The sequence below is a fragment of the Pimephales promelas genome, chromosome 20 (assembly GCF_988280905.1).
Source record: "Pimephales promelas chromosome 20, fPimPro1.hap1.1, whole genome shotgun sequence".
Classification (NCBI taxonomy): domain Eukaryota; kingdom Metazoa; phylum Chordata; class Actinopteri; order Cypriniformes; family Leuciscidae; genus Pimephales; species Pimephales promelas.
In genome coordinates, this window is record NC_142788.1 from 16,612,091 (window position 1) to 16,728,513 (window position 116,423).

The 116,423-nt window shown below is 38.0% G+C and overlaps 6 protein-coding genes across 8 annotated transcripts; 1 reads left to right on the forward strand and 5 right to left on the reverse strand.

The window, feature by feature from the left end:
- The first annotated feature begins 26,780 nt into the window (after positions 1-26,780).
- On the forward strand, positions 26,781-46,962 carry avpr2ab (arginine vasopressin receptor 2a, duplicate b). Its single transcript, XM_039653050.2, has 6 exons — positions 26,781-27,106; positions 39,093-39,476; positions 40,325-40,570; positions 40,655-40,801; positions 41,052-41,685; positions 44,777-46,962. The coding sequence occupies exons 2-6, from the start codon at positions 39,096-39,098 to the stop codon at positions 44,977-44,979; spliced, it is 1,611 nt and encodes a 536-aa protein (XP_039508984.1). The 5' UTR covers positions 26,781-27,106; positions 39,093-39,095; the 3' UTR covers positions 44,980-46,962.
- Positions 46,963-53,559: 6,597 nt separating this feature from the next.
- Positions 53,560-59,982, reverse strand: sephs3 (selenophosphate synthetase 3). The gene is made up of 8 exons (XM_039652416.2): positions 59,538-59,982; positions 58,756-58,859; positions 58,564-58,671; positions 58,216-58,370; positions 57,974-58,064; positions 57,747-57,846; positions 55,097-55,309; positions 53,560-54,603 (listed from the first exon to the last, which is right to left on the reverse strand). Exons 1-8 carry the CDS (start codon positions 59,839-59,841, stop codon positions 54,329-54,331), a joined length of 1,350 nt encoding a protein of 449 aa, XP_039508350.1. The 5' UTR covers positions 59,842-59,982; the 3' UTR covers positions 53,560-54,328.
- Positions 59,983-62,211: 2,229 nt separating this feature from the next.
- On the reverse strand, positions 62,212-64,667 carry ssr4 (signal sequence receptor, delta). The gene is made up of 6 exons (XM_039653141.2): positions 64,509-64,667; positions 64,122-64,240; positions 63,968-64,042; positions 63,245-63,334; positions 62,846-62,911; positions 62,212-62,685 (listed from the first exon to the last, which is right to left on the reverse strand). Exons 1-6 carry the CDS (start codon positions 64,558-64,560, stop codon positions 62,581-62,583), a joined length of 507 nt encoding a protein of 168 aa, XP_039509075.1. The 5' UTR covers positions 64,561-64,667; the 3' UTR covers positions 62,212-62,580.
- Positions 64,668-65,627: 960 nt separating this feature from the next.
- On the reverse strand, positions 65,628-77,356 carry ikbkg (inhibitor of nuclear factor kappa B kinase regulatory subunit gamma). The gene is made up of 15 exons (XM_039652532.2): positions 77,077-77,356; positions 74,683-74,870; positions 74,334-74,608; positions 74,165-74,236; positions 73,850-74,029; positions 72,925-72,980; positions 72,702-72,749; positions 70,736-70,838; positions 70,499-70,614; positions 70,265-70,417; positions 70,069-70,159; positions 68,894-69,037; positions 68,651-68,787; positions 66,461-66,534; positions 65,628-66,295 (listed from the first exon to the last, which is right to left on the reverse strand). Exons 2-15 carry the CDS (start codon positions 74,864-74,866, stop codon positions 66,132-66,134), a joined length of 1,797 nt encoding a protein of 598 aa, XP_039508466.1. The 5' UTR covers positions 74,867-74,870; positions 77,077-77,356; the 3' UTR covers positions 65,628-66,131.
- A 607-nt stretch (positions 77,357-77,963) lies between these two features.
- cav4b (caveolin 4b) lies at positions 77,964-81,730 on the reverse strand. Its single transcript, XM_089124491.1, has 3 exons — positions 79,446-81,730; positions 79,134-79,321; positions 77,964-78,794 (listed from the first exon to the last, which is right to left on the reverse strand). The coding sequence occupies exons 1-3, from the start codon at positions 79,623-79,625 to the stop codon at positions 78,644-78,646; spliced, it is 519 nt and encodes a 172-aa protein (XP_088980617.1). The 5' UTR covers positions 79,626-81,730; the 3' UTR covers positions 77,964-78,643.
- Positions 81,731-82,755: 1,025 nt separating this feature from the next.
- On the reverse strand, positions 82,756-115,069 carry arhgap4b (Rho GTPase activating protein 4b). Of its 3 annotated transcripts, none has more exons than XM_039652041.2 (24): positions 114,796-115,069; positions 107,666-108,166; positions 106,756-106,927; positions 104,562-104,724; positions 104,348-104,410; positions 102,991-103,164; positions 102,729-102,857; positions 101,152-101,373; positions 97,250-97,351; positions 96,957-97,142; positions 96,331-96,415; positions 96,086-96,113; positions 95,590-95,686; positions 91,285-91,345; positions 91,066-91,143; positions 90,221-90,349; positions 90,010-90,115; positions 89,675-89,905; positions 87,880-87,935; positions 87,536-87,707; positions 86,287-86,382; positions 86,023-86,199; positions 83,636-83,702; positions 82,756-83,250 (listed from the first exon to the last, which is right to left on the reverse strand). In XM_039652041.2, exons 2-24 carry the CDS (start codon positions 107,730-107,732, stop codon positions 83,044-83,046), a joined length of 2,868 nt encoding a protein of 955 aa, XP_039507975.2. In that variant the 5' UTR covers positions 107,733-108,166; positions 114,796-115,069; the 3' UTR covers positions 82,756-83,043. The 3 variants fall into 3 exon arrangements, with proteins under 3 accessions (XP_039507975.2, XP_039507978.2, XP_039507974.2); XM_039652044.2 differs by lacking the exon at positions 95,590-95,686 and adding an exon at positions 91,558-91,585 and having other exon boundaries at positions 83,621-83,702; positions 114,796-115,067; XM_039652040.2 differs by having other exon boundaries at positions 83,621-83,702; positions 114,796-115,067.
- Positions 115,070-116,423: the final 1,354 nt, after the last annotated feature.

The window sequence follows — 116,423 nt, forward strand, 5'->3', positions numbered from 1 at the left end:
TCACAGGTGGGCTGTTACGAGCGCCTTGCCAGTAATATACTTACTGAAGTGAACTAGAATGAGAAAAACAGCTTCAGCATCTTAGGTCCAGCAATGCAGAGAAAAACAGCCTGTGAATCAGACTGAAAAGGGCCAAAAGTAATTTTGCTGCCTGTAACTGTGCTTTCAAAAACAAGACTCATTCCAACTGAAGAGGACTCTCCAAAACCAAGGGTGTAGTTTTGGTCTGAACATTGGAGTGTGAACAGTTTTAGTGGTTTAGTTAAAAATGGTCTTTTGTGGTATCTATATCATCCACACGTGCAAAGTTGGTAAATAACATAATTGCAATAAAGTAATAGTTAACAATTACTTGTTTAAATAGGATATATGATGCATTTACATTATTTAGGCATCTGGAATTTTACCAGTTTGACAGAATTTTCTATTTCAAAGTGCCATGGGAAGTCAAACTTTATTCAACATACTTATATTGAAATTGTTTATGTCCTACTCCTTGACAGTTCATGCAGCCTCTATTATTGTGTCTATGTCATGTCATGGAATATCTGAAGGCCAGTTTTTTCCTGATATCAGTTATCGTTAGAACAGAACAACTTTCACACATGGAGAAAACTTGATTGTTTGGCCAATTATTCAAGTAGCTCTTGATAGCACTAACTTGTACTTGCCCTTTTGTTTTTGTAATTGTTTACCTGTAACATGTTACAATTAGGCAAGCTGTAATTACAGGTAAGACCATTGATGGCTCCTTATTTGGCCAATGTTGATTTTTTTTTTTTTATTGATTGATTTGTTATGAAAAATAGCAGCCAGCACATTTAGAAAATAGCTAATTCTTTCCCCTCCTAATATTATCCATTAGCATTCCCCAGACGTTATATTCGAACATTATCCTCTAGCGTTCCCCTGACGTTACAGTATATTCTAACCTTTTCCTTTAACGTTCCCCTGACGTTATATTTTAACATTATCCTCCCGTAATTTGCATGGCCCAAACTCCTTTATGAATAATCAGACCACTATGTTTGTCTAATGTTGACCATTTGCCAGATCTTGAATTAAATGCATTATATTCATTCAATCCACACACCATATAAAATTTCAACCCGTTTGTCATCTCAACCTGGCAACATATAACCCAGTTGCGCAGTCACAGAAAGCTTAACCCGGAAGTGAGCACCACACCACACCCCAATCCCAACCACGCCGAATGGTCCCCGCACATATCTCCCGGATTTTGAAAAACAAATATTGACAGCTGTCTCCCACTCAAACGAACATATATAGTATGAACACACACTTGTAGCCTACAGAAACGTGTTGTCAGCGCTGCTCTGATGATTTTATCAGTAAAATAGTTCAATTTACTTAAAAACCTACATGACATTTATCAACAGTGAAGTAATAAAGGCGGTGTTCTAGGAAATACTGAAGCCTGATTGCATGAAATGGCTTACTACGGTATATAGCTTGATGCCCACCGTCAATCTTTCGACAGGCATACAAGACTCTGGGAATTACAACACAGCAGCGTGTGCAATGTCTTGTTCGCTCCTCTCAGGAAAATGGGGTAACTTAGGAGTAACCAGAGACATTTTGAGTTGGTCTCTCAACATTGCTTAGCTATGCCGGGGATCGCGTTCAATCCCGCTGTATTGTAACCTAACATAGAGAAGAGTACACAACCCAGACTCAATGGAGCTGAGCCTGTTGACCATTTCACATCCCCTAGTGCATCTAGGGGAAAAGATGGTAGAGACTTCATATTAGTAAAGAGTATGCATATTTGGCGTACTGTCCGAGGGGACGGCTCAGAGCTTGGAATTTGGACCGAACCCAGAGTACTACCCCTGTATCCATGGTTAGAAAAGTAATCAGGTGAGATTGTGGAGACAAGGTGGTGGAGGGATGAAGAAAACTGTTGAGGAACATGGGTGAGTTGGCTATGTACAGTGGGTTGAACAAGTATTTGACACACTGCCGATTTAGCAGGTTTTCCCACTTATAAAGAATGTAGAAGTCTGTCATTTTTATAATAGGTAGTACTCTTCAACTGTGAGTGACGGAATCTAAAACAAAAATCCAGAAAATTACATTGTATGATTACCTGTATTAACTGCACCTGTTTGAACCCGCTACCTGTATAAAAGTCACCTGTCCACACACTCAATCAAACAGACTCCAACCTCTCCACAATGGCCAAGACCAGAGAGCTGTGTAAGGTATAAAGGTATAAAATTGTAGACCTGCACAAGGCTGGGATGGGCTACAGGACAATAGGCAAGGAGCTTGGTGAGAAGGCAACAACAGTTGGCGCAATCATTAGAAAATGGAAAAAGTTCAAGATGACGGTCAATCTCACTCGGTCTGGGGCTCCATGCAAGATCTCACCTCGTGGGGCAACAATGATCATGAGAAAGGTGAGGGATCAGCCCAGAACTACACGGCAGGACCTGGTCAATGACCTGAAGAGAGCTGGGACCACAGTAACACACTACGCCGTCATGGATTAAAATCCTGCAGCGCACGCAAGATCCCCCTGATTACGCCAATGCATGTCCAGGCCCATCTGAAGTTTGCCAATGACCATCTGGATGATCCAGAGGAGGAATGCGAGAAGGTCATGTGGTCTGGTGAGACGAATTAGAGCTTTTGGGTCTAAACTCCACTCGCAGTGTTTGGAGGAAGAAGGATGAGTACAATCCCAAGAACACCACGTTTCCCTGAGAGGCGGGAACGAGACATTATATTAGCCGCCATGCTCGCTGTTTGGTCAGCTGTGCTAGCGTTCAGTCGTGATTCTGATGTAAATGTTGCACCCTTGCATTTTATACTGCCCGCGAACCTGTCAGTATGTGCATGCTTCGCGTCAATTGGCCAGCTGGTGTTAGCCCAGTTTTCAGCGAAAGTGGAGAAGGGAAGACGTCCATACATGTCACGCTCATCCAACATGAAGAAACACTGAAAATATTTACAGTACACAAAAATTTGGTTTCTAAAATTGGACATAAAACCATAAGACTATTGTCTTTCAACAGTTTAATTTTGAAGAAAAGTTGTTTAAAATCTTTTTCTCTTGTTTTTTTCTTTAAACTAATTTAGTGGTGGACTTGAGGATATGATATACTGTAAGGTTAGCCTTGTTAATACTGGTATTTTTGTTTTCTGCCTTAACCTTTCCTTTTGCTTGTTTTCTCTTTTTTACCGCCATTCCCTACCCTTGTATATAGGTTTAGCTACTTAATGTCATCAAAAATGAAAGACATTATGGCCTAAATGCTGCCAAAATGCAGGGCAGTTAAAAGCCCAGTGGAGCCAGTCATCATTGCTCACGTAACTGCTCTGATTTCTGCTTTTTCTTTTTACTCTTTCAAATAAGCATACACTCCATCTGTCCTTCCAGATTTTCTCCCTGCACATCCTCTCGGTCTGTCCATCACGCTGCTCAGAGTGAGTTCTGCTAGGCTGTAGTAATTAGTGTAGACACCCGCTGCCCTCCTCGAGACCTGCAGTCATCCCAGATCAGCTTCAGCGGCAGTGCGCAATAGATCCACCCGTGATGGAAACAACAGCAGGAGGTGCTCAGTTCCCCAGCAGGAACTTACAAGGGCCACTGCTTATTTCCATGGTAACATTAGGGGGTGAGAGTGAGCGTTCCAATCTTACCGCAAGGCCTGTTTCATACTGCATGCATAAGCAAGTGTGTAAAGCAGCAGCATGCTTTCAATTCACTAACTGACTGTGTTGCTGCTGCTGCTGCACTTTCTGGGTTATTGCATCGAGTATTTTAGCAACACTTTACAGTAAGGTCTAATTTATGAACATGAATAACAATACATTTGTTACAGTATTCATATTTGTAGCTGATCATTGTTCATGAAAGTATTGTGTTTTACTTTAAAAAAAACTACCTACCTATAGGCTACCTGAATTTCTGAAATGTACTGTATTTCTAAATATGCTATTGCTACACTTAATGGCAAAAAAATAATTACATGTGACAATTTTACAAATTACAAAATTAGAAAAACAGACACACAGATGTTCCTGTAATTTATAGGTAAATATTAAGAAGCCATGGAAATGTCTATAATGAATCAAATGGATAAGTGTCAAGTTTTAACATATTTTATCCAGTAATTGTAAGTAAATTTTTTTTAAAACTACCATTTTCACGAATGTAAATTCATTGTTCATAAAAAGTATACATGTGTCACGGTGCAGGTGCAGGCAGAAGGACAGGCAGAGTCCAAATATCGATAAACATAGAATTTAATATCAAAAGACAGGCAGGAAGACAGGAGACACTGCGTAACATAAACATTGACCGACAAGGACAGAATGAAACAGAGGAAACTAAATACACAGAGGAATCAGGGTTGATTGGGGTGAACACAGGTGAAAATGATCATGACAGGACGAGGAACAGGTGGCTGATTGGGGAAGTGAGTCCGGGAGAGGAACAAAAGGATCCGGGGAAGTGTGGTGCAGATGACGGGACCAAACAGGTGAGGACGACAGACTGTGACATTACTCCCCCCTCCCGGAAGGCGTGGCCTCACGCCATAACATCAATGGGGAGGGGGGGGGGCACCCTGGAGGCTGTGGAGGGCGTCGTCAGGAGGAGACAGCCCCCCAGGGCGGAGCAGGATGAGGGCGTGGCCAGGGCGGAGCAGGCTGAGGGCGTGGCCAGGGCAGAGCAGGCTGAGGGCGTCCCCAGGGCGGAGCAGGCTGAGGGCGTGGCCAGGGCTGAGCAGGCTGAGGGCGAGACCAGGGCGGAGCAGGCTGAGGGTGAGACCAGGGCGGAGCAGGCTGAGGGCTTCCCCAGGGCAAAGCAGGCTGAGGGCGTGGCCAGGGCGGAGCAGGCTGAGGGCGAGACCAGGGCGGAGCAGGCTGAGGGCTTCCCCAGGGCAAAGCAGGCTGAGGGCGAGGCCAGGGCGGAGCAGGCTGAGGGCGAGACCAGGGCGGAGCAGGCTGAGGGTGAGACCAGGGCGGAGCAGGCTGAGGGCGAGACCAGGGCGGAGCAGGCTGAGGGCGAGACCAGGGCGGAGCAGCTGGAGGGAGGACCCCTGGTGGAGCCGATGGTAGTGGGGCTGGCAACACCAGGGGGCCGACTGACAGAGGCGGAGCGGATGGGAGAGGAGACCAGGGTGTAGCTGAGGGACAGACGACAATGGGTGCTGAGGAGGGACCGAGGGAACATGGTGACACCGCATGCTCAGGTGACGGAAGTGACGACAGGGGCACAGAGGGACACGGTGAGGTCAGAGGGAGTGAGGGCTGACGGGTGACTGGAGGGAGTGAGGAGTCCGACAGAACTGGGGGGGTGACATGACGGGGCGGAGCCAGAGGAAGGAAGTCCCAAGGTGAAGGGAGGATGCCGAGGGAGCGAAGGGAGTCCGGAGGGTCGAGGGAGCCTGGCCGAGCTGGTGGACTGAGGGGCCATGGAGGAGCTGAGGGAGGTAGGAGCCACGGGGGAGCTGATGGGACAGAGGGCCGAGGAAGTGTCTCAGAGGAGGAGGTGTGAAGCGAAGACCGGGGATCCAAGGACCAGGCTGGGTCAGGGGAGCTGAAGGGCAGGAGAGCAGAGGGAGGACAGATGAGAGGAGGCGGGAGAGGGAGGCAGGGTGGGATCCTGGTCTCGGGCTCTGGCTGGACGGTCTCGGGCTCTGGCTGGACGGTCTCGGGCTCTGGCTCTGGCTGGACGGTCTCGGGCTCTGGCTCGGGCTGGACGGTCTCGGGCTCTGGCTCGGGCTGGACGGTCTCGGGCTCTGGCTCGGGCTGGACGGTCTCGGGCTCTGGCTCGGGCTGGACGGTCTCGGGCTCTGGCTCTGGCTGGACGGTCTCGGGCTCTGGCTCTGGCTGGACGGTCTCGGGCTCTGGCTCTGGCTGGACGGTCTCGGGCTCTGGCTCTGGCTGGACGGTCTCGGGCTCTGGCTCTGGCTGGACGGTCTCGGGCTCTGGCTCTGGCTGGACGGTCTCGGGCTCTGGCTCTGGCTGGACGGTCTCGGGCTCTGGCTCTGGCTGGACGGTCTCGGGCTCTGGCTCTGGCTGGACGGTCTCGGGCTCTGGCTCTGGCTGGACGGTCTCGGGCTCTGGCTCTGGCTGGACGGTCTCGGGCTCTGGCTCTGGCTGGACGGTCTCGGGCTCTGGCTCTGGCTGGACGGTCTCGGGCTCTGGCTCTGGCTGGACGGTCTCGGGCTCTGGCTCTGGCTGGACGGTCTCGGGCTCTGGCTCTGGCTGGACGGTCTCGGGCGCTGGCTGGACGGTCTCTGGCGCTGGCTGGACGGTCTCTGGCGCTGGCTGGACGGTCTCTGGCGCTGGCTGGACGGTCTCTGGCGCTGGCTGGACGGTCTCTGGCGCTGGCTGGACGGTCTCTGGCGCTGGCTGGACGGTCTCTGGCGCTGGCTGGACGGTCTCTGGGGCGGGCTGGACGGGGCTGGACGGAACCAGCGAAGAAGATAGCTCGGGCTCTGAGAGGCTAGGCGGAACTAGCGGAGAGGGGATGATGGCAGGTGTGGTGATGATGGTGGGTGTGTGTGGTTGAGTGGTGCTGTCATCTTCAGCCTCACCAACGGTGAAGGCTGACCCACTCAACCACAACACATAGTCCAGGTATTCGGCGAAGGTTCCTGGAAACGCTGCTGCTGGGGCTTGCTGGTACAGACGATCGTCCAAACCCAACCAAAAGACTGACTTTAGGACGTCATCTGACCAACTTACCCCAGCAGAGAGCTCCAGGAACCTGCTGACATACTCCTCAGATGAGCGTCCGTCCTGAAATAGGTTGAGGGTGGTGAGAGCTGGGGTGAGGAGAAGTCCCATGCTGTCAAGGTTTTGGGTCGGTCAATCTGTCACGGTGCAGGTGCAGGCAGAAGGACAGGCAGAGTCCAAATATCGATAAACATAGAATTTAATATCAAAAGACAGGCAGGAAGACAGGAGACACTGCGTAACATAAACATTGACCGACAAGGACAGAATGAAACAGAGGAAACTAAATACACAGAGGAATCAGGGTTGATTGGGGTGAACACAGGTGAAAATGATCATGACAGGACGAGGAACAGGTGGCTGATTGGGGAAGTGAGTCCGGGAGAGGAACAAAAGGATCCGGGGAAGTGTGGTGCAGATGACGGGACCAAACAGGTGAGGACGACAGACTGTGACAACATGCTTTTCAGCACTCAATTCTTGAAACTTCTGGAATGAAGGAATTGAATTATTTTAACATTAAAGTTCCAAACTGATATGTAAATATGTTGCTAACCTCTTGCACTCAAAAATTAAAGGGGTGGTTGATTGCGATTTCACTTTTAGTGTGTAATATTGCTGTTGGTGCATGAACAGTGTCTACAAAATTGCAGCGTTGAAAGTAATTAATTGATAAAAAGTAATTAACACATAATTAATTTGCTTTATTTCAGCATAATGCAATTATGTTATTACAATTTAATGTACTTACGTTGGGTCAACTTAATTCATTAAGGTTGATTCAAAGCTTAATTAAACAGTGTCAGTGAATTTAAAAAGGCTCCCTGATATGATTCAGGTATTCAAATTCATATATTCATTCATCCAATGCTATATAATTTATTTTAGTGTCACACATGATCAGTTTCCAGACTATAGTCAACTATTTGCTACCAACAGCACTTTTAAGCATCTTAAATAATAAGATTTACTTGCTTCATCTACCCAAGCATATGCTGTGCATGCTGCTGCATCAGTCTGCAGCCTAACCAAATGCTTTACTCTTCTCCACAATGCGACCCACTGTAATTTAAATGGTTCAATAATTGCAATCTAATTGAACATTAAACACAAGTACACACCATCAAGTCTTCCCCCTACTAATTTTCTTAAAAACACATAAAATAGCACTTAATTTTAGAATGTATTCTCTCTTAATTCAACCATATTCAAAGCATGTTGGGAACTAACAAGCACCGCCCAATTTCAGTTAATCAATGCAACACAAATCAATCATAATCAAACACAAATGGATTAAGTAAACTTAAATTGTACATATTTAAGCTGATTGAACACAATCAAATTAAGTTCGGGCAAAATGGCAATTGACTCACACTATACTGCCATTTGCTCTGTGTGTCCTCTCCGGCCCAGGGCTGGCAGGCCACAATCTGCACTCCAGTCATGAGAACAGAGTCAAACTACCCATTCAAGTTCATCACATCTTCTTACGGAAGAAAACGATGGCAACTTCAACATTTGACACTCATGGAACCAACAACTTAAATTTTCAACAACTTCAAGAATTGCGTCCACTGCACAGGCCATGCAAGTATCAATGTAATGGGGTGCTCTGAAAATTATAAGCTGATGGTTCTTTTCATAGTTAAATGGATCTTCTCCATAGTTTAATTTCCTGCTCCGGTCCCATTCTATCACTTTAACCATCTACCCATGTATGTGTAATTGTTTGTATGTTAGTTATTATGTGTTCGTGACTTAGTTGATAAAACTTAAATATGAATATGTAATGTAAAAATATGTATTTGGTACTGATTATCTGCTTGCAAGTTTATTTTAAGATCTTGTTACATGCTCTCAGCGCTGTACATGCTAAGAAATTATCATTCTGATCATGTTGAGCTATATAACATTGATTCGTTTTATGTACATCATCTGTCTAATAAAGAACATGCAAGAACGGCGTCTCTGTCAAGTCAAGGTTAGTCGTGGTTGTGGAGCTCTTGGCATCTCAAAAACTCCATGCTGCTATCGATCCTCGGTTTAGTTCTCCTTTTGTCCCAAAGTCTGCTTGCCATGCTCCATGATGTTTGAACGAAACAACAACAGCGTGAGCATGCTTCTAGACGTAACGCATTTGTCCACATTTGTCGCCATGGTTACTATGGCAGTGCAAGCGGAAACCAGGGATAACGCGGATATTACGTCATTGGCAGCAGGCGACAATGACCAGGGACGAGCCATTATTTAAAATCGGAATTTATTTGAAATTAAAAATCTTTGGAAACTTTAGGGATATTGCATGTAACTGCAGTAAATATATCACACTGTGCAAGAGATTTTTGTATGTTACAAAAATCTTACATACACAAAAAGGTTAAAGGCACCTTTGATGTAATAATATCTTAACCTTCAAATATTCACTTGGAGTCAAAAAGGTTGAGAACCACTGGATTCAGACGGCGTTACTGAATAGAAAACTTCAGTTTGGAACTTGGATCAAACCCAAACAGATGTGTTTTTTCAAATAATGTATGAGTTGATTGTATTACTTTCAATCGACACATTGCAAAACATTGCTTAGACGAATATCTTTTCACCATATTTTCAGAATGCTGTGTGTGGCAAAATAAGCTTGGGGCTGAAAATCTATTTGTTACGCGGTCCGTTTAAGGCACGTCATCAAGAATCATAAAAGTAATTGAATCTTTTAACTGCATTGTGGGACTAAAACCATGTAGGGCCTAGACTCTTTAAAAAAAAAAATATCCAAAAAGGTTTTTAGCGATGCCACAGATTGTTGAGACATTTTGATCCCCCAAAGAACCTTTAAGTGAGCACTTAAAGTTATCGGGGAATAACATGCCGCTGGATGGTGCGATTGGCCAATCAGAATCAAGTATTCCACAGAGTCGTGTAATAAATGGCAATAAAGAACCTTTTTTTATTCTTAGAGCGAAGTGTAGTACATTAAGTATCTTCCATTCATCAGGATTCCTCTCTTTATAATTCCTCTGTTACGTGGGCAGTGAGGAATCAATTAATATTAATGTATGAGCTGTCAATTTTTACAAGCTGTGAGAAACAGGCCTTACTGTGAGATCTGCTATGTAAGAACATTGCATAGGCCGTGCGCATTCGTTTTAGCATCTTATGTTGTCCGGTTCCTCAGTGCCAAACAGCTGCTGTTTTTCCAATCCCCCTACCCCTCCTTCCACGGCTTCCTGCCTTTCCCACTCTCTCTAAGAATGTCTGCCACCATCTGTCTGTTTTTCCACACCGTTCCTATAGTCCCCTTCATCTGCCTCACCAGGTGCACTGTTCTTATAATCCTACGGCTGGAAACAGATTTGGACAGGTTCAATCACTCATGCGCTCATTCACAGATGACCGCAAACCATCCTGACAGCACTTCTGTTTAGCACTTCTGTTTAATCGTTCTTTAAGATCACGCTTATTATTTCAAAGGAGGGAACCTCAAAATGTTCGTGTGAGTGTTTAGTGTAACGAAAGATGTTGGGGATCATTAGTTGGGTCAGATATCAGGGGCTGTAGTTTCATACTGGCAGCTGTGTCGAACCACATATCTGAAGAACAGCATAACAAAGAGAGAAACAATGAGAGACGGACAGGATACATCAAAAGTGGCCATTAAATTGGAGAGAGAAATTAGCTTTAGAAGAAAGCCAGTCCTGCATGATGCCCCTGGAATCTGGAAACATGTTTGGCAGACATCTGACTGTTATGTCACTGTGAATGCTGTGCTTAGTCGGTGCATGTACTGTATGTGGGCTATGCATGTGTTTAGAGTTACCAGGGTGTCTTAGATAAACAGTCTGCGTTGGCCTTTACGGCAGAGTTCCCAACCCCAGCAAGTCGATCTGCCATTATTTATTCTTATTGTGCTGCTGATATAACAGTTCAACAACAGCACTGGGTCTTTTCACTGTTTGTATAACTGCTTGTCTGTGCTGGTGTTTTCCAAACAGACTGTCTGTCTGTGGTTTAAGATTTTTTGTGACTTTTTCTATAGGCTGCAGGAAGTGACCAGGTGTGTTTGACTCGAAGCAGTGCTGTGCAGACCGACCGATGGATGATATGGATGACAGTACGTTGGGAGCGAGACGGCTTCCTATGTTTTCGAATCGCTCTCGCGGTACTTTGATGTCATAGACCGATCGGTCTACACGGCGCCGCTTCAAGTCAAACACACCTATAGACTTTATGAGTCATTCGATTCATTCACTCAACACATTCGTTCAAACGCATTGATGCATTGGGGAGCTAAACAAATGAGTTGCTGAATTCGGAACCACATACTAGAATGTACTAGAACTCTTACTAATTTTGCTATATAACAATACCAGTGTTGTGCAAGTTACTTCCAAACTGTAATACATTAGGTATTACTCGTTACTGTTATTTAAAAGTAATTCATTACCTTACAATATTACTGTCTCAGAATTGTAATGCGTTACATTACTCATGTATTACTTTTGAGTTACTTTCACCAAAATAACTAAGTAGTACTTTGGGGCTGTAACGATATGTAATATGAAACCGAAATCGCGATTCACCACACGACTCAGATCCACGAACCAACAGAATCGCGACACACCTCTTCCAACTCCCAGCGTTATTCTCCTTACCGTCCAGATCCAATGCTGCCTTATCTTAAAATTAGGCTATTAGTATTATTTGAAGTTAACATTATAAAATACGTAGACCTACACCACAAAACTTGTTGAGGATAAATTATTTAAAATTCCAGCATTATGGACGTGACATTTGCAGTCAAAACTTGAAATAAAAATTCTCATAAAATACATGTATTGAAACGTATATAGGCTATTTCCTTAAAGGACAGACATTAGACATTAGACAAATATCAGTCTGTTTTATTTTTAATATTAGGGAAAAGACACACATTCATGCGTGACAAAAAAAAATAGGAGGCAAAATATATTTTTTGTAATTCTGTTAATTACACTGCGCAAATCGGATGAGGAGGGGTTGGCACTACTGCGTTACAGCAAAAAGTAATATGTTACTGTAATGTATTACTTTTGTAATGCGTTACTCCCAACACTGAACAATACGATAAATTCAGTGGCTGCCTTTCTGAGCTACTGATTTGTTCAAAACACTGATTCATTCAGAAGCGAAACAAGTGTTTTCCTTTATGAGCGATCGTTTTTTCTTTGTGATCCCATGTTTCAAACTTTAGTTTATGTGTAATGTTGTTGTTAGAGTATAAATAACATCTGTAAAATTATAAAGCTCAAAGTTCAATGCCAAGCGAGATATTTTATTATTAACTGATGTAGCCTTTTTGACTACGTCCGCCCACAGGAATGCTCCCTCAACTCGCGCTTTTCTTATAACTTACTGTGTTTACTCAGCTCTTACTGTGATTTCCTGAAGTAAAACTGACGCTTCATCTTTTGTGTGATGTACAATAAACTTTATTAAACTCATCAATGTATGTTTAATCATCATTTCGGATCTGGTTTAAAACAGCAGACTTGTAAACTATTAACAAATAATGGATACATACACGCAGATGACAAATACGTTATAATACCTGTAATTAAACTACTAAACCTGTTCCATCTCTATACAGCACTCTGACTCTGTAGGTATTATTGTCCGACTCGAAATGAACACCGTTACTGAGAGTTTCTGATATATTCATCATTCCGTGAGATGAACTTGTCCTGAGAGACTGAGCGTGAGCTCATGAAGCTCCGCCCCCTGTGCTGGCAGCAGCAGCTTATTTGCATTTAAAGGGCACACACTAAGCGCGTTTTTCTAAACCCCAAAAAATGACAATTTAAACATGCTGTAAAAATGATCTGTTGGTATTTTGAGCTGAAATTTCGCATACACATTCTGTCGACATCAGAGACTTATTTTACATCTTGTGAAAAGGGGCATAATACGGGACCTTTAATCCTTTCCTCAACCGATTAGTTCAAAATCACTAAATTGCTCAGCAATTGCACTGTCCAAATGCTCAACATATGATTTGGGGTTTTGTTAGGAACTATTTTAATGTAAGTAACGTCTTGTCTATTGAACTTTTGCATAATACAAACCCTTAAAACTTACAGTCTTACTTTATGCCGCCTTGTTCGTTTCCCACTGGTAAACAGGAAAGTAATTTACACCCCAGTACTACAATATCTGCTCCCTTCATCTCCCTCCTCACCATATGACATTTCCTCACATTGATTCATCTTCTGTCTCTAATATTCGTCCGTACTCATCTGTTGTCCATTCTCTCTTTTCTCTCTTCCATTCTGTACATTCCTTGAGTGTCACGCACAGGCATTTTCTCGCTCTCTCCGATCATCTCTTGACCTCAAAGGACCTGCTTTACCTCGCACAGCCTCTCCATTCATGTGGCCGCAGACAGGATATCGACTGCTCCAGTCGCCTGTCTGAATCTGTATTTGGCATCAAAAGCAGTGAGACACACTGCCTAAACAAAACCAGAGAGAGAGAGAAAGTGCTGGAAACTAATTGCTTATTTGATGTCTCAATGGAAAAAGAAGAAGCAATGATCAATATATACGTTGCTCTCTTGTTTTTTTTGAAGCTTCAGGGATTGGTTTGGTTCAAAGGAATTAAATGTTATTGAATCACACATGGAACAAACAAATCCATCCATCCATCCATCCACACCTCTCCTCTTGTCCTAGCACAACATGCTATTTTGAATGCCTGGTATACTAATAATAATAATAAAAATGAAGTGATCCTTGGAGAGATTGCATATAATTGCATATGTCTTTATTGGCTTGTATTGTGCTTAAGCATTATTTGCTGGGAAATATTAAAAAAAAAAAGGACTGTGAGAGTTTACATCCATCCATCTATTATCCATCTATCTGGTTGCCTGTCTTTCCTACTCTTTCTAAGAATCTCTTCCAACATCTGTCCATTTCCTCCTCACTTCCATTCATCTGACACGTTCAACACCCTCACCAGGTGCACAGCTTTTAGCTGGAAACAGATTTGGACCTAATTAAACTTGGCAGATATTATATGTTTAGAAAAATATGTCTCTTCATAAGATTTATTTTTTGCATTTCAATTTAGTCTCTTATGCATGGATGCTTCACCCCAGGTGCTCTCAAATGACCTTCCTACCAACAGGCCCATGACATAACCACTCCACATGTATCCTTTGACGTGCCACTTCACAATTGTAGTTTCCCTGACAACATAATTGCATATTATGAGGATAAATGCAAAGTGGAGTCCTTAATAAATCTTTTAATATCTGCTAGAGAAATACATCATGGCCTTGCTCCCTACTCACACACTGATGTCAGCCCTGATAGAGGATGTCGAATGCAAATATAAAAATCGGTAGCTCAGACCGACAGTAAATAGGATGCGACAGACGGAGACAAAGCAAAGGAAATTGGAGACAGAAACACTGAACTGCCTTAATGAGGCACTTTTAATGCTCGTGACGACCCAGTCGCAAATAACTTGATAAAAACAAAACTCTTCATGGAGAGAGTCATTTGGTTAAGTCCACAGAGATATGCAAGGAACTGAATGATTAGCATGGGCCCTCACCCACACGTATGCTAATGATGCTAACAGAATGGCAATTAATTAGCTCTATCAGCTGAAATTAACTCCACACTGCCCATCCAGAAAACGAAAGGGTCTTTATCGCACACACTCTACAGAAAAAGAAAAAAAAAGTCTTATCTCACGCCTGTAGCTGTGCACTATGCTTATAAATATTGGTTTCGCTCCATCTCAGTGTTTTTAATTCAGTGGTGTACGTGAGAAAAACAGTCTGGAGACCTGAGATGCATCAGAATAGATTCTCGGGAGTGTTCTCCTTTACTGCCTGCTCCATTCATCATGATCACTTCTCTCTCTCCTCTCCTTCTCTTTTCGCTAACCTTTAAGTTTTTCACAGCTTATGCACCTGCAGTGTGAGCCATCTGCTTCTTTTACCATTCCACTCATTTGTGCTAAATCCTTGTGGACAACTGTATTCCCCACGTCATTTCTTCTTCAATACACGAGTCATTACTACTTCAAATACATTTTCTAGGCTTCTCTTCATTAAATTACACATTTACACAATAACTATATGAATTCTTATGTAACATGACAATATGTGCCAGAATCCATCCTGTACTTTTCTGTGATAATGAAACACCTGTCATGATCACTTCTCACCCACAGTGATTCACACACTCTTAATTTCCATGTTGGCCCTGACTGGTTTCTGCTGGTTAGTACTGGCGGCTCTTCAAGGGAGGCACAGCCTACCCATAATTTTCAGGTGGAAACTGGGAAAAGGATGATTTAATGTTAATAAAATGCCCAGTTTTTCATTTCATGTCTCAGAATCGTGTAATTTCGCCATTGTAACACATTGAAACCACCACTGCTGCTGCCTGAACATGCCGAATCTGCTGTTCAGAAAACTGGGCTAAGGCGAGTCTGAGGGGATAGGGAAGGGAAGGGGGAGGCAAATTCAAAACCAGAGACTTTTGTCTTTGTTGGTTTTTGAAAAATTTTGAGTGGTTTGACTGTAGCCTCACTTGGTATATCAACCAATCACCGTAAAGAGGTAAATTACATAATATTAGATTAAACTTCTTTCACTGATAATCTAGCAACTACCTTAGTTTTGAAGAGTAGAGATATTAAATATTTGATCACCAACAAATTTACCAAGGTACCAACTGAGTAGCAGCTACAAATTAAAAACAAACAAAGACCCCACACCAATGTTGGGCTTATAGGCTACAGCATTCAGCTTCAGCAAACGGCTGAACAGGCTCTTTTAGCACAGATTTTTAACAGAACAGAAGGATAAGTGGGAGTGGATCTATTTTTGTGATGGGATTCAGTGTTATTTGGAGCCCAATGTTCTTTAAAATATATTTTATGTTCCACAGAAGAAAGAAATTCTTGCAGGTTTGGAATGACTTGATGGTAAATAAATGATGACAGAATTTTTAGGTGAATAATGTCTAATGACAGCTAAATATTATAGCTGTCATAATATATATGTATATATACACATTATATATATACACACACACACACACACAATTGCATACTGTAAATTGTAATAAAATTTAATTTATTCATGTGATGTTAAAGCTGAATTTTAACATCAAGTCTTCAGAGTCATCATCCTTCAGAAATCATTCTAATGATGATTTGCTGCTCAAGAATCATTTCTTATTATTACTAATGTTGAAAACATGCTGCTTAATATTTTATGGAAACCATTTGTTTCAGGATTCTTTGATGAATATAAAGCTCGAAAGAACAATATTTATTTAAAATTTTCTCTGCAAAATGTAACTCACTTAAAACCTATAATTTATGCTTCAAAGCATAGCTTTGAAATGCATTATTTCATTAACTGAATTCCACTAATTGTTCAGAGATTTGAACTTATTTATTTATTTAAAATAGTTTTTTTTTTCTCTACATTATATTTATACTACTTTCTGTTTGCTTATGTGACATGTAAAAACACAAAGCTATAGAGCAGGCCAGTTGACAAATAGGAGCCCTTCTCCCATGCCATGTGGGTCTGGGTAAATGTGGCCCTTCTTCATCTTTGACCCTGAGCACACACTGTCTTATACTCTCAGACTGGCCTGGGTAAAAGCTGCTTCTGCAATTCCCACAGCGCTGACTGAGGAAAACAGAATAAGCTATCAGGGGAAAGAAGAAAAATGGCCAAATGTGGAACTATCGTAATGAGGGTATTGTGAGATGGTGAGAGAATGGTAAAGATGACAGTCGAGGAGGAGCGGTCTGATGTAATTGCTCCCTTACACTCTGCACCTTTTAATTAAGCCGTATAATAACGATTAATCAAAGCATGACTAATGCATCTCACTGAGAGCTGTTCTGGGATACCTACATCCGTCTTTCATTGAAGAAAAAGGGAAGTGGTGGGTGTGAAATATGTGTGTAGAGTGTGATATCAGGTTTGAGAGGATCGGAGGGAAGCTAGAGGACACATAGGACATCAGTTCATGTGCTAAAGACTGGGGTGTTTCCTGTAGATATTGTCACCATGATCAAGTGATTTTGCAAAAAATCAATGACAAAAAAGAGAGATCACAATAAAGGAAAGAAAAATGTTTCAGCACCCCATGTTTTCACAGGATTGTAAATGTAACACATTATTCATTTTAAGCATTTAGTCATTTATTTGTAATAAACACTTTAAGTGGGCTATTTAAAAAGTGTTAGGACTATTTATGTTTGTTTTAAAATACATGCAGATTGTGACGTCATATTGTGTGTATGAAGAATTCATCAGTAGCCTCTCAAAAAATATTAAAATAAAAATCTCCTAGGCGCAAGTCCACTGTAAGTGTTGTGTAGTAAAGGCAAGGTATAGGCGGGGTTTTTGTGTTCATTTCTTACATTTACATTTTACATTTATTCATTTATCTGACGCTTTTATCCAAAGGGACTTTGTCCCGTAGACCAGTACGTTGCATTACGATTGAAAGCAGTATCAGTAATGTCAAAAATGTGATATGCAGTCAAGTTCGGGTGTGTGAATAGCCTACTGTTTAAACGAGTGTTCTCTCCAATACGCTTGTTGTGAATTGTAGAGTTTTGACGTGTTTTATACATTTTGATATGTATGATATTGTTTCTTCAATATCATACATATCAAAATGTGTTTCTTCAATATCATACATATCAAAAAAAAAAAAAACCACCTAACCTAAAACATCTTCCCGCGCCCCTGTCTGGGGTAGGGTTAGGATCCAATAACGGCATCTAACCGATGTTAAAGGGTACCCTAAAAAGGCGGATGTTGACATATGGTCAAAAGACGTCCCAAGACGTCAGTTATATGACGTCATGGGCTGAGACTGCGCTGGTTTACACTATATTTATGCTATTTTCTGAGCAGAACAGAATGAATGCAATGCACTGGTCTTTCTTTACAGATCACTATGTGTCATGAATCAAAGAATTTGATGCATCGTCTAACCTGTACTTTGAAGTCCGTCTTACAGCAGCATTGGTGTGCATTAATGTGTGTAATATATAAGTTTATTTTAAACGAGATATCCAGTGAACTGTAGCCTACAGCTGGATTTGTGATAACTTGGCACCCAACTCTAGTACCCCGTTCCAAGTGTTTTTCTTCCCCTCGTACCTTCCTCAAAGGATTCAGAACTTAATCTGATGCACTTGCTATAATCCAGATGCAGTCATCCCTTCTCGCTGTCAATCAAACCTTATTGTTTATGTAGTTACATGTGTGACCGCAACTTGACCAATAGCCTTAAAGCCCTGAATTTGCATCTAATAACATATGCAGCCCCTGAACTGAACCTTTCACCCTAACCTATATGAACACCACAGTTCTCATGAGCAGACAGCTGTTCACGTGTGTTTAAGGGCCCCTAGACACACACAATCACTACAGCTCAGTAAGTAGCCTACATAAGTTTGGATCTGGACTGAACCCAGAGGAATCAGTTAATGCTCAACAGTTTTTTTATTCATAGCTCAGGAGACTCAAAGGTGTTCTCAGCTTTCTATGAACGTGGTCAAAGAGAGAAATAAGAGAAAATCTATGAATCAACATAGAGTCAGAGCATATGTTCAGCTTCCAGATAAATTAGCAATGAAGTACTAATGTTAACATTATGAATACACTTATTGATAATTATATTCTTGTTTTGGCTGATAATTGATTGGTGACTGATGCTACACTAGAAAGGATTTTTAAAAATTGTAAAAGAAATTATTGGAGTATATTTTACAAGAAAATACTATTACTTCTAAATTGCATGTTTGATTCAATGGGCCCTATTTTATTGATAGTGCATGGTCTAAAACGCACGGTGCAAGTGCACTTAGGGCGTGTCTGAATCCACTTTAGCTAGTTTAACGGGAAAAATGTTCGGTTTGCCAGGCGCATCATGGTCTAAAAGTATTGTCCCTATTCTCTTAATGAGTAATGGGTGTGTTTTGGGCGTCAGACCCTGCGTCCCTATTTGCTTACTTATAAGTATGTACTCGTTTTGTGAAGAAAAAGTACATACTTTTGAGTGTGTAGCAAAAGAGTAGGCAAGATTTGGGGCATATTATCACACCATCTTTAACGGACAGCTCTGTGCGTGCTGCGTGCATGCTGTCACGTAAACTGCCCTGTCAATCTTGTCACAGTTAAAATCCTCCATTCATTCTACCGTTTCGGAGAGCACGTTGATCTGCCAGTCGTGGGTTGATCTGCCAGTCATGCGGCTACTCTCCTTGTGTTTGCAATTTGAATATAATGATGCATTTAAAAGGTAATGGCTAAACGTATCTTTACAAAAGTTCACAATGCTGCTGCATATGCAATATAATGTGGACAACATTGAATAAATTAATTTTCGTTAGATTAAATACTGAAAATTAATCACTCAAACCTCTTTATCTAAACCTCTCAACATAACCGCGGGACTCACGTGTCCTCCATGTCTGTAGTTTCTTAGCACATTTTACTCGTGTTTGTAGTTCTAACGGAATCCTCGTCCAACGCGTGATGGGTTGTGGGTAATATCAGTGTTAGAGTGTGCATCGATTTACACTTATAGTATAGAAAATAGTTGACCATCCAGGTACCTTTGAAACACTCTTTTCAACATCCTACGATTTGGGACGTACTAATTTTCGAATTGACGGATAGTATGCGAATTGGGAAGCAACGAGAGTCTCATCTCCATACCATTCCCTCTAAATGACAGTTGCACTTGCACCCATAGACAGTAAAAGAAATGGACAGAGCCCGTTGATTTCAACAGAGAAGACTTGAAGCCCGATTTTTGCACTTCCTGTCTGATGTCTGAGCGACTGCGCAGGCTCAAACTGAGCGTGACGACAGTCTGACAGTTGTAAATCTTCTAGTAGCTGTGCCAAGCCAAAACGTTAAAAGGTAAAACAGTAAAAGGCGACTTTGTGCCTCCATGTCCCCCTGATTGCCTCATAGACAGTAAAAGATTGCCTGCGAGCTTCTCCTCCTGTCTATACGGTAATTTCTGTATTGTGCGACAGAAAGTTGTGTAGTGATGATGCAATCGTTAGCCTATTTTTCACAAAAACGGCATCTATGGGGCTATAATGTAAGATAGAAAGTAATGAAGCGTTTTATACATTGTCGTGTTTCTTTAGAAGAAAATAATTGACAAATTAAGTCTTTGGACACCTCAGATCTAAAGTTATTCGCTGTCAAAGTTACACCAAAATGAATGAGAGTCAATGGGATGCTAACAGCAGGTGAGGTTCTGCTACAATGGCGGCTCCCACAAAGCTTTAACTTCCGGCTGATGGATTACCCCCTTGCTTGCACCGTGGCAGATTCGCTATTCACATGACAGAATTTGCAACACTGAACGCTTCTCCAGAGAGCAAACGGATCTGCTTGTGCTTGAGGTAAAAGCAAGCCGATCATATACGGGACAAGCAGGATTCCATCTTTATTTGGCTACACTATAATAATGTTTTACATGGTAATCCTTTCATTTTTAATATTTGGCATATTCGTGTGCTGCTGCACGTCGCTGTGTGTGTGTAATAAGCAGAGTGTGTGTGCGTGTTGCACCCGCCTATGGACGCACATTACTATCGCGCTCTTTAAATAACAAAAAGTAAAAAATTTCAGTTGCCTCAAAATAGCAATGCACCAACAATGCGACCTCGATTTTAGACCAGCACGCCCATGGGCGCATAAATGGGGGCAAATGCATAATGTGCAACTTAAAAAGTAATAATTATTTACAATTCAATATAATCATTAAAAATCTTACATGCTGTTAAATGTTTTGTCAAGAGAAAAATCTGAGGCGACTCCATTTCCATTTGATCTCATTGGTGTCTGAGAAATAAATAAGATATTTAATGTGAGATTTGTATTTTCATTGACACATTTTTGAAGTGGAAAAGCCTAAATGAAGTGTTAATCCTGCTTTCGCTGGCAAGCTCAACGGTCCTTATATTTTGTGGTTTATTGTTTGGTCAGTGGTGAAAAATGTAAGACCGGAGTGATGAAAAATGGATGTCAAAATATAGCCGCTGAAAGGCATTGTTTAATGGAAAATATAAAGGGGCAAGGAGAGAAAAACAGGGAAATAGAAAACAGAAGTATAAGATAAGAAAAACAACTAGAGATTTTCTGGTTTTCCACATCTTTCTCTCACCTCAGCTCATGTGTTTGGCTCGCCGCCTGAGTCTTACTTTTGGGTTTCATGAAAACTCGAAACAAATCTGGTCCTTGATAAACCCCTGGGCTTTCACACACCAAAGTTCCTCAACTACAACACCCAAAAGATCAGATTATTGTGAAACTTTTTTTTCAGTCCTCAGAAACATTGTACTAATAAATGATTAACACATGCTTGGACACCAGAATAGGAATCTAAAACTTTAGAGGAGAGCCAAGATGATCTCCAGCATAGAATCTACAAGGGACTTTAGGATGAAGAATGACTGAGAGGAAGTGAGGTTTTGATCTAAATCCACTGTAAAGACAGACAAGTTCCCCACCTAAAGGATAAGTCGCCTCGGATGAATCAACTCAGTCCATGTGTGTACCAAATGCTCCTTAATAGTGAACACACCACTCAAAGCGTCATAATATGTGCTGTCTTATTCTTTGCAGAGAGCAGCATTTTCTGAAATGGTGAAGGGAGCTGATATACCTCTCACCTCTGACCAAACTCAATTTGAATTCTGATCACATGGTGAGACTGCAGCAAGAAGCTAGATATCGGCCTGCAAGCCAAATGAAACAAAAATGACAAAATAACAGTGTAAATATTTTCAGACTAGCCAAAATTAGACCACAGGATAAAGGTTCATACTAAGAATAACTAAAGATAACTTATTGGCTTCCACACCTACAGATGATAACGTTCTGTCTCTTATAAGTGTGCTGCAGTTTTGTCGTCTGCCACTTTAAATGCTCAAGCAGATTCTGAATGGCTATCAATTTTTTTATCGTTCATCAGCTAAGTGATTTTAACGATATACCTCTATGTCATTGTCATTATAGATGTGGTGTGGAAAACCCTATTCTCAGAATAGAATGATTAATAAAACTTAACAATCTTAACACCCATGTTAATTTAAGTTTATGTCATTATGTGTTTATGCTAAACAGCTCACATCTCACTCATGTAGCCCCGCCCCTAGTAAAATCTCATTAGTTATGTCAACATACACTAATAGTCAATCTGAATGAATCCAATCTAGATTCTATAAGTTCTGTTTATATTAAGCCTAAACTTTGCTATCCGATTCACATAATCGCTTACGTGTATTATATCTACTCTAAACGTAATACATCATTATACATACAACATACATTATACATACAATACAACACAGACAACCACAACAGCTCTGAATATCAGCAGAGATGATGACAACTATTAGCCTTAGGGACAGAAGGCCTGTTAAGTCTGTTTGCATCATTAGCTGCTTTTCCACTGTCGGGCCAATGTGAGCCAGGGCTAACAAGGTGCCGGGTGGGGCCAATAGCCTAAGTCCTCAAGCACTGAGGCCAAAATCAAGTTGAGTTAAACTTGATTTAGGGGCGTATTTAGATTTAGAGGGCTACTGGCAGAGCTATACTAAAATCTCTAAATATGCCTCCATAGAACAACATCACACAACCAGCTGACTAAAAACTAGCTAGATAAAAAATGAGCATGACAGAAGTGAACGTATGGTCTTTACTTAAAGGCTTAAGATACCAGCATCTCTATTTGACCAATGTTTAACAATAAAAAGGTTACAGTGACAGTAATATATTAAAGGGTACATATCATGCTTTGTAAATCGTTCCTTTTTACATATAAATCATACATTTGTGGTCTATATAAAGCATAACTGCAATGCTTGGGTCTGAATTCCTCATTATTATAGCTCCACAGGCCCCTATTCTACCCCTTTTCTGATGTGTGTCTGTGATCAACTCGTTTTGGAGCGGTCTCTTTACATGCAAATGAGATATGTTACACCCCGCCCACTCTCCAGGTCGCTGAGTTCACACTCGGTTCAACTCCACCCCGTTCGGCCATTTGTTGTTTGATTAGAGATATATGATTATATACTATAGTGTCACAGAACATTTTTATTCACACGTTAACAAAATGTCCACAACGGAAGACTTGTCCATCAAGCCTTACATGTTCGAGCCAGAGCGAGCGAGTTGAAAAAGACGATGACAAACTTGCAGAACAACGTCTTCATATGGATGTATTGCAGTGGTATGTAACTTTATTGTGTTATAAGTGAAAGTCAATTATTTATCTTGTTAAAACAAGCACACTAACAAGATAAATGACTACGGTTTAATCTTACCACTAGAAATCTATATTGATAATTATGATATGTTTAGAAAAGCATCAGAAAACACAGCAGCTAAATAACCATTGTAACGATGAAACTCAAGAACAATAATCCCGCAGACGTGTAATGTTACTTCAAATAAAAAACAAAAGACAAAGGTGCAACACCATGACCACCATGTGTTTTAAGAAAGTAAACTACTTTATTTTTATTAACGATATTTAACATTACAGCTTATCGAAATGCTCTGTTCGTCTTCTCCAAAGAAGGAATTTACCCCTCATTCAGACGAAGTCTATGACTTTACTTTACCCACAGATGTGGGCACATTTCCTTGATAAATAAAACTCAACCAAGCACTTCAGAGAGGTTCTGATGCTGGGAGACGGTGTAATGAAGCGTGTGTCACTACATCCAACAACCGAACATTTTGACAGACCCTCTCGTAACTTCTGCATCTTTGAGCTCGGACTACAAAATCGGAGCGAGAAATAAAAATGGCGGATTACTCTGAGTCTTGGGCCGGTAGCCAATGTCCTTATTTGGCAGTTCAGCTAGAAATGCTGTGGCGTAATTGTTCAAAACACGTCATAGAGACCAGAAAAATCGGAAGATAATGCAAAATATGACCGAAATAGAATATAAAGATATAAACAAAGCACCTGAAGAGAATAATTCGAACTTTTCTGTACTTACTTATAAACACTCCAAATATAGAACAAAATGCATTTAAGGGCTAAAAAAGTGGATTTAGCATGATATGTCCCCTTTAATTTGTGTCAGGAGTGCACATCAATAATGCTGAATCCAACGGATATTTACCATTTCACCTAAAAAGAGAACCTATTCAGTTGCACCTGTTTCCATTTATTTACGATCACATGAATGCACAAAACATCCCCATCCCCAAGTCCAAAGACTTACACATTTAGAAAGATATGATAAAATATCATGTTTACGCAACATTTCTTGAGTAAGAAAGAGGATTCCTATTCATTTTAAATGATGTGATCTGAGGAGGTTTGAGCGATCGCTCCCGCCTCAATAAACTGTTATCCTTTCAGCCAGAGCAACTGATAAAGCTCATGAAGAACCGGAGTGCATGTTTTCTATGACATATGCAGATGTATTAGTGTGGTAGCACAGGGAAGAGAGAGATAAAACATGAAATCAAATAAATACACGATTATAATCATATATTACGTTCTTCAAGCTGTCTGTTTTCCATAAACATGTGTATTTATTATTGCAATGGTTAGCATGTAGCCTTTAGCATTGCATATAAATATGCAGTACCGATGATCATAAGTTATTTCAAACACTCACTGGTGTCTGAAAGCGAGTAATTTATTGTGGATTACTTTTTTTAGTAACACTGGCCGTCGGCCCCGAGGCAGCCCAGGAAGTGACAGTGTAAACGCGAGTGGCTCTGGCACACACAAGCACGCTCGTTTTTGGCCCGACAGTGGAAGCACGGCTATTGAATCATTATTTTCCTGTTTGTCACAGTAAAGCTGCTTTGAAACAGTATGTAGTTAAATATAAATAAAGGTGACTTGACATATTTTTGGAGGACTGGAGCATGAAATAGCATTTTCTACTGCTTTTGACATCACAGTGATACGAGTGACAGGCTTTAAATATTGAAGTCAATCAGCATTTTTATGATGCCATTTTCCTGCAGCTCAGAAACGCACGACGTTTACGGCTCAAGTGATTGGCCAGAGCCAAATCCACAAGAACAAATATGGCAGATTTCAAATCACATACTTTCAGGGGTGTCTGGGCTTGCAGAGCCACTACAATTGCAGTGAATGGGAACACTAACAGAGAGCTTTCTTCAGCTATAATAGACCTGCTTGTTTTGGACAAGTTGTAATATACGTTTGAAACTTGATTTGGTCTGTTGAAGGAAAGTTTCACAAAGCTTGAATTCTCTCGCAATGACACACACTTTAAGTAAACGGCATGTAGCGTTCTCCCTCTTTCAGTGCTACTATATGTGGGGACACTCATGCTTTCTCTGCAGGGAGAATGAACAGACTCATTCGCACTGACTGCACACCGCCTCGGTTTCTCTGTGAGAGCAAAACAATCCCACAGAGGGTCACTGCAAACCGAACCATGAATCAGCTCTGTATTCTATTTCCCCATGCAATGAATTACTTTTTAAACATTCAAATCAGTCCCACTCTTACATCTCTCTATCAATCGTTCCATTTAATCTATCTATCCATTGTTCCGTCATCAGGAAAAATGATTAGGATTGAGGAAGAGCTTGAAAAGGGGGGAAGGGATTTATGTCACTCTTTATTTTTTGGCTGACTCGAGCTCTGAGACTGCTGAGGATGGAGTTCTGTGCTCACTTAACTTGCAGGGATAAAAGAGAGACGGTCATTTGCTCAAACTTCAATTTAATCCCTTTCAGAGGAGCAGGTGTTAGAAATGCTCGGAGGCTGAGCACATTCATGTTTATGTATTCAGTCTAAGTGTGTAATCTCTTCCATGTTTTAATCAGCCCTTTAATGTGATTAATTTCATTGTATAATGAGCCTGTCAGGTCTAATTTCGTCCTCCTGGAGGGAAAAGAAAACATGGGATTTCTTGTCCTGTGCTGTTTGCACACACATATATTATCAAGATGGATGAAGAGTGTCGAGTTTCAGAGTCATCATTCACTCCTGTGATTTTGCAATAGATTTTACCGTTCCAAGAAGCAAAATACACAAAGGACTTGTGATTACAATGAGACCGGTGTGCATTAGACAACTTGAGTGTTTCACTTGTGATTACCTCAGTGACATAACTTGACATAACATGTCCAAACCAGTTGGAGACAATCAAACAGCCTCGACTACACACAAAAAAGGTTCAATATTGCAGGTTTGCATTTCACACATAATTTTGTAATTTTTGTGATAATAAACCTTTTTTTAGCTCTTCTTTGATATTAGTAGCCTAAGTGAAAAATAATTTTTAGATAATCTGTATATATATATATATATTCTGTGCTTCTGTATACTTAATGAAAGTGAACACTAACAGAATTGTGTTAAAATGCATTTTGACTACGGGTTCGTTTAAAGCCATTAGGTCTGGAAGAAAAATCTATTCATAAGGCATAATTACTGAATGAATCCAATAAAATGCAAACAAGCTGTTTTAAATGTGCAGGCATTACCCGTTTATCCTTATCCCAGAATGCACTAGGGCATGAATAATTCATAATTGACAGTTTGCAAGTGTATTTACACTGTTGTTGCTGATTTTGTCCCATTATTTTCTTGATATGTCAGGATGCGTTTGTTCCTCTACTTGAAATTTTACGTTTATTTAGTTTGGTACATATTTTATAATTTTATTGTATTTACTTAATGTAAATAGGAAATTGTATCACTGCCATTCATAAACATAGTGGTTCAGTTAACTCAATAATTGTAGTTTTTGATCTAGTGACTCATTTTGAAATATTCATTTTAAGAAGCTTATGTGATTTATACATAATTCTATACATTGTGTTTTTAATTAATAATGTTGCTTGTAAGCTGTTGCCAAAATTTTATTCAGTGTACATATACTGTATCATTTCCCCATATTCTAGATGACACTGATCTGTATGTGATTAAAGCATAGTGTGGATAAAGGCTAATGATGGGAGGAGTTGAGAGACATACAGGAGGAGGAACACAAGTATAGCCCAAAAAATACGTTTAGTGCGCTCACTAGATCAGAGTATATACTGAGACATAACTGAAACTGACAGAGCACGAGAAAGACATAGACGCACTTTGCCTTTCTGTCTGACAGCTGGACGCTATTTTAACTTACATCATTTTACATAATTCCTAAGCAAAGTCACAATGGTAAACGGTGGATATCTAAAAGAGATTCCGATTCAAGACAGAAGGCGTGGACGTGGCATGGACAGAGCAATATGTGGCTTAGTTCGTGAAGAAAACTGTGGATTTTATCGCAAAGTGAAATACTTACAGTGAAGAAAAGCTGACTGAAGGTAAGTGCTGCTATCAATCAGCGGTCACATAATAGCGCGCACCACTAAACTATCACACTCAGACCCTATTGCTACATGTCAAACATGATTTTAATGTTGAATATAAATATTTGGTTAGGATTATGTATTGAGTGTTTGACCATTGGAATAAATAGCGTTCCGTCTTTTCCTAATGGCTAAAAATGATAAAAACTAAAATTGCAAATTATCAAAATATTGTCTTTTTCAAATTATCTGAAGGATATCTGAGGGCCAATAAGTTGCATTTTTATTCTGTTAACCCCAAAAAGTTAACTATTGGCATTGACTTGTGTATTTTATTGCTTTATAACTTTAAAAAAAGATAAAGGGACATTAAATAATGTGTTAAATAAAATCGCGTGGAGTTATCCATTTTCACTTTATGACTTTAACAGTTTTAAAATGTCAGTAATTTTAACGGGAAATTAATCAAATTAAAAAATCTGCATTGGATAACTAAAGTTACACGTTAAATTACTTTAAAAATGTTATTTGTAGTAAAATATGACCTTATAATCTATGATTACAATATTTTTTTGTCAAAGAAATCCTTAAATATTGATAAATGCAAGTAAAAAGCGAGTCACATGATAAAAGGATGTAATTCTCTGTATGACTCGTCACATTTAATCATATTTTACTAAGGTAGGTAGCCTATATGTAACATTTTATGTTGCTTAGTTAATATTTGATGTATTATTTTAATGTCATGCTTTTTGTGTTTGTGTGGGTAACTTTGCGCATTCTCTTTACATATTAAGTTAGTAAATGCTCATAGAGAACTTCAACTTTATGAGCTTTGTTTAATGTTTAAATAGTTCTAGTGATATATTAAATGTATGGTAGTTAATGAAATTTTCTTCTAAAAGTAAAATATATGCCTTAAAAAAACTGTCTTCATAATTTCTGAATTTCTGGCAAAAGAGCTGCCAGTTTTTGACAATACATCTTACGGGATTTTTAACTGTGGGCAGAATTATGGGCAGAATAGTTTCTGTTTTGTAAGTTAACGCGTGTGCATGGGTGCAGAAGCCCACTATTAGTATAAATCACAGTTCAGTTGTCAGTTCAAAGTCATCTGCAGTACAGTGCTGAAATAATTAACTTGTAGTACACAATGTGAACAGTACTTTACACAGTTCATACAAAGTATTCATAAAATTAATTCGCTTCATCTCATTTTGAGGTAAACACACACTCTGAATGGTGGAATTATATGGCTGAGGTCAGCTGGAAAGGTCGCTATACATCCATCACTCTCATATACCGTACACATGGAGGCCCGTGTGTTTCAGAGCGGCACTGATTACACTTGATGCTTTTCATTTTCCTCCTAATTAGGACTCTAAAATGCTTTAGTCTTCCATGAAAAGCTTTATCTATGAACGCCTGATGATTTGCTTGACATTGGGTCATATATGTAGGGTGATCACATTGCCTTCTAAATGATTTTGTGACGTGGAACTTATGCATATCTTATGAGAATTTCATTTTAGGCAAATATGTAGTTTACAAATTTTCATTTAAAGGGGCTTAACACTCACTGGCCACTTTAGGTACACCTGTTCAGCTGCTTGTTAATGCAAATATCTAATCAGCCAATCACATGACAGCAAACATTTAGACATCTGGTCAAGACGATCTGCTGAAGTTGTATTATCTGCAAGATTGAGTATGATGCTGTTGATGCTGAGCATCAGAATGGGGAAGAAAGGGATTTAAAGGGGTGATGAACTGAGAAATCAAATTTTCCTTGAGCTTTTGACATCTAAGAGGTCCTCATATTATAAGAATATCCTGTAAGTTTCAGAATTTAAAACATCCTTGTTAGTCCAATAAAAGCTTTTATTGACACCAGGCTCAGCAAACGACTTGTTTTTCAAAGTGGGGAAATATGACGACAAAGAGGATAAAACACCACACCCGCAGAAGAAGATCAACACCGGCTGGTTTAGTCCCGCCCACCCATTCACGCATTACACGCATAGCTAAAGAAAGAACTCGTGATGACAAACCGGATCGAGCTACCAAGCAAAACAAAATATTGTGCAGTGCCTGATTGTGTAAAAAGACAGTCGCTGCATAAGCTGTGGATTCCAATAGGACTGCATGGATAAACTTTTTTTTAATGACGTTCCAGCTGATGAGGTAAAACATTGTCCGTCTGTTCGCTTCAATTCACTGAGGATTGTTTTGTAAACAAGACGGTATTTACAGATGGATTACGAGTAAAGAACGGTGTTGTGCCGTCTATATTGGATCTGACAGGAATGGTGCAACACACGGACTCTGGGTTGAACATGTATGGGCGAATCATTCCTGTTGCCATTTTACAACATTGGATGTTTTCAAAACAATTTCCCCCACCTGCACCGACGAGTGAGTTGAAACTCATTATAATATATGCAAAACTGTTATCCACTCACAGCAGTGGGCGTTTACTTCCGAGTCTTCAGTGCGAGACGCCCTTAAAAACCAAGCGTTTTTGAGATAGGCTCAAAACTAGGGGTAGAAAATAGCCTATTATTACTTATTCATTTTGATGTTTTTGAATACAAAAACCAATCGAACGTCATAAGTTGACCTCAGACAACAATATAATAAAATTTAAAAAGCCAGTTCATGACCCCTTTAAGTGATTTTGAACGTGGCGTGGCTGTTGGTGCCAGACTGGTTTGAGTATTTCGGAAACTCCTGATCTTCTACTATTTTCACGCACAAACTTATTTACCGAGAACTGTAGTGAGTGACTATTCTGTGTGTGAAAATGCCTTGTTGATGCCAGAGGATGGCCAGACTGGGTCTAGGTAATAGAAAGGCAACAGTAACTCAAATGATCACTGGTTACAACCGAGGTCTGCAGAAGAACGCACAACACAACAAACCTTGAAGCACACACAGGACTCCAGCAGCAGAAGACCACTCGGGTGTCAATCCTGTCAGCTAAGAACAGGAACCTGCAGAGGCCATGATTCAAACAGGCTCACCAAAATTAACTGTGGAAAATTGGAAAAATGTTGCCTGGTCTGATGAGTCTCAATTTCTGCTTCGACACTTAGATGGTAGAGTCAGAATTTGGGATAAACAACATGAAAGCAAGAATCCATCCTGACTTGCACCAACGGTTTAGGCTGGTTGTGGTGTAATGGTGTGGGGGATATTTTCTTGCCACAGTTAAACACCACAGCCTACTTGAGAATTGTGGCTGGCTGACCATGTCCATCTTTATGACCACAGTGTATCCTCCGACGATGGCTACTTCCCGCAGGATAACACACGTAGCAAAGCTCAAATCAACTCAAATTGGTTTCTTGAACATGACACTGAGTTCTCTATACTCAAATGGTCTCCACAGTCACCAGATCTCAGTCCAATAAATCACCTTTGAGATGTGGGGGAACGGGAGATTTATATCATGGATATGGAGCTAACAATGGATGTGCAGAAACTGCATGATCCTATCATGTCAATATGGACCAAAATCTCTGAGGGAGGTCTCCAGCACCTTATTGAATCTGTGCCATAAAGAATTAAGTGGCCAGTTGAGTGTAGAATACGGAAATGTGAGGTCATTAAACAGAATAGCTCTTTCGGCAATATCCTGAACATTTGAATTAATTTCAAGTGTGACTGAACGGAAGAGAGGCTCTCGATAGCACATGCAAATATCAAATCCTTTTGATTTTCCCGGCAAAATGTCCCGAGTGCTTTACATAAAAATCAGTCAGCAGGCTTTCAAAGACAACCTAGAAAGGTCTTGTTTTTTAAATTTTGTTACAAGCTCACATTGGCAATAAAAAAGCTATTAATACTGTACATGAAATAAACTTCTTACACATAGCTCCTTTAGAACAAAAACTAAATGCAGTGAATAATTAAAATCTTCAGTGCGTTGCAAGCTTAATTGTCCAGAATTTAGAAAACAAAAGTAGCTACGCAATGGAACCTGTTAACTCTGCAAAACTGGAATCTCAGTTGTCTTGAGTCAACATGTGTGACCTGCTTTTGTTGAAACCTGACAAAGCTTTATACAATTTTGGATTGAGAGAAAACAAATACTAGGTCAAGTTAGGTTGTAAGTGCCACACAGCTGTTCCAAATTTCAGAAGTGTTTACCAGAGTTGCTCTAACATAGGCTAGATTCGTTCCTAAATGTTAATGTGCCTCACTAAGAACTTTGAAATCTCTGAGAGAATCCGGTTAAGCAAACAAACCTAAACACTCTGTGAACCTGAGAGGTTTCAAAGTCCATCGATGTCTGACGATGTATTCACTTATGGTTTCCTTAAATATGGCCTGGACTATGCACAATATAGTAGGATAAAAGTTATGGACTGTTTGCTCTTATTGTTTTTGTAGTTTCGATTGTGTTATTTTCATTGTTTCCAAGGTTTCGGTGTGTTTATATAGACTGCTACATTGTGATCTGTTTAAACAGGGATATATGTAATGAGTTAATGAGTATATGTAGACCAGCCAGTAGAGCATGAACCTGTTTCCAAGATCTCCATGTCCTTGTTCTCACACACACACACACCACTTCTAAAAAAAAAAAAACCCGAAGAACTGTAAAATGAAAAAAAAAAAAATGCCACAACTATACTGTACCTCACTATACTATACTTTGGTAAAATGTCTCTCAGTGTTGGAGAAATGCAGGTGTGTTCTTGGGCTGGACTCTGGTGTTCTGACCCGAGAACAGAACAGAGTTGAAACTTGAAAGGACTGACAGACAGCGGAAATGGGTTAGATAAGCAAAAGAGCTAACAGATGAAAATAGGTGGATCACTCAGTCATCCTTCCTGTGGTGTGGCTGTTTTCCTGTGATTGACAAAGACGCAAAATAATAATAAAGAAGAAAGGATCGACAAGTGTTTTTTCTTGGAAACAGCCAAGAATATGTTGAATGACTTTTTTTTGGTCAAAGTAAGATGTGTGCAGTTGTATACTTTTTTAAATACTGCAAATACATTATTTTCTAATCAAATTATACTATCAACATTGCAAATTTGAAGGAAACATTTATTTGATAATCATTATGAGTTTCTTAAAAAAAAAACGTATTGTCATGTTTTCAAGCATGGAGTTTGACAATTACTTATATTGAAAAAAGAAAAACTGTGGTTAATTGCCACTTTTCCTTCATTCCCTCTATTCTCCTCTGTCTATCCTGCTTTTCCTTTCCAGATAGCAATGCTGCACTATACAGTAGCTTCTCCTGCTGTGATACATTCCTGGGGGGTGCTCATAAATTAGGGATTACTTTCCTTACACGTCTTTTTCACCTCCACCAGACACGAACGCACACAGATTCCTAGCCACATAACACGCTGATCTGATGTGCTGACGTACATTGATAAATTCCTTATCTGCACTTCATCATTGCTCAGTGTGAGATCGTGCCACACATACTCAGTTGCAGAAGGATCATCAAAAGAAATCCTCATGATGGACCTTCTAAGCCTATTCTCTATTTTAAACAGGAAACACTTTATTTTACAACCCGCAAACAACTGCGTAAGTAAACCGAAATTACGTTGTACGTTTGTTTCTGTAATTATAGTGTACCTCCGTGTAGGTATAAGGTAATAAAGGGGTAACAAGCTATTCAAGCAAATTATTTATAATGTAATTATTTTAACTAATACCTATTATGTTAATATATTCCAGGCAAAAAAATGTATGTCTGTTGTATATAAAAGTTATCGTCACATTTCTGGCAAAATATGTTCTTTTTAAAAAAATTTAAATTTTAAAATTTAAATTGTGGCATTTTAATTAATCTAGTAAGAAAAGCCAATATATATATATATATATATATATGTATAATTTTTGCCTGGAATATATTAACATTATTGGTACCTGTTAGTTTTAAAATAATTACATTATAAATAATTTGCTTGTATATCTGCTTGTTACCCCTTTATTACCGAAAACTTCACATATTGTTCACTTACACCTATACACGAAGGTACACTATAATTACAGAAACGTACACCATAATTTCAGTTTACTTACAAAGTTATTTACAGATTGTATTTCTTCTACCCCTTTATTAACCAAAACTTAACATATTGTTCCCTTATACCTACACGGAAGTATGCTATAATTATAGAAATGTACACCGTAATTTCAGTGTACTTATGCAGTTGTTTGCGGGTCGTGAAATAAAGTGTTACCCATGAATATTATCAAATATAGTATTCTTTCGAATTTATGAGACACTTGCTCATTTCACATATAAGCTGTACAATAATAAACTTAAATTGACCTTATTAGTTAATTGTTTTTGTGAGATATAGCTCCTTATCATTCCTTAGCCATGTTGTAATCTGCTATTTTCTCAGTCAGGATTTGTATTTGACCAGTTTTGACCATTGACATTAGGTACCTTGAAATAACGGACCATATAAGCTGAAACTAGAAAAAGTAGTGTAACCCACTAGATATCGCAGACCACAAAACCTGAGGAATCCAAGAAACTGTGACCCATTTCATTTCTCCATTATAAAATCATAGTTTTTCCGATTTGAACTACATTGGGTAAACAGTGTGGCTTAAGAAAATATATTTTTCAAAATTAAAATAGATTTTGTGTAGACTTTCTAATGCCAATAATGCCGATTCAAATCATTTAACAATTTTTAAATTTGCATTACGCATTTTTGTATTCTTTCTCCCTTCTATTTCTGTCCGTGTCTTCTAGTATTTTCGCTCTTATTTTTCACCTCTATTTATTTATTTGATGGCAAAAGGCACCTTTAGAAAGTGTCGTTGACGTTCCAGTGTGGGGTGCAGTACTGCTGTGCCATGAATGCCCTTTCCTTCATATTATGACCCTGGACTGGCACTGAACACCATCATTTTTTAAAATGACTATTTATCCATGAGCGTCTTTCAGCATTTGAAAGGTATTGCTTACATCTGAAGCTCAGCTTTTGATGAAATGAAGAGGGAACTGTTACTGTAGTTGTGCAGTTGCTTTTGACCCAGAATAGAAGCTGTCAAGGACAGCTTGATCTGGTAAAAGGATGATATTTACGTAAAAATCAGATACTGTGAACAGCAGAGGTGACAGAGAGATGATAGAAACTGGGAGCGAGAGATGGATGATGTGCACTGCTGCTCTCCACAGTTGCCTTTCACATCCTCCACTCTCAGCTCCTCTTTTTCAATCGACCCCCTTGACCTCTAAGCGGAGCACCACGGGAAACTGGAAATATTTTTAGTGTCCGCCTGATGGCCAGTCGATGAAGGTTGAAGAGACAGAGGACATGTCTCTGTTTGGTATGGTTTGGCTCAATTCTTTGATTGCTCAGATTGCTCTTGCTCATGTTTCTTCTAAAATCTTTTGAAGAAATAAAAACCCATGAGACATTTGTTGACATACAGCAAGGCCTTGTCCACATTAATATGTTTTCATTTACAAACACATCTTTTTCTTCCATCCACACTAGCTTTTATTAATGAAAGCAAAGCTTTTTGAAAACGCTGTCCAAAGTGGATACATTTGAAAACGGCATTTTCGCACTGTAGTGTGGACTGTGAAACCGGAGGTATCTGAAAATGATAATGCATGTTTAGTCATGTGAAGCATACAGGCTATGTATACTACCTGTTATGTGTTATTCACTTTCACACTATTGCTAAAATAGCTTGCTTTTCACACTCTTCATATCACAGTCCTGCAAAGAGCAGTTGCATTTTAGACCAAACATATAACGGTGAGCGAGTGCGACCTGCCATCAGCGAATGGTGAAATATTTTGCTTAATGAAATGATCCCGCCAGAAGAATTGCGTGATACCTTGATAATGCCTTGTTCTGTCTTTATAATCTCAGTGAGTTTTTATGAGGGTTTACGCATCACAAAAGGCAAATTTAGGCAAATTTAAGGCAAAATTAGCATTTTCCGACGTTCCAGTGTGGATGAGAAACTTTTGGAAAACGCCTGAAAATGCTACTGTGAACGGATAATGTTTTGAAGTGAAAACTCAGTTTTTCGAATCTTTCCGGATGAATGTATACATAGCCTTACACTGTAAAAAAATATTTTCAAGATTTGTTAACACAACATTTTTTCTTTTGTCAAATCAAGTTAAATAATTTATTTAGTTGAGATAACTTATTATTTTGAGTTTCTGATGATTAAATTAATCTCCTTCATTTTATTAACTTACTTTTTCCAGTTCAATCAACTTAAAATTAAGGCTACCAGGTTACCTACTTTTTTAAGTTAAACCAACAATATTTTTTACAGTGTAGAGTTTAGAGCTTTAAAATCCATCCAGATACACTGTAAAAAATCTTTTCATGATTAGTAATCACAACATTTTTTTCTTTTGTCAAATCAACTTAAATAATTTATTTAGTTCAGATAACATATAATTTTGAGTTTCTGATGATTAAATCAATCTCCTTCATTGTATTAACTCACTTTTTCCATTTCAATGAACTCAACATTTTAAGGCAACCAGGTTACTTACTTTTTTAAGTTAAACCAACAATATTTTTTTACAGTGTAGTAAAGGCTGCATAATTTAGTCCTCAGTCCCAGGATGGGAAAAAAGTTGGTAATGTAAAAAAAGGAGATTGTAGTATAAAATACTGTTCACATTTCATAACAATAACATTCCATAAGGAAAAATGTACAAATATATTTCAGGTAAAAATACCGGATCGTAAAAAAAACAAAACAGTCAGTGTTTTACAAGTTTAAAAATCTCGTACATTAGACAAATCTGACCACACTCAGGGATATTGTTGCGATCTCTTTTAAAACCCTAGGCTATGTGATATTTCTGTTGGAACCAAAATGAGATCTCTTTCATATCTCAGTTGTTTCTCCTATACAGCAGTGAAATTACAGAGAGCAAGTGAGTCTCCTGCAAAATCTGAGACGGAGACTCCATTTGCTCTGCCTTTAATCTCTCTGCTGTATAGGAGAAACAATTGAGATATGATCGATCTTATTTTGGGGATTTATCTCTCCAACGGGCAGACTTGACTGAGCGGCTCATATACCCTTGCCCAGCAGGGCCAAATAACAGAGCCGCTTTCAGCCTCCTGATGAATAGCCAGTGCCAACGCTTGTGCATCAGAAACATTTAAAGACCCAGAGCACACGAGGAGGCTCTTTCTGTAATTTCCCAGGAGGTGTCAAAGTAGGTAATGGAAAGTAGTCAGGATATGCAAAGAGTGCGAAGAACAGACGGCAAAACTGACAACAAGCAACTGACGGGTTATCCGCAGGCAACGTCAAAGGAAGACCTTCGTTAATTTCATTAGGATTCCAGCTCTGAAGAGGCTATTTCTGTTGTGAATTGATTATGTAAACACAAGATGAAAAGCGCCACTCCAGATGGAGAGAGAGAGAGCGCAGGAAGAGTGCGAATGAATGAATGAAGTGAATGAAATATTGCAGGTCGCACAGACTTGGACTTGAATCAAGAGCTAATTTTAAAACAAATTGTATGCGAGAGCTTTCTGGTTCCATTCTCACTAATCCACATGCAGATAAATCAAACAAAGCGATAGGAATACACTTATGGAAGACAACACAGCACACATGTGCTTACAAAATGGAAAATCATCAGGGAAAACAAATGCTAAGGACGACCACACAAAATCAATTACAGTTTCTTAACTATTCAAATGATTTCACTACATTCACAAATTTAGGGTAAGATGTTGTACTGTTTTTGAAAGAAGTCTCTTATGCTCACCAAGACTGCTTTCATTTGATCAAAAATACAATAAAAACAGTAATATTTTAAATTGACTATATTTAAAGTAACTGCATTCTATTTGAATATATTTTAAAATGTGATTAAATTCTTGTGATGACAAAGCTGATTTTTCAGTATTTTAGCGTTACTCTTCAGTGTCACATGATGATCCTTCAGAAATCATTCTATGCTGAAGAAACATTTTTTATTATTATCATCAATGTTTAAAACAGTTGTGCTGCTCAATATTTTTGAGGAAACAGTGATACGGTTTCAGGGTTCTTTGATTAGAAAGTTCAAAATTAGTTTGAAACAGAAATATTTTGTAGCTGCATGGGTAGTTTAGGCATTTCCTGGCCGTAACCCATTGCCTGAACTGTTTCTCATTACCCTTGTTAACACTGCCTATACTATGTATATAACTCATGTGTATTCATTCACTCATTGTGAAGTCTTGTAAGTTTCACTCTGCATTTCTGAGCGCTTGCCTTCTGTTTCCCTGTGGTTTGGTTTTGTCAATCAATATCTGGATTTTTTTTGCCCTGTGATTTGGACCATTGCCTGTTTTATGGATTACAATTCTGGATTAACCCTAATAAAATTGCGTTTGGATCTTCAACTAGTGATTCAGAGGGAGCACATCATAATGTGTATCTTCGGGTGATTTTTCTTGTTTTAACAAATCTCTCGTTTTTCCATATATCTATTTTAGTTTTAATCACACTGAAATGACCCATTTCTTACCCATGAAATTGGGGAGAACAAACCACAAATGTGTCGTATAATGGTGTCATTTTTGTAAAGAAAAAAAATAAAAATCATCATGAGGAAAAGAAAGCAGCGACTGAAAAGAGCTCTTGGCATTGATTTCTTGTTATAACATGTAACATTAAAATACCAAGTATAACGTTATTCTCATGATCATTAAGGAAAATTGACGGCTCATCCAGTCAAACTAACAGATCAGCTTTATTTGTAGGGCAACCTTATGATTTTAAATGATTTCTTTTAGCCTTTTTGAATGGAAGTTCCCTCAAACCGGAAGCGTCACCCATAATTCAAAATGCAGTAGGTCGTCAGGAATAAGGTGGATTGCACACACTGCAACAGACTTTTAAAAATGGTGGTTGAAATAAAATACTGTGTGAATAAACCAAATCCCACCCTTGAAAGTTCCTGAACTTTGAAAATGTATAGGTCAACCTCGCAAGCAGGGACTTTCTGAGGGGGAAATTATTGCCTGCATTTAGACCCTTGTCACTGCTGTCGAAACACATTGAATATCACCCCAAAGCCCCAGTTCCTGTGGTGAAAACACGGTTTATTCACCAACTAGAAACACAAATCCAGAATGGATAAAAACTTGAATATTCTATCTCTACATGTGCAGGAATTAAACACCCCTTTCCACTGATTGGTCAACCAAACATCAAGCATCAGTTGTTCTCCAGTTCTGTGTAGACATAGGTTCACTATGACCAACTATGAGCGCCAGAGAAATAGCTACACTATTATAGGTTAATTTGTGGTTACCATGTGGTTTAACTATATTAACCATGTTTTTGGGGGGTTTTATTTGTAGTAAAAGCATGGTTAATTTAGGTTGGGCATCGCACAGCTTTGCCACACACATTTTGATAGTTGGTCAGGTAAATAAAACAGGCAGTGTGCCAAATATGTAGGCTAGGGGTAATTGTGTATTGAGCATGCGAAGTAAATTCACGAGATCACACTTGCACACAATTAGAGGGAGTAGAGTTTAATGCGTATTTGGCGTGCTGTTTAGGGGGAGGGCTCTGAGCTCCCGAATTCGGGCCGAACCGAGAAAACGATATATCCGAAGGTACACGTACCCCGAAACCAACACACGGAGTGTATCTCCACATAAATGTAAAGATGTACCCTCAAAAGTTTGAGCATAATGAGTTTCTTTCTGTTTCAGTTAATACACAATGATTTACCATATTTTAAGAGCTTTCTCTAAACCTCCCCAAAAACGGAAGTGGAGATGGAGAATTTAATTTGAGATGATATGGAAGACATCCTCCTAATGTTCTCATTTGATTTAGACGCCACCATTATACGCGTAGATGAGCTACAGAAATAGCCAACAAAATGAAATTCATTTGACCTAATTTTATTAAAATGATTTACAACTGTTTGTTTGACAATTTAGGCCAGCGAGGGATCATTATTAGAATGTTTTAGCTTTGCCTCTCACATCTGTCCTTCTTGTAGGTCATGAGGATGGCCTCTTGGGAAGAGAATTTGGGTCAGCCCAATCGCTCTGTGCTGGAGATGGAGGGGCCACCAGACCTGTCCAGCTCCCTCTTCAATCTCAGCAGCAGTTATGGGGCCACAGGGTCTTTCCTCTGGCTCTTTCCATCAGAGAACGTCACATGGACCACCATGAGGCCCACGATGCAGCCAATTGCCCCTCCACGGGTACGGGACCAAGCCTTGGCCCAGGCGGAGATTGGGGTGCTGGGGCTGGTGCTTGCTCTCACTGCTCTGGGGAACGGATTTGTGCTGTGGGTGCTGCTGCGTAGGAAGAAACATGCTCCCATGCATCTCTTCATGGTCAATCTGTGCGTGGCTGACCTGGTAGTGGCCTTCTTTCAGGTAACTGCCTCTTTAGACTATTAAAATGATGAGAAAAGAGCGGGGAATGAGTAATCATTGACCTGAGTGGAAACTTATAGTGAGACTACATTTATTAAAATGCACTTGATGTATCAGGCGTGGGAGTAATGATGTGTCAGCAGGGAAGTTGTATAAATTGTAGATTAATATGAATAAAAATAATTGTGATATGGATTTTGTGCAAAGGCTGAAATTTAATTAAATAAGTGTGCAGCGTGCTTTTGAGTAATGTGCAGCACTGTCTTCTTTTATATGATTTAACGTTTGAAACATTAATATTGTAATTTTACAGTTTACTGTAAAATAAAAGTATTATTATCAATATTGTGTTTTTCTTCGAAAAATATTCTTCTTAATGTTACAACAGTAATATTTCTTATTTTGTTTAACATTTGTATTTAATAGTAATAATAATAATCAAAATAATAATGAGAATTATTATATTTATATAATGACAAACATTTTGGCCAATTTATGCATTAATTGTAAGCACAGCAGACCTGAAACTTTTAAAAAATAGAAAAAATTATTGATATTTTTTATTTTCAAATCATGCATCCCTAGTTGTTATCTGCTAATGTGGCAAAGGATATGTTTGTCATGGTAAAATAATGGCAGTTCAGGACATAGCTCTTGAAATGTTAATAATGTTTTGGCATGAGATAATGTTAATGACAAGTGAGCATGTAAGATCTGTTGCTGCTGCTGCATAAATAGACATCTCACTGACTGCAGAATCAGCAGAGGCCAATCAGCTTGTGCCATGATGTGCCATCTAGAGTTGCATGATCCTAAATTCGAATTATTTGTTTTTACTTCGTCCCCAGGTGCTGCCACAGTTGGTGTGGGACATCACTGAGCACTTCCACGGCCCTGACGCTCTGTGTCGCTCCGTCAAATATTTGCAGATTGTCGGTATGTTCGCATCATCCTATATGATCGTGGCCATGACTGTGGATCGGCACTATGCCATCTGCTGCCCCCTGCAGGCGTATCGCGGGGGCGCGCCCTCTCGATGGAACACTCCTATCATGGTCGCATGGGGCCTGGCCCTTTTGCTCAGTTCACCACAGGTGAGGAATACATCTCAGATCATTCCTGAGTGATTTATTTAATATTTTGTTCAAGCTCATGACTCTCTGCTCGCTCATACGTAGGTGTTTATCTTCTCACGGTCAGAGGTGTCCCCTGGGGTGTTTGAATGCTGGGGTCACTTTGCTGAGCCATGGGGTCTTAAAGCGTACGTCACCTGGATGACTGTGGCTGTGTTCATATTGCCAGCCTTAATCATCACTGTCTGTCAGGTATCTCCAGCTCATTATCTTTCTCTCTCAATCTCTCACTCCCTACTCAAAGTCTTGGGATGTTTAATTGAAATTAATTCAGCTGTTGGAATTTTGGCTTTTATTTGACTCATTTTGATGTAGTGTTGCTTTAGTTTAAAACAAAGAGTATGGCATTAGAAATGCTAAGGTCATGGGTTCGATCCCTAGAATGCATGAACTGATAAAATATATAGCTTGTATATTAGGATATATCTCTTTTTCATCTCAGGTTCGCATCTTCAGAGAAATCCATGACAATATTTACCTGAAGTCAGAGCGGGTGGTGACGGCAGAATTCAAGAGGAACTCTGTCTTCTTCCACTTTGCTCAGCGGGAGGGGGGCAGGGGAAGGAGCAGAGAGAGAAACAGACAGAGCAGACACACTCACCATGCTGACAGCAGTTTCAGTCAAGCTAACTGCAGCTCCTCACATCGTGCCAGAGAGGAAGAGTCCCACTCAAGCCTATATGATGACTACTCTCAGACTTTACCCTGCAGAAGCTCGATTTGTGAGCCCTGCTTTGGGCCCCACCCCTCTTCAGACAGCTCATCCCCTTCCATCACAACTCACCAGCAAAACACCCCCAATCATCTCTCAGACCCCTCCCATTCTCAGTCATTATCAGCCAATAGCGTTTCTCCAAACAGCTCTGGAACTTCTGAACTGTGGCCAGATGTGCTTCCAGATGCTTTTCCCATTCCGACAGTGTATTCGCACCCGCCACCTCTCCCAGGTGTGACCAAGGCCATGTCTAAGACGGTTAGAATGACTCTTGTCATCGTGCTGGTCTACACCATCTGCTGGTCTCCCTTCTTTATTGTTCAGTTATGGGCAGCCTGGGACCCCAACCCACCAAACCAAGGTCAGACTTTAACTACTGTAGATATACATACATGTACATGTCCTGTATAGTCACACAACCTATTGCAACAGTGCCGCCCCATTTCTCAGCTGCACTGGTTCTGGAAGAACTTTTTTTTTTTTCATTTCTCCCATAGGGATTTTAAAATAGTCTTCATTAAAGAGTTATAAGCCATGAAACACAACACTGAAACTTTGGTCTTCAGAAAAAGTTTTTGAAAATCAAAAACCCAAAGGTACAAGACTGTAGTGGTTTTATTGAGGGAAAGAACTACAATCCCATGAAGCATTGCGAACCGCATAATCTAATTAAAAACAATTGAGAAATATAAGAGTTCTCATTTACAAATGGTTATGACTGTATATGTATAAAAATCTATCCTTTAAAGTGACAATTTTTTTAGTAATTTTCTGTTGCTGATGTAGTTTTTCAGTAGGAATTCAACTGTTAAACACGTTTAAAAAAAAATAAGATGTAATCATGCGGCATGGCGGCTTCAGCAGAGGCAAATGCCATGGATTAACAACCTCGTAGCTCACTGTAGGTCTGTCTTTAAAAGTTTATAAGCTATTGTTAAAAATCTATTTTCGTATGGAGAGTTTTTTCTTCTTATATAAATGTTACATTTATAATGTTTTTAGATTTTTTTTGTAGAATTGCCTTGTAGAACAGGGACTTTAAGGCAATATTTTAAAATAGGAAATTACTTCACAATCATGCAACACGTTTCATCAAAATCGGAGATGATATAGAGTCCACTCACCAAAAATTAATGGGCGAAATTACAAAGGTTAATATCATGGCAGTCTCAATGTCTCGACGTTTAGTTAAAAGTTTAAAAAAAAAATCAATACAGAATTTACAGACTTTTTTGTGCATGTGAATTGGCTAACTGATTTTAGCTAAAGAAGTCAAATTTAGTATACCATTGTTCAAAAAATACACTATTGCTCAAATATTTGGGATCAGTTCCATTTTTTTTCATTTTTTTTTTTATTCAATACATTCATTCCTGAAGTATCAATTTACTGTCACTTTTTATAAGTTTTAAACATGTCAAAAAATGTTCTTTTGAAGACAATGTTTCTTGGCCAGCAAACCATCATATTCAAATGATTTCTGAAGGATCGTGTGACACTGAAGACTGAAGTAATGATGCTGAAAATTCAGCTTTGCCATTAGCAGGGTGGTGTTAAATAACCAAACAGTCAACACATTCTCCAGGAATCTCTCAAAAACAGAGGTGACTGTTCTTGGAAATCTACCTTCCAGCAGAGTTTTATTCCAAGTACAATCAAAAACACATGATTCAGTTCATCAGGGTCTTCAGGTTTACGGGGAAATTGCAGGCAGGTGTGTTAGAGCTTGGCTGGAACTAAAGTCTGTGGGAGGAGAGACCTCCAGAAGCAGAAATAATCAATCATGTTTTCAATGTGTCCCTTTTTATTTTCCTCTTCTTTTTTTTAACTGCCCCCTGCTTTCTTTCCCTTTAACACATAAACAGAAAGACACCTGTTGGGTAATCTCATTGGTATTTACACCTCTGTATTAAACTGGACTTTCTGCACAGTTTGACCAGCCACCTGGTAACCAAATCACTATGAAAATCAGCACAATTTCAGCATTTTAAAGTTCTACATGGCTTATATCCCCCAACCTCACTTGTTTTTCAGTCAGATAATACAAATAGAAATTTAGAATTTTCTATCCATCAACGTATCCAGAAAAAAGATTAAGCAGCACAAATGTTTCTTGAGCAGCAAATCGACATATTATAATGATTTCTGAAGGATTGTGTAACACTGAAGACTGAAATAATGATGCTGAAAATTCAGAATAAATAACACTTTCATTATAGTAATATTTCACAATATTAGTATTGTTACTGTAGTTTTGATCAAATAAATACAGCCATGGTGAACAGTGAGACTTAAAAAAAAACTTTTCAATTGTAGTGTATTAATATCTATGTGAATTCAATGTATTAGTTTGTTTTTAATGTGTGGCCTTTTTCCTTACAAAAACTACAGCTTTTGCCCAAGTAATTGCAGTTAATGTCACTTCAACAAAGTCATAATTTATGATTTTCATTTGCATGTGTGTTGCAGTCTTTAAAGCTATTATAAGCGATTTTAAAGGGGTCTTGAAATGACTTTAAAAAAAAAAATTATATTGTTTTCTGAGGTCAACTTATGATGTTCGCTTGGTTTTTACATTCAAAAACATCAAAATGAATAAGTAATAGGCTATTTTCTACCCTAGTTTTGAGCCTATCTCAAAAACGCTCGGTTTTTATGGGCGTCTTGCATTGAAGACTTGGAAGTAAACGCCCACTGCTGTGAGTGGATAACAGTTTTGCATATTATAAATGAGTTTCAACTCACTCGTCAGTGCACATGGGGGAAATTGTTTTGAAAACTTCCAATGTTGTTCACACCGATGCGTAAAAGCGCCATTTTTTAAAAAACGCCTCGGGTTCGTTTTTTAGTTTGACGCGCCACGTCAAAAACTATCCGACCAATGAGATTGGCGCTTTTGCTCACGTGTTTGGAGCTTCTGAAGTTACAGTAAAACACAACTTGGGGGCACTCAAACACAAAACGGTCTTGCCGAGCACACATATGCAGCAGTGAAGAAGATATATATGCCAAGTAGTGTAGCCGTCTTCACAGCCAGGAAGAAATAAAACGAGGAACATGCAAGGCAAGATGAATGTAAAGCTGCTGTTCTCATTGGTGCTAGAACATAAAGAACTATATGACAAACGCGACAGCGACTACAAACATCTTGATAAAAGAGAACTGTTATGGAGTGGTATTGCAGAGCAAATTGGCGCCATCTAATGTCAGGGAATGAATTTGCATGTTCACTCGGCTCATCGTCCGCGAAAATCGCTTGGGTGCGAACACAAAAAACGCGTGACGAATAATGGGCGCTGATATTCGTCCCTTTAGATGTCAAAAGCTCAAGGAAAATTTGATTTCTTAGTTCATCGCCCCTTTAAGATTTTCACCTGGTGATCTATGATCTCATAGACTTGCATAGATGATTTACACAAATGGCTTTGAGTTGACTTTTATCTCTCATGCAGGGGCTGCTTTCACTATCCTGATGCTGCTAGCCAGTCTAAACTCCTGCACTAACCCGTGGATCTACACAGCCTTCTCCAGCAGTGTGTCCCGTGAGCTGCTCGCACTGCTGCGCTGCCAAACCAGATCCCCACGTCGAGCTTCCCTGCCGGACGACTCAACCACAACTCACACGTCAACCAACACCAAGGACTCCATATACTGACTTCTGGCCTGACTCTTCTACTACTACTACACACACACAGACACACACACACACACACACACACACACCAGCACATGGCAAACACACCACTGATGTGATGGGCTAGACCCATTCCCAAATGACATAATGGCTGTCCTCATGAACAGCGTTTCACCCAACGATCTTATGAACTTCACAGGCACGCAGCACAAGTCTGCATGAAGTGCACCATTTGATATAGGACTGGAGTAATGTCCACACATGTCCTTTAGAGATTCAGATAGATGGTGGTTACACAATATGAACAGCACACACTGATCCATTAATAACAACTTGCATCAGTTTGAAAGACAAAACCACATTGCCATGCCTAGTGCATTTTACAGACAGCTGTCCATTCTGTCACATGAAAGCAGACTGGAGTGATGAATCAAGAGGAAGAGGAGGGGATGTGTTAGGAAGCGAAGGATCGGAGGTCCTCCATTGTTCTCCATCTTTCTTTCATGCCTCAACCGAGTGTTTTCATAGATTAGCATCACAGGATTATATCAGAATTCACCGCACAAGTAAGTGTGGAGAATGCATGTGAACACCACATACAGAATGGACAAAGCGTTATCTGGATATACTCGAGATAGCTGCACAAGACCAGCGGCAAGATGCTAAGAATAAGATCGTCAGAAGTTTAGGGGAACATTTTCACCACCAGCAAGAATGTTATGAAAATATCATCCTATGACATGGGAATCAAACACAGTGGCAGCTTAGTGATTTTCTGAATGATATGTCAAATCTAAAGAAAGACACTGAATTGAATTGGTCTACAGTATTTGAGTACTAGCTAAATGTTTAGAATTGTTGCGGTGAAGGGTTTACAGCAGGCAGAAATCTACATTCGACCACCGCTAAACACAAAAATGTTTTCTTTTCTTTTTTTACAGAAGAAACAGGGTAATGGTAAATTAACAGCAATACATGTACATGTATTGTAGGTAGCAACATTTCGAGAGCAACTGCTACAGTTGAAATCTCTGCATTATGTACTTATGTAAAAACTCACAAATCACATTTCAGTTTCATCCACAAGTTTGTCACTCTTTAAGCTCTCTACCTCTGCTCTTTGATTTTGTGTTAAATGTTTTAGTTTGTCTCATTTGAAATCGGGACCATTCACATGATTCAGAGTAACTTATTTGTACATAATATTAACATTATAATAAAGAAGTGTAAAAAGATTAAGAAAAAAATGTGCTACACTGCAACAATAAGCGAGATGGTCCTCACTGCAGAACACGAAATCCAGGGGGAGGAGTTGGATCCAGATTCCACCCCCCTGATCTCTAACCCCACCCCCTAAAATTACCCATCTCCACCCCTTAGATCTGGATCCAACTCCGCCCCCTGGATCTGGTGTACTGCAATGAGGTGCTACTGACTTAAGCGCCTTATTATAAAGGAAAGTATTATATACATATGTAAGTTTGTAACGCACAGATTCTTGAGGTACTTGGTTAGTGCAATTAGGAATTCAGTAGAATTGTGGTAGTTCTAGTTCAATCTCACACTTTTGAGTGCTAATATCGCATATTTATTCGAATTGATTTGGACGAAAACTCACTCTCGTAGCTTGAGAAAATAGTTGGTGTTTTTCCCAAATATTTTGGCCTGTCACATTTCATGCTTGATGAAAAAAAGGATTGAGATCGGAAATGCATTAATATTTCCTAATTTAACAAAGGAATTGGTAACAAATCATATAATTGAACAATCAACTTTGATTCATACAAATGTCCTATTTCTCTCCATGATAATGACCTTGTTTAACTGTAAACTACTCAACCGTTAGATATTAGTAGTAATCATGTTGAAAACTAACAGCTAGTGACCTTTTTATTATCCTCAATGCTTAATGAATATAAATCACATATTTGATACATAAGATATGCAGTACCTAAATATGACTGACAATGTAATAAATTATTTTTTATATTACTTTACTTTGTTGTTCTTTATTTATTTCCTTTTTAATCGCTTCGTCTTCATAAGGTAACTTTTGTATGTATATATATATATATAAACTTGTATAACAGAAGTCTCACATTCATAGGCCTCAAAAACACACTTTTGTTAAACAGCTACAGTCTAGATGTACTGTAAGGAAATATATGCATAACTCACTTGTTGAACCACGTCACATCCGTTGAGGTTATTTAATTAAGCGCACCTAAGCAATAGCAATGTTTCTTTATTTTGTTGCACTGGTTGATATACAAATGGAAAATGATAGCAAAATGTTTTTCAAAAATGTAAAATAATTTACTCAAAAATAATTTACTAGGTACCATCTATTTATTTATGCTTGCAACTAAAAATACTGAGTGGACTTGCTTGGTGAATTAAACTTGAGATGATGCAAATGAGAAGCGCAAATACATTGCAAACATTATTTGAGATTAGTTGCACAGCTATAATTTTACGATAATTGACTGTAGACAGTCGAGTCTGGCTCTCGTGTCAGCCTCTACTACTTATCCCGGATATTTTGTGGCATGTGAACGACTCTATGTTGTTGGATGGGGCTTATGGAACAATAGAACTAAAAACGAATGCAGTATGATATGGATTTTCAGCGCAACCATGTGCTTGTGGATTTGCTTTCAGTCTACCCTGCCTTTGCTGACTGGGAGATGACAGGCAGACGGGTGCCATGCCTGGGGTCAAAAGTGATGACTGCATGTACCCGTCTCTTTCCTTTATGCAAAGAAACTTCACAAAAACACGACAGGCTATTTTTGCCTCTGCTGCATCACAGATGAGAAACTCATACTTTCTTCAGATGACTGTATAAGAAAAGCCACCTGTTTTAAGGGGAATTTCACCAGTTTAATTACAAGACACTACAATAGGCTATGTCTCTTAATCTGAAATCTCAGTTTGAGTGCTACTGCAAGACGCCTGATGTGATCATCACCATCAGATCCCACTTAAAAAGAAAAGATTAACTATAATGCAAAGCACATTCTTACATGCGCGTTAACCCATTAACTGGTTAATCAAGCATGTCTTAAAGGGTCACATGGGATAGGAAAGGGCAGCGACTGGATATATTCAGAATGGAACACTAGCTTACAACTTACACACTACACCGTTCATAGATTTGGGGAAAAAGATGAATCCTATTGACTGTTACACCACTCAGTCTTGATGTCTAGAAATGGAGATCTGAGAACAGCTGCAAAGGGTATTTTTGGAGATTGGCTGCAAAAATGCACTTACATCAGAGGCAGTCATTGTGGTTCATCTATGCAGATCCGTAGGGGCTCGTGCTCTCCATATAGAACCCACAAACGAATTGCTCACATACTACAGACATCAATGCTAATCAAACAGGTCATTTTGAATAATATGCAAATCTTTCAGTTATAAAAGTATACTTTGCTGACATAAAGAATCTTGCAAATAATGTTGAGTCATACAGCTCAGCATTTCGGACTGAACAGGTCATTTAAAATTTTGGAACTATTCATAAGAGTATAGCTTTATTATCATATCAGCTAGAGCCTGTACACTGAAACAAAGCAGTGTTCTGTGTCTGTGAATGTGTGTGTGTGTGTGTGTGTGTGGTGAACTCCTTTACAATACAGATAGCTTTGTGGATACGACGTGTGCTGTAAATGTCTATGATGTAGGAAAGAAAGACCTGCTGGAAGGACTTGCGTTCCTTGATGGTCCAATTCCCGATCCAGACAGCGATGCAGCTGCTCTGAATGCTCTCAACAGTCCCTCTGTAAAAAGTATTGAGGATGAGGGGGTGGGAGGGGGACTTTCTTCAGCCTTTGTAGAAAGTAGAGACGCTGCTGGATTTTCTTCGCTATGGATCTGCTATTGAGAGACCATGAGGGTCTCCGCAAAGTGGACACCAAGCAAAGAGAGCTTGTTACGTGCTCTCCTTAAGTCAACAACCATCTCTTTTATTCTGTCCACGTTGATTTTGCCCTAGCCCGTTAGCCGATGAGCTTCTTCTCTGTACGCCAACTCATGGTCTTTGCTGATGAGACCAGCTCCAATCAGGTACTGAGGAATAATTGTTTTGAATCATCTTCTTACATGCGTGTCCTTTTTGTCCAGGTGAGTGAAAGCTGGCTGGAGGGTGTGGTGTCGTCTGTTGAGCATTTGGGGCATTTATGGATTAGTTCACTTTTAAAAAAAACTTTTGCTGATAATTTACTCACCCCCATGTCATCCAAGATGTCCATGTCTTTCTTTCTTGAGTCGAAAAGAAATTAAGGTTTTTGATGAAAACATTCCAGCATTTCTCTATATATAATAGACTTCAGTGGGAACCAAACGGTTCATGGTCCAAAAGACACTTTCAGTACAAACTGCAAACTGTTCAAAGGGCTTTAAACGTTTCCAGACGATGAATAAGGGTATTATCTAGCGAAACGATCGCTCATTAAAAAAACCCAACAAAGTTTAAGTTTTATAAGCTCAGATGTTCGCCTTGCTCTGTACTGCGATGCACGTTCGTGACTCTCCTGTTCGAACTCGTTCATCAAAATGAATGAATCTTCTTCCGAGTCAATTTATTTGTTGAATGAACCAAATGACTCGGAAAAAGATTAATTCATTTTGATGAACGAGTTCGAAGAGGAGTCACGAACGTCTGTCACAGAAGAGAGCAAGGCGAACATATGAGCTTATAAAACTTAAACTTTACTATTTATTCCTTAAATGAGCGATCGTTTCGCTTGATAAGACACCTATTCACCATCTGGAATTGTTTAAAGCCCTTTGAACAGTTTGCAGTTTCTATTGAAAGTGTCTTTTGGACCTTGAACCGTTTGGTTCCCACTGAAGTGCATTATAGACCATTTCACAAGATGTAAACAACACTGGTCCAGAAGCACTTCCTGTTTCAGTTTGTAACTGTTTTCTTTATTTCACATGTAAAGAAAACATCCTAAAGATGCTTGTTTAACTTTTTGATTCAGTTTTAAATGTTCTGTTGGTTGTATTTCATCCCAGCTTTTATGTAGTGTTAAAAAAATGAAACAGGAAGTGCTTCTGGGCCAGTGTTGTTTACATCTTGTGAAATGGTCTATACGGAGAAAAATCCTGGAATGTCTTAATTTCTTTTCGACTGAAGAAAGAAAGATATGGACGTCTTGGATGACATGGGGGTGAGTAAATTATCAGCAAAAGTTTTCAAAAGTGAACTACTCCTTTAAGCAAACTGTAATCGGGTCCAGTGTAGGGGCAGAAAGATCTTGATTTGGATCATGACAAGCCTTTCGAAGCACTTCATGACGATGGGTGCGACTGGGACGGGCAGGTAGTCATTGAGGCTAAGTCCACTGTGGACTTACTCGGTACAGGCACGATGGTGGTGGCCTTGAGGCACTTTGGGAGGGAAATGATTGCATCCTGTTAATTATAAACTGCCAATTCACATTCACAACAAAATAAGATTTGTTTTGCTGTAGGACTGAAGATTTGGCAGCGAAAGCATAAACTCAACAGCAGGGAAGCTTTCAAAAAAAACACGCAATGCTCCGCTGTTCAAAGAGAACCAATGGACAGTGCAACAACTGGTCCAAGGTTTCTGCTGAACAGGTTTAGACCGGGCATCAGTGAACAGAAAATGAGTGGAATCAGAAGCTGTTAAAGGATTTCCTCAACGTGAAAAGACTCTGCACCAAAAAGGACATTATGTAAGAGAAAAGAGGGGTTGCAGAATGTGAGGGGGAAAAACTAAATATGTCCAGAGTGAGCGATTATGTATCTCTCCCTTTCCTAATCAAATCAAACCAGATGATAGCAGAAGAACTGGTAAACAAAATGTTTTAGGTCGATAAAAAGAGATGATTATCTTTAGTGGTCTAATTGCCGATTGGCAAGAAGAGAAGACAACGCCTAAAAGTGAAAGGACAGGGTAGAAATGGGAAGAACTCTGCCATCACAAATTTCCTAGTTTTCACATCGAGCTGATACACTTACTGAAGCATTGGAACAGTCTCTAATTATTCTGAGGGATGACAAATGGAAAAATAAGACATTTTTCTCTAAATGGATAATGTATTCTACAGCACTCTGCTTTTCTCTGCATGAACTTAAAGGAGTAGTTCACTTTAAAAAAAAAAAACTTTTTCTGATAATTTACTCACCCCCATGTCATCCAAGATGTCCATGTCTTTCTTTTTTTCAGGTGAAAAAAAATTCCTGGTTTTTGATGAAAACTTTCCAGGAATTCTCCATACTTTACCGGCAACCAAACGGTTCAAGTTCCAAAAGACAGTTTCAGTGCAAACTACAAACTGTTCAAAGGGCTTTAAAAGATTCCAGACGATAACAAGGGTCTTATCAAGCGAAACGATCGCTCATTTAAAAGAAAAAAAAACAAAATTTAAGTTTTATAAGCTCAAATGGTCGCCTTGCTGTGATCTGTGATGCACGTTCGTGACTCTCCTGTTCAAATCAAAATGAACGAATCTTTTCCCGAGTCAATGCATTCGGTGAATGAACCAAATGACACGAAAAAAGATTTGTTCATTTTGATGAACGAGTTCGAACAGGAAAGTCACAACATCACAGATCACAGCAAGGCGATTTGAACTTTTTTAAACAAGCGATCGTTTCTTTTGATAAGACCCTCATTCATCGTCTGGAATCGTTTAAAGACCTTTGAACAGTTTGTAGTTTGCACTGAAACTGTCTTTTGGAACTTGAACCGTTTGGTTCCCACTGAAGTCCATTATATGGAGAAAATCCTGGAATGTTTTCATCAAAAACCTTAATTTCTTTTCGACTTAAGAAAGAATGACATGGATATCTTGGATGACATGGGGTTGAGTAAATTATCAGCAAAAGTTCTTTTTAAAGTGAACAACTCTCTTTAACTTTAGACAGCAAATGCAATTTAAGATAGAAGCTAAGTGATGTTTATTTGCCACTAATGAAATTAGTATTTACTTTCCAGTCAAATGAAAACTCTCTTCATATTACCTCAAAGTTTCTGAAAGTCAAATGTTTCAACCTACATCTGCCTACTGGCAGAAGATGAAAAAAAAAATCTGTTTCTGATCATGCACATTTCTGACAACTGTTCCTTCGTTCTTTTTCAGTATCCCCTTGCTCAAAACAAATTCCAGTTGCCATATGCTTAAAAGTGCTTTGTTTATCAAATAATCAGCTGTCATTTGAGTTTAAAATGATGACAACTAAAGCAGAACGACATAATGTTGTTGAGACAAGCCAATACATAAAGCGAACAGAGCCAAGACTCCGTTGGCTGCCTCCATCTTACAGTTTTGCACTCTGCTGACACATTGTGGTGAACTACATACAACACAAGACAGTCAACAAAAGAGACCACGAAACAAGCTTCAATGAATAATAGAATCAGTTTAGAGAAATCACAAGTTTATTGAGTCACATTGGTTTAATGAATGAAAACTGCAATGACAAAACCAGTGCCAGTAGAATGAACATGGCAGTTCAGCCTATCCCTTCCTATCTAACATCAACCTCACCTGTCCCATGAGCTGGGGTTAAAGAGAGAGGCGTCATAAAGAGGACTGTGGACACTGCTGTTCTGTCCTAGCCATTCAAACAGCACAACTGGCATTCTGGGCTCACCCGCTGGACCAGAGAAAGCTGCTCAACCCTTTCTCAGATACAAGAGGGAGAACCAGACTACCTTATCTTCTGTTCAAAATCAACAGACTTGTTGAGAGAGAAGAAAAAGATCATCCATATGTCTCACCACAATCATTCATAATTAACTGCTGCCCCTAAAACCATGACGCATGTTTTCCATTTTAATATGAATGAAGAACCGGTCGAACCTACTTTAACTAGTGTAGGGTCACTCAATTCAGGAAAAAGACCCACAAGACAGAACATTATAACCTAATTTTACCAGACATAATTGAATGTTACAAGAATGTCCTATTAAAACGGATGGATGAATCAGACTGATTGGATACAAGATAAACACCACCTAAAAGCACTTGAAATTTGGATACATTTTTGACAAAATAAATATTGATTGTACCACTAAATATCTCAACTAATCCAACGTTTATGATTACTCAGGCCCCAGGATACATTGGTGTGATAGTGTTTCTTTGACACGTGTTTGTCAGATGGCTTAAAAAAAAACATGTCTGATTGTCATTAAGTGTATTTGCTATTCAAAGCATCCGATGGATCAAGAACTCATTGGAATGGTTTCTTAGTAAACTCAGCTTCATTTTAGTGTGAGGTCTCAAAGCCTCCACCCCTTCAAGTAGAAATAATTAAGTCTGGAATCTGGATATTATATAAATGCAATGGAAACATTAATTACTCACCCTTGTGTTGTTCTAAACCTGTATGCTGTTTTCAGAGGAACACAAAAGCAGAATTATCAGCCCTTTTTCTATACAACTACCATTACTTGCTAACTCAATCTCGAGTTAACAGGTCACAAATATTAACAAATTTTGTCTGTTCACTTTCTTAGTCAGAGAAAAAAGATCAAAGCATTCATACACTGACTTGAGAAACAAAAATAAGCTTTTGTCTTGTTTTCTGAAAAATGTATCAAAATTAAGCGAGTTAAATGAAAAACGACTCGGCCAACGGGGTAAGAAAACTACAAAAACCGGGTTATTTTTCTTATCCAATTGACATTTTTCTCTTGTTTTAAGTATAAAATCACTTCTTTTTGATACTTTTTCCATAAACAAGATTTTATGTCTTGCTTCTCAAGAAAATGTTTCTTAATTTAAGAATGATTTGACATTCATTCATACTGGAACATAAGACAAAATCACTTTTTGCAGTGGCCTCAAAAGACATTTTTGGCCTCAAAAGGATCGATTTCACTGTTTTTTATAGAAAAATATCTGCCTGAAAATCCTCCTTTTGTGTTCAACAAAAATACAATTATCAAATAGCAGCATACAGATTTAAAACAACATAAGGGTTAATAACTTAAGTTAGCTTTTATGGTTTGGGTGAACTATTCTTTTAAAGAATAGCTGTTAAACATTGAAGAAGAAAAAAAAAAACAGAGTGGAGGCGTGTGTGCGTGCGTGTGTGTGTGTTTGAAAGAATGAGTTGAAAAAAATACAATGAGTGATGAAAATACGTTAGCTTGTCCATTCCATCTCCCACCAGGTCAGTTAAAATATTTTTGGTCTGTTGCTCTCAACCCTTTGGTTGAACGGGGGGAAGGAATGGACAGCAAGAGCAACCATACACACTCTGTCCTTCACAAACACCATGCCTGTTATGAACACACACATTTAAATCGATCATCATAGTAAGGGTCGGGGTAAAGAATAATGATCGCTGAGAGACCCCCTGTGGCGTTGTGGAGTTGTTATGTCTGCTGAACCTGAGGAGGACTAGCATTATTGTTGCTCGCCTCCTGCGCGTTGACCACTGAGCCACGGTACGGGACCTCTATGATCCGAGGTTTGTCGATGATGCGGGCGCAGCGATTGCCCTTCTCCACGATGCCAATGATCCAAGCCTGTTGCCCATCGCCCACCCCTCCATCCTGCCCCACCACTCCCGACAAACCCACACGACTGGATTTCATCTCGGCGCAAAACCGGGCCGCCTGCTCCCGTGGCAAGCAGATCAACAGGCCACCTGAGAGAGGCAGGAAAAAGATTTTATCTACCCAAGAGCTTGTAGAAATCTCTACTGACCAGGATTGTTCATTTTCAGGAATTGATAAATTATTAATGTTAATACCGCAAAATAAACTTGTGGAGGACCTTGAATCCCATGTGTATTTATTTTTATTCAATTTAATTTGAACGATCGTAAATATCAATTTTGTTAGTCAACTGTATTTTAATATATTTTAGCTGTTTAGCAAGAATTTAATTCAATTACTGATTACAACACGTATAGAAAATAAAAGATACAAATCTTTGAACATAGTTTGGGATGAAGGGAGAACGACAGACTTAGAGCTTTTTGCTACAGTATTGGAAGCGAATACAATCTTTATTTACAAAGAAATTATCCAATGCTGATTATGTTAATCCCACTTTCAGTGTAATTGCAAAGTTTTGATATTTCCTAGCTCACTTTCAATGATTGCGTTTGCACAGTCGCACAGAGCTGTGACTCTTACCTGAGGTTTCAGAAGAGGTGCCCTGCAAAAGCCCAAATAGGTTTCCACCGGCTTTGCTGATTGCGGCCATTTTGGAGATAATGGGAAGGTTGTGAATGACAAAGGCAACGTCATTTCTCTGCTGCTGGGCGAGATTCCGTGCGTGACCTATGATCCCAAAGCCTGTGATGTCGGTGGCAGCATGTGCATTAAATTTGTGCATTAAAGCTGCAGCTGGAGAGAAGGAGAAAGAAAAAAAGAATTTAAAAACAATGTAAAACCTGATGAAATTACTTTATACACTACCGTTCAAAAGTTTAAGGTCAGTACAATTTATACACTACTGTTCAAAAGTTTGAAGGTCAGTACGATTTAGTGAGTTTGTTTTTAAAAGCTCATTAAGGGTGCATTTGCAGTAGTATTATGAAATATTATAACACTTTAAACTAACCGTTTTCTACTGTAATATATTTTAAAGTCCCCCTGTTTTCAAAAATTGTATTCCTTAAAACTCATCGTTGATCACCAAAATGTCATATTTAAAGTTTTTTCCTTGAAATTTGTTTTTACTCATGCCTTAAAGGGTTAGTTCACCCAAAAATGAAAATTCTGTCAGTATTTACTCACCCTCATGTTGTTCCAACCCCGTAAGACCTTCGTTCATCTTCGGAACACAAATTAAGATATTTAAGATATTAAGATCGCTCCTGCATACAGTCCATAGGCTTCTTGAGGGACTGGCTCTTGCTGTCCCCGAAAAGTCATTAAAGACATCGTTAAAATAGTCCAAGTGACTACAGGGGCTCAATCTTAAGTTTATCAAACGACGAGAACACTTTTGTGCGCAAAAAAACAACAAAAATAACGACTTTATTTCAACTATTCACTTCCTTCTCCATGAGCCTGTAAGTCAGTTAACGTAGTGTGATTGCGTAGAGCTACGTCACACGTAGGCTCACTATTGGCCGACGCTGGTCATGTGTGTGTGATGCGTGTGACGTACAATAACAGAAGCTTACGCTGTTAAACTAGTAACCTGACTCGCGCAGAGGGAGAAATAAACGAATAGTTGAAATAAAGTCGTTATTTTTGTTGTTTTTTTGCGCACAAAAGTGTTCTCGTCGTTTGATAAACTTAAGATTGAGCGCCTGTAGTCACTTGGACTATTTTAACGATGTCTTTAATGACTTTTCGAGGACAGCAAGGGCCAGTCCCTCAAGAAGCCTATGGACTAGTATGCAGGAGCGATCTTAATATCTTAAATATCTTAATTTGTGTTCCGAAGATGAACGAAGGTCTTACGGGGTTGGAACAACATGAGGGTGAGTAAATACTGACAGAATTTTCATTTTTGGGTGAACTAACCCTTTAAAATTGCTTGAATGTAACTACAGTACATTCTTGCTTCATGTAGTATATGCAAATGACCCCCGTGTCAACTCACTCCTATATCACGTCACATTGGTGATGCGTTTTAATATGTATCGCTCTCTACAATGGCGGACACATAACATTTTTTTGACAACAAATCCCTATTGTGGGTATCAGTTTATTATTTTTTTTGTATGCAACAGTGGTTGGAGCTATCCAGCGTATATGTTTTGTTTTTGACAAGTTGATCTTGTCTGGTGCCTGAATGATTTTGAAACCAAACCCAGCCTAATTGAAAACCCATACCGGTTTGGTAAAGCCACCGTTCCAACCTTGGCTGAAAAAACGAAGATTGAAACATGACTGAACACACAACTGCCTTATTCTGTGTAAGCCGCCACATTATCTCACAGAAGGGTGCTCAGCTGTCGTTAAGAAAGTGTAAAAGCATGTTATCAAATGATGTCTTTTGTTGGACATGGTTCATAAATGCTTCTCATGTTAGGAAAGATGTTTGACACGTGTTGCTTTTTTAAATTCACGTAAGTGAAAGTAAGTGACCCAAACTCACAGTGCTTTCAGATGGGGCAGCGTATACAGAGCCGTACACCAATGGCGAGCTGCGCATAAAAACAATAAATCGCAGCCTTTGCAATTTCAAAATTACGATAAGCCAAATCTATTTAAGTGCGGCTACATGTAAATTGTGATGAATCATGCAGCCCTAATTTAAACCAATTTTAAATCATTCATTCAAATGAATTAAATATTTTAAATAGACTGCAGAAATGAATTTTTTCAGAGACATCCAAACAAAATAACAAAATAAAGAGGTTATTTATAGGAGAACCATAATAAATATTTGAAGAAAAAAAAATGTGATCATATATTCATTCAGAATCATTACGCCAGTCTTCAGAGTCACATGATCCTTCAGAAATCATTCTAATATGCTGATTAAGTGCTCAAGAAACATTTCTTCTTCATTTCAACAAATGTTGAAAATACAGCTTAATACGTTTTTGGAAACTGTAATCTTACTGAACTCAAATTGTTGAATGGTAGTGTATATGCCTAGAGAGATCTTGTAGTAATTAAATTAAGCAACAAATGAAAAATAAATGCATCTTTCTTTATTAGTACTGCAAAAGATATTAATATTTTCCTCGTCATTTGAAAGTATGCATATAGGCCATTTGATCTAGTAAAACCAGAGTTGAAAACTAGGAGGTGTGTGTAATGAATATTGGCCCCATTGTTAAAAATAATCCATGCTAATAATGCTTATGCAATGACATACCAGTGCGATTGAGTGTGGCCATGTTGAGCATAGCCTCCTGATAAGCTTGCTCCACCTCCTCCTTGGAAATCACCAACTTTATCTTGTTCCATTTCTCAGGCTGAAGAAATTAAGCATAAAGGTAAAAGAGATGCAGAGAGAAATGAGATGGGGTTGTCATCTCTTCGTAACTTAAAGGAGAAAGAACAGCACAAGCAATCATTTCAAAGATGAAAATGTATACTCACTATATCCAGCCACTGATGGGCATTCACTGCTACTTGAGTTCCCAAAGGTTTAGTGAGAACCAACACATCTCCAGGTACAGCACTTTCAGGCCTGCATATATACACACAGACATATGTGTGTCAGACAATGAATATTTCCTTTTGAAATTGTGGTAAATGTTTGTTTAGGAAAAACTAGATCATTCCAAAACAAGTGTTCAGATAGTCCTTTGATTCATGAGAAACCAGTCAAAAACACTCACATGATGAAATCGTTGGGCTGGCACACAACAGAGGCCACGCCCCCGACGATGATCCAGGGATTGATGACTGTTTGTCCCCCGGTTACTGAAGTCCCGCCCTCCTCCGCCGCATCACGGAAGCCCTTCATCATTAAAGGCATCACAATCTCTCTCTCCTGAGATAACATCACAGTACAAACAACATAAGCCATTTCACAATCAGCTTTCTGACTTTGCAAAAACATCATGCAAAAATGTAGTAAACATTCTAACCAAGTCCATTTTATACTGAAAATTACATTTTTGCATTAGCTTTAAAAAGTAAAACCAAAAAATATACAACAGCAAGAAGCAGAGAGTCTAGCGCACCTTCTCATTCATCTTCTGACTGACGCTGAGAAGCATAAGCATGTTGTCACACTCTGTGATGCCCATAGCGTACAGATCACTCAGCACATTTGCACAGGCAATTCGTCCCTGTAAAAGAATGGACACGAGTTGGACATTTTTTTTGTGAGGTGCATGGTAACTTTTGCGAAACTTTAATAAGATTCCACTCACCATCATGTAAGGATCCTCCACTAAAGGATAGAAGAAATCTGTGGTTTGGACCAGGGAGAGACCCCCGTGCCTCAGAGGGATCACACATGAGTCCATTCCAATACCTGCAGTCAAGAACAGTGAAATTATTTTTCACTCACAGTAAAATCATTTGCAAAGTGCATTCATGTTTATAGAAGCTAATCATTTACTATGGGGACTTAAAACTTCATAAAAAAAAGCATTCAGTTTGCAATGGTAAGAAGCATTTTTGCAGAATTAATTGTGATCTAATTTTCTGTGGTAAGCATTGACTTGCAGCCCAAGTCCATAGTTCACATCTCTTCCACATTATTGCAATATGCTTCCCAGTAGTATTTAATTAACAGGACAGTCAAAGGTTAAACAAAGAGTTTTACTAACCCAGACATTATATGATCTTATGTATGCAATACGTTACAGCAAAAACCATCTTAATAAATAAGCATTTCTTTGCAAAACCGGTTGATTAACTATCAAACTGACATTGTCAGTTTGATAGTTAATCAACCGGTTTAGCAAATGATTATTTATTTATATCAGTTTGAAAGCAATGAACATGCTATTTGGCTATTTAAGTTACTTACGTTTCGCCCTATCACAGGCAAAACCTCGCTTAACTTCAAAAGCTCTTACTAGTACCAACAAACTTTGGTTTCTGGGTCTAATTGCTATTTTGGTAACCGATTCTTTGGAAAGATTCGATTCAAAAGAACGAAACATTGCTCGCTTTTTGACAGGTCAGCGCGAGGCTCATACTTTACCTAGTCGAGGACCCTGGGGAACTGAAACAAGTTGCCCGAAATCAGCGGTCTCGTCTCCAACACCCGTCCCCGAGCCGCCGTCCTCTCCGGGCGGGCGGTCAGGCTCTAGTCCCTGCAGGAGTTTGAGCAGAGTCTCCTGCGGGACTTTACACCCTCATCCTTTCATATCGGAAAAGGCCGTGAGTCGGAAGCCGCGATCTAGGCCGTGCTCCTCCGGTTGCAGCGCCTGGTATCCCGCCGGGTAAAAGGCTCCATACCCTCCCGCTCCGCCGGAGTCCACTGACTGTGGCTCGGAAACTGACATGGCTATGCTGAGTTGTATTTATTACTCATTCAGGTGGTGAACACGGCGAAGTGAGAGGAAACGTGAGTCGCCTCAAAGAAACTGAGAGCGTGCTTTATTCTACACGCTTGGTCTTTAGAAACGAGTATGGACGCGGCGCGCTTGCGGACTGAACCAACTATTCCTGCAGAGGGGAGCATTGTTATCACTTAATGGCACAAGTAAGATAATTCGTCGCTGACAGACAAATTATTAGTAGAATATACTTAACATAAGAAAGAAAGAGTAGGAAAACCAATCTTGCACCAAACTGAACTATCGCTAGCATATTTTTCATTCAACTGGTCACACTTTCACCCACCTCAGAAATAAACGTCACATAGGCATAGTCAGCTATCTTGTTGAGCTCCGCCTATGCAAATGTATTATGGACAGTCCCTTATGTACTCGAAGCTGCTAATCATGGCCTTGTTTCGTTTGCTTCCTCAAAAAAATTAAATAAAAATACTGCAAATAGGTAGTGAATATATACATGTGACGTGAGAACAGTGAGAACGGCGCCTTGCAAAAGTATTCATACCCCTACTTTTTCACATTTTGTTGTTGCTGCTGCCTTATTTTAAAGTACTTTAAATTACTATTATTTCACACCAATCTAAACTCCATACACCATAATGACAAAGCAAAAAAACAGATTTGTGACAATGTTTTATTACAAAAGGAAAAACTGAAATAAGTAAATTGCATAAGTATTTGAACCCTTAACTCCATACTTAGTTGAAGCCCCTTACAGACTCAAGTCTTTTTGGGTATGATGATGTGACAAACTTTACTACCTAACTTTACTAGGCCTATCTGACAAACTTTAATATCTGCATTTGGCAATATTGTGCCATTCTTCAGATCCTCTCAAGCTCTGTCAGGTTGGATGGGGACCGTCAATGGACAGCCATTTTCAGGGTTTCTCCTGAGATGTTCGATTGCGCTCAAGCTCTAGGCTGAGCACTCAAATACATTCACAGAGTTGTCCATAAGCCACTCTTGCATTGCCTTAGCTATGCTTAGGGTCATTGTCCTTTTGGAAGGTGAACCTTCTTCCATGTTTGAGGTTCTGAGTGCTCCGGATTGGTTTTAATTAAGGCTGTCTCTATATTTTGCTGTGTTAAGCTTATCTTCCTCCCTGACGAGTTCCCCAGCCCCTGCAAAACATCCCCACAGTACGATGCAGCTACCACCACCACCACACTTGTTTGGATATTGAGCATGTGATGAACAGTGCCTCATTTCCTCCAGACATGATGCTTGAAACTGAGGTTCATCCCAGAGAATATTATTTCTCACAGTCTGAGGTGGCCGGGGAAACTGACGCATATCTATCTATAACTGCAGATAAAGTAAAACCGTAAATCTTCTCTCGAGTCCTAATCATAGTCTAAGTACGGTACATGTTCACAATAAAAGTTTAAGTAAATAAAAGAATGATTTAAACTATGTTTTACTCCTGATATAAACAGTTACATTAAATATGCCATTCTCATTAATGGAGTTAAATGAACTGAAATCATTACTGAGAAGTTACAGGATTTTCTATATTCAAAAAACATAAATATTTTTAGTGATGCGATGCTTTTGGACACTTTTCATGTGGTATGCTTTTTTAATGTTTTAACTACAGAGATAATTGCTTATGATTGTCTGAGAAAGTATTTTTGTGGAAAAAAAATGCACAACAAAGGCCCATCTGTTTCCATTAAAATATAAATCGATTAAAAATACTTTTGGAGAGTGGAAAAGATTGAGAAAAAACTTTCTCTGAAATGTATACTATTTGATTTATTTATTCAAAAACAAGGCAAGGATAGGCTACTAAATGATTTTATTAATGTAATTAATTAAACATGTTATGTGGATGAATAATCATATGCAAATGATATGCAGATGAGGATATGCATAGCAAAACTAGGCATTATAAGCTCCATTTATGGTTATTTTAGGGAGGAGAAGCATGTGTGGACAATCTTATGCAGACTGGGATTTATAAAGTGAATTCTGCACAGCTTTAACTGAGGCTCTACAGTGATCAGTCGGACACATTAAAGAGCCACAAAGCAGTATTTATAGTTTATATTTCCTGCACTAAAAACACAAAATTTTATCAGTAAGGGGAAATTAGTTATTTTCACCTATTTTAGAGCAATTTGATTCTTCAGGGTTGAAACGTAAAGTCAGTCAAAGCAATGTCAAGGAATCTGAGGAAGAAGTGTGCGTCCTGAGTGTGTGATTGTCTGCCGGGGCTCGGAGCGCTTCTCTGCATTTATTGATATCTCAATATTAATAAATGAGGTTAACTAAACAAGCTCTTCATCAAAAATTAAATGACTCAAGAAAACGTACAGAAAAGATGTTTATTCCCATATTCAATGAATTTCATTGATATTTGGGACATTTCAACATACAGAACTGGACTATGATGATGAGTCACAGATAAATCACCTCAGTTTTTGACCTTTTGAGGTTTAATAATGACAGCATCGACAAAAAAATTAAGTCTTAAATTCTTGTCTGTTAAAAAAAAAGAAGGAAAAAAACACCACTTCAGCTGTTGATCATACCGATACTTTCACTTAAGCTCTACAAAAAAACAATCTCTTGTTTCAGCCAAGGTATCCATGGCTATAAACTCTGCACATTAAAATGGCAGGAGGAATGCCAGAAGACCAGTTTGAAAAGTATGGCGGAAAATGGACTTTTCTTTTCTTCTCAAGCTTGGATAGCACTTTTGGTGCTGTAGGCCAGGTAGTAGACCAAAATGCCAATCAGGGCAGCCAAGATCTCTGTGGACACCCAGGGACCACTCCATGCACCCTGCAATTCATGTATAGATATATTGGTAAATAAACAAATAGAGAGACAAATCATAGAAAGTAAACTATTAGCAAAATGGACCTGTGTGGGGGTATATTCTTGTTAATGCAAGTTTATAGATAGTTAGCTGTTGTCAATGAAGATTAGTATGCATACTCACCCTGTGATCCACATTGACAGAGAACAAAGGCTTGATAGAATCAACATCTTCATTATTTCTCTGAGCCTGAAAGCATTACAAATTCTCATCAGCACCATTGAACACACAGTCTCATCAAGTGTGTTAAATGTTAACATTGTCATTTACTCTGCCTCATGTTGTTTCAAACTGTGGAATTTACTTTCTTTAGCAGAACAGAAGATATTTTGAAGAATGCTGGTGGTCCCCTATGACGTCCATTGTATGAACAAAAAAAAAGACATCCTTCAAAATCTTTTAATGTTCCGCAGAAGAAAAATTCATTCAGATTTGAAATGACATGAAGATAAGTAAATGACAGAAGTTTCATTAATTATGTGATCTACACTTAAATCAATCATTCCTTGTAATTTCACCAACCTTTCTTAGAGTGCTGTAAGACTCCTCGTCAAAGAATTTGACCTGATATGTGCCAGAGCTGGCCTGCTTATGAGGAACACTCCATGAGACCTGGACAAAGATAAATGGAACAGTTGGTTACATATGTAGAGGGGTCATACATGTAACAGATTCATTAATAGACCTTAAAGTTATAACACTGTCATTCATCTTTGAAAAACAAATGGAGATATTTTTTATTATATGAGAGATTTCTGTCCATCTACTGAAAGTCTATTTACCTAAAACCCGACCCTTCGAAAAAGTTCATAAATATGAAATCCATATGCATCGAATGGTTTAATCCAAGTATTTCAAAGAGACAGGATTGCTTTATATGATGAACAGATTTAATTTAGCATTTATTCATATATAATCGGCAAAAATACATTGAGCTCTCAAACATGGTAAACGTAAGCGCATGAGAACCAATGAGGTTCATTCTTGTGTTATGCAGCATGTTTGAGCTTCAGCAAGAACTAATGAGGTTCATTCTTGTGAATCAGGAAAGTATGGTTGAGCTTCTATTTAGAATAGAGTGCTTCAACTACGTTTGCTGATAAACATTTAGGTGTGAATAAAAGCCGAAATTAAAAAATCATATAAGAAAAAATCATCAAATTAGGGTTTTTGAATGACATGAGGCTGAGTAATGAGTACAGAGTTTTAGGTTGAACTATGCCTATAAAACCCATGTAACTATACCTGATATTTGCCAACATCTTGGCCTCTGGTCACAGGAAACTGTTTTCCATTGACATCTGCATAGAGGGCAACACTCTAAAAACAAAACAAGCTGGTCAGTCCACTTTTCTGTACCAATGACCCGTGCATTTAAGTAACTGTAAAGTCCACTCACCTGAGCTCCGTTTGCACACGCCAGACTCAGTTCAACGATGAACACAGTCTCAGAAGAGATGAGTGCGTCTGTAGTCGTGTATGAAGACGGAGAAATGACTGGGTCTGTGCAAGTCTCAGCTGAGGAGAGAAAACACCGGTCACACAACGTTATAGCCTTAATGAATAACAAGCTTCATGTCAAGTTTAGTCACTGAATGAATTCAAGTAAACGCCAGTTTAATAATGGATTGATGTCATAAAAGGGAATCAGTTCGATGTAACGTCAAGTTAGCTCGCAACATCTTAGCCTCTTTGATCGATAAGCGAATACACGACAGATTGAAAGCTGAGAATGAATGGTGATGTATATCTAACATTAATTGAAGAAATGGCAAAGTAACGTTACCTGCACATAAGCTCAGACATAAAGCCAAAATAGCTGGTATAACTCGCATCATGTTGAATGAATCCACCTCTACTCGCTCAAATCTAGGAAAGACAGCAACACCAGCAGCGTCCACCCAATGAGACACAGACAGACACGTCACCTCAAAGAAAGAATGACGTGTATGATAGAGAGCGCGCCCTCTGGTGAAAGCCGCCGGTACTGCAGGTATTTGTCTAGAACAGTGGCTCGCACCGTAGCTCAAAACCCACAACCAGGGGGCATTAGCAAGACACTAACGTCCAAATGTCATTGGTATTTTATCTACAGTGGACCAAAAGTATTTGAACACGTAAGAAAATAAATCGTAACCAACAGGACAAAGTGATATTTTTCTAAGTATGATAGTTTACACAACCAGAAAGTGTCCAAATACTTTTTTATTATAATTTTAATGTATTAAAATTAGTGCTGTCAAATTGGTCTGATATAAAAGTTTGTTTACATAATGTGTGTGTATATACATATTACTACATTTATAAATATGTGTGTATACTGTATACACACATATATTTATAAATATATGTGTATATACAGGTTACATACACACACACACACACACACACACGTGTGTGTGTGTGTGTGTATAGACACGCACACACACATTTGCTTAAAATACTAATATATATATACTAATATATAGTATTTTGAATCATTTATAGACATTATATAAACAAACTTTTGTTAGATGTGTTCAAACGATTTGACAGCACTAATAAAAATGTATTGTTTACCGTAATCGAATTCATAATCGAACAGTTAGTTAAATAAATATGAAATATTTAACCTCAAATTTTGCAAAATGATTTGGTTAAGTTTAATTAATTAAAAACAAATAAATTTCACATTTGCAATGGTAGGATTTTATTAGCAAATATTAACACATATGCAATTAATTGGATTATTTTTTTTATTTGACAATGCAAATATTAATATTAAAAATGTAAGTAATATAATATTTATTTTTGTATCACAAGGCTCCCTCTTTTTTGAGTCTGTCTTGGCTAGTGCCTTTTTCAGCTCCTACAGCAGAGTTTCTCAGCATTCATTTAAAGTGAATAACTGATCAATTAGAGTAGATAATTATATTCATACCTTTATTTCAGTAAATCTCTCCATAACAATAGTCTGTACAAAGTTGTTTTTTCCATATTCACTTTGGCTGATAATACACAATATTAACACAGGCGGGCATGAATCCTCAAGAGTGCATATACATCTAGAGAAACAAATACCACAGGTATAAAGGAAACATTGTCACTGTCAGGTGTGTGCAGACGTAAAGCAGACAAACATTCACACGTGCAGAGTACATTACACTATGCTGTCACAGAAAGGCAGTACAGATGAGCGTTTTTTAAAGAGATACACACACAAGAACATGGTGGCAGCTCTATAGCCACGTGATAAAAACATCTGCTAAACATCTGTCTACTTCAAGTCAATCTGCAGCAGGATTAAATGTTCAGAGACCTCAGACAGTTCTCGTCTTGTCTTTAGCAGGTTCTTGATTTTCTCTTCTCATTTATTGTTGTTGTGGATACAGTTCACTCAGGTGTCATGAAAACACCTGAACATCTTTTCTCACTGGATACAGTCCATGACGTGGATCTGCAGGGTATCCATGTCTGGAGCCTTGTACATACATTTTGGGCAGCGGTAATCAGGCAGCTCATCCTGGTCATCATCTCTTCTGCGTGCAGATGGAGGCTGGGCTGGGTTGAACATGGCTGCTCCTGTGAAAGGTGCTTCAAAAGCAGACATTTCAAGTTGAGACCCCAAACATGTTCAGGTAAAGTAATACAACAGTATTTATAGACATGATCGTTACATTTACAATGTAGCCAGTACAATATACTTTCAAAATGAAGGAAAGAGTTAAGCACATGCAGACTCTGAATAATGGCTTTTACCAGTTGGAGGGGGCGGGTGAGGTCGAGGCCTGAAGTTCTCCAAGTGTCTCTGTTGCATCTCCTCAATGCGAGCTCTGTGAAGAGACAACATTCACATGTAACTCTTAGACATTTTCACATCTTGAATGTTTAAATTGACTTGGCTTAAAAACAAGAGCAAATGATAAACTTTGTTCAACTGTCCAGAACGTGTTTCAACTGTAAGGCACTAGGGCTGGACATCCACCATGTTAAGCACTAGGGGTGTCGCCTCATTGTTGATGAGAAGTGGCACGGTTGACTAAATTTTAATTAGTCGCGGAAGAAAAAACATAGGAATTGGCGAAGTCACGTAGTGACAGATCGCTAACATGGCCGGTCCATGCAGTAATATGTCAGGCATTAAATCCAAAGTGTGGAAACATTTCGAGAGGTTAAAGAATGACCACAAAAAGGTGATGTGCGAACTCAAACATAGCCTCACATTAGCCACTTTACATGATCACTTGCTCTATCGTTAACGTTAACCTAGATAAATGTACGATATTAGGCGCATATCCAAGGGTTTGTGCAGTTTGGAAGCAATATTAGTCCGGGACTTGTTTAACTTAACTTCCACGTCCATGCCTCCCCTGTTGTAACATCGTTCAAGGTAAATAAGAGGATGATATCTAGTGGAGAGGACTAGTAATACGATTTAAGTTAATCAGATATTATGATATTATTACATGCTACGCAACACGAGAATGTACCCCATTGGTTCTTTCTTAAGCTCAAACGTGCTGTGTAACATGAAAATGAACCTTTCTGGTCCTAGAGACGTTCCAATACCCTTTTGTCCCCTGCCGATACCTGGACTCAGGGTATCGTCCGATACCGAGTACTGATCCGACACCTGGGTGTGCATCTATACAGCTGTAATTCATACTAGCCCTGTATGAATTGATAGAATTATTTTATGCTGTGCTTTAGACCTATCCTTTAATAAAACATGAACAAATATATACAGTGAACTACAGTATTTTATTATCTGACATACATTTCACAGCAATATTATTTATTTTTCTTAAGTGAACTTAAAATGCAACTACACATCTAATACTTTAAACTGAATAAAAAAAGTGCTACAAATAAATCTAGGAATCTAAAAATGATATATGAATAATATAAGAAAATGACCTCTTTATAACTAAGTCTAGAAACGATTTTGTTAAATACACGGCATTTCAGTTTTGACAGCGGCCGGTCATCCAGAAAAATAAACTCGATAATTTTGTCGGTTTTATTTATCGCTCGTTGGCTGTCTTTTGAAAACCTTTCTCTTCGTTTGAATGAAGCTTCCAGAGATCGGCTCATCCTTCTCTGCCCTAACCATCGCATTCAGGTGATGCGTCTTCAAATGCGTTATGAAGTGTTGAAGCTGCTAATCTTGTGCCACCCCTCGAAACAGTATGGCATATGAGACATGCCGCCGTTTTACTGGCTGGTTGGTCCAGTCTTAACTACTGCCAAACAGCGGGGACACTGCTAGTACACGCTTTCTTCTTCGCTGCTCTAAACAGTGGTTACTTGTGGCAACAGCACAACGTCCTCTCACTGTTTAGGGCAGCGAAGAAGAATTGATCTCCGATTTGCAGCGTTAAGCAAAGTTACTTTATCGGTATCGGATCGCTACATGGGTAGAAGTACTCGCCGATACCGATGGCAGAATTTTTATTGGAGCGGCGGCATTTCCGATACTAGTATCGGAACAACTCTAATTGGTTCTTGGAGAAGCTCAAACATGCTGTGTAACACGAGAACAAACCTCATTGGTTTTCGCACCTCAAGCGAACATGCTTAGCTTCTGTCTACCATATCTGATGTATGCGTTGATAAATGTTTATATGCTAAGATAAAAGCCTAAATTCAATCTGTTAATAATATAAAATGATTGCGTCTCTTCAGAAAATTTGGACTAAACCGCTGGATTCATATGGATTCGTTTTCCGATCTCTTTATGGGCACTTTGAAGCGTGAAATTGGTAGTTACAGAAAGCGTTCAGATTTCTTCAAAAATATATCCATTTGTTTTGAAGATGAAGAAAAGTCTTACGAGCTTGACACGACATGAGGCTGAATTTTTGGGAGAACTACGCCTTTAAATCAGTCAATAAACATTATGGTACCCAAATATCAAGACTTGTTCACTGCTTCCATCTCTTTTCATACCGTGACGTTCCCTCTTGCTTGAGTCTGTCTATCTCAACTAGTGCCTTATTTAGCTCCTCTTGCAACTCTTCCTTCTTTTGATTGAGTTTCTCTCTGGCTTCCCTTTCAGCCAGGAAGTCCATCTTAAAGATCTCAGCCTGCAAAAAAAGACAATGTGCAATTGAGTTTGTTACTATATGCAGCCAGCATGCATGTTGAATGAGTATTCATAACAAAGACAAAGTAAGTGATTATTTGAATCACCTGAGCATTCAGCACTGGTATAGTTTCTAATGTAGCTCTCAGCTGCTCCATTTCCTCCTTGAGTTTATCGATGTGTTCCTGTTTTAGGGCCAGAGCTTTCTCAGCCTCTGCTAACCTGTTAGCTAGAGTCTCTGCCTCTCCACTCTGAAATGGAAATACCACACATACACTTTCCATTAACCACATATAGTGCAAACCATGCACTGACCCATTTGCCAAAGTGCTTACCACAAACCATAACGGTTTTCTAGTTTTGAAGCATTTCGGTTTAAGAGATGGGTAAATGACTAATAAGTGTCCAACATAAAGAAAAGAAGAAAAAAAAAACTTTTACAAATTGTTTAAAACATTTTTATTTTTAAATAACAGCATATAAATATAATTTGTGAGGTAAAAAAAGTATCCTAAAAATATCAAAAATTATTAATAAATATAAATTTAGGCGTATTGACTTTTACACGAAATCAAGATGGTTTTGTATTTGTTTGTTTGTTTTTTCTGTATAATGGTTGCACCAGTGTTGTTATTGTTAACTAAAACTGTTAAAAAATCATTAATTGAAAAAAGCCCAAATAAAATAAAGGATGAAAAACTTGAAGTGCTAAAAATACTAAAACTGAAATAAAAGCTAAATATAAAATTATTTGAATAAAAAAATTTGATTTTTGTAATTTCATGTGCTTTTCTCCATTTTATTAAACTAAAATTTGAATGAAAACTGAAAACATAACAATAAAAACTTATCTAAATTATTAATAAATGCTTAAAAGTATTGAACAGTGTCATAGGTTTCTATTTACAACATGTTTTTGCAGTGTTGAGCATTGTAGCCAATCACAGACATATCTGTTGAACATGTGGACGCAATGGCCAATCAATGGTGTTTAAGTCCGAATCCGCGCAACAACACGAATTCTGCACACTCGCGAATCCACTCATTGTAACCAACAAAGTATAAACACAAAGTCAAAAAGAGATCCATTGCACAGAATAGACAGCTTCATAACGGGAGTTTCGCAAGAGTGCAGCTTTGTGTATCTTGCGTGGTGACTGACAGCTTCAGTGATTAGAATGGCAGCAAGCTTTATTCATTTTCTGTACATAATATACATATTTTTCATACTGCTATCTAGTTTCATAACCAACATAGTAGAGCACAAACAGCAGCTACCTACCCTGTGATTGGCTTGCTTGTCACTTTTAAGTTTGTTGTCGTAATCCTGAAACAGACATGTGTACGCATGCTGGAGCTGGGCCAGCTTCCTCCTAGACGAGGAAGAGCAACAGGGATTGTAGGTTACTGTTACAACTGTAACAATGAAAAAAGGGAAGCTGCTTTCGATAAGGGACTCTCCGTCCAGCTGAACTCACCTCTCCTCCACTATGACGAGCCTCTCGTTCTTCAGTGCAGTTTCTAGGTTCTGTGTCTGCAATAAAAGATTGTCCACTGTCACACTGTGCTGCTTCTTCTGCTGCTCCATGTCTCTCTCTAAAGTCTGCAGGCGTTCTGTCTTCTTGCCCAATCTGGGAGATCAAACAGGTCTTGTACACAGCTGCCGACTCTCATAATCAAACGCATGCACAAGGATGAAGAGATTCACTCACTTATCCTCTAATATTCGTCTCTCTGCTTCACTTTTCTCCAGCCAGTTTTGTCGTTCATTCAACTCACCGAGAAGGGACGTGACTTGAGCTCTCAGAGCTTCACTATCCTTTGTCAGCTACAAACACAAAGATGATGATGATCCCTCATCTCAAATTACTGCAAATGCTAGCATAACTCAACACAGAAAGAAGAGGCATTTGCCTGATGAATCAAATGTTGTATCTTTGCTTATGTACCTGAACAAAGTCCTTCTCTTTCTGTTTGAGAAGAGCCTCAGTTCTGTCTCTCTGAGCAGAATTCTTCTGAAGACAGTCCAGCTTCTCCTGGAGCTCCCTGTACCTACATCCCAGCAAAGAAAGACAGACATCTTACTGCAGTTCACCACCACTTGTATTTGGACTAGGGCTGGGCAACAATTAATCACGATTAATTGCATACAAAATAAAAGTTTGTGTTTACATGTGTGTGCTGTGTATAATTATTTTGCACATAAAAATTCACACACATGCATGTATATATTTAAGAAAAATGTGTTATTAATATATAAAATATTAATATTTAATAGAATACAAATTATGTGTGTATATATATATATACAGCATATACATGCAAATATTTCTTAAATATATACATGAATGTGTGTGTATTTATATATACAAAATAATTATACGCACTACACATACATATATTATGTAAACACAAACTTTTATTTTGGATACAATTAATCGCGATTAATCGTTACCCAGCCCTAATTTGGACACATCAATTCATTCCTTATTGTCAGTATTTTCTACAATTTTAAAGTAACAGTAAAGTCATCAAAATGAACAAAATAAATAACAGAGTGTGGGGGAAATTTAGTGACCAAATGTTAAACAAATCAAAATCTTATATTTTAGCTTCTTCAAAGACCTTTCCCTTTGCCTAGATGCAAGGACAACATTGAGCTCTCATGTATGCAGGGCTAAATTTACTATGTTCAGCATTTGGTCCAACTAAAAATCTATCAATAAATAAATATGTCTAAATATAATATTACATTTTATTGCAATAATTATGAATAAAACATATATACATATACAGACACACTACTGAATGTTTGGGGTTTATGCTTTTGAAAGAAATCTCTTGTTCACCAAGGCTGCATTTACAGGGGAAACTCAAAAAATTTGAATATCATGCAAAAGTCCATTTATTTCAGTAATTCAACTTAAAAGGTGAAACTAATATATTATACAGACTCATTACATGCAAAGTGAGCTATTTCAAGCCTTTATATGGTATAATTGTGATGATGATGATGGCTTACAGCTATGAAAACCCCAAATTCCAAATTAGAATATTGTGAAAAGGTTTTCATAGCTGTAAGCCATCATCATCAAAATTATAACATATAAAGGCTTGAAATATCTCACTTTGCATGAAATGAGTCTATATAATATATTAATTTCACCTTTTAAGTTGAATAACTGAAATAAATGGTCTTTTGCACAATATTCGAATTTTTCGAGTTTCACCAGTATTTGATCAAATATATGGTAAAAACAGTCATTTATTTGAATTATAACAATTTAAAATAATGTAATTTCAATGTAATTTATCTACCATAACTCCAGTCTTCAGTGTCACATGATCCTTCAGAAATCATTCTAATATGCTGATTTTCTGCTCAAGAAACATTTATTAATATTAATGTTTAAACAGCTGTGTTACTTAATATTTTTGTAGAAAAATATTGGTAACACTTTACTTGAAGGGGTGTGCATAAGACTGGCATAAAAAATGTCATAACTGAGCAAATGACACATAATGACAGTTGTCATAAACCTGCACATAACTTCCTTCATATTCATAACATGTCATGTCATGATTATGAAGGTGTCGCGTTAGTCTTATGCACACCCCTTCAAGTAAAGTGTTACCAAAATATTTTCTTCTATACATTTTCATTTATAGAAAGCTCATATAAATCTTTTGTACCATTATAAATATCTTTACTTTCACTTTTGATCATTTTTATGCATCCTTGCTGAATAAAAGTATAACTTTTTTCCTTAAAAAACAATCCTCCCGACCCCGAAATAATACTAGTCATGCTAGTCAGTGCATGTCTCACTCCAGTCACAGACAACATGTTCTTGTAACACGAATGAGGGGGAAGGACACTCATGCACACATACAGTGAGATACGTTTCCCCTCACCTGCCTTGTGTAGCCTGAAGCTGCTCAGTTAGTTTAGCCAAGTGAGGGCTAAGCAGACACGTGAATCGAGACAGAAGACAGAGAAGAGATCTCAAACCATTCACATTAAAAGAAAGGAAGCAAAGCACCTTTATTACAATCCAATCCAAGCATGCAAAGTTAAAGGAGCATCACTATCACCTGTAGGGAAAGAGAGCAGAGTAAACTGAATATTTGAGAGTACCTTTCTGCAGGAACGGTGAGAGCGCATGTCTGCTGGACTGACTCTTCTGTAACATTCTGAAAAAGAGAGGATGAATTCATTAGAGAGGAGAGAGGAGTAGTTCATTACTTCCTAAACTAAATCAAAGAGACCAGAGCAGCTTTTTAACGTCCTGTAAGAAACCAGTAACAGTGACCTGTGGTGCAACATTTTTATAACTATTCAAAAGTTTGGGTCAGTAAGATGTTATTTTTTTCAGCAAGGATGCATTAAATTGACCAAAGATGACAGAAGACATTTTAAAGGCTACAATTTAAAAAAAAGATTTACATTTAAATAAATGCGGTTCAAAATAACTTTCTATTCATCAGTTAATAGAACTGTATCATGTATCAAATGTATCATGATTTCAACAAAAATATAACTGTTTTCAACATTGATAATAATAAGAAATGTTTCTTGAACACCAAATCAGCATATTAGAAAATGAAGAAACGGCTGCTGTAAATTCAGCTTTGCCATCACAGGAATAAATTGCATTTTAAAATATAGAACTTTAAATTTGAATAATATTTCACAATATATTTATATCTGGACTGTGACGCTATTTTCTTGTGGAAACAAACTTTTTTGCATTATTTTCCTGTTATCTCTGTAAAGCTGCTTGACGATATTGCTTTTACTTTAATCAAATAAATGCAGCCTTGGTGAGCATAAGAGACTTTTAAAAATGTTGACCCCAAACTCAACAGTCATCTAGTATTGTTTTAGTATAAATATTATACATGCAGTTTTTAATAAGACACTACAGAACTAACTCCAAATACGCTCTAATGAGCAGTTACACAATATAAATACCAGAAAAGGGGTTGGACATGTTACTTGTCATCTGACCATATGACACATCTAATTGTAGCAATAAACATGCGGAAATGAAATGCTCTACCTGAGTGAGTTTGGAGTGTAACTGCTCCACTGTGGCAAGGAGATTTACTCGCTCTTTCTCACTCTCTGCTTTTTCCTTCTCCAGCTCCTCATTCCTCCTCCTCAGCACCTTCATCCCTTCCTCCAGCTTCTCTTTGTGGCTTTTCAGCAGTTTCAGAAATTCATTAGAGCCCTCGGCAGGCTTAAGAGTAAAGAGATTATTTTTAACACACCACACAAAAAAGAAGTCAAAGCATATTGCAGATGTTGCACACACACACACAAAAAAAACAATGTTACATTTTACATATTGAGAATAAGATTTATGGTAAATTACCAAACTTTGAGGCATTGTGTGTCTGTCAGTGTTTCCTTCAGCTCGGTCTATCGGTACAGCTTCATTTAATACCTGCACAATGAAACAAAAATGGGATGTTCATTTTATTTCAATGAACTGAGAACTTTCTGCAAGTTCCTTATGATGGAGGATTAACAAAAGAACCTACTTCTGGTGAGTCCATGAGGGCGTTCTTGTTTGCATTGGAGCACTTCAGCTCTTGGTCCTGAGTTCCAGTCTCTTTAGAGACGCCGACACATGGGCCGATGCTGTGGTTGAGCTGTCCTAACAGGCTCTGGTTTTCCTGCGCCAGCCGCTGCACTAAAGATCTGGCCTCACGAAATCTACAGCTTAGGAACTCTCGCTCCTCCCGCGACCTCCTCTGCCACCCCTCCATCTCTTCACATCTCTCTTTGAGAGCATCATTGCTTCGCTTCAGAGCCTCTGTGGAAAGTTTACAGTTGTTTATGCATTGTATTCAATAGGCCATGAGTCTGACGTAGATCTCATCGTCTCACCTCGTAGCTGATGATTATCTGTTATGAGTCTATGGACCACTTCATTTCCCGCTAATTCAGGAGGGACCCTCAGAGACCCCTGTGAACTGGCCATCAGTGACCCTTGACCTCCAGCACCCACAGTCTCCTCTCCAGTCAGCTCCCACTGCAGAGTGCAACCGCCTGATGGCTGCGGCTGGACCATGATCCTGAGAGAGACAGAAAGGACAAGACAATAATAAACATCAGCAGCTCTGAATTACCATTATCTTTCCAGTTGTTCATGAGTCATGGCTAAGGATATTAAATATCAGTTAATATGAATTTATTTTGAATGATCTTTTAATGCCATGTCAGCAGCAATCAATAAAGGGAATAAACAATACAATTAACAAAATTACTATTTAAGATGATACTTTTTTCAGGGGATGTTTTGAAATACATCAGTCAAACATATCTTTGAGTAAAAATGTAGGGTTTTTTTTGTACATTAAAAATTGTGCAGTACAGTAAAATATGTTTGACATGGAAGGGATGATGGTGGTTCATCACCTTTTAATAAATTACCATGAGTATGTGTTAAATGAATGGAACAGCACCTAGTAAAATCACTTTATCATAACTAGATTTTAAATTCAATTTTGGTCATGAATATTCATTATTAATCGTCTTTGTGTCAAAAAGTTTATTTTAATCCGTTTTGGGCTATAAAATGTTCCACTGCTCATTTGAGAGTGAATGATTAAAGTTAACTAATCATATTATTGATTTATATATAAATCAATAAAAGTTATTTTGTTCATGTTCATTGTAAGATCATATAAGAGGTCTATTTAATATTAACAGCTATAACTTTTTAATCCTAATGTATTAGTAAATCGAATAAATAAATAGCTTTATTAAATATTTGTTATTGTTGTAAAAATAACATACTAAAATAAAACTATTGTAACAATAACAATAATATTTAAAAGAGGGGTTTTTTTCCCACTGTTATTAATTTGCAACTTTTTCAGTGCTGGAAATGACACATTTAACATTCCCTGATATTTCATGGTTTAGTTACTGTTAGATAAAGTTTATTCGTGCAAAATTAAATGGTAATGGTTTTAACAAACTTAACCCTCAGGTGCTCTTCGTTTCAGAGTCACACTTGTTATCTTCCCGGTCAAAAGTGACCGGACACCTAAAAATTAAACTTTCTGCATCCCAGTAAAACCAATGCAATTTATTTTTGTTCTATAATATTTATTCTTTTTAATTTAGTATTTTGAGAGAATTTGATTGAATTTATTAATATTTATGGTCTATTTTGCCATGGAAAAAAATATATATTATTCTATATATATATATATATATATATATATATTATTTTAAAAAAAATATTTATGCAGTATTTTAGTTTAATATAGAGTCTAGGCCTTCAGAAGAAAAAAAAATTTGAAGAAAATTAGCACCATCTGGTTAAAGTATAGAGAAAAAGCGTAGAATCATGGTGTAACGACTAGATGGCATGCACAGCATTTTTTTTTTTTTTGGTGGATTTGAATATATAGTTGAAACAATCTCAAAAACTATTTCTTATTAAAAAAAATGTAAAAAAAAATAAAATAAATAAATAATTAAAAATTGTGATTTTTTTTTTTTCAATTTCCCATTCATTTCCTATGGGTCGGTCATTTTTGACCCAAGAGACCACAAGTGTGACTATTTTACGACCACTTAGCGTGCTCGGATCATGACCTCAATTTTTTTTATTCACATGCCCAATTCCATAAAAGTCACCAAGTTTCATAACATTCCGAAGAAGCTGTGATTTTTAGAAATTCAAAACAGAAAATTTTCCGGTCATTATTGACCGAAGAGCACCTGAGGGTTAAATGTACAATCTCACAACTTAATGTAAAGTGTAATGGATGAATTTCGGTTTCACTTTACAACAAATGCTAAAACAGCTTATTAAATTAGGATATTCAGTGACACTTCTGCCCTTAAAAACGCCAAATCTAAAATAAAATAACATATAACTCAATTTTCATATTGAAATTAAGAAAAGTAGTCATCTCATGATTCCTTTCCCATATAACGTAGAAAGATAATTTCGCTGTTTCTCATTGCGGTGTTCACGCTGAAGACAAGCACATAGCTCAAATTCGCTGTTGAGTCTTATATTGACCTCAAATTTAGTTCTTATTGACAGGTGCATTTTAAAACAACTTTTCACGTCTTCTGAAAGCCGAGACTCAATGTTTTGTTTACAGGCTCGTTACAGACGCGTTCAGCTAACGAACTAGCACCAGTGCATTTAAACCCTAAAACATGCAAAACCACATAGAAACACAATTCAGACTCATTATATACACATAGATTATCTGAAAAATATATCGTAGGATGTTATAGGAAAGCAATTATTACCTTATTTAAGTCGTTTACAGTATATAAGTCTACCGCTAACACTGATCCACTGCCTGTCGGTCTTCCGCCAAAGAAACACGGCCCTGTTTATAGTCAACCGCAGACGGTCAGATCGGCCAACATTTTCAACTTCACCGAGTTGGAAAATCAGAATCGAGGCCGATATAGTAAATTAGATGAAAACATCCAGAACAGCTCAGACAGGTGCAAACTGTCGAGGAATTCCCCCGCGGTACTTCCGCGCTTCATCACACTTCATCTGCTTCCGGGTAGAGGAATTATGGGAAGACAAATGACAGTCAAAAAAAGTCACATGCGACTTTTTTCACCAGAGGCGTTCATGGAGGAGGCGTTTTTGTTATTAATGAGGTTTTAAACTTTTTTATGTCTTCAGGTCATTTAAAAAAATTGGTAAAGAATACACAATAGTAAAATACCAACAACAACAATTAGTATTATTATTAGGCTATATTACATTTCTAATAGGCTAATAATAAAAATTTGTTTTTGTGGCATTACATTAATACAAAGTTCTTTTGCAGTCAAAATTATCACAAATTTATTATCTCTGTTTTGGTCAATAAAATGCTCCAGTCCTTAACACAATACACTACTACAGCATTTTCACCTGTTACTGAACTGCAATTGATGTGAAAAGTGGGCCAATATTGACTGTTCTTGTCATAGTGAAGATTGGTAAATAGGTGTTCTTTTCTTTTACAAATACCATTATACCAATGTTTTAATTTTGACCTCACAAATACAAGAAAACAAAAGAAAAAGTAGGCTAATTCATGCTTTTGAGTGCTTTATCGTCCAAATTTACTTGCATATTCACATAATAAAAATGTTGTTGAAAAAACTTGATAAATAAGTCAACTTGAATGTACAAATGTAAGTGGTTGTTTTATTCAAATATATGATAACCATCAAAATAGGCATCTGGCTTCGTAGATAATACATGACAATTACACATATCAAACAGAAAAATATAAACAGACTATATGAAAAATGAAGTTATTGATATTTAGTGTGAGGCTCTTTTTTGTATTATGCTTAGAAAGATACAAAATATCTACTGACATCCATAAAATGGGTTACACTTTATTTCGATAGTCACTTTAGATGTTCTACTAATTATAAGTAACTTTTCAAGTAACTCTCATTAGAGTATATTAGACTGTTAGTAGACTGTTAGGTTATGGTTAGGTGATAGGCTTTGGGTTAGGAGAATAAGTTTACTTGTAGCCACCTTATAGTCAGTTGAAAGTGTTAGATATTAAGTGTTATATTAAGCTGACAGTCTACTAATACTATAATGACAGAGAGTTGACATGTAGTTGAAAAGTTACTTATAGTTAGTAGAATGTCTAAAGTGGACTATTGAAATAAAGTGTTATCAAAAAATGTATTACATTAAGATATAAACTATTATTATTATATAATTAAAAATCTACAGGCTATAATAGCATGTAATCCTCTTCTTTAAATTGTTTTTGAATACTTTTTTATGCTTTCGGAAAGCAGTTTAATAAGCTTCTTCAAATTCCTTCTTAATTGTGTTTCATCAGTCTTTGGAGACTGTCACATATATGCCACTGCAACAGCGAGCCACAGATGTGCAGAATGGAGTGATGAAGATATTAACCACACTTATCCACAGTGACCTCACACAGGGCAGGCAGGTATGACACACCTGAATACAGGGCATCACACACCTATGACAAGAAGAAGAAAATAGAAGCAGTGACATTTTTGCTTAAAGGGATAGTTCACCCCAAAATGAAAATTCTGTCATCATTTACTCACCCTCAAATTGTTCCAAACCTATGAGTTTAGTCAATGGCTACCATCAACCGTCTGGTTCCCACTCCCAGACATTCTTCAAAACTACTTCTTTTGTGTTCAACAGAAGAACTAAACTCATACAGATATGGAACAACATGAGGGTGAGTAAATGATGACAGAATTTTCATTTTTGGGTAAATATCCCTTTAAAAAAACTTTAGTTTATCAATCATAAATCATTTTTTTTTTTCGTAATAAAAAGAGCCTACCAAATGTGCATACAGGCCAGCAGGGCAAGGAGGCAGCCGCAGAGGCAGGAGAAGGGAACCGCAAACAGCGCAGTCAGGCAGCGGTACACCCACAGCCGCGCGGACTCGAAGGCGATCCCGCTGTACACCCACACGCGGTCGTAGCTGTGTGTGGGCGCGGGCTCTGCCAAAACATCGCTAAACTCTACCTGATGGTGTCACAATGAACAGAAAGTTACGTGAATTTTATTTCTAGTTATTCTTATTTCATGTAGGCTACTGTAAGACATTCTAAATGTCCATCTCAGGATGAGAAGTGAACGTTGCGTTCACCTTCAAGTGTTTGTTGACTCCACAGGGATCCCTGATCTCAACGTGAGCGAGGGAAGGGGTGGAGGAGAACTGTGGTGGAGGTCGCGGAGACAGCTGGATCTTCTTCACATCATAGTCTTCTTCTTCATCATCATCATCATCATCAATATTACACTCCACCAAATACTCGTCTCGCATCATATTGACTGCAAAGCAGATCACACCCTTTGTTTGAGTGAAACTTCAACAAACATTTCAGCAAACAGTACAGTAAAGCTTTTGTCAAATCAACTTAGATAATTTATGTGGTTCAGATGACTTGATATTTTGAGTTTCTGTTGATCCAATTTCAATTCTATTAACTACATTTTTTAATTTCAATGAACTTACATTTTTAAGTCACGGTTACTTAAAATAGCAATAGGCCTACTTTTTTTTTACAGTGTATGAGATCAAGTTTTTAGCATATATGTGGGTTAAACATGTTAAATTAAATGTTTTAGTTTATAAACTACACATTTTTTCACAAATAACCTTTTCTACGCAATAAAATATGATAGGCTACCTGTGGCCTACATGCATTTATATATATATATAAAAAAAATATTATTAACTGCATGACTTTTCCAGGAAATCACACTTTTAAAATTCCTGTATGTCAGGTTAACCAAAATAATGAGAACAAAATATTTGCAATTTAAAGATGACAACACGTGACTTTCAGAGCTGTTCAAGTCCAACTAGGAAGTATGCGTTTCTATGGCAACACTAAATTAATCTGCAGCAGTTAGTTAATACAAGTAGGAGCTCTCGCTTACAAGCTCTGGAAGTTGAAGTCTCATAATTACATGTAATTACTACATTTCTAAAACATTTTAAGCCATCTTGCACTCTTGGAAGTGTGCCGAGGCCCTGTTTGACAACCACTAAATTAGGCAACATGTGACAAATACAAACCCAAGCAAGAAAAGACACACCCTGACAACTCTTGCTTACTACATTTACTCATTACGCATCACTGTCATACATGCTTGTCTGACTGAGAAGCAATGACATGAACTCAATCATTTCGTTAATCAATTTGAAATAAAAAAACAGCATTTGACATACATGCATTGCATTTTAAATGGAATATGAAGGGGATGCAAAATATTTATTTATTTTTTGGCAATTTTGAATATTTATCACTTACCCTATTAAATATTCAGTCCTGGTCCAAAAATAAACTCTAGTTTTTAGTAGTTTATGACTATTTTGATCAGTCATACAGTCACTGCAGATCTCCATAAACTCGTCATCACATCTACAGATGAATATGGCTTATCGTTCTGTTGGACATCAGAACTAATGGAGCGGAGCGTTTTACAGTAAGGCAGTGTGACCTTACTCTCTCTGCCTTGTGTTCTTTGCCATAGTCTAGTTTGTGGAAGTGTGTGTACCCAGTAAAGAATTAGTAGGCTGAGCGTAGAGTTATTTTGGGGTTGAGGAATGGAGAGGGCACCACTAATCAGGTTACCGGACAGGCTAACCCTCTTCGCTCACAGTCAGTTTCCTGTCATACACTATCCAATTTTAAGCCTAGATCGTTTCTTTTTTTCTTTTCTTTTAGTAGACATTCAGTGGCCCTAAAAATATAATTGGACAGTTAAGAGACACTTAAAATGGGTTGCACATTATTTTAAGGTGTCATTGTTACAGTGTAATTATATTCAAGTACTGAGTAATATTAAGCAACTACATGTACTTACTATAGGGTTAGGGCAGGATTAGGGTTTGGTTGAGGGTTAGTTGCATGCAATTATGCATCATTTATTGTTAGTAAGTACATGTAACATTCACATGTGTGAAAATAAATTGTTACCTAAAATGTCATTGGTGTAAAACTAAAAGCAAAACTAGTAACACTTTACTAAAAGTTTTCAATATGTTAACATCAATTAACTTCATTAACATAAACAATGAAAATCTTGGTTAATGTTAATTCCAATATTTACTACTACATTATTAAAATCAAAAGTTGTATCTAATAATATTATTTAATGAATTCTGGCTAACATGAAATAATGAAATAAAGATTGAAAAATACTGTTTAAAATGTATTGCTCATTGCTCAATGTATTGCTCAACTAATCCAAATAGTTTCCATTGAAATAAAGCTGAAATAAAATCAAATATGAAAATAAATAAATAAAATTAAATAATAAAAAATTGAAACAGATAAATAAATTGAAACAGAGATAAAATACAAGTTTAAGTTAAAGTACTAAAATATCTTAATATGAAATAAAAATAGAAAAAAAGCTAAATAGAAATACCACCTCAAAAAAAACAACAACACAAAATGAAAAATGAAAATATATTTTTTTAAAATCTAGTTTAATGTATTAAATGATAAGAGTGTATATATATATATATATATATATATATAGCATGTTAAGAGTAACATATTTTAAGAGTATTTGACAAGTCAGCAGTATTTTAGAATCTATAATTTATTTTGATAATATTATAATCCACATATCAATGATGACATCATCTACCAGAGACACACACTGCTAAGGGGAAGGGATGGGTGATGGGGTGGAAGTCGAGAGGGGACCAGTAACCAGAGGCATTAATATGTGCAGCGAAAAGGAAGTGAGTGCCATTGTACTTCCTGTGACTACATGTGCCTTTTCACAGTTTGTTCTTTTCTCCAGTCACTTCTCTGTTGGACAGTTCCTGAGCTGCTTTGTGGCACTTATCTTCACAGTTGTCTTTTTCACATGGAGCCGGCGGGATAAAAAAAGGCTACAGAGCTGTGCTTATTTTGGCCGTCCCACCTGTTCCCACGCGAGACCATCCCAGCACATTGCATGCATATGTGCTGGTTCCTTTACAACAGAATGCTTTTTAAAGAATAATCCATTGTAATGCAACTAATTGTAAAAATAGTAATGCAATTAAATGTAAAAAAAAAAAAAAAAATTAAATAGCAAATGATAAAAAAAAAAAAAAAACCCAAATGAATCATCTAAAAATAAACACTGGAGCATTTTAATATTCATCATGTCGTACCTTGAACTACTCGAGCTATGCATAATATCAAAAAGCAACAAAAAAAAAAAAAACACCTAAAGTAGATCTCTTGGTCCGCAAACATCTGAGTGGCCTTCATTAATCTCTTGCTACATTCAGAGTGACACATCTATATTTAAAATTACAGTGTGGACTCTCTGTCATGGACATCATTCCCACAATTCACTTCCCAATCAGAATCTATGTGCTTTGAGGGACCCTATGGTGCTCCATGAATACATCATCAGCAGATAGTTATGTTTTTCCAAAAGAACACAGCCAACACTACAGTCAAAAACGTCAGACACATTGGACATCACTGCGGTGAATGATTAGAGTAGGAAATTCTTAACCGAGGACCAGATTAACTGTTATCAAAGCTAGTAAAACACAAATACAACCAATATTAGGATCAATGACGTGGTCTCACACGAATAGTTAATAAGGCGTAAAGAGTACCATATATTGTATGTCTGGAAAAATATATTCATATCTGTGATGAGTTTGCTGTCCCCCCAACACTCATACTCAGATTCACTCGTATAACATCCCTTCCTCTCCCTCAGTCCTGCTGGTCTTGGGGTTTGAAGAGACCTCTGCTGCGCAGGCCGAAGCCTCCCTTCTTCACCGGAGGTCGAGCCGCAGCGGAGGCAACCGACGGGACAGATGCAGGGGGAGAGGAGGGGGGAGCGCTCGAACCCGAGACTTCCAGAGGAGGTTGACGAGACAACAGCTCCCTAAACACAGAGTTCATCTGGCGACTGACCTCCTATGAGAAAGAGAGAATCGGTCATTAAAACATTAGGATTTTCATATGGGTTTCTACGTTCAGATTTAAATCAGTGGTTCTCAGGCTTTTAGATTTTAAGGCCCCCATCGTCCAAGTAATTTACAAAGGTAAGATATTTCTGGTACTCCTGCTGTAAATGACAAAGCTGCTTGTAATGTATTAAAATAATTAATTTATAATTAACAACTAAATCCATGATTTTAGTTTAAAAAACCTTTTGTATTAGTTTATGGGGGATTTTTTCAATTTCTCAGCAGTTTCTACCTGATAAAATATGTCAGCTTATCATAAATAAAAAAGGTTGTTGTTTTTTTTTTTTGTGAAATGTCAGTCAGTATGAGAATCAGACCTTGTCGATATGTACCGTCTGTCTGTCGGCTGCTCCTCCTACTGGCCTCAGACTGTCCAAAGTGTGTCTGCGCTCTTGATGACTGAAGAGAAAAAAAGGCATAGAGAAGGGAAAAATTTCAATTACTTACAACAACATACACTACCATTCAAAAGTTTGGGACAGTAACGTTGTGGAATAGTTTTACAATCTAAAGTAACCGTTTTCTATTTTAATATATTACTGTGACGCAAAGCTGAATTTTCAGGATCATTTCTCCAGTCTTCACACGATTCTTCAGAAATCATTCTAATTTGCAGCTTAATGCCCGGAGCACATTGTACAGTTTTGGGCTGTTCCAGACGAAAGATGACCAATTGTGGCGATTCCTGTGGTCATGGCTCCTAAACAGTGGTCCTACGTCGTACAGTGAGAGAGGTTCAAAGATGGCCGTTGGCACGGTCTTGTGACCAAAGATAGCCTAGGACCATTCTCTGACATTTTCTGTTAGCTGACTAGCCAATAAAAATGGATTTTTAAAATGGACTGGATTCTTTTATGAATAGAAAGTTAAAAAAAAAAACAGCATTTATTTGAAATAAAAATCTTTTTGTAACATTACAAATGGTTCAACTGTCACTTTTGAGATTGAGACTTTTAATTTAAAGGGTAACTAAACACCAAAACAACTTTTTTTAGTTAATGATCTGTAAGAATGGAGCTTCATAAATGCTGTTCATTGATTCGAGTACATTTTTTGACAATTGAGTATAAAGTGTTTTGATTTTCAAATATATGGTGTAAAAACGTCTGAGTGCTGCCCTCTTCAGGTTAAACGGAAAGCTCCTGCAGTAGGGGTACTTGCTGACGTAGCGAACTCTCAGACGCACTCTGTCACACCCTTGGTGCGAGCTCACCACGCCCTTGGCAGCCCCTGGTATAAAAGCATCTGGTTTCCGTCAAAACTACTGTAGCGAGTCAGGAGTTGGATTTATGAATATTGAAAACGATCAGGATACTATAGCATATAATAGCATCTAGTTAGCATAGCATTTATATAGTTATTTAGATTATTTTTGAAAACGACCAGGATAGAGTATTGTTGCATCTATTTAGCATAGCATTATATAGATAATTTAGATTATTTTGTGTAGCTAGTAGCATAGTACAGTTAGGATAGCTTCAAGTTAGCATAGATTTATCAGTGTTTAGTACAGTGATCAGGATAGTAACGGAGGTGGACATGGGCTTCTCCACACGCAGTGCCAAACACTGCTCGTCCTGCATGGACTCCTCCACCGCAGCGGCGTCTTGATGTGAGTGATCATGGATATTTTAATCACAATTTATGGTTAGGATAAAGTTAATCCTCTAGGGTCGACAAACGAGCCGGTGCATTTTGCTGGATTTTTTCATATAGCGGCATAATATCAATAGCGTGCGCTATTGAGATCAACTCGACGACATAACTCATCAGATGCCGGTCGCGATGCGGGAGTTAAGACCGCAGTTTGAGCCAGCAGCTCGAATGGATTTGGCCCTGTGTATACATACAATTCACCCTCATCCACTTCAGGTGAAGGTGAGGGAGAAAAGTCCTCGACTTCAAATGGCCGCTCTGTTGCAAAGGCAGCTATTGAGTCACTCCAGACTAGTCTCGCTCTATTTTAGAGTCTGACAGCAGCTGTCACTCACGGCGGGTCTCAGGTGCACGCCCCCTAGCCCCGCTGGGGTCTGCCCATTTTTTCAGCATTTTTCAAATATTGCTAGTGGGTGGAGTCAGGCTCTGACCAGGGGTTTAGTTACCCTTTAATGCATCCTTCCAAAATTGTATATATATATATATATATATATATATATATATATATATATACATATATTTTTTTTTTATTTATTTATCCTACTGACCCTAAACTTTTTTGTCATCTCAAAAAATTATTCTGTAAGCTCATTGGGGTTTAATGGCGGTCACATACTCACAGTGGTGTAGTCTACGTGATACGCAGGAATACGCCGTATACCCACTAGAAAATGTCAAGGATTTCCGTATAACCACTTTAAAAATCCGTGAGGATTCGTAACAACATCGCTTCGTGACAGAACTTTCATTCATAAATTCACCGTTGCCTGTGTTTGCGCAGCCACACAGAACGATTCGCGGAATCCAGTCACAGATGTAAGTAGCTGCAAAGCGGAATGTCACGCAATTTGGCCATTTTTGAATGAATAAATCAAAAGTAGGGATGTACAATGAAACAAATCTCGATATGTAGTGTCTATGAATACCAAAGCTCAAAAAGACTGCTATATACAGTATATTCACTACAAAAAACTAGACTACACCACTGCATACTCAGATCACGCCTCATGCACGTGCCTTTCAGCAGCTGGTACCATCAAAACAACAGCTTCTGTTCTCCTACCCTGAGAATTGGCGTGCAGCTGACTGAGGAGGAAGGATGAGTCGTCCCTCGGGCACCTGCAGGGTGAGCTTCCGTATGGGGCTCACATTCCCACTGCTGCCTCCACCTATACTGCTTCCTCCACTGCTGGTCCTCTGCCGGCAGGGCAAAGAAGCGCTGTCACTGTTCACTCTCATCCTGGGGAATAACAGCAAACACAGTGCAGAGACTGTAAGATCTCAGTGGGCCTGTGTAGAGCACCATGGTGCGGTCTGAGAAATGTACCTGGTGCTCTGTTCAGACTGCTGCTGTTCTTCTGATAGGTTTCCTGTGCTTCCCCCTTTGTTGTCATCCTTCTTCCCTCGTTCCTTACGCTCCGCCCTGAGGATGCGAAGACAACAAGATGAGGTTACCAAAGCTAAGGTTATGGCTGCCAAGATATTGCATTAGAACAAAAGCAATACGTTTGCTTATTATGTTTTCTTTAAACTGCATCAGTTTAGACACCATATTTTATTTAATGCAAAAACAAGGCTCTGAGGGATGCATTAACAGCCCGTTTGACGAGTCTCATTCATAAAACAATACAAGCGGAACAAATTTGTGTAAATCATTCATAAATCCATTCTTACGTAAATGGCTACAGTGAATTGAATGAGACAATTATGCAAGATTGGATGTAAATGTTTGTTCTTCTTGCATTTCATGAATGAGGCCTGTTATGTCTGCGTATCTGGATGTTGACCATTCTGCCAACAAAACATTAGATGTGACCTTGAGCCTTATTTTCAGCATGACATTGAATGAACTGTCCCTCGCAGTCTGTTAGTGACAAATGAAATCTACTATGACTAAAGTCTATTAGTGACATTTCTGACAGATTCAAACATGGTAATATAAAAGCAGATTAATCAATTTAGTTAGCAAATTATGCTCATTAGCTGTTTCAAAAGCACAGGAAAAATTTAAAAAATTGTTCTGTGTAATAGATTACCTGATTTACTTAATGTTTGTGTGGGCTATGTATTTTTTTCATATTTATGTTTACACTCCTGTTCAAAAGATTGGAGTTGGTAAGGTTTTTGAAAGTGTTTATTATCACATTTAATCAAAAATAAAGTAGAATTGTAAAATATTAGAACAATAAATACTTGTTTTCTATGTAATATATAAAATGTAATTTATTCCTTTGATTTCAAGGCTGAATTTTTAATTGCTGAATTACGATCAGTGTTGAAAACAGTGCTTCATATTTTTGTGGAAACAGTGATACAGAAGTTAAAACAGACATCATGTTTTTGAAATAGAAATATTATAAATCTCCCTAGTGCCACTGTTGAACAATTATTCCAGTCAAGAGACACAAGTGTGGAGCACAGAGTTGCTGTCTATAATGCATATCATGCTTTAAATCAATCCCTTTCTGGGTCAGGATGCTGTCTTTGTAACAAGTAGTTGTAGTTGTAGTTGTAATAGCAACACCAATGCAATGTTTGAAGGAACCTCGTATAGTTTATAGTAAATATGGTCTCACCCCTCAACCATACTGATGTACTTATGGGGGATCAGGCCTCTCATTCCTCCTAGTTCCCCTCTCCACCAATCAGCAGAGACCTTGCTGTGTAGTAGGAGGTGGTCACCCTGCTTGAATGACAGCTCGGCTGCAGAGCGTGCAACATAATCAAACATGGCCACAGCCTCACACTCTGCTCATACAATGCATACAGACAACACAAAGCATGGCAACAGAAATGCCACATAAGCACAAAAGCACACAAAAACCCAACATAGAACACACATGGGATTGAAACATTTAGATTAATTGAAACTTCAAAGGTTTAAAAATAAATTGTCATGATGTATGTTGTACTTTCTTACCATCTTCACTGGGAGGATGTTCAGCTTCTCCCTCGCACTCCTCTGTGATGGGTTCACTGGAAAAAGAGGTTGGTGTTATTTAAAAGTAAAAAACACAAAAATATTGGAAAAATCCTGGCAAGAATTGCTTACTATTCTTTAAAAATTAAGATCTTTTTTGTGCAACACCCAAAAACAAAAGCGAAAGGAGTTTAAAAGACTAACCCTCCAAAGGCCCCGATATAGGGAAGAGCGGGGCACAACATAACGCATTTTGGTTTTGGGTCAATTATTAAAAAAATTATTAAGTTAGATTTAACTTTTTTTTTACAAAAGCAATATACACATCTGTGCTACAAATGAACACTAAAAGTTTTATTCTAGGACCTACCATTTTTGTACTGTTGCACTGAAAGTGACAGAAGTACAAATGTTACAACTTACTCCATTTGCGGGGTTAATTGTAACAGACAGAGAGGTTAGTTGTAACACTTGTGTGTAACACACATAATTCAGAACAATTTTATTTGTATAGTTTGATATTGTTGGTGTATATATAGATGGAGATATCCATACATCCTTCCAATAACAAATCTTTTTTCGTGTCATTTGGTTCATTCAACGAATGAAATGAACGAATTGACTCGGGAAAAGATTTGTTCATTTTGATGAACGAGTTCGAATAGGAGAGTCACGAACGTGCATCACTGAACAGAGCAAGGCGACCATTTGAGCTTATAAAACTTAAACTTTGTTTTTTTTTTTTAAACGAGCGATCGTTTCGCTAGATAAGACCCTTATTCATCGTCTGGAATCATTTAAAGCCCTTTGAACAGTTTGCAGTTTGCACTGAAACGGTCTTTTGGACCATGAACCGTTTGGTTCCCACTGAAGTCCATTACCATTATATGGAGAGAAATGCTGGAATGTTTTCATCAAAAATCTTAATTTCTTTGAAGACTGAAGAAAGAATGACATGAACATCTTGGATGACATGGGGGTGAGTAAATTATCAGCAAAAGTTTTTTTAAAAGTTAACTACTCCTTTAACTCCCACATCGCGATCGGCATCTGATGAGTTTTGTTGAGTTGATGTCAATAGCTCGCTCTCTGTAGGCATGTATTCATATTGCTATTTTGCCGCTATGTGGAAAAAATCCAGCAAAATTCTCCGGCGCGTTTGTCGACCCCAGAGCATTAACTTTAGCCTAACCATAAATTGTGATTAAAATAAAATCTAAATAACTATATAAATGCTATGATAAAAGATACTACCATACGCTATCCTGATAGATTTCAATACTCGTAATTCCAACTCTTGACTTGCAGTGGTTTTGATGAAACAAGATGGTTTTTAAACTGCCGAAGGCGTGGTACCTTGTACCAAGGGCGTGGTGCGCTAGATCAGCTTACGTCAGCTCTCCCCGCCGACGACACGAAGAACCGCAAACATCCAATAGGAAAATTCAACTGCCACCGTTCAAACTGAAGAGGGCAGCACTAAGACGTTTTTATACCATATATTGTAGAATTAAAACACTTTATACCCAAATGTCAAAAAAGTTACTCGAATCAATGACCAGCATTAAAAAAGCCCCATTCTCACAGATCATTAACTAAAAAAGGTTGGTTTAGGGTTTAGTTACCCTTTAACTGCTGTTTTCTGATTTATTTTCCTATTGAGAGGAAAGCACGCAGTCCATATTTACATATTCATCTAAACACTGCTCTGAGCAGTGTGTTTGCTGAAAGTATACCGCTGCTCAGGTGTTTCAAACTTCTTTCTACCCCTTAAAAAAAGGACCTTGGGACTCACCAGTACTCCTGCTCCAGAGTCATGCATTTCTCATAGACAGGGCCCGGGAGTTCGGATGGCCCTGGGTAAATGTTCTCGTGATGGAGGATCATGGTCTTGACAAGGTCATTGATCTGAGGTGCCAGGGTCACTTCATCACCACCCATCTCCACCCCTCTGAGCAGACTGGGGCCGAAGCACACGGCCAGGTTATACGGCTGCATCATGTTCTCATCACTGTACTGAGAGACACTGAACAGACACAAACAAAACAGGTTACACACTGCATCACTGCACAGCATAATCAGGTTTGGAACGATTACGTGGGCCTTTAAGAAAAAGAGAGCAGGACTCACTGATGAAGGAAGGCAAAGAGATAGCGCATCACTATGATGACGGGTCTGGGGAAGGTCGAGACTATCGTCTTAATCTGCACTACTTTTTCTGTCATGTTTTCCATCTCTGAAAGAGACACAGAGTTAATAGTCAACTCAATTAAGACTTTCAAAAACAGTACATGATTTTTTTTTAAAGCACATTAATATGTAGACATGAAAGGCATCTTACGGACACACTCCATGAGACGGCTAAAGCTTTCCTCGGGGAACAGAGGTTTCTCTAGACCTCTGAAATACAGCTTCAGAACCCCTGCCACTGAATCAATGTCACTCTCAGTGTCCGTGAGCGGGTCCTCTCCTGCATCACCCAATAAAAGAGAGAAGAACAGTTACCGAGAACAGAAATCAGACAAGAGACTGAACAAAAAGGCATATTTGTATATAAATAGATTGTATATAATATAATATACACTACCAATTGTTCAAAGTTTAGGATCGGTAAGATTTTTTAATGTTTTTGGTAGAAGTCTCATGCTCACCTGAATTTTCTTTTAAATCAAAAATACAGTAAAACTTGTAATATTGTGAAATACTGTAGTATTACAATTTAAAATCTATTATTTTATTTAAATATTTATAAATGTAATTTATTCCTGAGATGTCAAAGCTGATCCTCCAGAAATCATTCTAATATGCTGCTCAAAAATTTCTTATTATTAATGTTGAAAACAGTTGTGCTGCTTCATTTTTTTGAGATCATTTTTTTTTTTCAGGATTATTCGATGAATAAAAAATTCAAAAGAACACAATTTATTTGAAACAGAATTCTTTTGTAACATTATACATGTCTTTACGGTCACTTTTGATCAATTTAATGCATCCTTACTAAAAATATATATATAATTCTGACTAACCTACAAACTTTTGAATGGTAGTGTACATTCAGTCAGTCATTGTAATATAAACACGGTGATTTATTTTATTTTGTGATAATTACCAGCCAAATGTGCATTGCTTCAAGCAACATTCTTATTTTAATACACCTTGTATTCATCCATTTAAACATGATCATACCTCTTTCAAAGGCATCCCTGATATGATTGACTTCAGTCTGTGATCCAGGAACTCTAAAAATGCCTTCATGATGCAGACCTGTTAAAACATCACATTTATATTCGCACATAAATAAATACTCACTCCTCTACATTAATACAACCTACATTATTAAAGGTGCTCATAAATGTACTATTAGCAGTCAGCAATGGATAATACTGATAGAGTTGACAATTTTACCATGCAGGTTGATAAAGCGAATGCAGCTCTCCACCACCAGGGGGATCTGTTGCCCTGAGCTCTATTAGAAAGAGAAAGGAGGGAAATAGGGAATTATGCATGTCTGATGGGAACAGAGTTGTATTGGAATCAATCACGAAATAAATAAATACAAACATACATATGAAGAATAGTAAACATAATGTGCCAATAGAGAGACAAAGAGTCCAGAGAGCACAGAAATACATTTACCCACACAAACAGATGCATGCATGACAGGGGAAACAGCTGTACCTGAGTCCTCGACATCCGCCTCCTCCTTCTACAGTCACAGCCAGCCAAGCAAGGAAAGAAAGAGACAGGAGGGACATATAAAGGAGGAGTAGATTGTTTGGCATGACCAGAAGGAGTGTGCAACATGAAAAGTGAGGAGAGAATGACATAAAAGCAAACGAAAGCAAAAGCAGTCAGAAAAGGAGTAGAAAAATTGGGGTAAGGGAGAAAGACAAAAGCAGAGAACAAGGAGTTTAGATGAAAAGCAACATGTCAGGGATGCTCTGTTAATGTACTAGGCCTACTGGCTAGACAATAATAATGGGCTTAAAAGCAGCATAAAATCAAAAGTTTTGTTATTTATTTGCTAGTGTACTCCTGGACATTGACAAAATACACTTTCAATAGGTATATACACTACAAGTCAAAAGTTTGGGGTGTTTTGAGCTGATCAATTGATCAAAAGTGGCAGTAAAGACATTTATAATTTGCGGAAGGTTTTGATAATATTTTGTGAAGAGACTGGACAAAGATAAGAAAGGTTTGGCGATAAGCCATGATAAAATTCCAGACGGTTAGTATTACCATTGCATATTTTAATTAAAACCGTATTTGATTATCATGATTTGAAAAGCTCACAGTAAATAATATCCTGCAATAAGCAGAGTTAGCCATATTTTGCCCTTTTATGGGCATACATAGTGTAGAATTTGGCTGAATGTGAAGAACTTTTAAAGGCCGAAAGGTGAGTGTCGTCGATTTTATTTAGCGAATCGTAGGCTTCTCGTTCGATTTCTTTTTTAATCAAACCACTTTGTAGAGCTGCTTTGTGTACAGCGGTTACCAGAGAAATGTCTAATTCAGCCGTTCCATAAGCGCCACCTACTGTCAGAGAGTGGATTTTCATTCAAGCTGTCTGCTATTTTTGTTCAGAACAATGCAAAAATCTGAAATGTGTATGCAGTACACTATAAACGGTTGATGTGGTTAAATAAGCTAAAGTGCATTCTAAAAATCTAAACATTTCAGATATAAAAAGTATCTAGAATTATTCAAAGTGCAGATATAATGCCTATAATCATTAAATCCTTTATCATAAAAAAAGAACAATTACTTCAACATATCTCATCCAAACATCTTGTTTCAATGGAAAATTGTCAAAATAGGTCACGAAATTATGCTCCTTAAGGGAATAGGGGTCAGAAACAACACGTTAGCATAGCTCGATGCTAGCAAAGTTCCTAAATCTGATTTCAATCCACGGGAATTTTTCTTTTTTCCATTTTACTGGGCTGCACCCATTGATCAGTCAATCAATCCACCAAAAAAAGTGTTGTTGGCAAAGCAATTCTGTAGCCCTGACTGCATTATCCGATTATTAGCGGTGTAACGAGAGTGCACATCTCATAGATTTACTGTCCACTTAAGATGAAGAGATACACCAGCCATTGCTAATGCAGGATGTAGCAGACACTGTTAGACACTCCACCACAATAGAAGAAAAGTGTGAGAGAATGGAAGTAGTTTCTCATGGTGCAAGAGAGCCAGATGGCAGAGCAGTGCTCTACAGGCCTGAGCTCCCAGGAATTGAGAGAGACACACGGTGGGAATCTCAGAGAATAGGGAGCGCCCTGCTGAAACCACTAGCATGACTGCTCACCAGCATATGCTGTCTGGTGGACGCTGGCTTCCCCAATATGCTTCTTAAATAGCATAATCATCAAGATTTCCCTCGCTGACCAGCTTCACCAGAAAGACCATTCTGGTTGACCAATTTGACCTATGTTCAATGTTTGTTACGCTCAGACCAACAATAAATCAACCTTGAATAGCTTAGAAAAGGAAGACGAAGGAATGACAGCAGATTTTCTATATTCAATTTTCAATTTTTGGATTTAACTAACATAATTCTTCGAAATATCTTCTTTTGTGTTAATCAGAAGAAAGAAACACATACAGATTTGGAACAACATAAGGGTGAGTAAACGATAATATAAGAATAAAATAAAATGCATGCTGGTCTAAGCTAGTCTTTTCAGCAGGGTGGTCTGGTGTCAATGGTCTCCTAAGGACACTGCCAAAGAGCCAAGGACATCAAGTGCAGATAAGGCAAAAAACAAGAGTGACGGCTCTTAGACGGTGCAGAATTTATCTGGCTTTATACAGTAGCCGCTTTGAGCTCTATTGTAGCAGCTAGGGTATAAGTTCAGAAAACTTAAAAGTGTGAAGTCTGGAGTTCCCCAGTGCTATCAGAGGGCTACATCTTGAAACCGCAGTTTGTAAAACAGTAACCAGTAACAGGCATCAGGCATCATATGATGCTAATAAAAACCTATTTGTTTTCTCCATATAGATTTGTAGACGACATAAAAAGCAATCTATACTTATGTAGAAGCCACAAGTGTAATTTTAAACTTCATTCTAATCCCAGTAAAGAACTACAACACCCAAAGATACACAAATCTTCACCAATCACAAGGGAAAAGAAATTGTGACAAAAGGGCTCAAGAGAAGCAACCCACTGAAACATAAGTAAACAAAAAAGACGCATATCTGGTGCATTTAATGATAACAAAAATTTAATATATTTATTTATTAGGGCTGTCAAATGATTAATCGCGATTAATCACATCCAAAATAAAAGTTTGTGTTTACATAATATATGTGGGTGCACCGTGTATAATTAATTAGTATATATAAATACACACACATGCATGTATATTTAAGAAAAATAATAATTTATAAATAAAAATAAAAATATATTTATAAATATAAATTATATATAAATCTATATATAGTATATACATGATTTTTTTTCCCTAAATATATACATGCATGTGTGTGTATTTATATATATAAAAATAATTATACACAGTGCACCCACATATTATGTAAACACAATTTTTTTTTTTTTTGGGATGCGATTAATCGTTTGACAGCCCTAATATATATATATATATATATATATATATATATATATATATATATATATATTATTTTGTATTATTTTAATTAGCTATAATTATTTAATTGTATTTTTAAATAATTATAAATGTATTATATATAATTCTAATTTAATTGACTAATTTTATTATACTTATAAATATTATATAATAAATAAATGAGTAAATATTTAAATTTCATTATGTTTAAATTGTTCAATATGTTCAATTTATACTCGTATATTTCCACATTTATAAATATATACACATAAATATGTAAACGTGTCAATAGTTTATTATTGCGCTTTTGGATTTTACTCATTCATAATTCTTTATGGCATTGTTAATTCCTTGAACTGTTCGTTCCCTGTTTTTATTTCTTAAATCCCTATGGAGAAAACAATGAAGAAATTCCAGAACCAAGGCTATTAAAAAAAAAAACACTTGCCAGCAGTTTCAATGAAAAGCAAGACACATTGTTTTTATAGGCATTAAAAAACTGAGCAAGAGGCTTTGATAACTTTTGAAATGATGCAGTATTCACAGTGGATCTTATAAGCACACACACATGCAAAAAAACATGCATGCACTCCCACAGGTGAACACACGTTTTTGTTGCTTAGCACACGGATTATTAGGCTGCACACAGATGCCTGGAGAGAACACTGTGAGCGTGCGCGTCTGTCTCACCCGATTTAATAAGCAGCCATGTCACTTCATGGAAATAACATAGCATGTCATTTCAAATAAGATTCAGTAACACAATCGTGCAAGCCGCGCCAATGTCTCCAACCTTTCTCGGGGAGCATGAAGAGATCACATTATCTCCATGGATGTTCTCATAATTTAACATTTACAAGCCGACTGGTCACACCGAAATTCACGAGTAATCATTAACAGAGGCAACAGAGGCAATAGTCAGACAAAGGGAAGGCCATGCTCAAAGCCATATCAGAACTGCACAAATGCAACACACATGACCAGAAGCACATGAGAGTGAGGCGCTAGTGTTAAGGAAGCCATGGAGGGAATGGAGTTAGAGGAACACAGCAAGAACATTACAGAAATCTGTCCGTAACAGAGCAGAGGGCTGTCAGCCGCAGGGCTATACCTGAATGAAGGAGAGCATGTCTCCAGAGAAGAGTTTGTGGTTGTACTGGGAGCAGGGCCTGGCTTTCCGCACACGCACTGCCCTACCAGGCTGCATTCTGGGAAATATATACACCGGCACTCCACTGTGACACTATGGCATCAGTGTACTCATGCAAACATGCTAACATAACAGTAATTCACACAGAACAGACAACAACACAAACAGAAATGTACTCTAGAGCATGCACACCGTTTGGGGTCAATACGCACTCTATTTATCCCACAATGAGATGTTTTAGCCTCATTAGGAAATTGACTGTGTTTTGTTCGATCACTCCAGTCAATTAAACTGATCGTTACATTTCTCAATGGAGCCGTCTTAATTTCTGCTGAGCACGCAAAGGCCGTCGGCCAGGAAACAAGAGCAGATGTTTGCTGGATTGCGGCCAATGTTGTCAGCACATGACTGTGTGAACTGCTCATAGTCACAGAGACAGATGGGATGGGAGACGTACCTGGAGGGATCGCTATCAATGGCCTCAGCTGCAAAAGAGAAAGAGGGGTAGAATGAGGATAGAGAGGTTATCAATCGCATCATTTTTTTTGCCCGAATACATAGTTACTAAAGTCACCGTTGCCACAATAACATTGGAAACTTTTATTTATTTCTATATTTTATGAGGGCATTAGATTCATTCTTTCTTCTTTTATTTACTGTCTTTATTTTTAGTCGAAGCACAGATTAGTTGTGGTTAGTTACCTTTCTGTATGGCCTCTTTAAGTAGGTCATGCTTGGCTTCGAGTTTGGAGATCAGAGAGCTGCCGCTTACATTCTCCTTCACTTTCTAAAAAATAAAAACATTGAATATGAATGACCAAGTTATTTTTAGTCATCAAGTTATTTACTTTTCCGCCATATGATTTGCATGAACATTATAAAGGCAAAAGTATCCAGTACACTACCATTCTTTTTGAAAGAAGTCTCTTAAGCTCAACAAGACTGCTTACTTGATAAAAAAAAATACAGTAGTAACATTGCAAAATACTTTTAATATTTAAAATACCCGTTTTCTACTGCAATATATTTTTAAAATGTAATTTATTCCTGTGATCAAAGCTGAATTTTCAGCATCATTACTCGATCATTCAAATATTCAAATCATTTCTAATTTTTTTCAATGTTGACAAAAGTTATGCGGTTTAATATTATTGTGGAATATTTTTTCAGTATTCTTTAATAAATAGAATCTTTTCTTTTTTTGAACATGAAAACATTAATCACGTTAACTGTCACTTTTGATCAATTTAATGAATCCTTGCTGAATAGAAGGAAGTTTCCACATATTTTTGGTCATATAGCACATCCATGTTGGGAAGAGCTCTTACTGTAAAGTAGAAGGTCTCTGTGTCCTGTTGATTGGCTCTGCGTTTGGCAAGGCTGGGTTTGGCTCCTGTTCCATCACCCGTGCTCTCCACTGATGGGGCGGCGGAGGCGTCCGGGGCGGGGATGCAATCATCATCACAGATGCTCTCCAGAAGATTTGAGTGTGTTGTCTTAAGTGTCTTACTGACCTGAAGTCAGTGAAAAGTAAAAATAACAGCATAAAAGAGACGCATAGTGCTGCAATGAGCATCTCTGGAGGAGTGCACCAAAATAAAGAGCGTAGCATAGATTTTACCTCGTCAGTTTCCAAGGTAACGGATGCCAGTCTGGACTGAAGCTGCTGGAATCTGGTCTCAAGCTCATACCTCACCTGGCCTTCTGCGCTCACCTCACACACCTATCACATACACCAGATGTTTTTATTCTACATAATGCCCGCCTCTCATGATGACCACATGACCAGAACAATATTACTTATTTTATCTTGGTAACCCCTTATTTTTAAACCCTTTCAGTTTCCAAAAAAGGAATTATGGGTGACAACAATTGACCCTTCGCAAGGAGCTTGATCGACAGGTGATCTGACCAATCATACTTCGTCAAAGCAGTCAGGAGAGATAGTAAATTTACATGGGAGGATTTGATGGACGGGTCTTTGCGAAAAGTCAATTGGTGTCAAGTTAAAAAATATATATATATATTTAGTTATGCCTTGAAAATGATATTAAATCTATTATTTATAAACAATATAAGTTTTATAAATTTTCATTTTGTATTTATTTATACTACACTATATAGTTAGCTTGGGGTTGGTAAAGATTTGTTCATGTTTTTGAAAGAAGTATCTTATGCTCACCGTAAAAACAGTAATATTGCGAAATATTATAAATTCCAACAAGAGTTTTCTATTTTCAATATATTTTATTACCCTTCAGGCTGATTTGCTGCTCAAGAAACATTTCTTATTATTATCAATGTTGAAAACATTGTTTTTGTGGAAACTGTTTTTTTTTTCCCCGAGGATACTCTTACCAATAGAAAGTTCAAAAGAACAGTATTTATTTTTAAATAGTTCTTTTTTTTTTAAATATATAAATATAAATATCTTTATGGCGACTTTTGATCAATTTAATGCATCCTTGCTGAATTAAAAAATGAATTTCTATTAAAAATCTAGGTTGTGCATTCAAATACAAGATATATTTTATATTAAAACATTACAAAAGTTTAATATCTTAATATATTATCATTATACACATTATAACCAGTGTTGGGGAGTAGTTAACTACAAGTAGCGAAGCTACTAACTTAACTACATTTTTGAGTAGCTTGGCAGTAGCTCAGTTGCTTTTTAAACAGTGTAGCTTTTCCAGTAGCTAACTACTTTTTGCAGCAAGTAGCGGTGTAGCTCGAGCAAAAGCTACATTGTGTTTGTCGAGCCTGCGCGAATCAGCGCGCTGCTAGGATATTCTTCATCTTGTTAGATTACAAACTCATTTTTTTGCCATCACCGTCACCTGTTGTTTAATCACACATCTGCGGCTAACAGTTCACTGACGTACAGAAGTGTGTTGACACACACATGATGATGGAGCAAGATGTGACAGCAGATTTGGAGGATGGAGAAGGGTCAATGACGTGACGCTTGCTTTTTCTGTCCGACTGAACTTTTTACCAATTAATAAACATTAAAATTAATAAAATTATAACATGTATGTCTACCACCTCCCTTATACATATGCCCACTCTTATTTCTTTAAAAACAATTGGTTTATTGGCATTTTCTGCCACCTGAAGTGTGAAAACATCATGTGGGGCGACCGTCCGGCCTTGACTTCTGTTTGGATAACTGGTTTTAAATCAAACTAAAATAATTTAAATATAATCCTTACCCTATTTGGCATAATTTTAAACTTGTTTTCCATTGATTGACAAAGTTATGAAACATTTGTACACACATTTCAATCATAATAAACAAACAAATCTTGTCCGAAGATGTTCATTATCTGAAATATCATCTGGGGCGACCATCAAGAAAATACAAATAAGGGACTTATATTCTGATAATCATCTCAAAGAGGATGTTGCATCAGCCAGCCTCATGGTGAGGGTCCCACAGAGACAACTAGCAGGTGAGTTGTCACTCTCATTTTTACAAACAAATCCTCTTTAAAACTGCTGCAGTGTATACGTCACATTTTGATATCATGTGGGGCGACCAACCTAAAACTGTAAATTATAAGTTTTATACGCAAATCTTTATTTTTAAATTTGTAAATTGTAAATTTGTCAGTGATATGTGGTGAGAAGAAGCTAACTTGGGCTCTATAGCTAAGCATTAGCCTGTTATACTTGATTAATCTTGAAAATATCATCTGGGGCGACCGAGCATCATGTGGGGCGACCGCCACTGATTGCTTAAATAATAGAAAACACATATCATGTATTTGTAGTTTCTGTATGCAAATGTTTACATTCATTATATGCATTTAGTTGTTTTAAATAACTTTTTACATTTCACCACATATTTTTTCTAAATTTCAATAATTTCCCTTCAGAGGACTAAGCTTACTTCTTTTTGATTATTATGTTTTTTATCAAAGAAATGTGTGATATTAAGCATTCATTCTACTTTTTCCAATTCTTTTTCTAACTCTGTGTATGTTTAAATATACTTTTTTTTTCTAGATGGCCCCACTAACAAGCAAAGAAAAGACTGCTCGCTACAGGCAGCGGAAAATGCTGTTCAATGTGTCTGCAGAATGCTGCTATGTTCAACTGTTAAATGAAAATAGTAATGAAAATGCAAACATTGTATGTTTAAGTGATTAATGAAATGAAAATAAAAAAGGAAGATGCTGTTCAATGTTATGTCCGAGCGTTTAATGCATTAGTATTGAAAATTTTAATATGATGCTTTTGTGTCAAATGAAATAGTGAGGAAACTGTTAATGTTATGAAATGTGTCAAATGAAATGGATATGCTGATTCTTCATAAAATTTCATTAAATATGCTGATTCTTCATAAAATTCCATTAAATGTGTTTTAACTATCAAAATCATTGAATAGTCTTAATTGCCTGCTGTTTTTCATCATGTGGGGCGACCATTTGTCATGTGGGGTAACCAACTATATTCAATTCTGCAGTAAATTCAAAAAATAATGTCTGTCCATTTTGGTTGAAATATAATTCATTGGTATAACATCAATAAGTGGATACTATATCTACACATTTTAAATCAGTTTTATGGATTATATGAGTAAAAAAAATATGTAATTGCTTTATGAGGGTGACACTGCCATTATAGATAAAAATGTATTTAACATAATTTGCAATAAATGAAAGGACACATGAGTATATCTTTTTTAAACAGTTCAATTAATTACTGATACTTCTTAAAATATAACTTATGCAAAGGAAATTTTTTAAGGTCATTGCCCTTTTTAAGGTCATTGCCCTATTCATTTGAGTTGAAAAGCACTAAAATATCTTTGTTTGAAGTTTTCACACACATGCATGTGTAGACTACATTCCACATGTTTAGAAAATAGACAAATATATTATTATTTCAAGTATTTTAAAAATGGGCCTCTCAAAGGCCTTATACGTCATTGACCCAGAAACAACTAACGTTAATTACCCATGGCCTTATTTGTCCAAGTTCAATCGGTATTTTTGAGAAAATGTTCTACATGCAATTTACGTTGGATGTATATTTTTTTCTTGCAATGTTGTAGCCTATTGGTTACAATTTTGCACTTTTGACAAACAATCTGAGATATTTGGGTGTTGTGTGTAATAAAACAATAGTTTTTGAAATCATAATTTTATTGCAATGTTTTAGTGTTTAAAACAATGCAATAAAATTATGATTTCAAAAAGTATTGTTGTCCCCTTCTGTCCTCAGACACTTATTCAGTTATTAATAATACGTTGTTCAAAAAAGCAAAAGTAGTTTCAATGTAGCTAGCTACTTTTTGATAGTAACTTGTAGTGTAGCTAACTATTTTTCCAAAAGAGTAGCTTGACTGTAGTTTAACTACTTTAACTTACGAGTAGCTTGTAGCTTGTCAAACTACAGTTTTAGAGTAGCTTCCCCAACACTGATTATAACACCAGAGTATTTCAAGGATTTCATTCATTCAAGAGCTACTGAAAGCTGCACTGAGCACATTTAGTCTCTCTCATGCGTTACCTGGTCTCCTTCATGGGGCTGGTACTGAAAGCGGAAAGGCAGGCAAAACGCAGTGTTGTGGGCCTGAAGCAGAGCATCTCTATCCTGGCTCTGGTTGAGTCCAGTCACTGCCGTGTCTAGCTGCTGAAAGCCGTTTTTCATATTCTGGAGTGTTCGGTTTCTGTTGGAGAGGTATCCGCGTATAACCCTAGACACAGACAGGTGGTACCCCAGATCTGTGCACTGCGTTCAACATCAGCCCGATGGCAAGATAAAGACAAAAATGAAGAAAATACAGTCATTGCTTGAGCAAACATGAATGTTCTGATTCATGCTCACTGACTAAACCTGCTGTGATGTTTTTGACGTGACATGTTCTACTACGTGCCTCAGGCAATGGGAATAACAAACCATCACACACATTTCAGAGCTCAGCTGAAGATATCAGTGCCATAAAAGATGCACACTGCCTATCAAAAAGTAGAACAATAGTGAAGCCATTGAAACTATGAAATAACACATATGGAAGTGTGGGAATTATCAAGTGACTTCGTGAGGTGCATTCTGGGATTTTAACAGTAGGTAAGCTGTGATAGGCTCTTTTCTTTCATCTTTGTAATCCTACTCATTCATTAAAAATAGTTTTGACAAGAAATTCATACATAGGCCCTATAAATATTTGTCTTATAAAGCTTTTAAAGCATTTAAAGGTCCCCTGACATGGGGTTATTTTATTATTTTATAATGTTTCCTGGGTTGCCCTAGATCAAAAATAGTCATCATTTAGTAATAAAAGGCATTTTTCCTAGCCTGATTTTAGCCTCTGATTTGAACGCTCTGTTTGAAGGGGCGTGTCCGTCGGTGAAATATTTGGACCATACAAAATTTTTGGAAGTTGTGTAAAATAAAATGAACCCATTGTTTCTTCAGAGGCTCGGATGAAGGAACTAAAAATACTTTTGGGTTCAATTTGTACATCAGAACATTGATCAACTGCCATGCTTCGCTCGTTTGCAAGCCATGATATCTCTTGAGGAAAAACTCAAATCTCAAAGCTATTTCTCTAGGAAAAAGTCAAATCGCGCTCACTCGTTCGTACTTCCTAGCTCATTTTCTCATGGGCGGGCCAAATTCTCTGAGCGGGCAAAGCAAAGAAAGGGGAGGTAACCTTTCCTCGTTATGACGCAATAACGAGGAGATTCAAGATCAGCGCGTCTGAGCTGCAGAGAAGAGAAAAATAGCCAAAGCTCGGTTTACACCGATTGAAAATTCTACACATGAGGGGACCAAATACAGGCTAGGGGAACTAATATAAATGTTAAAAAACCTCAGAAAGTGAACATTTCATGTCGGGACCTTTAAGAATAAAGCTTCAGATCAAAATCTGTTTAAGAAGTATGTTCATACTTTTCACTGGTGGTAGCGTAAATGGTTTTCTGTAGTGTTCTCTCAATGGACATACAGTAAATACATTAGATAGAATGGTCAGTGCTATTTTTTGGTCAGAGGTCAATTCAAAATGAAAAGGGAACTAAAACAACCACATCCTAAAGAGTGTCTAGACTGAAGGTAATGGGACAGAAATGTGTTAGACTCACATCAATCAGAGTGCAAATGTCCTCCAGATAGTACTTATTCATGGAGGCATTAGCTGCTGCCAAGTTGAGCAAGTAGTCGTTACGAGCTTTAGTGCACTTCAGCTGAGTTTCCTGTACTTTCCCTTGTCTCTGTAAAGAAAACACAAGTAGAGTGGAAACTGGGGGTTAGAGATAAAGTGAGATCTTGCTCTTCCTGTGCCATCTTCACAGAGCGAAGCTCCGGATGTTACCATCTTTCTTTTATCACAAACTAGCACTTTACCTTCTCCATCAGTCTCTCGATTTTTTTCACAGAGCTGCGCCTCTGACCCCCTGATTGGATGAGCCCGAGATCAGATGACTTGCCCGTCTGTTTCTCCTCAAGACGTGTGGCTTCTTTGAGCTTTCCTTCAGCAGCCAGACAGTCGATGTGGTATTGATGATACGTCTTCAAAGCCTGTAAGAGATGCACAGAAATTCATATTTGTATCTTGTTTATCAGTGATATCTAACCATCTTAAACACAAGGTAAAGGTAAACTTACTTGAGAAAGAAAATTGTGGAAATTAAGTAATAGTACATCAGTTTATTTTTACTCCATGTGCAAATATTTGATTGTTTTTAACATAATAATCCAGATATTTAACGTTTATTGTTAGATTAATACATAAAAAAAAGATAAAAAATAAAATAATAATAATGACAAATTTTACTCCATTTTTTCTCCATTTATTGTTTTTAACATAATAAGCCAGATATTTTAAGCTTATGTTCAAATATATAAAAAAAACAAGGTAAAAAGGCCACGATAACAAAAACAACAAAAATGATATTAATAATTATTATTCTTATTACTAATCTTTATCATTATTTTGAATTTATCGTTTTATTCGTGGGCAAATAATTGGCTTATTTTAAAAGACATTTGAAGCTTTTTGTTAAATCTATGGATAGATAAAACTATAATAATAATAATAGTAAAACAATTATAATAAATTATTATTATTAATATGAAGTTTATTTTTAATCCATGGTCTAATCTTTTTTTTACTTATCATAATAAGCCATGGCCCGGTTTCACAGACAGGGCTTCGATTAAGCCAGGATTAGGCTACTACTTGCCAAGGTGTCATACTCAATTACATCCTATTTTACATACTCTTATAGATCCCTATTTTTATTCTTAATGATTAAGCTTGGCGTATTTATTTTAAGAGACTGCAAAAAGACACACGCAAACAAAAAAACGCTGAGCCTTGAGCCAAGACACTTGTGGTAGGCAAGCTGTTTGTCCACTGGAGGGTAGAGAGCACACAGCTGCCGTCGGCCGGGGTCAGTGGGCTTGATCTTGCAGCTCTGACCCGAGCACAGCGAGAAAAACGAGCTCTGGAAAGCAGGGGGGCACGTGGGCTTTTTGTGCTACAGGAGGGACCAAATTGCACTGAGGTCTATATAAAGACATGCAGACACATTCAATCGTGAATGTATGAGCAAATATGTGCATCATGTGGTATTTAGTCAAGTTAAATCATGCCGTCTTTGGCCGCAGTGAGATGATGTTATTCAAAGCCGATGCCATTTGGGCTCAGTAGAGCGTGTTGCTCAGTGTATATTTAGCATGTTCTCAGCCTCCGACCTACCGTCTGCATCTCTGTGGTGACTTTCAAGAGCTCATCCTGCATCTGGAGCCCCACCTCCTTGCTCTGAAACAGAGAATAAGAATCGGCGTGTAAAAATAAGGAAGATGCTTTGGCTGTGTTTTGTGTGGGAGTGTTTCATGTCGGTAAATAAAAGAGGAAGAGAAAGAGGGAGAAATTAGATGTCTGAGCGGGTAATATGGTGGGGATTCTGTACCCGCTTTGCCAGGCGGTGTGTGTCCTCTATGCAGTGTGAGAGCCGCTGCGTGAGTGTGTTGCCGCAGAGCTCACTCAGTGAACTGTGATCTCTACTCTCCTGCCTGGTCTGGGTCAGCAGAACAGACCAGCACTGAGCCACCGACAGGTCCAACTGCTCCTTCCTAAAGAGAGAAACGAGCAGAGACAATGAAAGAGTTGGTTAATGTCGCAACCGATCTTTTCATCCTTATTGTGACGTACTTCAGTGTGAAACGGAATCCTGGAAAAGAAAAATGTATGCTGGGAACTTGGTTCTATCGGTCGGTTGTTGTTTGAATGAAGGCAGCTCTGAATGTGAGCTTCCAGTTGATTGTGAGAAATGAGCGGTTTTAAGAAGACTAATGATCGGAGAAGTTTGCAAATCTGGCATATATCACTAGAGAGACGTCTTCCGCTTCACCGGATAATCCAGTTTGATTCAAAATTAAGAGGTCAATATATATATATTTTAAAAACGAAACATGAATAAAAAACAATTAAACAGTTAATATGGAGTAGCTCACATTTTAGACATGATATTGCCAGTTACTTTATGTACTTGGTTCAGCCAATTAAAATATTTCAGAACGAAGCCATAGCAGTTGCGCATCTCAGAGCAATAACACAGTGGTGGTGTTACTAAATGGATTAGTGTTTTTGAATGAATTGGTTGAGTAAATGATTCTATGACTCACAAATACTCATTTATTTGGTTACTGAACAAAATGATGTGCCAATGAAGCCACTCTTTCTATCCATCCATCCACCTATTCGGGCTGTCAAATTAAAATGAAGAATTTTGAATATTCGTTGAATTTAAAAGAAAAAATCCACATTCAAATGCAAAAACGGTGCATTAAAATTATAGGTGTGCACAGCCTTATTTGTGGCACACGAAATGGGGTGATGATGTAAGAGGTGTTGCCTTTTGGTGTTTTAATGATTTTTCCAGTTTAACCTTCTTGTGCGGCGGTGCTGCGTTGTTCATTCAAATCATTGTGGAAATAGAAACGCTCAATGCTGGAGAAGACCTTGTTTCACGTCAAAAACAATACATTCTGTAAACATGGGAAAGATGGTTATCTTTGACTGTTACACTCACCACGTATTGCACAATAGAGCCATATGTTTCGAAAGCCATTAAAAGAAGTTCAACTTTTAAAAACATGTCTCGCGACATTGTGTGTGTGTGTGTGTGTGTGTGGGGGGGGGGGGGTTCTATGCCACTGCATCTCATGTTTTTAAACGCAAAAAATTTACTCTGTGAGAATACACAAGTACACAATATTCATTTGTTCATGATTATTTATGCAATTTACAAAATTATATTTGATTTATAAACCCACCTATCCATCCACCCACCTAGCTATCCATTCATCTATCCATCCATCAACCACCTATCCATCCATCCAAACATCCACCCACCTATTCATCCATCAACCACTTATCCATCCATCCATCACCTATCTATCCATCCAAACTTGCATCCAAACATCCACCCACCCATCGATCCATCCATCCCTTATCCATCCCCTATCCATCCATCCATACTTCCATCAACCTCCTGTCCTTCCATCCACCCACCTATCCATTCACCCATCCATCCACCAATCCATTCACGCATCCATCCATCCATCCATCCATCCATCTACCTATCCATTCACCAATCCATCTATCCACCCACCTACCTATCCATTCGCCCATCCATCCATCCACCCACCCACCCATCCATCCACCCACCTAACTATCGATTAACCCATCCATCCACCAACCTACCTATCCATTCACCCATCCATCCCCTATCAATTCATCCCCTATCATATCCCCTATCCATCATCCCGTATCAATCCACCACCTGTCCTTCCATCCTTCCATCCATCCACCTACCAATTCATTCACCCATCCATCCATTCACCCACCTACCTATCCATTCACCCATCCATCCATCCCCTATCCATCTATTCCCTATCCATCCCTTATTCATCCATCCATCCATCCCCTATCCATTCATTCATTCATCCATCCATACTTCCATCCACCCACCTATTCATTCACCCATCCATCTATCCATCCACCCACCTATCTATTCACCTATCCATCCATCAATCCACACTCCCACACTTCCACACAACCACCCACCCATCCATCCATCACTGCAAAAGCAGGGTGGGTACCTCTTAGTCTTCACTGTAAACTTCTCGCTGAGTTTCTCCAGAGAGCGGGCATATTCGGCCTCAATCTCCCCTCGTCTGCGCAGGTACTCGCTTAGATCCTGCAGCTGCTGGGTCTTGACCTCCACCTGCGCATCTAGGATTTTTAGCTGCTCTGATAGCTGACCACGCACCTCTGAACAAAGAGATAGAAGGGAAATAGATCATGAATGGATGATTTTCAGCACAAAAAGCAGCATGAACGAATGAATTTACATCTCCTGGCACTAGTGGCTCTGGCCTGGGGCTCAGAGCTGATTGGATGAGGGAAGACAGCATCCCTAATACTGCCTATAAATACATCACAGTCCAGGCCTACATCTCACACATAGAACACACATCACATTTTGAGATGTGCATTAGTCTGTACTACCAAGCCAAGTAAAAGAAAGAGAGCATGAGATTAATTTCTCTCACTCTCCCCATTTTTTATTTGTTAAAACAACAATCAACAACAAACATACAGTACAGTACTCACACATCATATACGTATAAAGTATATGAAGGACTAAAAGAGAAAGAATAACATCAGTAAATCATAAGCAAAACCTGACACCAGCATCAGTTCGCCCATTTAAAGTTATAATTGGTTTTGAAGATCATTTATGAAAGGATGCAACATGACACTGAATTTGGACCCAGAGCCCCTTAAATTAACTTAGCTTAGGAATTGTAAAACATATCTGGCCCCCTTTAAAAGAAGGGGGACACTACTGTTTCCAATTAATTAAAATTAAGCGCCTTGCCATCAGAGAATACAGTGCAATTCTGTATACTCTGTAATGTTTTTCACACACAATGCCATAGACAGTGGTTAAAGTATTTGCACAAACATCTTTACTAAATATTCCAGAATCAAATTGATTTCTCTTACCTTTGATTTGAGTCTCATACTCCGCCAGACACCCCTTTTCCTTTCTCAGTTTTCCATGTGATGTCATGGTCTCCTTTGCTGGTGTAGCGCTCCTGTTGACTTGTTCACAGTGGCTCGCAATTTGAGATGATCACGCACAGATTTCCTTCCTCTTCACCAAGAAAATACTCTAATTCCGTATTGGTGTTTTTATTTTGCAAAATGATTTATATTTCCACTATAGAAAAACATGTCAAGTTCAGTCTTGAGTTCATACTGGGCTTCTAAAGAAAAATCTTTCCAGTCTTTTAATCTGTGCCCTCAGCAGAAACGGAACAGGGAAGTCTCTGTGTGCAAGTGTGTGTGTTTGTGAACACGGAGGGAGTTCCAATCAAAGCAATTCTCTCTCAGCACTGAGCATGTGCATTTAAAGATTAGTTTTCAGAGCAGAGAACGTTGCAGGGGCCTGATGGTTTTCTAGTTCTGTTTCCTGAGACAGTGGTTAAATGCGATTGTCCTTGCCTGGAAGAGAGAAACACAGAAGTTTGATAAGAAGGTGTGACAAAGACAAATGTACAAGACAGAAACAAACCATAAATGGATTATGGAAGTAAATACAAGATAAGAGAGAGACAGGAGAGGAAGAGAGAGAAAAAACGTTACTTCAATTTGACGTGTCACGGGCACTTCCAGAAGACGAAAACGGTTAAGCGAAAAGTATGCACCTGCCCACATCCTGTTTGTCTTCTATAGTGTGTGAGTGATTCAGAAAGATTCTCATATGAAGACATCCTGTCGATCCTAAGTTAAGTATCCACACACTTTACTATTTCTAAAAACTAACCTGTTTTACAGTACTTCACAATGAATGTCAAGTGGCAACCCAACACAGTACCAAAATTGTACTTATTTTTGTACAATGCAAACTGTCCATGTTGGCACGTGCCTAAATTGACTGCTTCCACCAAATGACAGATCAGTTTACAACAAAAATAGAGTCTGGTTGGACTTGGACACAGAGCCTTTGATATCAACAACCAACAATATAGGAACTGTTTACTTCTTTTTTTAGGAAGCCTGTTTATTTTGCCATCACAACTATGAACAATTATATGGTTAGTTGCATTTTAGTTTTTGCATTTAGCATCTTCAATGCTGTCTGCAATCTAATCAAGTCAAACCCGTGACCCGATTTTTGAGCTGAGAACCACTAGTCTAAAGCTTGAGCTAATAACTCAAATTAAAGGCCTTAAACACATAGGAAAGGGAAGGGAGATTTTTTTTTTTTAAAGATCTGACTTAGCTCTGACTCTGTCTTTGACAAGCTACGTGACTGATTGTTTGTTGCAGAATGGCAGCCTGAACTGCGCAGGAGTTCCTGTGAGTTGCGCCAGTGATGGCCGTTGGTCTTATGAGAGGGTGGAGGGACCTGAGTCATCATGGCTCTTGGCACAAACCCACACAGTCATAGTCAGACCAGGGGAGTGCTGCTCCAGCACTGTGCATTAAGAATTTAGAGTACCAAACACGTGCAGGTGGGTTTCTTCTTTGTTTATAACCTGAGAAATGCAAAAAGAAATGTCCCGCACATTGTGAGCTTATGTCCATATATATGGGCTTCTCACGATAGTAATGTATGTATTTTATGTATGCATGTGTTGGTGCGCATATAGCATACATGTTTTGGTCCGGGATTCGTAAACATTTTTGTAAGCCAAATCGCTTTGACGTAAAATGTTAAATGAAGTGCGCCCTGAGATTTTAAATCAATATTTTATTTGCATGTTTGCAGTTCTCTGATGTAGTTAATGGTCAAATGACATTCAAGTAAACAAATAAAATATTTAATCTTTTATCTTGATTGTTATTCTTTTTATTACAATTATATATTCAATTTAATCGTATATTTTTTTTAATCATTTAAATTTCAATCAAAAATGATTAGCTTTTCATTACAAACCCCAGATTTAGGAATTTGGATGCAATATAATAATTCATTGACTAATTAAACTAATTAAACTAATTTAACTAATTAAATTGAATTATAATAAAAATAATATAATAATTAAAAAATAATATACATCATATAATAATATAATGTAAAACATGTAAAACATGTAATAAAATTGACTAGCAGCTTTGCAGTACAAAATGATGCATATATATATATATACTTCAAACGTTTTAGGTTTAATTCAATTTGTTATTTGCAGTTCTTTAACAATTATTTGTTAAATTTACTAGCAATTTCTGAGTGGAAATTGTTTCAAACTAAATCCAGCTCAAATTTTTTTGACCCTGTCACATGAGCACAAAGCGTTTCATGCAATAATGGCAATACATAAATGAATATTGCAATTTACCCATAATTTAAATAGTATAAACATTATTTTTAGGCAACATCAACTGATTCCATGCAAAAGGCACATGATGTATTCTCAGTCACTGAGCAGTCATGACAGTCTGCTCTTCACTTCCATCTCAGTGTTTAGAGGTCAAAAGCCTAAACCAGCCAATCAGAGCTCAGCAGAGACTTCATTATGATAATGCTATTATTGATTCACAAGAGTTGAATCGGATTTGTGCACAATGGGGTTGAATTCTATTGAATTAGTGTATGCCAGCACATGCCAGTGTTTTTTTGATACTCTTGGCAGTGGTTTCTCTGTTTTGCAGAGAAAGGTTGAAGCATTTTAAATAGTAAACTCTAATCTGATACTTCAGGCAAAGAAAATGCAAGGCTGCATTTCTCTATCTCTCTGTGTGTGTGTATATATAACAAAAAAGTAACACTTTTAATCTTAATATAAGGCATTAAGAAGATTTTTTTTACTTGACTGTTAAACTAGTATACTTTGTTATATGCCTTAATGTGGATTAAAAAAAACTGTGCTTTAAATTCAACCTTTTATACTAAAAAAAGGTTTTTAAAATTGTCAATAATTATACATAATGATATGAAACATTATGTTGTGATACATTTTTTTATACATTTTTTTAGCTATATCACACAGCCATATACATGCATATATTATATACACACACACACACTCCGATATAGACACCTATAACTATATAACACTAAATGCAATTGCATAGCGCATTTAGCAATTTACAAATAAGCAAATCTTTCAGGTATATATAGGTCTATATGCAGGGCAGTAGTTGGGGTATCCAGGACCCCGGTTCAGGTTGTTGCTGCTTGAAATCTGCCAGCTACACATAAGCAAGCATATGTATTGATCCAGCAGTGAATGCCTGTGTGAAACCACTCCGGTGTCCTGACTGAGTGAATGTGCCTGTTTAAACTTGATCTGTCTACTATATTGACTTGAGTTAAAGAAACTGAGGGGAATTGGAGATCCATGGGATCAATCCTGTTTTACGCTCCCAGTGGAGGCTTGGAAGAAGCTGAGCTCTGGTCTTATCTCTCAGAGCAGAGCACCACAGGGACCCCACAAACACACACACACACCGCTGTGTTCTCTCACTGCCATGGAGTGATGCTCCTTCCACACGGACAAAGCCACAAATATTAAAGGCTGAATGTAATGTATCACGAAAAAGGGATACCTCAGCTCACCCAAATGTGAAAGATCAGGTACATTTACTTCCACTCTTTTAAAATCCTTCTTTCTTCAATGGAACACAAAAGCAGATAATTAGCTGAATTTCTAGGCTGCGCTTTTTTGTAAATGGTAACCATGGCTTTAAAACATGATTTTCGAGGCAAAATATTTACCTTGACAGATAGACCGCTCACACAAAGCTTTAGTATGGCTTCAAAAGACTTTGCTAATAGAACATGAGTTGTATGGACAAGTTTTATGGTCCTTATGCGTCTTTTTTTTGGACCCTGAGGACTTCAACTTTGATTACATGGAAAAGGGCAGCTCATTCTGCATCTCCTTTTGTCTTCTGAGGGAAAAAAAAACGTTGTTGAGAGAGAAAGATGACTAACTGTTTTTGGGTGAACTGTCCCTTTAAATAACATTAAGCTCACAAGTGCACATATCTTTCAAAAGTTTGGGGTCGGAAAGATTATTTTATGTTTTGAAAGAAGTCTCTGCATTTATTTAATAAAAAAGTATAGTAAAAAATGTTCTTCAATATAATGAAGATACTATTTTCAGGATTTTTTGATGAATAGAAAGCAGAATAGAATAGAAAATAGAAATCATTTCCGATGTAAAACTCTTGATGGTCACAAACGGTAGTGGACATACAAAACAAACAGCTTAAACACACAATGTATATTTCCCAGCCACTCCCACAAACTCTTTCCTGACGATATGCCAACACAACACTCAAGTGTAACAAAGCCATTACACTCAAAAAAAAAGTCTAAGTGGAAACAAGCCAACTTGTCTAATTACACAACAATAAACCACAACATCATACCTACACAACAGCACAGAAACTCATGTGATGTGACCAGTGATAATGCAAACCACATCCGTGACACAGTTAGTCCTGACACTCATGATCTCTTGAAGCTACAAACGTGTGTCTGTCCACAGACCTTATAAATGTTCAATATCTACAAGTAAATGACTTCACAAATGCACCAAGCACCAATAAAGTAAGCATTATTCTGAACATGTTGTGAACTGACTATGATAAAGTGTGTTTCTGCAAAAGCAATTAGCAAATATGTCCTGAGACTAAGTTGATTAATATATGCCTTGCTCTGATAGCTGCCCATAGGAATGAAATATCACAAATGAGATCTTGGTATAATCTCAATTGTTTCTCCTAGTCAGCAATGCGATTAAGTCTCCCATTTTCCTCCTGAGGAAAAGGTCCAGTAATCTCACTCAGAAGAGATCTCAACAATAGCTATGTTTCCATTCACTTATTTTCATGCACATTTTGGGATATCACATAAAAAAAACTGGATGGAAACACAAAGATGCGCATAAAAACGTACATGCTCAAATAAGGCGCATATATTTTTTTTATATAATAAGAAGACATGCGCATATGGAAACCCTTTACTCAATTGATTGGACGAATCACATCGTGCAGCATCTCAAATATCCATTTTTAATACAGATATTTTGCACCGATGTCCCAAAACGTGACGATTTTTAACACATGAGGATGAAACGTGCTTTATTTGCAAATGTTTTATGTAATATTCCAATTTTGCGCATAAGTTATCACACGTCTCAGCTCATACACTACCGTTCAAACGTTTGTGGTCAGATTATTTATTGTTCTTGAAAGAATTATTTTATGCTCACCAAATGAGCATTTATTTGATCAAAAATACAATAAAAACAGCAATATTGTGATATTGTCTCATTTCCCATAACTCACTGGAGCTACTTCTGAGAAATACAGTTTTCTTCTGGGCAGGATGGATAGATGGATAGAGCTTTGAGGGACAGCTCAGAGCAGTAAATGTAGGAGCTGAGAGGTCATGCTGATATGAGACTGCTTATCTGACAATCACGATTCCCTTTCTGCACTGCCGCTCCTTTTCAGCATGTGTACATGAAAACACACATGGACACACTCTCTCACACACACTCTGATCCCATGTTAAGAAGCTTGAGTCACTGTATTCTTTCCTGAACTTCCCCTCAAGTCCTAAATCGTGACGTGCAAGGAACTCATCTCGCCTCTCCCTGCATTTCCCTGCTCTCTCCTGCTTATCTGCCAAGTTTTGCCTCTGAAGACTCATACATATCTTTCAATCCACCTTTCTATGGAGCATATATCCCAACTGCTACATATCTCTATTTAAAGGATTAGTTCACCCCAAAATGAACTCATCCTCTCATTGTTCTGAACCTGTATGATTTTCTATAATCCATGATACACAAAAGGAGAAGTTTGTCAGAATTATGATACTTCTCTTTTTCATGGACAGAAAGAAAATGATAACCAGTCTGTCAAGCTAAAAAAAAAAGGGAAAAAGCACTATAAACATGGTCCTATGACTCATGTGTCTTTCAAGTCTTATAAGCAATACTGTACTGTGACAACATTAAGTCATTATTTAGCTCTCACAACACCCGCACGTCATTTCAAACCTGTGTGGAACACAAAAGAAGATCATTTGAAAAATCTCTCAGGGCTTTTTTATGCCCATACAATCCAGAGTTGTTTTCGTCCCCATTAATTTTGATGGTATGGACATTCAAAATATCTTCTTTTGTGTTCTGCAGAAGAAAGTAAGCCATTCAATAACAGAAGTTTCATTTTGGGGTGAATTATCCCTTTTAAATTTCATTCAGGTTTGACACCAGCGATGCAAAATGTAACTGGATCTTGTGTGTCTTGTAACCAGTCGTGACATGCCAAATTTGAATATGTTTATGCATTTAATATTTGAATATTTAAATCCCATAACTGAGATTTGAGAGCGAGGGTAGCGGAGATTTTATTCAAAAAGCACAATAAATGTAGATTTATTCCTCACATAAATCTAGTATGAGCTAAGATGACTTAGTGCACAATGGACTACTTTTATAGTGATTGATGCCTTACACTCCTGGTCATTATTTAATTTCTTTGCAGCATGAACCATCTCCTCACATGTTTGTTTGACAAAAGAAAGACGCGACATACAGGTTTGGAAAGACATGAGGGTGACAGAAAAAAATTTTCATTTCAAGGTGTACTGTCTCTTTAAGGGTGATTTGAAGTGTGAAAATGAAAGGCGGTAGGTTGTGCACGAGAAAGAGGAAGAGAAAGAGAGACAGGGAACCCCTCAGCCAAATAACAACACCACAGAGGTAGAGTAGGTGAGAGGGGAGGTGGAAGACTGAAGCAAAGAGTTGAGTGACTGCCTAGCGATCAATGCTACTGAGACACCCTGAAAGAGGAAGCAGCCCGTGTCAGTTAGCGTCTTTCTCTCGATATGTGACATTCATGCGCACATTCATACATGCAAAAGCACGAATAGCCTATGTGTGTGTGGACGCGCTAGACGGATCTGCCACAAACACGCACACTCTCATCCATAGTGGACAATGCATTCAACTAAGAAATGACCGCTGTCATACACACACAAACATGTCAGTGAGCCTCCACTGCGTGTGTGAGGAGATGGAGGGCGAACACATAAACATACAACCGGTCATGCTGAGAGGAATACACAGTGAATGTACAGTCATAAATAATAAAGAAAGCAGTCTTACCTGATTCTCCAAGGGTCCGTCTCTCGCTGAACACTGTTTGAGTCACACTGATTTCATGCAGCCAGCTTGATTTCCCCCCCTCAAACACATTGTGCAGACATGACCCTCTCTCTCTAAGGAGTGCATTTAAAATAAGGTGGATGCGCACACACACAAGCACGCATGCTAGAAAACAGCTCCCTTCTTTGGTTCACACACATGCATGCTGAAACACAGCCTCTCTCTCTGTCTCCTCCGCTCTCAGGCAATCAGAGAGAATGTCATAACCGAAGCCACGCCCTCTTCGGCCCCCTCCCCGCAGGCTTACTATAAATACAGGAATGGATATGAATATGCTGTCTTGTTCTCTTAGACTTCCCCCCTCCCGTTTTGTTCCATCTCTCATTCCTAATATTCCCCCTCTCTGTGGCCATGAAATGCTTCTCTTATGACCTAGCATTGTGCTCGAGGACTACTAGCCCCCTCTTTATCTGCACACACACACATAACACACGTTCAGGATTAATGTAGTCATGAATCAATTTAATGATCTTGCAGATGAGCTATAAAACCGATGCTAATGCCAATCCAAAAGGGATTGAATGGATAAGAGCTATAGTTGGGTGATAAACAAACAATGGCGACGCGTGCACACACACATAGGATACACCTGCTGCTGGCACTGTAATGGCCGGTTTACACAGAATGCGTTTTTCCGTTCCACTGCGCTGTTTTATTTTGTAAACATTCACCGTAGGCTACACATAGCAGGACCGTTGACCGTTACGCCGCGTCGAAGTTAAACTTTTTTAAAACGTCATTGTTTCCCATTCAACTGCGCTGCGTCTCGTTTTTAAATGCAACACGTTCTGTGTGAACTCTGTTGCTGACACCACCGCCACGCGCGCGCTGTCATGTGCTAATGGATTATCTGACCCATCTAGTGTGCTGGATGTGCACATGTTTATGTAGTCATTAGCTCCCTTATTGTTATGCATAATAAGAGCTGTGAATAACGATTTTTTTAGATGCGTTCGCACCAAACAGGAAATGATGCCCACATAAGCGCCAATTTACTCATCACAGCAACCACTAAAGGATGCTGAGAAGTGTTAACTACGGGTCGTCGGTTTTGACTTGTAAATGTGCCACATAAAATTATGTTGTTCAAACATAAATATCGTTGGCTTAATGAATTTTTGTATATTTCTGTAAAAATATCTACTTAATTTGCATTTACATGAGAACATTTTTAGTTATGCAAATGAGAAGACATTAAATGGATAGCCCCTCCCTCAGATGTACTCATCCTCATGTCATTAAAAACATGTATGACTTCCTTTATGTAGGCTACACGAAATACTAAGGCACTCACGTGGTTAAGTAAATTACAAACTAGGCTATGACTTGAAGAAAGGAAGAAAGAAAGAAAGAAAGAAAGAAAGAAAGAAAGAAAGAAAGAAAGAAAGAAAGAAAGAAAGAAAGAAAGAAAGAAAGAAAGAAAGAAAGAAAGAAAGAAAGAAAGAAAGAAAGAAAGAAAGAAAGAAAGAAAGAAAGAAAGAAAGAAAGACATAGTCATACAGGTTTTTGGAATGACAAGAGTGTGAAAAAATTGACAGAATTTCCATTTAACGTCTCAAATGAGGGAT

What these genes read in the sequence shown, in the direction of transcription:
- avpr2ab (XM_039653050.2), top strand. Translation starts at nt 39,096, where the DNA reads ATGAGGATGGCCTCTTGGGAAGAGAATTTGGGTCAGCCCAATCGCTCT. An exon ending in TGGTAGTGGCCTTCTTTCAG is followed by an intron (nt 39,477 to 40,324) that starts GTAACTGCCTCT and finishes CTTCGTCCCCAG; the next exon opens with GTGCTGCCACAGTTGGTGTG. An exon ending in TAATCATCACTGTCTGTCAG is followed by an intron (nt 40,802 to 41,051) that starts GTATCTCCAGCT and finishes TTTTCATCTCAG; the next exon opens with GTTCGCATCTTCAGAGAAAT.
- ssr4 (XM_039653141.2), bottom strand. Translation starts at nt 64,560, where the DNA reads ATGATGCGAGTTATACCAGCTATTTTGGCTTTATGTCTGAGCTTATGT. An exon ending in AAGATGTTGGCAAATATCAG is followed by an intron (nt 63,335 to 63,967) that starts GTATAGTTACAT and finishes ATCTTTGTCCAG; the next exon opens with GTCTCATGGAGTGTTCCTCA. An exon ending in CTGTCAATGTGGATCACAGG is followed by an intron (nt 62,686 to 62,845) that starts GTGAGTATGCAT and finishes CATGAATTGCAG; the next exon opens with GGTGCATGGAGTGGTCCCTG.
- ikbkg (XM_039652532.2), bottom strand. Translation starts at nt 74,866, where the DNA reads ATGGTCCAGCCGCAGCCATCAGGCGGTTGCACTCTGCAGTGGGAGCTG. An exon ending in AAGAGAAGGACTTTGTTCAG is followed by an intron (nt 70,615 to 70,735) that starts GTACATAAGCAA and finishes TTGTGTTTGTAG; the next exon opens with CTGACAAAGGATAGTGAAGC. An exon ending in CTCGTCATAGTGGAGGAGAG is followed by an intron (nt 70,160 to 70,264) that starts GTGAGTTCAGCT and finishes TTCCTCGTCTAG; the next exon opens with GAGGAAGCTGGCCCAGCTCC.
- cav4b (XM_089124491.1), bottom strand. Translation starts at nt 79,625, where the DNA reads ATGATGCGAGACGAGTATTTGGTGGAGTGTAATATTGATGATGATGAT. An exon ending in GAGTCAACAAACACTTGAAG is followed by an intron (nt 79,322 to 79,445) that starts GTGAACGCAACG and finishes TGACACCATCAG; the next exon opens with GTAGAGTTTAGCGATGTTTT. An exon ending in CTGGCCTGTATGCACATTTG is followed by an intron (nt 78,795 to 79,133) that starts GTAGGCTCTTTT and finishes TTCTTGTCATAG; the next exon opens with GTGTGTGATGCCCTGTATTC.
- arhgap4b (XM_039652040.2), bottom strand. Translation starts at nt 107,732, where the DNA reads ATGACATCACATGGAAAACTGAGAAAGGAAAAGGGGTGTCTGGCGGAG. An exon ending in GTATGAGACTCAAATCAAAG is followed by an intron (nt 106,928 to 107,665) that starts GTAAGAGAAATC and finishes CTCTTTGTTCAG; the next exon opens with AGGTGCGTGGTCAGCTATCA. An exon ending in CAGTCTGAACAGAGCACCAG is followed by an intron (nt 86,200 to 86,286) that starts GTACATTTCTCA and finishes GTTATTCCCCAG; the next exon opens with GATGAGAGTGAACAGTGACA.